This window comes from Lissotriton helveticus, chromosome 9 (assembly GCF_964261635.1).
Source record: "Lissotriton helveticus chromosome 9, aLisHel1.1, whole genome shotgun sequence".
Lineage (NCBI taxonomy): Eukaryota > Metazoa > Chordata > Amphibia > Caudata > Salamandridae > Lissotriton > Lissotriton helveticus.
This window is the reverse complement of record NC_136070.1, coordinates 537818086-537962264: the sequence shown is the minus strand read 5'-3', so window position 1 is coordinate 537962264 and position 144179 is coordinate 537818086. Positions and strand designations below refer to the sequence as shown.

The window sequence follows — 144179 nt, the reverse complement described above, 5'->3', positions numbered from 1 at the left end:
CATACTGGACGAACTCAGGAACCATACTGCTAGCTTCAGGGACAGCAGGTTGGGATGGAACACCCTGCCGTTTTCTCTCGTCAGCAGATCCGGACAGCAAGGAAGCCTCCTGTGCGGTACTTTGGATAGATGCAGGAGATCCGGGTACCACCATTGGCAAGGCCAATCCGGAGCCACTAGGATCATGTCTGTCCTCGACTTGTACAGTTTCTTGATCACCAAGGGAATGAGTGGAATCGGTGGAAAAGCGTAGAGTAATGTCTTTGACCAGTCCATCCATAGAGCATTCCCCTTGGACCCTTGTTGTGGGTACCTGGACGCGAAGACGCAGCATTTTGCGTTGTCGGCGTCCGCGAAGAGATCGATTTCTGGTGACCCCCAGGCCTGGAAGACATCTCTTATCACTTCGTCTTTTAAGACCCAGTCGTGTGCTTCTGCGAAGTGTCTGCTTAGGTCGTCTGCTTGGACGTTGAGGACACCGGGCAGATGGACAGCTGTCATACCCCCCGAGCCAGAAGCCACTTCCAGATTGCCTGTGCTTCCAGCGACAGAGGTCCTTTTTCTCATTCCGCCCTGCTTGTTCAGATAGTACATCGTTGTTGTATTGTCCGTTTGAACAAGCAGAGAGGATGACTTGAGCGCTGGAAAGAAAGCCTTGAGAGCTAGATGGACAGCTCTGAGTTCCAACATGTTTATGTGAAACAGCCTTTCTTTCTCTGACCACACTCCTTGAACTTGAAGGGACCCCAGATGGGCGCCCCATCCCTTAAGGGACGCATCTGTCACCAACGATCAACTGGGCATGACCTCTTGAAAGGGCACTCCCACTACCAGATGACTCCGCTGCATCCACCATCGAATGGAGATTCGCACTGACAGAGGTAGTGACAGTTTGTCTTCCCAACGGTTTGAAAACTGGGACCACTGATCCTCCAACGACTGCTGCAGAGGTCTCATGTGCAGCCTGACGTTCGGGACGAGGAAGATGCAAGACGCCATGGACCCTAGCAGAGACGAGATCTGTCTGGCCATTGGTCAATGAGTCTTTAGTAAGGTTTGACACTTGAGGAGAATGTAGGATAGTCTCTCCTCCGAAGGATACGCTTTTGCGTCCTTTGAATCCAGAAGTGTGCCCAGATAGTGTATCCTCTGTGTGGGGTTGAGGATAGACTTTTTGAAGTTCACGTGCAGGCCCAGCCTCTGCAGCTGATGTATGCAGAACGTGAGATGTTGCTGAAGCAGACTCGGAGACGCACTTTTTAGCAGCCAATCGTCTAGATAGGGATAGACGAAAATATGTCTCTTCCTTAGGAAAGCCGCTACGACTGCCATGCACTTTGAAAAGGTGCGAGGAGCTGACTTTAGCCCGAAGGGCAAGACTGCAAACTGGTAATGGCTGGTTTGTATGCAGAACCGTAGAAATTTCCGATGCTTTGGGGCGATGGAGATGTGAAAGTAAGCATCTTGAAGATCTATGGAGCACATCCAGTCCTTTTGATGCAGAAGTGGAATTATTTGATGTAACGCCAGCATTCTGAACTTTTCTCGCCGAATGAACTGATTGAGGCGGCTGAGATCTAGTATGGGCCTGAACTCCTTGTTTGGACCTTTCTTTGGAACTAGAAAGTATCGGGAGTAAATGCCTTGCCGACGCTGTGTCCTCAGGACCTCCTCAATGGCTTTCTTTAAGATTAACGTAGACACCTCCTGCTTCAAAAGATGAAGTCGATGGAACACAGACTTTTGGGGAGGAATGTAAGGTGGAGGAGACTTGAATCTGATTGCATATCCATTTTGCACAATATTCAGCACCCATTTGTCGTTTGTGATGTTTTTCCACTCGTCCAGGCAAAAACGAACACTTCCCCCCACCGGAGTGGGTAACGGGCTCAGGGGAAGCAAGCACTCACTATTTTTGTTGCTGCTGCTTGTTTCTAGGTGCAGACTGTCTGGAAATGCCCCCTCTTCCTCTACCAGGACGACGCTGGGAGAACTGAGATCTTCCCTGATTCTGCTGTGACGACCATTGAGGGGTTTGAACACTCTGCTGGTTCTGTCTCCGATCATAAGGACGGTATTTTTTCTTAAAGTTGTCCTTTCTCTTTTCGAGACCAACAACTCTCACCGTATCGAGCAGCGTCTTCATTCGTGACATCTCATCGTCAGCATGAGACCCAAAGAGCAATTTACCATTGAACGGCAGATTAAGAATTCGGTGTTGCGCTTCAGGTTTAAGACCCGTAAGCCTTAGCCAAGCTGAGCGTCTTGCACAGAGTCCATGGGCATAGCCATGTGTAGACAGGTCGGAAGCATCTGCAGCTGCGCTAATCACCTGGTTAGCCACTAGCCCACCTTCATGAAGGATTTCAAGAAAATCATGCTTGTCTTCTTTTGGAAGCTTTTCTGCAAACCGAGACAAGGAATCCCATAGTGCGCGGTCATAGCGACCCAGTAAAGCAGAGGCGCTGGCAACCTTCATGTAGGAAGCAGAAGTGGCACACATTTTCTTTCCTACTGAGTCCATAGCTTTGCTGTCCTTATCAGGAGGCACAGAGGATGATGTCTGATTCTTATGAGCCGCTGAGACGATGACTGAATCAGGTTGTGGCTCAGACCTTAGAAATAAAGGATCAGTGTCCGGAGCCTTATATTTCTGTGCGATACGTGAAGGAACCGCTCCCAAAGATGCAGGAGTCAAGAACTTGTGCTCCGCAGGTTCCAACAGACCTGGAACCAAAGGAAGTAACGGCCTTGATGACAACTTCTGATGTAAGGTCTCGAAAATGACAGTCGTCTTGGTAGTAGAGACAGGCATCTCGATGTTAAGTTTCGCTGCACCACGACAGAGAACTTCATTAAAAGTAATCACGTCATCAATCGGTGAAATCCTACTCGGAGGAGTTGATGACAGCGTTGGCGAATAGTTCCTCTTTGAATTTGTAGACCTTGTCGAAGATCTAGCATCGCGTCTTCTAGACGAGTGACGACGCGAAGACCTAGGCGAGGGTGAAGTTCGCCTCCTCTCCGATGGAGACTTTCTTGGAGGAGTACGCTCACGTCTTCTTGGAGAGAGTACCACCTGTACAAGAGGTGACCTTGATCTTGAAGCAAGTCTTACAGACACCGGAGACCTGGAACGAGACCTTGGAAGGTTAATTCTTCTTATCTTCCAGTCTCTGATCTCCCCCAGCCATCATGACGAGATATTAGCCCCTGTAGGTGAAGGTGCTCTTGAGGGCTCTGGAGAGATTTGTACAATCCGCAGCCCAGGGGAGGAAGAGGGACTCCCGGAAGACACAAACGAAACTCTAGACCGGTCTTTGGACACCGTTCTAGGCCTCTTTGCTGCTGGAGACCTGATGACAGCCACCTCGACGTCGATTTTTCCAACGGCGACTTCCTCGACGGCGACTTCCTCGGCGGCGAAGTCCTCGGCGACGACCTCCTCGACGACGATTGCCTCTTCGGTGTCGAAGTCGGGCGCTTCGACGGCGATGATTTTCTCGGCGTCGTGTGCCTCGACGTTGCATGACTGGGGCTCTTCGACGTCGAAACCTCTACTGCCCGGTTCGACGTCGACGTCATGGCACCTCTCGACGGCGACCTTGACTGATGTTTCGAGCCTCTCAACGGCGACCGTCGACGTCGATGAGACGATGTCGAGTCCCGTCCTCTTGCAGTCGTAGGCGAGCCAGACCGGGACCGCCTACGCTCATGTCGCTTCTCACCTTGCTTCGACGGCGAATTCTTCTTCGACGGCGAGGGATGCTTCGACATCGACGTATGCCGCGACGGTGATTTTGATGCTGATTTTGAGCACACAGGTACCTTGGAAGAAGATCTGTCCCTCGAAGTTGAAGGAGACCGATGTTTTCTCTTCTCCCCTCTGTCCTTGCGCTCTTTATGCTGAGAAGAAGGCTTCCTGGAATGAAATTCTTCTCTTCCACTCACAGTTTCTCTGTCATGCAGGGACTGAAGCCTGCTCTTCTCTCTCTCTCTCAAAGTCCTATTTGAAAGTTTGCTGCAGTGGTAGCAGAGTTCTGGCTTGTGAGAAGATGGTAGACAAGCTACACAGACCGAAGTGAAAATATATCACCAACTGGCGAGCTCAATGCTCCAAGATCCTCACAGAAGGAGCCGGAAAAAAGAACTGACCTAACTGTCACCTGTGGTGCATGATGGGAGCCTGGAGGCTCACAGAGGTCTTAAAGGCACGGCGCCAGATTTTTCTGTTGTTACAATGCAGCCTATCTAGGCTAAAGCTGCCTCTGTTTTTACCTTTGAAAATAAAGGTTGTGTGTTTCAAAGAAAACCAAGGCAGTGCTTTCTTCTTTGCATTATCATATAATGTAATTTATATGTCTTTATTTAGCAAATGTAAAGATTTTACAGGCAATAATGGCAGTTTTTAAGCCTAGTATGGTTATTTTGGGCTGCATATGTATATGCATATTATCTATATATATATATGGTTATTTTATGCATATTTATATGTATATATATATATATATATATATATATATATATATATATATATATATATATATATATATATATATATATATATATTTATCACCAAAAAGATTACTCGCACTCCACCAGGAATATTCTTAATGCAGGTTTATTTTGATGCCTTTTACAGCAACAGCTCCACCAACGCGTTTCACAGAATCCGCTGCTTGATCACGGTTACAAACAATGGTCCATTTTCTATTTCTGCTTTTATACTAGTAATTCACAATTGCCTTATTATGAGGCATTGTGGTACTTGTAGTGATTATTTACAATTTTAACAAATAAGTGACGTACTTTGCTTGCCTATATTTACATGCAATTGTTATGGGTTGCTGGCATTGATTTATGTGTGGTCATGCGGGGGTCATTCCCGTGAAACATATTATTATTGAAACCCCATATTCTTTGCAGCTTAGTGTTTCTTTAACACTAATTGACCATAATTTACATTTTGTATAGGGACTTAGTGCCCTTTTTTCATTTACATGTCAATGTTTGCTAATGGGTATACAATTACTCCTCACTGTGTTGTTTCACATATGTATTAGGGACTCAGTGCCCTATAATTGCCCTCACTCTGCGCACTATTCACATATATACATCAATTTCCAGTCTTTCACAGGTGCACATGTAGTCCCTCGTCTCCATTGAGACCCCCAGGTGTCTTAGTTTTAAAACGGATGATTAACCTTGATTCCATACGACGTAGATATATATATATATATATATATATATATATATGTATATATATGCATATTATTGGCTATTGATCCGGGATCCCGCACGTGGGCGGGACTATTCAGTGCTTATGACTATTGATGAGTATCCCCTGGAAGAGAACACGGATTCCCCCAACCGGCAAGCAGAGTAATTAATTATGTTCAGCAGGGTGATGCAAAGCCAGAAGTGTAATTAGGAACAGTCATTAAAAATATGATAAATCTTTAAGTGACAGAAGGAGTGCAGATATGTCAAAATGAACTTTAAATCTGTACTTGTGACCCTTCTGTACTATAACATTTGTGTGTCAACACAGTTTCCTGGCCTAACTGTGTGAAAGCTGGTTTTTTTGTGCAAATTTCGCTTATAATTTGCAAAACAGTGAATCAAACACACTTTTCAGTGAATAACTATAGACTAGGGGTGGGCGGTAAAAACTGCTCTGCCGCCGGAGTTGGCGGAGTTTTGACACTCGTGCTCTGCTTGGAAGGAGGAGTTTACAAAAAAAAAACTTTGCAACCACCAGCAGATCAGAGTTTGATGTCATGCACGTCCGTTCAACTGCATGAGATCAGAGAGTGCAACTTTTCCCTCCTCCCAATCACATGGCACTTGTCTTTTACCTCGCCAACTTTATTTGCCAAAGCGATGAGATCCTGCTGGGGGGACAAGGCCATAAAGATGATCTCATGAGGAAGCTGCTTCTCTCCGACCTGCAGAAATGAAGCAGACATGGTGCAAGCTAGCAACAACTTCCCAGCCCAGGAAGCAGCATAGTCATGACGCTCTTGTCACATGAGGACAACGTACCACTAGACTAGCGAGCGCATGTGTGCGGTACCACAGTCACGCCTTCTCAAGTGACATCTTCTGTCCTAGGTCCAGGACTCGAGTCGGGGTACCACGCGGGTGGACGGCGTCCCCCCACTTATTTTACCAGGAGGACGCCGTCCCCCCTGCCAAACAGCTGGACGTCACTCTTTGGCCTCTCTGGGACGAGGAGCTCGGCACCTTTCATGACGTCACTTCCTGTTGTGACGTCACTTCCGGTGACAGCGTCCCCCCACTTCTTTTTTTACGACTTGGGCCCTGCCTAGGTCTATCATTGGTGTAGAGTGTACAGAGGCGGATCAAGGAACCCAAACAACCAAGTAAAGAAGAACACTGGAGAATGGGGGTTATTACGCCAGATCAGCGTGAAGATGAGGCTATAGCATTACAGTCAATGTAATTAACTGAAAGCATCAGCCTTCATTATGTGTGGCCTGCTAATCCTGTTATGTGCAAAAAGGACCAGAACTGGTTTACAAGTGGCACACTCTTATTACATAGTGCGATGCTGCTTCATGTGTGCAGTCAGCTGAGCTGTGAGCTCGCTCCCAGTGCTGAACATTTGCCAAATCATGGAGGAAACCCTGCAAGCTGGCAGCACCGCACATCTTGCTAGGTCCAGTCTCTGCCCCTATATTACTATACAGCCCAGCTAACCAACCGTACTCAGTTTCTGTGTCCCCCCCTGAATTGTGACATCACACTGGGGTTGTCAGTGATGCAGTAAACACCTGAGGACGTGCCGATGCAGAGCGAGAGTTCCATATGGAACCTTCCAAGTGAGGTGGAAACGTGCGAAAGCCTCACGAGCGCAGCAAGGAATGAATGGTGAGCCGCCCCTACAGCTGTTATGTTATACAGCTTGTAGAGCATGCAGCTACCCCAGCAAAGGGGCGTCCAGGCGCTAATAACACTCAAATGGAAAGACCACCAGAAAGAGCTCAGGGACCTACGGTGACGGGAAAATATAAGTCTTTATTACCTTACGGAGCACCAAGTAGTTATTCAAACTGCGCATAGGCAAAGGGAGAGAATTACACAGTTTGGCTGCCCGAGTGCCGAAAGCGCGCCCACCGGCCTGTACTCTCCTCTTAACCACCTCCAAATGTTGGTCCGTAGAACGAAGTTAGCGGCCGGGAATGTAGGGTGAGAGTAAGGTGGCCAAAATACCAGGCAAAGATGAATTCAAGATTTCAAAAGTGAAGCACAGGGACTTGAACTCCACACGTCTGGCCACTGGCAACCAATGTAGTTGGCGGATGGCAGCAGAGGTGGAGCAGGTTCTCGGGAGGCCAAGTAGAGTTCTGGCTGCCGCATTCCGAACCCTGTGTAATCTCAGGATCTCTGACTTGTTGGTCCCCAAGTAGAGAGAGCTGGCGAAGTCCAATGTAGACAAAATAGCAGCTTGAATGATAATCTGCTGAGTGGGAGGGTCAAAGTATCCTAACAATGGTTTACGCCCCGCAAAATGCAGATACAGGTCACTGCCACTTTCTTTCTTTGGGCCTGAAAGCTGAGAGCCGAATCCACCCAGACATCCAGATTCTTTACCAACTGCTTGGGGTGGGGGCAACACCCAGGGTTGTGGACCACCAGTGCTCACTCCACAGTTTTTCATCCCACCCGACCAACAGAACTTTAGTCTTGCTTGCTGTGCCATGTGAATCAAAGGGCATTCCGCAAAATGTTTTTTTTTTTAAACAATGGCTTATATTTGGAAGCCGCACATGCAGAGAAGTCCAAATGGTACAGACAAATGTTCTACTATTCTGTAGTCCTACAATAAAATCCGTACTCCACTAGTGTGGCTAGGCCTAGTGCAATCTGGATATATCATATTTCACAAAGGAGAATCCCAATTTTTTTTTTTTTAACTATGTGAGATTATGGTCCCTAGCTTAGTGTAGTATCCTGGTTTGGATGCCATGTACCTTTTCCATTAACCTGTCTTGCTACTCAGCCTATCTGGGTGAATGGTGGAATGTTGAGTGTGTGAGGTAATATGGAATGTGTGGTGTGGATGGATGACAGTTGGAAGAGAGGGCTGAGTAGCAAGAGAGCTGCTCCTGGTGGGGCTTAAGAGAGACTTGAGTATACTTATATGATCCTTATGAAATCCATCAATAAACCATTATCAAATCAATACTACTCGGCTACAGATCATCTTATTACATTTGGCGACGTTTGGACTTACCTACACGGCTTGCAACTTCAAGGATCTCCATGAAACTTCATAATCAAGATTTTCAAGTAAGGAAAAGAATTTCTTAAAACTATTCAAAGTTTACTGGCACCCCATCCAACAACAAAGCCCCACCAGTGACCTTCCACCGGTCGCCCTCCAAATCAGATGTGCCAGTCTATACTTACATGCAATTTAACTGTGCCAGTCCCAGTACAACGCTTCTTCCTGCCTGCTTCTATTTGTTATTAAGGGCACTGCTTGTTTTATATAGAAGAGCGTCAGGGACTATCGAAATTTCTACTTTGCCCAGTTACTGCCAGCATACAATTGAAATGTGCCAGATTCTGCTGTTTAAATAACTTATACTTTCCTTTCTGAGATTAATTGAAGCCTACATGAAGCCTACATATGGTCAACACGTGCGTGTGAAATAGACGCACCCTCAGGACTCTTTTAATTTTATTTGGGACTCTGTACAAGAACGACAAGGTTGTGCCTATGTACAAGATTGACAAGGTCTACTGCGACTTTCAGTCCTACTTATCCAGTTACTACTTGCATTTTCTTTCTACTGCTTGTCTCAATTTTCCTTGAAAATCTACCTGCTATCCTACTGCTACTGCTTTACTGTCTTCCATCAATCTTTTGTGAGCTTGAACGAGGGAAGAAGATTAGCATAATAAGAAGAAATATCTTCTAGACCTCCGAAATGATCTGCGTCACACGAAACATGAGGAAGAAACCCAGAGGTAGCATGTGGTGGTTTGTTATTTGCTGCCACCTACTGGATGTTAGTTTATGTGCACTCAGAGTCACTGGAGTCAGAATCATTTGTTTCGTCTTTTGCTTTTTATTTCGTGCTTCATGGCATTTTTGTATGTCTGCACAGTTGAACTGTTCCCTAAATGAGGCTCGAGCCACGCTTGTCGCACGCAGGCTGTGTGCGACACGCATGTTTGTTTTAAAAAAAAAAAAAACGTTTTTCAAGTCCTACCTGCTATCGGTTCGTCGATGCCTTCCTCGGAACTTATCTTATTACACTTAGCATCCACGGAAACCTACCATACCCAGACATTTCTGAACACTAGACACCCAGTGGAGTCCAAGGTGGCATGACTTGTGTGCCTCTCACCACGTTTTCTTACCCAGAAGCGCTTGCAATCGTCGGCTATTTGCCTAGGCGGGCTGCCTGCAACCCATTTTTCTACTTCCTAAACAAATCCCTGGTGTATACTGGGCTTTTTGACCCCCTCTCCATGAACATTGGAGGTAATAGCCTATCTGCCCCTAGAGGGGCAGAAAGACATATGGCCTGGTGGAAGGGGTAGCACTAGCCCATTGCTAGAGGGGCCAGTCCCCCGTCCCCCCAACCCAAATCCCTAGTGGGTGGATCTATGCTTGGGGATCGATCGCCCTCCTGCTGCTGAATGCTATTCCCCAAAAACTTGACATAAGTGCAATCTATCTCACTCAATAAAATTTCTAACCCCGGAATATTGAATTTTATCAAATGTAATCAATAATACCTATTCCGATGACAAAATAACGCCCCTAATGTAGGGATCTAAAGTCATTTATTGATAAACCTCCACCCTATGTACTCACATTTTTTCCACTTGTATCAACTCACTCTAATAATTACACCTAACTCCTATTAACTTAATACATCACCATTTGAAAATGAAGGAAATTCTTCAGTTTCCTTAAAGCACAAAACTAACCCAAAACCAAACAATCACTAATAATAAACACTAACCTTCGGCTACGGAGTAGAGTCTTACACATCATAAAGCGCATCAACGCCTCGACTAGGGTGGGGGGTGATATATATATATATATATATATACGCAATTACAATACAAGCGTCGAGTTTTGTCGTCTCGTTTTTTGTTTTTTTACATGCCAGCTAGTGTGTGATGTATTCGATAGTTCGGTTGATGCTTTAAATATCTGGGATATGAATATAAGTACATATATATAGCTGTGAACATAGACGGTGCTCGAGGAAGAAGGCTGAGAACTGGAGAAAGGCGGCAGTGATGAAGGTTCCAGGTAACGAAAATGCTGCAGCAAACAATGACCTTTGTTTTCATTTTTAGCCCCAGTCACACATTGAAAGGTGAGGCAGCTCCCTCTGCTGGTCTGAAGTTGTGCAGCAGCTTCTGCAAATATACAGTAAATGAGAATTGAAAACGCAGTTTCCGTTGTTGTTGAAATATATAAACAATTATTTTGCGAGTATACCATCACTTTCACTTAAAAGTGGCGAATCCTTTTGCCATGCAGCAAATCTTGAAACCAGAGGTGTCAATTTAAACAAGGAAAGTGGGTCTTCCGACGCCCCTGTTTAACAGTAAATGACAGGCACTATTAAGGAGCTGCGGGCCAATCACTGTCACGGGCATTGCTGCCACTGAACCCGATGCACTTGTGATAGTTTTATTCATGGAAGCAACCAGCACTGAAGTTGTATGGGATAACATACGATGCGGGAAGACAATAAAACGGGGCATTAAGTGAGTACACTTTTATTGTGCATACTGCCAAAAAAGTATGCTCAATAGGAAAAGAAAGTAGTTTGCCCAGGAACAACCAATTTACAAGAATAGTGAAGCTGCGTTTGAAGGCTTAGGCTAACTCTCTAAATGTTTAACTTTGATGTCAGTCTTTTATTCTTTTTTGTTTCGGTTTTAATCCGGCTTTGTCTAGCTCAGGTGGCGAATGCCACTGGGTCTTACTTTAAGCCATGCGGATTGTGTTCCCGGCCATTTGCAGCAGTGGTCATGTATAATTTTGCATTTTTGTTTGTGTATGCCAGTGCTGTGTGTGTGCCAATGCTAGTAGGACGAGACTCCAGGACAGACTGAGACTCCAGGACAGACTGAGAAGGGAGCACCACTCTCACAAGCAGAAACTGTCTAAAGGTCAAGCAAGTATACTGGTTACCAGGTGTAGTCCTGATCACTCTTCCTGCCAGTGCAGTAGAAGACACGATACCCCTTCCTACATTAAACGAGCGTTGGCAAAGCCAATATATTTCGGTCATTGGCCATCAACCGTTTTGCTTTGTCAATGCTTGCTTTGTTTCGTCATTGCTTTTCCAAACACTGATTGCAGACAAAGCTGCCGGGCACTCAATCTTAAAAATAAAATTAAAAAAAAGAAAACAAGCGGAACTCAAAAATATGTTTTGGGTCTCATAAAGCATCAATTGCATAGTAGTTGCCACTGGCACTTTAGGATCTGCCTAATATATGGATGTACTCCTCGTCAAAGGGCAGAATACCATCACTCCAAGTGCCTGATGTGGCCTGGCCTCTACCCCATGCGGTGGTGGTGGAAGAAAAAAATGAATTACTCGAACAGAGGAATGGACGGAGAAGGTTGACTGAAAGTAAGCTATACATTTAAAAGCAGTAAAATCAAAATGTCTTGGCTAACTACAAAGGTTGTAGTCTTAGTTAATGTGAAAGTACCTGGTTCCACAGACCCCATTCCAGTGGCAAATATACAACAAGCATTTACAATGCAATGGTTTCGCCTTTGGAAAAGTTAGAGCTATTGGCATTGTAAATGACAAAATGAACAAGTTACTTATTTATTTATTTATTCAAAGTTTTATATAGCGCGAACAGGATCCTTACAGATATCAGAGCGCTTCACAAAGACAGGGAAGGGGCAATAGGAATAAACAGAGATAATGGGAACAGTATAATAGTCAGTGACATGGTAATAACATGGATGATAAAAACAAACATAAAACCAATCCATATATGATCAGGTAAGTAACATGGTAACATGGTAATAACAAGGTAATAACATGGTAATAACATGGTAAGTAACATGGTAATAACATGGATGAAAAAAACAAACATAAAACCAGTCCATATATGATCAGGTAAGGGAGTAGTATAGAGCAGCACAGGTCATTGATCCCACTACAATGGCGAACAGGTGAATCAGTAAACCAACGTGTATCATATCTTGGTCGGTAGTAAGAGATTAGCGTAATAGTGCCCCCAACAAGTCGAGTATAGTGCCAGGGGATAGGCAGAGCAGCGGTACAAGCAATGCAGAGTCTCTGAACCAACATCTGTAGCGATCAGGAGATCTTGGCCAGAAGCATTGTTTTCACCTCTTTCTTGAAGAGTGCAGTGGAGGTGATTAGCCTTGTTTCAGGAGGGAGCGCATTCCAGATCCTGGGTGCCATTCCTGAGAAGGAGCGTTTGTAAGTTTTCGCTTTCCGAAATCTACGAGGTTTCAAGAGTAGATTTTTAGTACTCCTATTGGATCTCGAACCTCCTGATATAGACAGCTTTTGAGCGAGGTAGTTGGGTGCCTTGTGGTGCACGGCCGCGTGTGTCATAGTTGCAATTTTTAGCTGTATTCTGGCTTCAAAAGGCAGCCATTTTAGAGACTTTAGGTCTGGGGATATGTGCGAGTGCTTTCTAGAGCCAGTAATGAGTCTCGCGGCAGCGTTCAGCGAGGCTCTTAAGGGTGCTGTTGTGGATAGCGGGAGACCGCTGAGGGTCGCAATTCCGTAGTCTATTCGAGGGATGACTAGAGCTTGTACAGCAGTTTGGAAGTCTTTGGCCGGGAGGAAGGGTTTAATTTTCCTCAGCGTGTTAATTTGGAAATTAGCTGCTTTTGTGGCTTTGCTGACGTGCTGCTGCATGTCGAGCTTGGCGTCGAGTGTGATGCCTAGGGATTTCGCCGAGTCCACGATGGTAGGTTGGACATTGAGTGCTGTTAGGTTGTTGAGCCAGGTTTGGGTGGTGGAGATTTTCGCCGGAGGTGAGATGAGTAGGAACTCAGTTTTTAGAGCATTTAGTTTGAGGTGATTATCGGCCAGCCAGGATTGGGTGTTAATAAGCGTGGAATTCAGCTGTTTGATATCTTCCGGGGACTGTAACTTTAGGTAGAGTTGTGTGTCATCAGCGTACATATGGAATTGAACATTGGATGCTTGAAGCAAGGTGGCGAGGGGTTCCATAACGAGGTTGAACAGTGTAGGAGAGAGGGTGGATCCTTGTGGAACCCCAAGATCTGCAGGCACCGGTGTAGATAGTACATTGTCGATCTTGAACCTCTGAGACCGGTTGTGAAGGAAAGACGAACACCATTTGAGAACAGTTCCCGATAGCCCCATCCTAGTACTTAGCAGCTCCAACAAGTTCTCATGTTTGACCGTGTCAAATGCTGACGAGAGATCAAGAAGGATGAGGAGGCAGGACTCATTACGATCCAGAATTTGGAGGGCGTCATCAATTATGTGTGTCATAGCTGTTTCCGTGCTATGTTTCGCTCTGAAACCTGATTGATGAGGGTTGAGGAGGTCAAATTTATCAATGTGTTTTGTTAGTTGGAGTTGGACACATTTCTCCAACAGTTTGGCCAGGGTGGGGATATTGGTGATGGGCCGATAATTGTTTAGGTCAGACGGATCAGCTGTAGGTTTCTTGAGTATAGGCGTGACTTGCCCCACCTTAAGGGAGTCTGGAATGTGTCCTTGTTGCAAAGAGCTGTTAATGATCTTGGTCCAGAGAGGGAGGAGCAAGGGGATAAAGTCTTTTACCGCATTAGCAGGTAGAGGGTCTGTGAGGTGATTAGAGGGCTTCAAAGTGCAGAGCAGTTTGTGTATAGCTTCTTCCGAGTAGGTGTCGAAGTACTGCCAGCATGCCTTGTTTTTAGGTTGAGTGTCAGCCATTCTGGTGTAGTTGGAGTATCGATTTACATCCATTATGAGGTCATTTCTTATGTTGTCAGTCTTATGTTTAAAGAAAGCAGAGAAGGCTTCACAGTGTGGAGTGTCATTTGTTGTGCTATTTGATTGTGTGGGTTGTGCCTTTGTTTGGGTCTTGATTAGCTCGAACAGTTTTCTTGGCCTATTCTTCGCTTGGTCCAACTGGCGGCTGAAGAAGTCCGACTTTGTGCGCTTTATTTTCCTATAGTAGGCATTTCTCTTGTTCTTGAGCTTTGTGAGATGCAGTGCTGAAGGGTCCGATTTCCAGGTGCGCTCTGCCATTCGCATATTACGCCTTTCGTCATTGAGACTGTCATCATACCAGGGGTTAGAAATTTTGGTGGAGACTCTCTTCAGTTGCAGAGGGGCGACTTCATTGACTATTGTATTCATAGAGTCAAGGTAGTGGTCAGTCAGTGATTGAACATCTGAGGCACCTGAAGGGGGAAGGAGGAGGTTGCCGATGTGGGGAGGTAGGGTGGAGGGGTTAAGATTCTTCAAATCCCTTTTCCATGTTTTGGATTTGATTGGTTGAGTAGGGTTAGGTTTAACTTTTTCGTTGATAAAGAAGGTGATAATGTGGTGATCTGACCAATCGCAGGGTAGAATCGCTTCCAGTTGAATAGCGTTCTCTTTGGCAATGATGAGATCGAGTATCGCGCCTTTGTCGTGTGTTGGTTTATCGCATAATTGGGTGAGGTCAAGCGCATTGAGGAAAGTTTTTAGACTATTCACTGCAGTGTCTTTCTGATCGTTCCAGTGGAGATTGAAGTCACCCAGGTAGACTTGAGTGGTCTGCCGACCGGCGTTGGAAGTGATCAGGTCCATGACTTGTTGGGTGAATATGAGATTGTCACCAGGCGGGTGATAAATGAGATGTAAAGTACATACTTGTTTGCCCTCACTGATGATGTCTAGGCAGAGGAGTTCACAGGATGAAAGGGAGGGGGAGGTGACTTGAGTAACGGAGAGGTTGCTCTTAACAATGCATGCAATTCCCCCGCCCGTCTTGCCAGGAGACCTGTCCAGCCTAATGATGTGATAATTGGGGGGGACTAGTATGTCCATAATCGGGGTAGAGGCTTCAGTGAGCCACGTTTCCGTTAGAAAGGCTAGGTCTAGCTCCCTATTTGAGACAAGATCCGCGATGTCGGAGGAATGTCTCTGGGCCGATCTGCAGTTTAGTAGGATGCATTTGAGTTTGGGAGAGAGAAGGGTGGTCGAGCTTTCTAGTGTGAGGGGAACTTTCCTGAGGTTGTTAGGGACGGAGCCTCTGTTGTTGAGTGTTGGGAGCCTCAGAGCGTTTGTGGGAATTGTGGGTATGGGCTGTGCGAATTGGAAAAACCTTTTACCGGACCTGGGCCATAAGAGCGTAGGAGAGAGCAAAGGTCGAGGTCCGACAAGGGGCTGAGAACACGACGGGGGCGGTGGGAGTTATTGCGAACGGGGATAGTGGACCATTGCTGGTGTCGTCGGGGGCGAGTGTATGTAGGAAGGGTGCGTCGTTTGTAGGGTAATGGGATGGTGGGAGGTAGACTGGGCTGTGAGGAGAGAAGGTCTTTGATTGCGTGGATGTCTTTTTTGATTTGTAAAATTTCCTCCTTGACTTGTTGGAGTGTGGATAAGGTCAAGTCGGGAGGGTTGCTGAGGTGTTCCGCGGTGCTAATGGGTGGGATGGTATTCAAGGTGTGGACGTGTTTGTGGGCAAGGGGTGTGAGTGGTGAAGGTGAGGCAGGCGGTGGGTGGGAAGCATAGATAGTGACTTCAGTGGGAGACGGTACAGGTGAGTAGAAGAGTGAGTGAAGGTTGAAGACAGTGGGGGAGACAGGAGGGTAGTGAGGGCTAAGAATAGGAGGTGGGAGAGAGGGGGGTGCTAGGGTAAGGGAGGGGGTATGTTCTGTATCTTGTGTTGGGAGGGGGATGACGTTATGAGTGGGAGTGGGGAGGGAGCGGGGAAGGGAGAGGTGTCTGCCGTGGGGGGGATGGGGTGGTTGGGTGGATAAACTCCGAGTGATGGTGTGCGCAGATGTAGGCGTGTTGTGGGTGGGAGTTGTTGTGTCGGGTGTGAGAGACACGTGGGTGGGAGTGGAGAGAGAGAGAGAGATGGGGAGGGAGAGGTGTCTGTCGAGGGGGGGATGGGAGGGGGTGGATAAACTTTGGGCGGTGGCTTGTTCAAATGGTGGAGTGTTGTGGGTGGGGGATGATCTGTCCGAGGGGAGAGGGATGGAGGGGGTGTGGGTGGGGATAAGAAGTGTCGTGTTGGAGGGGCTACTAGTATGTGCGGTGGGGATATTCGTGACTGTCCTTGGGGAGTGGCGTGCGTTAACAGCAGGTGGGCCATTTACTGGGGTGCTGGGGGTAGAGGTGTAGTAGGTGGTGGCTGCGAGGTCAGGGGGGATAGTGCTGGCGGACTTCTGGGTTCGGGTCCGCAGCTTGGAGAGGTGCTCTTTGAACTTGGGGAACAGGTTGTCTAGTAGTTCCAGGTTCTTGTCCGTGGCTTGGATCAGGACAATCCCGGTATTATAGATTGTAATGGTAGACCTGCCAGGGAAGAGGTGGGAAGGTGTGATGGTGAGAGTTGAGCCATGGGTTGTTTTCTTGGTGATGGAGACTGTGAGTAGAGATAGGAAAGTTTTTCTCCATTGGGCTCTGCGTGAGGTGTGGAAGATTAAATCAGTATTCAGGGCTCCATTGCCCGATGAGAAGTAGGTGTCAGCAAAGGGTGTTTCCGGGTGCGCCCTCAAGAAGTTGTGTTTGAAACGTTTAGTGGCATTTTTGGAGAGAGGGGTGGAGGGGTAGTTAATTCTAAAAGTGTGCTTGCCGTTGAGCTCCATTTTAGAGAGGCTGTGGTGTTAGGTGTCTGAACTAGGGCGATAGTACACGCTGTCAGCCGCTAGTTACAGGGCCAAGGAAGACACTAGTGAGTGAGCACAGATATAGGGGGTGGAAGTCAGTGTGATCCCCGAACAGCCAGTGCGTGGGAGCATCTTATCAGATGTATCCTATATACAAGGTAGCAGTCAGCTTACACCGTGTGACCAGCTATGCGAGGTAAGGCCTATTAGGTGGAGGCTTAGTTACAAATCAGAATGTACAAGGTAGCAGCAATGTAGTCTAGGCTTAGAAAGTGGCTGGGCGCAGTTTGCCTGCCAGAGAGAGTTGGATGAGGTAGTAATAATCAGTGCAATATCGTGACGTAGCTTACAATGAAAACCCAATAAGAAAATAAATAAATGCGGAAGCGGACAGTGAATGATGGGGATAAAGGTGAGATATGTGCAGCTTGTCGCATATAAAATACAGGCTAGAATAGAGCTAAACTACTAATGAGTTACTAAATCCCATAAATGTGCATACATATTGCAGTAATAACAATATAGCACTACAATAAAAATACAATAAAATACAGGCTAGAATAGGGCTAAACTACTAATGAGTTACTAAGTCCCATAAATGTGCATATATTGCAGCAATAACAATATAACACTAGAATATACGATGGCAGTGTGAAAGCAATGCATACAGTGTAGTAATCCAGTAATAAGACAATAAGATAAAATAATTAAAATAAAATTAGAGCCTGCGGTAAAAGGCAATGACTAGTCCGTGATGGCCGCTGAGTAGAGAGAGAGGTCAGTCTTAAATGGCCGCCATGTAGGGGGACTGGAGACGCTAGTCCTTTATTTGTTGTTATTGCTTGTGAGCAGAGTGGAGAGGTTCCAGGTTCCGTTTGAAGCAAGCCCAGTTCCAAGCTGGGTGTGAGGTAGCGTTCGTTGTGTCACAGGTGAAGGAAAGGAAGTTACGGGGACAGTGCCAAATACGATTAGAAATAGCCTGAGGAGACCAGATCTTAGTACATAGGGTGCAAAAGAATGATTAGCCACGATGGTGGTCCGAGGGGGGAGACTGTGTCAAAATGGCCACCACATATGGGGAGAAGAGACATTAGTCCACTATTTATTTCCATGCTTTGTGAGCAGTGAGATCAGACATTTAGTCCTCTTTTTATTTCCATGCTTGTGAGCAGTGAGATCAGTTTCGTTTCTCCCTCTGTGGGGGAGACTCATCCCGATGGACTCTCGTGGGCACAGTAGGTGATTTATGGCCTTAGTAACTTCGGTAACAATATATCTGTAAGAAACAGTAGTTAGTATTAGATTCCTTACCTTAGAATATCCCCAGGCGTCAGTCTGGATCCGGAAACTTTTGCGTAGCAGTACCCCTGCGCGTCGGTAGGCGTCGTCTGCAGGCGTCCCCTGCGGCTCCGCATCCGTCGTCGGCGTCGTGCGCCGTGATGACGTCGCTGGAGTATATAGACGCCGCCTCCGCGCGCTGACGTCAGTTCTTTGCACACAGCTTTTCCGCGCCAGAACACGCAGAGCCATGGAAGAACCAACACTGGTGCCATGCGAAACTAGGGCCCTGAAGGGGATGACCTTAACCCTATGTATCAGTTCGCAGAACGGGGAGGACGGGTGGGGCGGTAAGGAATCTTACAGATATATCGTTACCGAAGGTAAGTAACTTGTTCATCTGAAAGAAACAGGTTAGTATTAGATTCCTTACCTTAGAATAGATACCCCAGCAATACCAACCCCGGTGGTGGGTCTGCGAACCAATACAGCTTACACCAGAAAGTCCTGCAGGACAGAACGGCCAAAAAAGCCGCTCTTCATCCTTTGAAGGATGCGGAGGCGGGAAGAAGGAGGGTAAGGTGATGGACTGCCCGATGTGAAAAGCAGAGACCACTTTGGGCAGGTAAGAAGGTCTAGTTCTCAGAACCACCTTGTCTGGATGAATGGACATGAAAGGAGGTTTGACAGAAAGAGCCTGGAGCTCACTCACTCTCCTGGCAGAGGTGATGGCAACCAGGAAGGCCGTCTTTAAAGTCAGGAGACGGAGAGGACAGGAATGAAGTGGCTCAAAGGGAGCACATATCAAGAAGGTCAGAACCAGGTTCAAGTCCCACTGAGGCATCACAAACGGAACAGGTGGATACATGTGCGTGATGCCCTTCAAGAATCTCGTTACAATAGGGGACTTGAACAAAGAAGGTTGATCAGGCAGCCTTAGAAAGGCCGAAAGGGCAGAAAGGTAGCCCTTGACAGTGCCCAGAGCAGAGCCCTGCTGGGCAAGAGAGAGAAGAAAGAGAAGAACCTCGGAGAGAGGGGCAGAAAGAGGGTCCACAGCCTTTGCTGTGCACCATGCCACAAATCTGTTCCACCGGCAGGCGTATACCGAATATGTGGAGGGCCGCCTGGCTGCCAGAATCACATCACAAACTTCAGGAGGCAAGTCAAAGGCCTCAACTGTCGCCGCTCAATCTCCACGCATGGAGGTGGAGACTGGACAGGTTCGGGTGGAGGACCGTCCCCTGCTGCTGCAACAGAAGGTCCTCCAGAAGGGGCAGGCGGATCGAGGGACCGACTGACATGCTGAGTAGCTCGGGATACCAGTACCTTCGAGCCCAGTCCGGAGCCACAAGGATAACTTGGGCCCGGTCGCGCCTGATCTTCTTCAGCACTCTGGGCAGAAGTGGTATAGGCAGAAAGGCGTACAATAGACCGCAACTCCACTCGCGCCAAAAGGCGTCGCCGTGCGAGTGCCGTCTTGGAAACTCCAACGCGCAGAACTGATGACATTGCGCGTTCTCTTCTGTGGCGAATAGATCTAACCAAGGCTCTCCCCATTGCAGAAAGAGGCCTATCGCCACGTCCGAGTTCAGACGCCATTCGTGATCCACCGAGCACCGACGGCTGAGTTCGTCCGCCCTGGCGTTCAGAGAACCTGCCAGGTGTTGAACCGTCAGAGTCACGCTCTGACGTTCCAGCCATTGCCAGAGACGCAGAGCCTCCTGGCAAAGGGTCCACGACCCCACTCCGCCCTGCTTGTTGCAGTACCACATGGCGGTGGTGTTGTCCGTGAACACCTGCACTACACTCCCGTTGACAAAGGGGAGGAATGCCTTCAGTGCTAGACGGATCGCCCGCAGCTCCAACAGGTTTATATGGAGCTGGGACTCCGCCGGAGACCAGATGCCTCTGATCTCCGCCTCTCCCAAGTGGCCTCCCCAGCCCTGGAGGGACGCGTCCGTCACAACCACGTGCTCCGGGTGGGGAAGGGAGAGGGATCTGCCTCTGACCCAATCGCGGTCCTTAAGCCACCACTGCAGTTGTCTCGCAGTGCCCTCCGAGATCAAGACATGGTCGGACAAGTTGCCCTGATGCTGGGCCCACTGAAATTTCAGGTCCCACTGCAGAGCCCGCATCCGCCACCGGGCGTGATGCACCAGAAGGATGCAGGAAGCCATCAGCCCCAGCAGCCGCAGCGTCAACCTGACCGAAACCCGGGATAACGGCTGAAAGATGGGAATCAAAGCCTGTATAACCCGGACTCGCCGTTCCGGAGGATAAACCCGAAACTGCGCCGAGTCGAGAACCGCTCCGATGAAAAGGAGCTTTTGAGAGGGACACAGGTGTGATTTCGGCACATTGATGGAAAACCCCAGCTCGTGCAGGAGGTCTGCCGTCATCTGAAGGTGGTGGATGACTGTCTGGGGCGAGCCCGCCTTCAACAACCAGTCGTCCAGGTAGGGGAAGACTGAAACCCCCAACCGGCGCAGATGGGCTGCGACCACCGCCATCACCTTCATGAACACCCGTGGGGCGCTGGTAAGGCCGAATGGGAGCACGATAAACTGAAAGTGCTCGTGGCCTATCGTGAACGCCGGTGGGCCGGCAGGACGGGGATGTGAAAATACGCATCCTGCAAGTCCAACGCTACCATCCAGTCTTGCGGTTCTAGAGCAGCCAAGACCTGAGCCAAAGTCAACATCTTGAACTTCTCCTTCCGGAGGAAGCCGTTGACGTTCCGTAGATCCAAGATAGGACTAGGCCCCCTTTGTCCTTCTTGGGTACCAGAAAGTAGTGGGAATAGCAACCACACCCTACTTCTGGCCCAGGAACGCGCTCGACGGCCCCCTTGGCCAAGAGGGCCGTAACTTCCTCCTGCAGAAGTGTCAAGTGGTCCCCCGACACACGGTGGTTCTGCGGTGGCATGGCTGGAGGAGTGGTCTCGAATGGGAGGGAGTAGCCCCTTCGGACGAGCTGCAGCACCCACCTGTCCGATGTGATAGTGCGCCAGCGGGAGTGGTGATGGCGAACCCTGCCACCCACTGGCGTCACATGGGCCTGAAAGCACGGACTAGGAGGATTTGGAGGCCGATGCTGCGGGGGGAGGTGTGGTCTGACCTCGCCGTTGTCCCCGACCGCCTCCACGGCGGACTCCACGGCCGCCACCGCGTTGAGAAATGTGTTGCGGCGCGTGGCTGGCAGCACGTGTGGGACCGCCCCTTCCTTGGCCACGAAAGGAGCGAAACGAACCCGTTTGCTGGCGCTGGGTCGAGAGACCCAAGGACTTGGCCGTGACCCTGGAGTCCTTGAAGCGCTCCAGCGCGTGGTCCGCTTTGTCGCCAAACAGGCGACTGCCATCGAACGGCATGTCCATCAAGCCATTCTGGACATCTGCCGAAAAGTTGGCGGACCTCAGCCAGGCGTGGCGACGAATCGCCACCGTCGTGGACATCGCTCTGCCCAGCGAGTCGGTCGTATCAAGACCACACCTGATGGAGTATTTTGCTGCGTCTCGGCCTTCAATCATAGCCTTGCCGAGCTTTGCCCGTACCTCCTGCGGGCATTCCGGCAGCAGGTCCGCGACCGTATCCCACAGAGAGTGGGAGTAGCGGCCCAAGAGGCATGCGGTGTTGCAAGACCGCAGTCCCAAACTCAGGGACGAGAAGACCTTTTTTCCATACTGGTCGTACCTCTTGGATTCCCGGTCGGGCGGGGCCGACGGGAATGCGGTCTGGGAAGTCGAGGCCTGGATCACCAGACTCTCAGGGGTGGGATGGGTGGACAGGAACTTGGGGTCATCCGGACACGGACGGTGGCGTCTGGCCACGTTCCTATCAACAGGCGAACCTGAAGCGGGCCTGGACCACGTGCCCAAAAGAACGTCAGATAAGGCTTTGTTAAACGGCAGCAGTGGCTCCTGTGGGCATGACTGCGGTTTGAAGACCTCAGTGAGGATGTTAGGCCTCACGGCCGCGACGGGGAGCTCAAGGTGTAAGGCCTTGGCCGCCCTCATCAACACCACTGAATAAGCAGCCCCCTCCTCCGAAGCCACGGTAGGAGGCAAGACAAAACCAGGGTTAGGAGAGTCGTCCAGACCACTGGCGTCACCCAAATCACCTGTCCAGTCCACATTGTACTGACACTCGCGTGACAGAGGGTCCTCAGACCCCTCCCAACCCTCTCCGTAATCTACATCTTCACCATATTCGGAATCAACAATGTAGACCGGCTCCCCGGGGTCCACAGGCCCCATCGGCGTCGGGCGACGCCGGTCCGACTCTGCGTCCGGAGTCGGAGAGGGTACGGGGGCGTCGCAGCCCAGAGCCGGCGCCGGAGCACCGGCGCCGCGCGGGGGCGGCATCGGGGGCAACCCCGATGGAATCGGCGCCGGAGAGGCCGGTAGACCAGCCGGCGTCGACCCTGAGGGACCCTGCGGCGCCGGGGTCAGAGCCGTCGGCGGCGCCGGGGCCAGAGCACCCGGCGGCGTCGAGGCAGGAGCACCCGAACCGCTAGGGCCCCCGGACGGGAGCACAGGGCCCGAAGGCGCCGTAGGCCCCGCCGGAGGAGACAGTGCCCTCATGGCCATGAGGAACTCCTCTATCTCCCCGGGCGTCGCGCCTTGCCCAGGGACCGTAGGGTATGGAGCAGGCCGCGCCGGCGACTCACGCGGAGCCGCGGGGGTGGGGCCACCCGAACCCCCGGCCGCATCGCGCGAGCGTCGGGGGTACGATGACGACGCCCCGACTTCTTGTGTTTCCTACCAGAGGAATGGCGACGACTTCCGGAGCGCTCGTGGCGGCTCCGCGACCGCTCCCTCGACCTCCGGCCAGACTGGGACCGCTCTCGACGCGGGGCCGACACCCTCAGCTCGAGTAGCTTGTGGGACCGCTCCCGCCTAGCTTTACTCGTCAGGGCCCGGCAGTCGACACAGTCGTCCACGGCGTGGTCGGGGCCCAGGCACCGGAGGCAGAGTCGGTGATGATCCGTGACCGACATCGTGCGGTCACAGCCGTCACAGTTCTTAAAACCGGGCATCCTACCGGCACCGTAAGAAGAATCAAGGATTCACAAAACTTTGGTCAAAAGACCGGAGTACTGCACTTCTCGGATCTGCGCTAACTGGCGCGGAAAAAAGAAGAACTGACGTCAGCGCGCGGAGGCGGCGTCTATATACTCCAGCGACGTCATCACGGCGCACGATGCCGACGACGGACGCGGAGCCGCAGGGGATGCCTGCAGACGACGCCTACCGACGCGCAGGGGTACTGCTACGCAAAAGTTTCCGGATCCAGACTGACGCCTGGGGATATTCTAAGGTAAGGAATCTAATACTAACCTGTTTCTTTCAGATTTGTATTTATGTGTTGGTTTTGAAAACAGATAAATAAATGGCATTGTCATTTACATTGCCATTAGCCTAATCTCTCGCAAATGTGAGACCTATTGCATTTGCACCCACACATGCACACACACACACACACACACAGTCAGCCGCACACACAGAGCCAGCCACACACACACATACACACAGCCAGCCAGCCAGCCGCACACACACACACACACACAGAGAGCCAGCCGCGCACACAGAGCCAGCCGCGCACACAGAGCCAGCCGCACACACAGAGCCAGCCGCACACACAGAGCCAGCCGCACACACACACACACACACACAGAGCCAGCCGCACACACACACAGAGCCAGCCGCACACACACACACAGAGCCAGCCAAGGCTGCAAATAAGATAACAAGACTGTGAGCTTTAAAAACGCTTCTGAGAAGCCGAAGCACAAACGAAGCTGGGGAAAACAAAGAACGCGAGAGAAGCCAGAAAGTAAGAGTGACAATGAAAAAAACTATTGGTAAGTAATAAACGGGCTCTAAGACCCCTTTTTAAAAAAAAAATGTTTTAAATAAACAGATCGCAGCAAGTGACAGAGCATTCACTGTTTCAGGCGAGAATAAACAAGCACAAGCACCTACGAGCACACGGACAGTGGGAGGGGGGCGGGAAAGGAACGGACAGCGGGAGGGGGGGCGGGAAAGGAACGGACAGCGGGAGGGGGCAAGGAAGGCACTCACCTGGACTTCCTCGGGCGGCGATCGGCCGCGGAATGACGAACACAAACATGGACGCACAAAAAAAATAAACCCCGCCCACGGGCACAGCCACCAAAGTATGCTTAAATTAGTCCACCTCTACCTTTCATCACAAACAACAAACCAGTGGACAGACAGAGACACACGCCTCGCCCCCCTCCCCTCCTCGCCCTCTCTGACTGCATATATACACAATGGGATTCATCCCAGCAAAAGCACACAACCACCAGCTCATACACAATGGAATACAACTTCACTCTACATCACAACCACCAGCCTATACAAAACGAAATACAACGCCAGTCTTGGACACAATCAGCAGGTCATACAAAATAGAATGTGCTGCTACCTCCAAATGGCCTAACACAAAAATATTTATAATGGAATCCATTACCAGTCAAGGACACATCCACCGAAATTTTTTATTATAAATTGTATTTATTATTGCGTCGAAATGTCATAAAACGTTTATACTGAATGTGCTTTTATGGTTTTTGTACATGAAAAAAATACTGAATAAAGAAATTTTGACTTTGGCACTCGCACGTATGCACAGGGGGTTTTCGGAGCACCAAATATGCACCTCTATTATCTTTGTGCGCAGGCAAACTTAGTCCACCACTGGCATCGCCTGCATAAATATGTCCCACACGTTGCCATAGAATCGGATGAGGCTCTCCCCATTCTGCTTTCAGCTCTTATATCACAGAGAAGGACTGAAATGCCATGCTCTGTTATAAATTCAAGTGCGCAATCCACGCACGGAGTAAATTAGCATAACAAGCACATAAGACACCACTGTATGTCCCTGCACTCCACCTTCTACACCGTCCAGATATATCAGTCAGCGCCTCAGAGTGAGACACCCTGCGGACAGCGTCTGTGAATGTGACATGCAGAGGACCGCTGTGCCTGGAGCACCCAGCGCTGTTCCCAATACCCACTCATGAGTGTCTCTGAGACACCCCAAGCACTCAGAGACGCCTAAAGAGACAGCGGCTGAGAGCACAGCGAGTGAACACAGCAGAAATGCAGACACATTTTCTTCCACAAAAACTTAAATGATGGACGTTCTATAGGTCGAATCAGTATGGAAACGCCACAAAGATGAGTGCACAAAAAAAAACAGGTTTACCAGTCTGAAGGCGCTGTACAGTGGCTGCGTTGAACGAGACAGGCTGACTCCGAGGAAGGACTGGCCACCGCGTTTCGCATTGACGGCCTCTGCCATTAACAAGCACCCCCCTTCCCGCACCCCCACCCCGTGCCACCAGTGCACAAGGGGAGGGCGCCCGAACACCATGTGAATCCCTCTCATAGACAGAATACACGACCATTTTCAAACCCCGTGGAGAATCCCCCGGATACTTACAGGTGGCTGAAGAGAGACATTGTGTTTTTCTGGCTGCGGTGGGCGGGGTGACATTAATGCTTACCTTCCTCATTAGCATGCCCCTGCCACCAATACTGGGCTATGCGTATATAGTATAAGACTTCATTGACACCACAAGAAAGCGCTGATAGGGTACAATGAAAGGAGTGGTACCAGGACACCCGTTTTAGGGGTTTAGATAGCAAGGAGGGGGGAGTTAATAGGAAATGTAATGAAAAGCGGGGGAAAGGCAAAAGATGGCAGAATGGACGTGGCGTCAACCCCGGCACTGGACTCGGCCTTTTAGCGACAGTCCCTCCATGAGCGCCCCGCTGTTAATGGCCGGCAGGACTATGAGTTTTTGGCAGCGTTCAAAGAAAAGCACATCCACCTTTCACCCGTATACCTTCACGGCTAAAGGTAACCCAATGCTAAACGCACAACCCACATAAAGTAATGGTAAAAATAAAGTTCAGACACAGTAATTATAAAACACAATATGTCACGCCGCCAGTCAAACATCCAGTACGGGTGTGCATGGCTAAAAGAGGACAGGGTGGTAACCAGGAGGGACTAAAAAGCCTCAGTTGCAATCATGAAACAGCGTTTACCATAACCAATGACGCAAAATGACGCACACCAATGGTAATTACGGGCAGAGCCGAAACTTAACTTCTTAAAGTATATTGATTCCAACCCATTACGTGCTAGGCGTTTCTTAACCACCTTTTCTAATGCACGTAATCTTATCAAAGGACATCAAGCGTGGCCAATAAAGGAACTTTATTAGGCACTTGGACTGCAGATTGTACCAAGGTTTCATGAGAGGGGGGAACTGACAAACTTCGACTATCCCATTAATCCTTCCAACCGGTAGTAAAGAGGGGATGGTGACTGTCTACAGCTAAGCAAAAACAAAAACAAAAGGAAAGAGACACGCACCGAAAATACACACGCACAGTAACACAGGACACACAGTAACACAGCACACACAGACATTCACATAGAGAAACTTACAGAAACCGACTAGCGCAGTGACTGAATCACATGCACGCGCACACACATACAAACACACACACAAACGTATGCACAGAAAACACAGGCAACCAAAAACATAGGACACACATGCACATGCAGACATTGGTATAGTGAAACTCACAGAAACAGGCCGGCACCGTGACATGCTCACATCCGCGCACACCACACACACACAGGCACTCACAGACAAGCACATACAGACATTCAGTTACACACACACATATATGCACATATACTCACATTAATACACACAGACACACATACAGAAGAGAACACACAGTCAGAATACTGAGGTAAAAAGCTAAAATCACAAACTGACAGAATAGTGACAAACATTTATCACAAGTACAGTAGCCTAACAACAGACTTCATAAAGTGCCCACCTGACATCTCCCAACACCAGCCCACGTGAGAATCTTCCAGAATCCGTCTGAAATCCCCTTCATAGAAGGTGCCTCTGCACCAAACATTTGCCATCCCCCACCGTGCTTTGAACCTTTGAAAGATCCGTGGTCGAAGAGAATCGAATTCGCCATATTTTAAATGTACACCCAACCTCTTTGGTCGTGTAGCCCTTTGCCAAGAAGGCGGCACAGGCAGATGGTAATGTATATGCAAATTTTCACGGAGGGGCCGCCTATTTTTTGCTTCACTGGCTCCAATGTGAAGCGAGAACAGGCCTTAATGTACAACACGCACCTAAGAGAAATTGACGTGTCGCCAGGCTGGTGTGTGATGGAGCCAGACCGGGTCCTGGGGGGGCGGCCGGGGGGTCGGCGAAAGGAGGGGGCATGCAGAACACCTAAGAGAAATTGACATGTCGCCAGGCTGGTGTGTGATGGAGCCAGACCGGGTTCTGGGGGGCGGCGGCCGGGAGGTCGGCGAAAGGAGGGGGCATGCAGATTTACTTTTGATGTTAATCTGGACCCGTCCCCTCATGCTTGGTTCACAGTCGGGGCACTCTTCTGTGCCAAATGATCCCTGCTTAATTTGGCAGCGATGATGTGGGCTGGTGGCTCTAAAACCCTCTTCAACTTGTAATTGCTGGTGTTTTAAAGAATGAATATTAATATTAAGGGATGCTGAGGTTCATAAAACTGAAAATAATTACGCATTTTTTCCTCTTTGTTTCCCCCCTTTTCATCTGCCGGTCCTCCTGGAAACATAAGGTTTTCGCTCAGAGGCAGAAGGCGTTGTGGCTCTTGCATACCTGTTGTATGCAAAATGTATTAAAGCTTCATGGAAATAAACGTAGCAAACGCAAGACTACAACACCTAAAACTAGGTGAGCTAAGGCCAGATACACTGGGACATGGACGCTGGGACCGGAGCCGACTGCACGGACACACACGGACAGCGGGAGGGGGGAGGGCGGGCACACGGACAGCGGGAGGGGGGGCGGGCGGCTACACGGACAGCGGGAGGGGGGGCGGGCGGCTACACGGACAGCGGGAGGGGGGTGGGAACGGGCACACGGACAGCGGGAGGGGGGCCTATGAGGACACGTACAGCGCAGCGGTCGGCCTAGAACAAGCAAAACAAACCTTCAACAACAATAGAAAAAAGCCCCGCCCACTGCCGCATGACGTGGGCCAAAAGCGAAAAATTCTCGGGAACGCCCCCGAATCTGGTCCGGCCTTGACGGACAGATCCGGCTTCCAATGGCTAGCCTCCATTTATGGAGCTAGCCAATGGGAGCCGGTGGACGTTCCTATAGCCAATATTGTAAACATTAGATTTCGCCTGCGCGAACTGCTTGCGCAGATCGCCAGGTCGAAACCTAAAAAGGAGCAGGAGAAAGAAACAAAACCCAAGGGCACCTTCTACTCAGTCAATTCGAAAACCAAAAAGCCCTTGGAATATATCACATACATAATCATATTCATTCCTTCTCTGGGGACCCTTCCTTCCCTAGTAAGAGAAGGGCAAGCTCTAGTGCGCAGCTACAGGAACAGTCCCATGCATGTGTCAATGTATAATACCAAAAACACAGGTCAGTGCCAAGGAAAAGACCAAGTGGGCCCATAAAACACCTGGACAAAAAGGCAAAGGGAGGGCCTCACGTAAGCAACTATCAAGGAACAATTGGCATATTCTTCCGAATTTGCTCACATATCATAAGCACCTCACCTCTGCAATGGAAAGAACCAATCCTCGAGCAAATTCAAAAGGAATGTTGTGTTTATGTGTGTAAGATAATCCAATGTTATGTGTTATATACAACACATCTCTATCCACTCCCTGAGGTCCCCTAATGGGGAGAAGATTCTTTCTCCCAAGAAAAAAGGAATAAAAATGAGTTGCATTGGGCCTCCAGCAATTTAGTTTTCAATGATGCCCGCACTCATGATTAAAATAACATACCATGCATTAGACCATTTTAAATAGAACGCCCAACATGTTCCATTGCCTTTCTGATAGGCAATTTCTTCAGGGGGTACCTTGTTTCACCCATGCTTACACCGGATCAAATGGCTGCCAGGTGAATGTATACCAGCAAGCCACTGGAGAAGACGGACTACGATTTCCAGAGAAGGAATTAATATGATTAGGTATGTGTAATATTCCAAGGGTTTTTTGGTTTTTGAACCTTTCCAGTGGTACCAAACAATATTGTTCAACAAGAACCGGGTGTTCGGTCAAGAGACTGGGCAGCAAATACCAGTGGCCAATGGCCCTCCATCAACAGAACCCTCTTCTGCTCCGATGACTCAATTTTGTCAGCACAAGCCTAGTTCAGCAAATGGGTGCCGTGGTTGCCGTGGTCTGAAGCCAGCCTGCATCATGGGACCGAGATAGTTTATCTTCTAGGTGTGCAAAATGCAGGCACTGAACACCAAGTAAGTATCCTTTCTAGCATGTTGGCCATTTAACCAAAGCTCACTTGGCTCTGGTGCCTTCTGAGACTTCAACCGGAGTGTTGTGCTAAAGCTCGGCTCCTCCTATGAGCAGTCTGTGACGCGGTCATTAGTAGGTCCATTTCCTGACTATGCCTCGTCCCTGCGGTTGAGGCCAGCTGACGTGCTCTGCTGTAGGTGGTTTAGGGGACAGCCTGGTCAGAAAGCAGAAAGCATCACCGCAAAAAAAAAGCAAATGAGGCCCTGTCACCCATCTTGCCTGACCATAGGAGGCAAAATAAGTTCTTGCTGAGGCTCCTTCGTGGGCCAGCCAAAAGCCGTAGCTGCTGCCTTGTTGGGAGGTTGAGCGACACTAATGGTACATCAGACCCAGGAGTTGGCTGGCTGGACCAGACTGCCAGTTGAGCCAGATATTGAAGGTAGCTGGACTTGGCGATGGTGTAAAGCGCAACTACAAGCACATGGTTTCCTATCAGTACCTTGCAGTACCAGAGGTTTTCTCCCCTGGCTGTCCCCTCCCAAGTAAAGTGGACTTCAAAGACACACTTGAGTCACGAGACCAAGAGCAACCGTATCAGGAGTTGCCCTCACCTCCCATCTCTCCTCCGACTGAAGTGCAGGCTTCGCGTCAATGCGGACCTCCGTTCATAACTTAGCGTCCTATCTGGAAGCTAGGTGTGCGAAGCTGAAAGTCAGTCCTTTTCCTCAGTCTTTAGACCAGTTCCTGCAAACATCTCCGACAATCGTGGAGTTAAAGTGGGGATGATGTTTTAATAAAGTAATAAACCACCTTTATTTCTACCTTAGGACTCTTACGAAGCCGGTAAATAGAATATTTCTTATCCTGGGAGGAATATTTGTTTTCAACTATTGTTTCTTTTCCCCACTTCTAACCCATTCCGTCTAGCTCACTCTTCGCAGGATGCCCCCAGTTTCCGATTTCCGAACCTCAACGATCAGTCTAATTTTCTAAGAGGCTTTTCCTCACTGGTGAACGGCTGCACACTATTGAGGCCTGGAAGACAATTTTTCAAGCAGAAATGGCTTCAACAATATGCCACAACCCTCCTTCCAGGAAGGAACCTTGGACAAAGCCATCCTGATTTGGTTCGTGAACAGAGGGCTTCCTTTTCATACATGTAGGAAGCAGCTCCATTCTTAATGACTGAAATACACGCGCTTCAGGGCAGGAAGCGCAGAAGCAGTTCATAAAGTATAATTATCCAAGACAACAATTAAATTATATATATTTTTTTTTATAAAATGTGTTTAGTTTATCTTTACATATTGTTACACATATCTCTGGGTCCTTGCACACAGTTGAAACATAATCCTTGTAGAGAGGGAGCGTCTTCTACTGGTTCTCCGCTAGAGCAGTAGGGCTGGGCATGGGATTCCGCCTCTCCCGCTCCCAGTATTTCCTGTAGCGCTCCTCAAACATCTCCCTGCAGGAGAAGACACCCTTGAGCTTGGCGCAGATGAGGAACGAACCGGCCATTTTGCGATGGAGCGAGTAGGACTCCTCTGGAGGTGGAGTGAGACGGTGCTTCAGCATTACTGGCACCAAGTTGTGGATGCGCCGGGCTGTGCTCTGCTTGCCGAAGTCGAAAGGCTCATTGGCAGCGAAGGGCTCTCCTAAGATCATCACAGCATCGACGTGCGCCTCTTCGAACACCTGTTGATAAATACGTTGATATTTATTCAAGTCACAAGTGGGTGCAGCCTTGTGAGGTCGAATAACAATATTTCACCATTCAAACAATTAATTAGCAACATTTAATGACCCTTTCTGTATATCTTGACCTCTTCATAATGCCATTAACGTAATTATGTGGTATATTGCAGAAGTTAGGACATGCCCTCGAACAGTTGTTCATTATATTGATCTCTACTCACATCCTGGTGCTTAAGATTTTTGAAGTGAACCTTTTTATTATTAGACTAGAGTCCTTTATGGCCTACCTAACAGTGAACACTCTTAGAAAAGAGAGAATGTATGCTCATTGTATTTTTCTGAACAGATTTGGCCCTTCGATATTTATGGACTCAGCCAGCGTCTTAATGAACTTCTCGATAAATCCCTAGTAGGCCCCTACCCTGAGTTTACTGCTTAAACATGGCCATTGATAAATACATGGAACAGAAGAAACATATACAAAGAGACAAATACCACATGGTCTCTCCATCCTAATACTTTAATTCAAACAGTACCATCTTATTAGAGTTGTGTCAGCTTATAATAAGTGCATTTCTTTTTGCTTATATTCTTTATCGATCGAAAATAAAAGCTGACCAATTAAGTCAAGGATTCTAGCAGGAGTATTGTACGATTTTCCCCTGTAATTTCTTGGACGTACCTTGCTTCAATTGGTGGCTCACTTCTCAATCCTCCTACTATCCACCCCAAACTGATACAAAAAAAGAATCACAAATCTCCTCAATTTTGTTTTAGATCAGAGATCTCACAAATAGAAAAATTGTTTGGGGGTCCAATAAATTAGGTAAGGAAAATGTGACTTACCCTGTAAGCATCTGTTCATGGCATGTTGTGCTGTAGATCCACATGATAGTCCTAACATCTAGTGTTGGGCTTGGACGAGTGCAAGTTTTTTCTGTTCAAAGAAGTCTTTGAATCATGAAGTATAGTGACTCCTCCTAATGCCAGTAATGCACATGGCCATGATATGTGGTCGCCCTTTTGAGGACCTCATGGTAGGAGATAGTGTCGTCGGGCAGGGGAGACTCTGGCCGGTGGGGAGAGGGTTGATGTCATAGTCCCCCCCCCATGGGTCATCTTGATGGTGTGAGTCTAGGGGGATGTTGTAAGGGTAACAGAAGGACCCAGGACTGTCTCCACCAAACCCAGAATGAGGTGACCCCCTGTGGAGAGTGAAATGAGGGGTCAGCAAGTGGTCAAAAAACTGCAAGTCGTGCAGAACTCGGCGGTCAGACTCCTTATGGGGCTTTCTCCTAGAGATAGTGTGGGGACACACTTGCGTGTCCTACATTGACTGCCAGTCGAGTCTCGCCTGAAATTTAAAATGCTAACCATCGCTCACCGGGTCCTGTATGACACCGGCCCCTTATACCTACAAAGGAGATTTGCCTTGTATGTGCCTGGTAGAGTGCTTCGGTCTTCTGCCCAATGGTTGATGCAGATTCCGAAGTTCAAGCGCGAGCGACTTGGTAGAAACTCCTTTGTGCGTCGGGCCGGTTTGGCCTTGAATTTGTTGCCTTTAGCCCTGAGGACTACTCAAGACCCAGTGCTTTTTTAAAAAAAACTCAAGACCTTGCTGTTTTAATCTGATATACGTTCATTCTTTCTTTCAGGAGCTAGCGCCGGGACACTTTGAGTAGCTGTGCGCTTTATAAGCTCAATATAACATAACATAACATAACATTAGTGGTGAAGGGGGCAAGGGGGAGGTGGAGAGGAAGGCAAATGAGGAGATCATGGCCTTCTGGCAGTGGCGGAGAGGAAGCCTCCTGGCAGGCTTCTGGGTTCAAAGCTTGCCCCCCTCGAAGGTAATGCTTGGCCTCTGTACGGTGCTGGGGATGTGGAGGAGGTTGTATGTTTTTTGCTCATGGCAGCAGACTTCAATGGATGACAATGGGGAAGTGGCCGCTTCTTCCACTTCGGCTTCAGAGCTGAACTCTCTTTCAAGATGACTTGACCTTCCATGATGGAAGTCGCAGGCTGTGGTTCGGCTTCGATGTCCTGTTCGTCAAAGAGTTTCGGAGTGTTATTGCCCTGGTGATGTGCCATGGAAGCAGATGCAATGTGTCAAGTCCGTTGGTAACACATGGTCTATTTATAATGGATGGGGAGGAACACAGAACAGGATGTATAGTCATGCTCTGAGGGCAAAGATTACACACCTGATGGAGGTCTGTCCACGGATATTTGGGGTGATACTGGAATGGAGTTCTTCCCAACATGGATGGAACATTCTCGGAAGTCGAACTGTAGATTGAGCCCTGAATAGGCGAAGTCCCGAACGGACTGAGGAAAGGAATCGGTCGTGGAGTCGAACTACGGATGTGCGAAGCTTCGAAAAAAAGAGGAGATGCTACCATTGCTTACACAGACGAGTCAAGAAGATCCAAACAGGCCCAGCAATAACATCATGGGGCATCGACCTGGAGCTCAGTGAGACAAGTCTAAACCTAACAGCGAAAAAAAGAATTCAACAATGAAGCAGTTGCCCATGTGCATTACCAACATTAGGTGGAGTCACTATACCTTGAGATTCTAAGACTATTTCGAAGAAAAACAACTTGCACACGTCCAAGCCCAACACTAGAAAACTGGAGTAAACACAGCCTGTATATCTACAGCTACATACGACACAAACCTAATGTTACGAAACGTCATGTCCCATGTTCTTTCTTGAATTAATGATCCTCCTGAGTAAGCATGTGTCCAAGATAATTGCATTTTCCAAAGGCAAACTTACCTTGGTCTCAAACCCAGTAAGGAATTTGAGGTCTCGAGATTTCTGGAGGACTTTTGCCCTGTCCCCATCAGCTGCTGCTTTCACAACCTGCAGGGATTGCAAATTGCAGAGATCATGGCTTCTAGAAACCCAAAACAGAGTGCCCACAAGAGAAAGCAATACCAACTATCTGAGCAGATTCTCTTCCCCATTCCTGCCCTACAACACAAATGTGACGAGGATTATCTTCTTTTAGCCACATATCACACGCAAAATCATCACCTCTTAAACTCTCCGAAAAGAACTAGTGGGGAGGGGGAGGAAGTTACACAGAGGATCACAATCGATAGGCCTTCAAGAAAAACAGACAGCCCAGAGGTAAGGAAAACACTCATTTAGAAATATGTTGTAAAGTATCAACCTTTATAGCTGAAAGAACACTTGATTGTTAACAATGCATAATCATAACTTCAATAATAATCAGATTATTGATAAAAGAAAAACATTACAAACAGCAGGTGGACAAAAGGCATGACAACACAAATGACAGAGGGACAAGGCATAAATGTGTAGCGCTCACTTCATAACTAAGGTTGAATAGTGCGTAGTGTAACACAAAAGACAATAATCCAGTCATGTTACAACAAAACCTAAATCTACAAACTATCTACCCTGAGTAATCATTGGTTTTCCTCTCAAAGGGGTACAGTTATGCAGCACCAGCAATGTAGAAATCAAGCTAGAGGAACGTCAGTACAAAATGTGTGTAGTTTGAGCAAATGACTATATGATATGGACGGGTCTTTACAGCTAATCTACGATTACTTATTTAGTTGCCTATTTGTGGATAAGCCCTTTTTGGCCACTGCTCAGCAGAAAACAGGCAAACTCAGGAAGACCAAGAATTTAGACAAGAAATCATTTATATTGCATTGTACAAGCATTAAGCATGCTCTGGGTGATAATGAATGCCTGGATCCATAAAATTAGTTTGGAGTCTGAGTTTAGCAGCTTGTGTCAGGGGGGACATTCCTTCACAACACTGTATCGACAAACGCCCCCTTTAAAAAATGTACTAGTTTGTGCCTCAGCCGAATGTCTAGGGAACAAACACTGAGAGTAGTAATCGACTTAAGCATTGGAGAATTTGAAGGTGCTACATATAAAAGGCTGGGACAGTAACCTAAATCACTTAGGTATAGTAAGGATAAATATTTTAAAATCTAGTGATATATAATTTAATATCACAGCAATCTTAATACTTTAAACAAACAGGAATGAAAATTCAAAAATTATTCAATATTAACCGCTTCTAAATGCATCATTTTAGAAACGCTCTTAAGTGATGTACTGAAATTCAAATATCCCTGGAGAGCCAGTGATACAAGACCTACATAAATAAATCCATTGATTAAAAACTATATCCAGATGCATGCAGTCTATTTGTTGACAAATCTTTTTTTTCTGCTTCCCCAATTTACATCAGTTTTCATTTTTAGGTAGTTCCCAGCCTACCTCAATATAGTCATCTGTAAACTCCTTGCCGAATTCCCGACTCGCTCCAAAATCCAGTAGCGAAACCTGCATAAAATGGAAATATACACCTTGAGACACTTGAGCCTTCTATGTAAACTAGAATTGTGCTGCTGGCAGTAGTGATTCACAGATTAGTGTCAGACATAAAGCAGGGAAAGCTGAAGTTCACCATGTTTCACCTGCTTGAGCACAGTGCTAGCACTTCTAGCATCCACTGCATAACCCCCCCCCCTACTCTACCTCTACAGACTCTGTATGCACTTAAACGGGGTGGTGGTGCTCAGTGAATGACCACCAGAACAAGACAAGCACAAGATGTAACCACATAATAAAGATACGAACAGGTGTCTGTATATATTAATGAGGGTGGGTGTTCATGGCAATAACTGAAAGAACAGACTAAACCTACACAAAGAGAATTTTACTTTAAATAAAACTACTATAAATTGCCTGCACATATGTACATGCAAACAAACCCACCTTATGTGTTTCTGCGTCGTAAAAGAAATTGGACCAGTTTGGATCAGTCTGCATGAAGCGGAACTCAAAGACCTCTTGTAAGCAGAGCCGCAGTATGTTTTGACAGATCTGCAAGGAAAACAGTGGAGAATCAGGGCAAGGCAAGGCGATCTACATGGTGCTTTGAAAGGTGTACAGGGTGCACATCTGTGGCACAGGTATTTAAAGGCATCTATGGAACAAAACATGAGGAAGGGCAGTCAGAGAAAATGGAAGTCCTTCATCCATCATTTAGGGAGGGATGCTTACATTCAGGTGCTAGTTTGTAAAGGGCGTAGAAGTGTTGGGTTTGCTCAAGTCGCATGACCAATTGACTGAAAGGTTTCCACACACCACTCTGACTGGTAGAAGGAAACTTCTTTACTATGACCACTCACCTTCTGACCTCTTGGGTCAAACTGTCAAGGCACATGGCTGTGACTGGGTTTTTTCATGAAGATAACTGCTTACTAAGAACGGCACATATCAGCACCGCTGCCACCCAAAATACATTAGGTTTTCACAATGGACACAAACGCCCCATGAGGAAAGGCTGTGAAGAGTCTACGGTCAACAACTGGGGACTTTGTTGGCCTTCATTATGTCATGCTCTGTTATGATACGAGATCTAGATCTGCCATAAGCTCAGGACTTGTTTCGCATGCAGTTGAAATCTAAGTTTGATAATGATGGATGCTACTATTTTAACTTCAATAATTTGTAAAGAATAATACACGAAAAAACATTCAACTCATGCCACTCACATTTTTTCTTATTTCATGACTTAAAATGAAATCTTATAAGAGGTCACAATATTTTCTGAGTCTCATTATTAAAATGTAATTTTGACCATCCATGTGTCTCTATTTACATTCTGTCATTGACTGTGAAGCAAAAGACAGCGAAATAGGAATGTACATTTATAGTAAGGTTTGCCTGGCAAGCCATTAGTAGATTGTGTGATTAGTGCTTTTTTGGTCTCGCCTACAGACAGCTTCAGCTGTCTGCTTTCAAAAGCCCTACGTGCTCAATACAAATACTTGCCGTGGGATTTGGGATAGCCCATGGCCCATGATTGGTTTGCTTTCTTGTTTATCTATTTGCTTGCTTGTTAGTTATTTGATGGCTTTCATTCCCCTTTTTGTGTTTGTCCTTCTGCTGGAGCACAGCTGTTTACAATGTTTCTGATTGGATAAATTGTATCCTTCCAGTTTACATTTAGGGAACTACTTTATTCTTTTTACTCCTTCGACTGCATATGTTTTTCTGCTTTCCACGCCCCATAGCTTGTCGTGAGCACAGTGAAGGTTTCCATTTAGACTTTTCTATTTCCATCTTTCTGTCCTTTCAGACTCTTCTATTTCCATTCCTGGCCTTGTTCTGTCACTTTCACTTCTTTCATTGAGTGCAATGTTTTAGACATGTAGAAATATTAGAAATAGCTGCACCCTATACAGCTGCTCTCCAGGATGGTTTATACATGTTAAATATATCCTATTAATAGAATAATTGCACTGATGCATGTGATGCCATTATTGCCTTACTGCTGATTTACTTTGTTATTTCCATCACTGTTTTCAAAATATAAGATAAGATTGAGAATCAGATCATATAAAAATACAGGTATTGCACTGCAGGTCAGAGAAGTACTTCGCACCAGGTCTATCGAGGCACGGGTCACAGCAGAATGCAGCATCAACCTGAGATGGAGGCGACAGCAGGAAAAAGTGCCTTCAGCAGGCTGCTGTTTATGTTCCAGCATTGAACAAGTTGCAATAGGCAATAGCTAACCTACTATTTCATAATGAAAAACAAAACACAGGTATGCTGTGCGAGCCATCTCTAAAAGAGGCTTGCTTTCATTCTCAACAATAGAAAGATTTGAAACAAGAGGAAATAAGAAATTGTGAGTTATGTTGTGCAGAATGGACTAAGGCAGACGTTCAGAAGTAGTACCTGCCCAGTCTCAGTCATCTCCTTTACAGAAAAAGAACATAGTTCTCAGAGGCGAATTAATCTGACTTACTATTGATATCTGGCCCAGCACAATAGAAAATACATTTATATAGTGCTCATTTCTGCAGCAACTAACCGCGTTACTTAAAAAAAATAATAATAATAACAATACTCCAGCTACCAAACTCGGAAAGCTAAAAGACTGAGGAAGAATGTGGGGACAATAGCTGACTGACATTTTAGGAAACTATCAAGCAGCCTTTAAATGACTTGCCTATCTTCCTAAAAAAAGCGGTACAAAAGGGGGTGGTGATGGACTGAGCATCTGAACCAATCAACCACTCACACCGAGTCAAAAGATCTGGGTTTAATCCATCACCATTCTTTAGCCCACTCTGCCACCCCAGTTCAGACATGGCCATATGCAAATCAGTCTGACCCTGTGCCTAATGGGAACAGTCCAGCCCAAACTGCCAAGCCATGCTTTCCCTGGACCGGAAACAAGCTTCCTAGGACCGGTTTCTGGCATTTCAGCCGTCTTCAGCCAGGCTTGCTTGAATCCAGTGGCAAAGTGAGCAAGGGACTCACGTCTGAGCATACCCTGCCAACTTATGTCGAACAATGCGGTACAAAAGGGGGTGGTGATGGACGGAGTATCTGAACCAATCAAACACTGACACCCAGTCAAAAGATCTGGGTTTATTCCATCACCATTCTTTAGCCCACTCTACCACCACAGTTCAGACACGGCCATATGCAAATCAGTCTGACCCTGTGCCTCATGGGAACAGTCCAGCCCGAACTTCCAAGCCATGCCTTCCCTGGACCGGAAACAAGCGTCCTAGGACCGGTTTCTGGCATTTCAGCCATCTTCAGCCAGGCTTGCTTGAATCCAGTGGCAAAGTGAGCAAGGGACTCACGTCTGAGCATACCCTGCCAACTTATGTCGAACAATGCGGTACAAAAGGGGGTGGTGATGGACGGAGCATCTGAACCAATCAAACACTCACACCCAGTCAAAAGATCTGTACTACTGAAACAGGAGGCATTTAAAACAATAATCCAGGGCCAATACATAGGTGGTGCAGAGGGAGTACGAAGGCACAGGTTCATGATTTTGATGTTCAGGAAAAGGCCCTGAAAGAAATAGAAAAGAAAAGACCAGGGTACCCAGATTTACAGGCAGAACTAATGACTATAAAAGAAAAGCTAGCTGAGCATATAGAAGTGCTTCGCTGCCTTGATTATACACAGTATGTGGTATGGGCGCATGAAGAAAGATAAAGCAGGGACTCTGTTGGCGTGTCTGGTGAACCTGCATCAGGGCAACTTACAAATACTGGGACTTAGAAACAAACAGGGTAACAGGGTTCACGCACAAGTGGATATTAAAAAAATAAGCTTACACGTTATTACAAAACGCTTTACAATGATAGATGCGGGGACCCAGGGGATGAACTCACAGAATTCTTGAGTGACTTACCTTTGCTGAGACTGACACCAGAAGAGTGCTAAGAGTGCTATAACTGGCAAAAATAAGAGCAGCAATAAAAGGGTTGAGTCACAGAAAAGTACAGGAATCCGATGGCCTAATGGTCAAATTCTACATGACATATATAAACCAGTTGCCCCCTAAACTAGAGACAGTATATCAAACTGCTTGGGAGAACAAGATTCTCCCACAGATGGCTATAGAAGCCTTAATGATTCCCTTACACAACACCAGTTGAGACCAAGAGGATGTGACAGCACACCTATTGAGTAGGGTGCTTGCTATGAGACTACTACCTTATATGCTTCATCTTACACTGCCGGGTCAGTCCAGATTTATACCTGGCTATAATACAGCATGGAATACACAGAGACATATAACTTTCTTGACTAACGCCTCCACTATACATATGGAATCCCTACAGATGATGGTAGACATTGAAAAAGTATTCAACATTCTGGAATTGAGATACTTGTATGCTGATATTAACAAATTAGGTCTAGGACGAAATTTAACCCCTTCCATGCTGATGACGAACCCCAGCCGTCACGCTCCACGGTGCTTGTGTGCTGATGACGGCTGGGGTTCATCACGGCCCCGCCCTGTTCTTTTGTTTACCGCACAGCGGCGGAATCGGCCCAGAATGGAAGGGGTTAAAAAATAAGAAAGACTTTTATTTACCATGCCCATGGCCAGGGTAAAGACTGGTTAAGCCATTTCGAAAGGGTATACAATAGAAAGGGCCACAATACAGGGATGCCCTGCTGTCACCCCTGCTGTTCGCCCTCGCAGTCAAACCACTAGCATGCAAATCGAGAATATTAATGAAAGGTACAAAGCACCACATATCCCTGTATGTGGAAGGCATGTTGTTATTTCTTAACGGGTGGATATAGAAAAGGCAATCCAACTACTGAATATATTTGGGGATATACTGGGGCTATAAATTAACTAGCAAAAAGTAGCATATTTCATGTTAAACAACCCCAAATCGGAGATGTCCATATTACATAACATGCATTTGATAAGCTCACATTCGCCGATAGGCATCTTGGCACTGAATAACAGATGTTTATTGTTACTCAACTCAATGGAACTCGTTTTATCAATCCCAAAAGGATGAAAGGCTGAGTGGACCCGCCGGGATTTGAGCCTGTGACCATAAGGTCAAACACAGGCCCCTACAGTGGATGCATTAGTTCACTAAGCCACCAGACCCAGCTCCTAATGCCAGACATTACTAGTTTGACTTGGGAGCAGACATCAATAAAATACTTAGGATTTCAAATTTATAGATCTGAAACAGATTTAGTGGAAGACAACATAGTGGCCACCCTGGACGAGATGAACACTGGGTTAGTCTTCTGGACACTCCCTGTGTCAGGGGCTGGAACAGTAGCAATCGCTATAATAGTCGTGTTACCAAGAATTCTATATTACTTTGCTGCGCTGCCAGTGGTGGTAACCAGAGGGAGATTTCGAGAAGTAGATAGCCTACTTACGGATCTAATCTGAGGTCAAAAAAGACAGAGCGGCATTACTGAAATGTCAACTCCCAAAAATTAAAGTTGATTGGCCCAATTTTTAGACTTATTCCCCTGCGGCACAGCTCTAATGAGCTACTAGATGAGTGGCAGAACAGACTAATGGAGAGGGAGGAACTATGGTATGTTGCTGCAGCTGTTGACAGAGCTCCTGCTTGACCTAAACAGGAAAGGACTAGAATGCTAAGGATCTTTATAAGTGATTAGGCTCTGTTGGGTAGGGAGCTTAAAGCAAATGTGAACATTAGTCCCCTTACTCACCAAATATTTCATTAAAGTATTTCAATGCATTAACACACGCAGGTCATTGGAAGAGAAATGGATGGATGGAATATGGAAATGCAAGGATAGGTGATTTATTCAGATATGTAAACGTCTCAGTTACGAAGACTCAAGGACAGGATTTGGCCTTCCTGCAGGACCGTTTTTCCTATATGGGGCACTAACGGCATCCGTGGAAAACATACAAGTGAACCCATTGTAAACAGAGGAATTCATACTATAAACTCTACCACTGGCACACAAGTCTATAACATTGCTTTGTCAGGTGCTGAGACGTGACATTGTTACACCCTTGGATTCCCTAAGGGACACATGGGCAGAGGATATTCAAAAGCCAATTGTGGATGCAGAGTAAGGAAAAATGTTGGAAAATGCCTCTAAAATTTCCCAAAATGCACATTTTAAATTGATGCATTTTTATTTCATTTACAGAGCGTATTTCACACCAATAAATTCTTTCAAGCGCAGGCAACATGCCTTTGATGTGGGGAACTCGGACGGAAATGTATCGCATGATTTGGGTCTGTTCTAGCCTTGCCACACATTTGTATGATATCATTACATTTATTAGCGTCCAGCGGCTTCCCTTTGTCGTCTTCCCTCGAGGATCCAGACTTCAGAGCCCGACGAGACCCGGATTCCCAGACCTCTCCGACCTCTACCTACATCTACAGCAAAGCTGAGACCCGTGGGTGCGACGAGACACGTGGGACCGGCCATCTTGGAAGAAACTGCACTTCGCTTCCAGCACGACTCCCGAGGTAAACTCGACCAAGTGCTTTGGGGACCGAGAAGCCCCAGCCCCGAGCAGCCCCTGCACCGAAGATCAGCCCTCCAGCATCCACGAGATCTGCGTGGGGCCCTTCTGCTTGCTTGCTGCTCGACGCGTTGTCTGGTCACTTGCCGGCTGGCTAGTGGCCTCCTAGACGACGAACCTTTGAATCTTTGCTGCTGGTCTGGTTGCTCCAGACTGGCCCTTGCTCCCTTCCAAAAGAGGGGCTCCCCGGACTCTCCTAGTCCGCACCAGACGCTTTCTTCGCTCACCGCGTGGGTTGCCTTTGCCAAGGCCTGTTGACGCCGATTCCGGATCCAACACCGCCGACAGCGAGAGCCTGCGTGGGACAGCTCGTGCCTCCATCCTGGTCGTCGAAGACACCTCCTGGTCCACGTGGCTGCAGAGTCAAGCGTCCACTCTTCACCTGATCGCGACGACGACATCTGGTTCCTTCCTGGTTCCACTCCAGTCACTGACTAGTGACTGTGAACATTGTCCCCTCTGCTTTCAGGTCTCCTTCTTCACCAATCCACCCTTGGATTGCACCGGACATCTTCCTCCTGGTCGCCTGCAGCATCTTTTCTTTCAGGCTCTATAGACTTCAACGCGAGAACCCGACACGACTTCGCACCTATGCACCCGCAGCCCGTGGGTGAGGTAACGAGAGCATTTCGGTGCTCAAGGGTAGTTTAACTGTCCAAGTGTCCAGTTCCACAGTCGTTTTAGTCCTACCTAGTCAGGATTGTCCGAACTCACCTTTAACTTGAACTGTACTGTCCAGAGACGTTGTTACGCATCTCGCGTGTGAGTTCACACTCTGCACACGCGTTCCGTGGGCCTCCTATTACTTACCTAGTGTTAGTGTAGCGTGGTCCCAACGATCCCACAGCCTCTGGACAGCTCCATTCCTTCTATTGACTTTCACATTCCACTTGGGGGGGGGTTATGTAGGAAGGTGGATATCTGACTATGGTTACCCCTAACTTTTTGCCTGGTATTTTGCTGGTTTTTGACTTAGTTGGCCTGGGATCCTGCTATTCAGGACCCCAGGCTTCCTGCTCTCTCTGTTAAAATGGACTCCATGTGCCCTAGGTACATATCTAATTGGATACTGAGTCACCTTATCAGTCCCTGTACAGTATACCTTAGGTATCCAGGGCATAGGTGTACCCAGGGCCTACCAGGGGCTGAAGCATGTATTATGCCACCCCTGGCTGGCCATCCAAAACTGACACAACTGGCTGCAAGACAGCTGGCGCAAGGTGGTGTAATCACCCTTTGCTATAGATATAGTATACCTATATCTAAACCTAAAATGGACACATATATTCCTATCAGTCACTCCTATGGAAGGCCTTATCAATCCTGAAGGCAGAGTGCTTGGAATTATGTGAGATGGTGCTCTGGCATGAGCTGAGCCCGTTTGCGGCTTGCGGAACCAAGTCCTTATAGCTGTTCCATGATAACGCTATACCATATACTCTTAAGTGCATTATAATCCTCGCGGTTAAATGCTAACTCTGGTATAACATTATCAAAACATGTCGAGGAAGGTGTCATACGATTTGGAATACTACCCCCTCGCCAATTCTGGCGACGGGGGTAGCATTCCACCCTTCTAGAGGGACACAACATGTATGTAACTGAGAACCCCGGTTAAAGTTAACTCGAGCCTTGGCATCACAAAATGGATGCTGCCACCACAGACACAAGTCTGACCTCCTGCTGCTGGGAGTCCTTCCAGCGAGGGTGGTTTGGACAAAGGGTTTCCTGCCTTGGGAGGTGCTAGCACCACCCCAGACAGGATTTTGTGTATTGAGGTAGGGAGGCCTGAAAGGAATGAGACATGCCCGGGGCACACAAGGTGTCCTGTGCATACACCGGTTCAAACCAGTTGCTGGGGCATCCCTGCCCCAGCCCTGGCGGGAAACCGGACAAAGGATAGGGGGTGTAACCACCCCCCTTCCTGGTCCCACCCAGGGGAGGGACCTAGTCAGTAGTGCAGCCCCCTTTAGCAGGATAAAGGTAGGAGCTGGTCCCATTCCAGATTAGATTAATCCTGAACTACTCTACAAGAAGAAACTCTGGACTTCGACGTTCTGCTCCACAGAAGACTGAAGAAAATTTCCCTTGTGGGCAAGGAGTGTCCACCCTGCAACTGCAGGCACCACCAAGCGTCCAGCGGCTTCCCTTTGTCGTCTTCCCTCGAGGATCCAGACTTCAGAGCCCGACGAGACCCGGATTCCCAGACCTCTCCGACCTCTACCTACATCTACAGCAAAGCTAAGACCCGTGGGTGCGACGAGACACGTGGGACCGGCCATCTTGGAAGAAACTGCACTTCGCTTCCAGCACGACTCCCGAGGTAAACTCGACCAAGTGCTTTGGGGACGGAGAAGCCCCAGCCCCGAGCAGCCCCTGCACCGAAGATCAGCCGTCCAGCATCCACGAGATCTGCGTGGGGCCCTTCTGCTTGTTTGCTGCTCGACGCGTTGTCTGGTCACTTGCCGGCTGGCTAGTGGCCTCCTAGACGACGAACCTTTGAATCTTTGCTGCTGGTCTGGTTGCTCCAGACTGGCCCTTGCTCCCTTCCAAAAGAGGGGCACCTCGGACTCTCCTAGTCCGCACCAGACGCTTCCTTCACTCACCGCGTGGGTTGCCTTTGCCAAGGCCTGTTGACGCCGATTCTGGATCCAACACCGCCGACAGCGAGAGCCTGCGTGGGACAGCACGTGCCTCCATCCTGGTCGTCGAAGACACCTCCTGGTCCACGTGGCTGCAGAGTCAAGCGTCCACTCTTCACCTGATCGCGACGACGACATCTGGTTCCTTCCTGGTTCCACTCCAGTCACTGGCTAGTGACTGTGAACATTGTCCCCTCTGCTTTCAGGTCTCCTTCTTCACCAATCCACCCTTGGATTGCACCGGACATCTTCCTCCTGGTCGCCTGCAGCATCTTTTCTTTCAGGCTCCATAGACTTCAACACGAGAACCCGACACGACTTCGCACCTATGCACCCGCTGCCCGTGGGTGAGGTAACAAGAGCATTTCGGTGCTCAAGGGTAGTTTAACTGTCCAAGTGTCCAGTTCCACAGTCGTTTTAGTCCTACCTAGTCAGGATTGTCCGTACTCACCTTTAACTTGAACTGTACTGTCCATAGACGTTGTTACGCATCTCGCGTGTGAGTTCACACTCTGCACACGCGTTCCGTGGGCCTCCTATTACTTACCTAGTGTTAGTGTAGCGTGGTCCCAACGATCCCACAGCCTCTGGAAAGCTCCATTCCTTCTATTGACTTTCACATTCCACTTACTTAGTATATGGTTTGTCGTGCCCCTAGGGCACCATTGTAATTTTGTGCAACTTATCGTATTTTTCAGAAGAGATTGTCATGTGCTTAGCCCTCTGACCTCATAAAGAGTTCAGAGGTGTTTGTTATTAATAAATATACTGTTTATTTTCATAACAACCTGTGTGGTGTCCTTTCATCTGGTATTCAAGGGGTTATATTGTGGTAAAACAGCTGGCTTAACATGCCAAAAGAGTTTAGCCTAAGACTGCTTTGTCCATGCTACCATTAGGATAGCTGGTCTATAAGGTTGACTTACAACCAATCACCATAAGGGTTGTTTGGACTGATACAAGGTGATCAGTAGAACTAGTGAGCATCATATATCAGGCCAACTTCTCACACTACTTACCAGTATGCATCTGTTCTTGGCATGTAGGGCTGCTGACATTCATATCTATAGCATAGAGTCTTCGAAGTATCACGAGATAGGTGGCTCCTCCCCTGGACTACAGTGCGCATGGGCATCGACTCCATCCCCAGATTGTTTTTAGCCATTGTGGCGAAGATGGAGTGTAACAGTGTGAGCGATGACCATGCTAAGAGTAAGTGTAAATTCTGCAGCCGCTACAGGCGCCGGGGAGGAGGGCGGGCGATATGAATGTCAGCAGCCCTACATGCCAAGAACAGATGCATACTGGTAAGTAGCATATTCAGTTCGAGGCATGTGGGCTGCTGAATTCATATCTATAGCATAGAATACATAGCAGTCCCTCCATTATTGGCGGCCGCCCGTGCCAGCTGCAGATGTTTGAAAAAGTGTCTATAGAACAGCCTGCCCTACAGCTGCTTGGAGTGCACATCTACACAGTAGTGTTTAGTAAATGTGTGTGGGGTAGACCATGTGGCTGCTCTACAAATGTCTTCCAAAGGGATATTAAGCCATGGAGGCCCCCAACTTGCGGGTGGAGTGGGCTCTGGGGGGGACCGTTAAAGTGAGCTTAGCTTTTTGATAACAAATCTGAATACACTTAACGATCCACCTGGCTATACCTGCTTTGGAAATGGGGTTGCCCTTGTGTTGGGCAGAAAAGGCAACAAAGAGTTGTTTCGTCTTCCTAAAATCTTTGGTCCTATCAATGTAGTACATCAAAGCTCGTTTGAGGTCAAGAGTGTGGAGCATTCTTTCGGCCACTGTCTCTGGGTTTTGAAAGAGCACAGGTAGTTCAATAGTCTGATTGACGTGGAACTGTGTAACTACTTTAGGAAGGAATTTAGGGTTAGTGCGCAGCACCACCCTGTTTGAGTGAATCTGTATGAATGGCTCCTGTACAGTTAGCTCCAGGAGTTCACTTACACGTCGCAGCGACGTGATGGCTATTAGGAAAGCCACTTTCCATGTTAAGAACTGAACCTCACACGAATGCAGAGACTCAAAAGGTGGGCCCATCAGCCTGGTGAGGACCACATTAAGGTTCCATACAGGAGCTGGTGGGGTCCTGGGAGGAATGACTCGTTTCAACCCTTCCAGAAAAGCCTTAACGGCAGGCACTCTGAAAACCGAGAGACGCTGCCTGTTTTGGAGATAAGCCGCTATGGCGGATAAGTGTATCCGAATGGAAGCATATGCTGGATTGCATTTGTAAAGATGTAACAAATAACAAATGATGTTGTGAGTAGATGCATCTAGCGGGTTGATGTTGTGTTCTGCACAGTAAATGACAAACCGCTTCCATTTTGCTGCATAGCAAGCTCTGGTGGTGGGCTTCCTCGCCTCCCGTATGATATCCATGCAGTCGGGAGGCAAGTTAAGGCAGCCAAATTCTAAGACTTCAGGAGCCAGATCGCCAGGTTGAGCTGTTGCGGATCTGGATGCTGAATGTCACCATGGCTCTGCGTCAAAAACCTGGGTGTGAGGTGTAGCCTTTGATGCGGTACCACGGAGAGTTCTAGAAACGTGGTGTACTATGTTTGGCGTGCCCACGTTGGAGCAACCAGGATGAGTGTCATCGAGTGTTGCTTTAGCTTTCGTGCCACCAGCGGTAGGAGAGGTGCTGGGGGAAAAGAGTACGCAAATCTGCCTGACCAGTTCAACCATATCGCATTGCCCTGCGACTGTGGGTGCGGGAACCTGGCGGCAAAGCTTTGGCATTTAGTGTTTTCCCTTGTGGCGAACAGGTCTATCTCTGGATGACCCCACTGCTGGAAGTACGGGCGGAGTACTGATGGATGTATCTCCCACTCGTGCATCTGGTAGCTGTAGCTGAGCAGATCCGCCATCTGATTGTCCTTGCCCGGGAGGTGTTCCGCCATGAGGAAGATGTTCCTCTGAATGGCCCACTTCTACATGCTCTGAGCCAGATGAGACAACTGTGGAGAGTGTGTACCTCCCTGCTGTTGAATGTAGTACATGGCCGTCATGTTGTCCGTCCGGATCAACACGACTTTGTTGCACAGATGTACCTTGAATGCCTTCAGTGCCATGAAGATTGCCATCAGTTCTAGGTAGTTGATGTGCATCTTCTTTTGCTGCGTTGTCCATAGTCCCTGCACCGTGTAGTGGAGTACATGAGCTCCCCATCCCTGGAGAGATGCGTCCGTCGTCAGGATAATCTGTGGCACAGGCTCCTGGAACGGTCGGCCCTTGCAAAGGTTGTGTGGATTCCACCAATGCAGAGAGCTGTATGCCCGACCGGTCACCAACACTAGGTCGTTCAACTGTCCTTGAGCCTGAGTCCACTATTGAGCCAAGCATTCTTGGAGCGGACGCATATGTAGCCTCGCGTGCGGGACTATGAAGATGCAGGAGGCCATCATGCCTATCAACTGCATGAACACTCTTGCTGGAAGCGAGTGTTGCGGTCTGAACTTCTGGATCAGTGACTGAATGCTGTCGATCCCCACAGAATTTGGCTGAGCTGTGGCAGCCAGAGTATCTATCGTCGCGCCCAGATACTGCTGCACATGGGCTGGCTGAAGGTGCGACTTCGGATAATTCAGTGAGAATCCCAGATCGTGAAGAAGGTGAATGGTGTGGGACATGTTGGCGGCGCACTGCTGTGCCGACTTTGCTTGGACAAGCCAGTCGTCCAGATAAGGGAAGACGTGAACGTTCTGCCTCCTGAGGTGCGCAGCCACTGTCGCCAGGCATTTTGTGAACACCCTGGGCGCTGTGGTCACCCCGAAAGGGAGGACCTTGAATTGATAATGCTGATTCTGAATGTTGAATCTGAGGTATTTTCTGTGTGATGGATGTAGTGGGTTGTGAAAATATGCATCCTTGAGATCCAAGGTTGCGAGGAAGTCTCCCTGATTGAGCAACGGAAGAACCTGCTGCAGCGTCAGCATGTGAACATTTTCTGAGAGAATATACTGATTTAGGGGCCTGAGGTCCAGTATGGGTCTGAGAGACCGTCCTTCTTCGGGACTAAGAAGTACAGGGAGTACACTCCTGTGCCTTCTTCCTCCACCGGCACGAGCTCGATTGCCCCTTTTTGCAGCATGACGAGTACCTCCTGCTGCAATAAGTGCAAATGCTCTGTGGACATAGGACGGTGTTTTGGTGGCAAGTTGGGTGGAGTGGATGTTAACTCCAGACAATAACCGTACTGGATAAGTTTTCTGACCCACCTGTCTGTGGTGATGGATTTCCAGACTGGCAGGAACTGCTGCAGTCTCCCCCCGACAGGTGTTGCATGGTCGGGGGGCAGTGACAGGGCGTCACTGTTTGTTGGTGGCGGAGGAGCGGGAGTTGTTGTTTCCACGACCTCTGCCCTTGGTGCTGTTGCCCCGATAGCCGCCTCTACTCTGCTTGGTGTAAGAGGACTGCGCCCCACCTTTAGTGTATTGTGTTTGCTGGGACATCTGGCCTCTGGAAACACCTCTATTGCTTGAGCGACGAAAAGTATTGCCCCGAAACTGTTGGGACTGGAGAGCCCCCATGGACTTTGCAGTCTCGGTATCCTTCTTTATTTTTTCCAGGGTGGTATCCACCTCAGGACCAAATAATGTATCAGGGTTTACAGGCTGATTGAGGATGGTGGTTTGTATCTCCGGCTTGAACCCGGAGATTCTGAGCCAGGCCTGACGTCGCAACATGACACTTGTGTTAATGGCCCTTGCCGCGGTGTCCGCCACGTCCAGTGCACATTTAATAGAAGCGGAGCTTCCCTTCTTGAATGAGCATCTCCGCTGCCTCTTTATACTGATCTGGTAGATGTTGTAACAGGGTCTCTAGTGCATCATAGTGTGCCCTGTCATATCTGGCCAAGAGTGCCTGAGTGTTTGAAATACGCCAGATATTGGCCGCTTGAGCCGCCACCCTCTTCCCTGATGCTTCTAGCACTTTAGTTTCCTTGTCAGGGGGAGGAGCATCACCAGTGGTCTGTGAATTTGCCCTCTTTCGGGCATTAGAAACAACCAGAGAGTCCAATGGCAACTGGCCCTTGATGTAGGTAGGGTCGCCAAGTGCCGGCTTATACTTTTTTTCAATCCTAGGGTTGATAACCCTGGCACGTGTGGGTTCTTTAAAAATGTCCGCAGCATGTTTCAGAACCCCTTTTAGCATTGGGAGAGTCTTGACAGTCTTTTCTGCTGTGGAAAAGGTATCAAAGAGGAAGTCCACTTCAATAGGGTCAGCATGCAGCTGGACGTCGTGGTTTTTAGCCGCCCTCTCAATTAGAGCATTAAATGCTGCAGAATCCTCAGTAGGAGATGTTTTGACATTGTACACCTGAGTGTCCGGGGCAGTTTGCTGATCCCCTGGGTCCCCTGCATCTGCCCAAGAGTCCTGGTGATCCTCAGGATCAGTGTTGGCAGGGAAGTTATACTCCTCATCATCACCTTCCCCAGCCTCCACATCTGAATAAGTGGGTGAGGGTGTAGCAACTGTTCGAGTCCGTGGAGCAATTGGCTCAACCAGAACCGGGGAATTCGTAGAAGGCTTTTTGCGCTTCAAAGGAATCGCGTAGGACTCCATAGGCTGTGCCGCCGTGATCTTTCTTTTGTAGAGGGTAAGTTTACCGGTGTCGGCGTCGATAAAGTGTTCCGACTGCTCCTCCATCAGGGGTTGTCGATGCTTCGAGCTCCCAAGTGGCTGAGAAGGCTTCGACCCCGTAGACACCTGCACGGACGCGTCGTCGACCGGCCTTGGTGCGAACGCCTTCGGTGCCACCTTCGGCGGTAACGTGAACAGGAGTGGCGCCGAGGACTTTGGCGTTTTGGCAACTTGCTTCGGGGTGGAAGCATCCTTCGGATCGACCGCAGAAGCCTTGTTCCTGATGCGTTGCAATGAGTCCGACACCTGCTTTGTGAAGGATGCGGACGGTTTCGTCGACCCGACAGACGGTCTCGGTCCACCAGCGTGTGCAGACTCGAGCGTCGAAGTCTTGGCTTTCTCCGGCCGATGCGCGGGATCAGCCCTCTTAGGTGCGCCGTGTCCTTCTACTGTGTCGACGGCCTTCGGCGCCGACGGCTTCGGGTCGGCGGCCTTGACAATTGGTTTCGGCGCCCCAGTCTTCGGCTCGACGCCCTTGAGCGATTTGGGCTCGACGCCCTTGACCGACTTTGGCTCGACGCCCTTGGTCGACTTCACCGGGTCGACAGCCTTCTTTGGCTTCGGCTGCCCCGACATGTCGGAAGACGAGGAGGCGGCCAGAGGGACAGACGTCTTCTGTTCCGACGGCGTCTCCATCACTTTGGTTTTCGTCGACACCGAAGCTTTCACTTACGGTTTGACCAACGGCGGCTCCGTAGAAGTGTCCGTAGCCGGGGCCGTGGATCTGGGTGTAAGGTCTTGGGTAAGGCCATGTGGCGATCCCTCGACCTGAGCCTTAGTTATTGTTCGAACGGGGCATAGCTCGTCGCCTGAGCTATCTTCTGTGGCCCCATAGGCCTCATTGTCGTCTCCTACCTCGTCGACGACTTCTTCTGTATCGAGCACTTCGACGTCTGCGTCGTAGTTGTAGTCGATCTCCTCCGCTGGAGTTGAAATCGTCTCCTGATCTTCTGGCTCGTCTGCTTCTTCCCTCTCGAAGATGTTCACCGGTGCCGGGGCCGACTGCTGGGCCTCCAGGCGCGCCATGCGCCGAAGTCGAATCGTCTTCTTGGATCGAAAACGGGAACAAGCCATACAGTTGGCTTTATCGTGATCCGGCGAGAGGCACTTGTTGCACACCGGGTGGACGTCGATGTGGGGATACTTCGATCCGCACACGGGACATTTCTTGAACGGGCTCCGTTCCATGATGTCGTCGAAAGTCTGGTTGCGTTGACTGGGCCTCGAGCACCGAAGAGCCACGCGACTCCTCTGGATGTCCGACTCGGGAACTGAGCCGGAACAGATCTGGGCACCGAACGTTAGACAATACCGACGGTATAGGAAAAGGCCTTCGGGCCTTATCAAAAGTCTATATCGATTCCGAACTGGAGATATCGAATATACATCCGAACCCAATGGCGGAAAAAAACAATCTGGGGATGGAGTCGATGCCCATGCGCACTGTAGTCCAGGGGAGGAGCCACCTATCTCGTGATACTTCGAAGACTCTATGCTATAGATATGAATTCAGCAGCCCACATGCCTCGAACATAATGACAACCCAAGAAATGTGAATCCTTGAGATATATCCCCAAACCCCAAAATGTAGACTGGTGTCCAAATTCATAGACCTGTGTTTGATTTTGACAAAGGGACAGATAAAAATAGGGTGGAAATGATCTAAACCTCCGAAATTTAGGGCAGAATATGGAACTATATTGTTGCTGCCAGATGCCAAAAGAGGACAAGGAAAATTGGATTTTGCTAAAGCATGGGAGCGTAAATTTGGATTTAATACATGTGGATGATGACACTGGTGGAAGCCACACCTTACCCGCGGTCAATTAAGCCTGACCAGGGAAGTGAACGAAAGGAGAGGGATTTCCAAACATAAAAGTAGACACCAATGGCCTCTCTGTGTCCAGTGGGATACTCAATCATTATGCAGTATTTGACTTTCTTTTACATGCTCCGTGCCCCCCCACTACTCTACATTGTAGATTTGCTCCATATAAAATATGTAAAACAATGGGTCCATGTTCGATCTCCGCAGTTGGTTGATGGTTTGTTTAGTTTTGCATTTATGCATTGCGTTAACACATTTGTAAGTTGTACTAGTACTACCAGTAAGAGTGGAAAGACGAACAGAGGATTACAAAAAATTAAATTCCACATATAATAGGCTCAATTAATAGAGAGAAATGGTATATAGTCTCATATACAGACAATAAGATGCAGAATGGTTCCAAATTGGCATACAGCTCTTTACATCTCATATCCTTTGTCTGATGCCCCAACACAGCAATGATTTATATATACCAGATGTAAATAGTAAGAGTATTACCTGAAATAATGGTAAAAATGTTTGTAAAAAATAAAAATAAAAAAATAAAAATAGGTGGTCTCAGTGTTCTATTGAAGGTGAAATGAATGCCTGCTGAGAACTGAAGGCGGTACCACTCCTTGAAGGATTAAGTAGTCTTAGAAGCCTCTGAAGGCACAAGGCTAGACTAGGCTAACATGATCTCATTCCTCAGGGAATGATCAACCAAGGATTCTCCACTCAGAACCCAACACTGCATTAGGTCCTGGTGGTTAGGATTAGACTAAAATTTGTCTACCACCATGACATTACTCAGATGAGAAAATTATATAGGTTGGGATAGCAAAAGACATTCTGCTTTCACAGTAAGGTCGTCTCTAGAGCCAAGATCTTAGCAAAGACCCATACAGTGGCCCTGAGGCCAAAATGGAAGGGGTCTTGTTTTTTTAGTGTTGGTTTCCACAGAAGTGAAATTGAATTTCGACAATTCTGCAAAATTTGATTCTACATACCATGGAAGGAAAAAAGGCCACACTGTACGCAAACTCTTTGGTTTGTTTAATTCAAGCCGTTCTCCCGGTAGTAAACATGTCCAGAGAGGCACAGATGAAATGCCCCGTTCCTGAGGTTTCTCTGAATCTCGGTCTCCAGGGAGAACCCCTCAATGGGGCCCAAACTACAAAAAACACCCAAAGATCCATCAGTTTCTCAGCTTGACCTGCAGAATGAATACGGGCACATTTTGTACCAGATCTCACTCCAGAGACCAATTTTAAAAAAAGAGGAATTTGCTTGTTCCGCGAAATAGTATCGCCAGCCCTAGTTGTGAGATTCATGGCCCTTGACTGGCTAATCACACTAATGATTATTGGCCAGACACTGTTGCAAAAGGGCTTTTATCATATCTAGATCATCAGTCCAGATGATGAAAGGAGTTGATTGAGTGAGACTTTGGGGATGCTGACTGGGGCAGCCTGTCTCCAGTGAGGTCCCTTACCCAAAACCACCTTTGAGGTGCAATCAAATCACCTCTACCACTGAAAAAAGCTATCCCTCATCAAAGTCACAACAAGCTCACTGAATCGATGACTCGCAGCAATAACACGCAGGGCCTGAAATCCGGTGTCGTGAAGGATTCAGAGATTGACTCATTGTTAAAAGATGTTAAAAATTCAGAGAAAATACTATCGCTTGCTGTCAAACTAAATCAATGAAAGTTACCCTGAAGCCTGTCAACCTATTACTGTCTGCAGGAGAGGAAGCAATCTAAATGGTGTAATACCAACTTACCCTCTGGCACAAACTCTTTTTAGATAATCAGCCTCATGACCATTTGTTATATTACATTGGTGTTTTATTTAGTGATGAAGCATCCGGATTTTTATTTCCCCTTGCTCCATTTCCCGTTTACTGCTTTCCAATTGCACCAATGAGTAAATAACCCTGTAGATATCAATGGCGCATTCCGAGTGTAGTGGTTTACATCTCACCTTAGATCCTGTGAAAAATCAATGACCATTTGAAAAGGAAATGTGGAAATCCCTTAGCCAAAAACGAGGACAAGTTCTTATGAGCATCTTGTCTTTGAATAAAAACAAACTACCAAGTAACTAACTCGTGAATATGAAGGTCCAAGCACACTGTCCACAACGTTTCCAGAGTTAGATTTTACTAAAACCTGAACTTCAGAGTGAGCAATTTCAGACCATAAAAGTCGGAACATTTCTACACCGTTGACCACACGAGGCATGGACCTCAAATTAGTTAAACATCACTACATAGCTTTTCTTCAAGTCTTTGACCGTGTTAATGAAGTCAAGGGGATCATTATCACGTGTTTCTCTTTTCTTGATATAGCACATATATAAGGAGACTACAGTCAAGTAGAAAGTCAAAGCTGAATTAGCTACGTGTAAGTCATATGCTAGAGATGCACTCAAAAAGCAAAACGACTAAAGGATTTCCTTGTACACCAAACAAAGTTAATGGAAAATATCCTAGAATGCATCCATCATTTATTTGGAATGGTGAGGTACGTCATGCACTAGCCTTTCAAGAACTAGTGTCACAAATTCAGGACTTGTTGGTAAAGCTAGTCCCTCAGCAAGGGAAGAGGAGATTCTAGCTTAGAGAATGTCTAATTATAGACCTAGAGAGATTTCTTCGAGATCTGAGAAACTGAACTGGTGCGCTCACAAAAAGTCAATCACTTTTACTCTTGACCAGTATATCTCATCACCCTCACCATAATGTATAATAAATACACTGTATGAAATCCACAGAGATGGCCTAACCAGCAGTCCAGCTATCAGTCTCCATCTGGAAGAATAGTTGGGTGCAAAAATATCTAATTCTGTGTGGCCCCAGAATCAGATGTTGCGGTTTGCATGCTAGATCAGAACACGGATCCATTATTTTTGCTGAGTGTTGGTATTCAGAAAGTTGGTTTCATTGCCTCTATTCGAGAGGAAATAAATCTTACTGTTGGCCTTTCAAAGTATTCAGCGGGTATTCCCAATCAGCAAGACCGTACTCCTTTTTCCAGTTGATATGCACTTTCGTTGCAACATTAGCACCATCACAAAACTACCTTCTGCTAAATATGAGCACAATTTAAAAAGAAAAGAAAGATGGCTGGTGTGAATTAGGTAAATGACCTTGAAAGACAAGAAAATAGACTTTCAAGTACATCCACACAAAGATGAAGAAAGGAGCAGTGTGAAAACATTACATTTAGGGGCCCTCGAGGAGAAAAGGAGAAAACCCAATGGCAAGATGTCTGATCTGATTGTAGGAATAGCAAGGACTGGCAAAGCCAAAAAGTCCAGCCTAGGCAAGCGTTCCCTTGTTGGGTTTTTTTCCAATCGCATGCGAACATTTGACAAACATAAAAATAATGTAAACATAAAGGAGTGACACAGCAACCATGGGATAGAAGTGCAGTAGACAACACGTTGCTGTGCACATGTGATCAGGCAAAATGCCATCTCCCACAATGCAGAACAGCCAAAGGCTGAAGTGGGTTCATACCCTGGCCGTGCTATATGCTGTGGTGGGCGGAAGCAAAATGTTAATCACAGTCATGAGTGAGTTTTCCTCACAGAAACCAATAGAAATGGGATAGAGAAACTGTAGAATTTACTAACTAGTAAAGCTTCACCGATGTCATGGATACATGGGCCCTCCAGAAGGACAACTAAACTTCATGAATTCCAAACTGGAGTTTGCAGATGGCACCAACCTTGGTGGTTACGTTAGAACATCCAACTTTACCTGATAGAATAACAAATAAAGAATGGCTCTTCTCCATCTTCCAAAAGCCTCTACCCGCCCTTTGGGAATATTATGGGCTGTGATTTTTGGCAAGGGTCAAGCAAAGGCAATGAGGCCATCTCTGCAGGAGACCATCCTTCTAAAGTCTTCTCCACTCTTTGTCCGACTCTATGCCTTGTCAATGGTAAGGTTCCAGCCGCCTCAGAAAATGAGTGAACAGGGATTGGCTGCAGAGGGGGGGGGGGGGGAAATAACCCCTGCTAGGCCTCTTTTAGGTTTCTACAAATGTATACTCCTTCGGGGCAACCAAAGTGACAGAATGATCCATTCTCCGTGTCCCTCTGGATCCCTGGACATAATTCCTTGACCGTATCATATTTCCTTACAGACACTACTTGAAAATCTTCTGAGCATTCTCACGGCAGTAAAAGGTGACACAAAAACACCCACACTGGCACTCACAAAAACTGTTGCTAATTTGGGTAATGTCGGTTATGTTTCATGGAATCCTCCTGTACTCACTTTTAAATTCTATATAATATTAAGAAAATTATTCTCGGAAAGAACTCATGGGCCCGACAAAAACCTGCATAAACTAATCCGTTCAAAAACACCCGTCACCATCTACCCATGTATGAAAGGAACTGACCTCATTGCGGAGCTCCTGATCCAGATCCTCGCAACGGTCAAGTGGCACGCCACTCACCAACTCCATGGTGAGGACCCTCTTCCTGGTTAGTTCATCAATCACTTCTGGTACACGGAAGAAGGGATCATCTTGCAGCAGCTGCCTTTACATGAACATTGCCAATGGGAAGACAGCAGAAGGGAGCAACAAGGGAATTAGAGCACCCCTAGAATGCAGGCTCCATGCAACACCACAAAGTAGTTGAGAGACTTGTATGTCACTAGAACGCATTGATACTATAAATACACCCTTCTGCGAAAATATTCATTTAGAAAGCCTGTATTACTATTGCACCAAAAGTATTTCTACTGCAACACAAGGGTGCATCAGTTTCACAATGTTAGCAACATTTGATCAGTGCACACCACATGAAATAATGATGTAATCTACAGGTTCCAATTTTCCCATATTTATGTGTCCTTACAGGCAGGCGGCAGGTCTGCTTTAAATAAAACATACTCAAAAGCATTATTTATATTTGCCGCAAGTTTAACCCGTTGACCGCGGTGAGAATTCCGCCGCGGTGCGGGAGTTTTAGACAGTGGGCGGGGTTTGGACGGCCCCTGGTCGTACTCCACAGACGCCCACCGTCACGTGGCACAGCCGGGGGCCGTACTAAGCACGGAACGGATTAAACCCATTTAAGAGTCCATACCTGAACCTTGTGGCACACCGGGCTTCTCTGTTGTAATCACACTCCCAAGCTAGTTCGCTTCCCAGAACTTCAATACTGTTCTCTGCAAAGAGTCCTACAGGAAAGGAGACAGGGAGCAAAAAAGCATTTAAACAGCATTACTACTGAAACAAGTGCCGTAATATATGATCCATGAAAGATGTTTTGTTTGCATAGTTCCTTCTATTTACTATAAAATTTCACAAAATGGTGGTCTTTAAAACAAATAGTTCCACAAAAGCCCCTTAAACAACTGCGATTTATAGTGCTAATACTGACGAAAAGATATGTGCTTTCTAAATTTCATTCAATGATTAGCTTGTGTGCTAAACCAACATTTCCCAATCGGTGAAGCCACATGCAAGAGTATTAGGTGTGCCTTGACAGAGGGGCAAAGGAGTAAAGATGAGAAATCAAAAAGATACCAGAGAAATTAGGGAAGACTACAACACAAAAGTATTCTTTCAAGCCAAACACAAATTACTGTACCTACAATTTGAAGACATCATAAAATCTAAGATGGGAATGAGTTACTTGTCATTTAAATATCTGTTGTAGTGTATAGTGATGTAGATTCACATGCTCTGCATACTCCTGCCATCTAGTGTTGGGTGCAGACGTTTAAAAAATGGGTTATCTTTAAAATTTCTTTGAGTAATGAGGTATGGTGTAACTCCTCCTAAGTTAGTAATGCACATGGTTACCAGCTCCATTGTTAAAAAAAAATTCGCACAGTAGATGAGCATACGGATGAAGCAGCAAGTAGAGACAATATGGTGACCATGCTGATGTTTTGTACAAGGTATTAGGAGCTACATTTGAGAAAATAGCTGAAACACCACAGGCTCCCACGGAAGCGAGTGGGCGCACATGTGAATCTTCTGCATGCTTCAAACAGATGTTTACAGGGTATCATATTCTATTCATAGCATGTGTGGCTGTAGATCCACATGCTCTGGCATGGGGATCTATGGTTATACAAGAGGCCATCTTCCTCTAGAGGCGCATCAACGTTCTGACTGTGAGTTGATAATGTGGGTGGAAAAGAGGCAGTAGGTGCTGGAATGCCTGCACCTTTTGTTGATTAGGGTAGGCTGCGGTAATGGCTGCATTCAGGAAGAACCCTAGAAAAGGTTCAATCTGAAGAGGCTGGAGATGAAACCAAAGTGGTGCCGAAGGGAAATGGTGGCTTGGGTGTGGGTAAGGCACTGATGCCTGAGCTCTTGATCAGCCAATCGTCGAGTTAGGGGAGCACGTGAGTACACCTCCTTCTGAAGTGGGCAGCTACCATGGCTAAGCATTTGGTTAACACACTGGGAGCTGTGGTGACCGTGAATGGTTACACCTTGAATTGATAATGCTGGCCACTTATCACAAAGGGCAAGAAGCAGCAATGAGCTTAATGGATGAGTATGTGGAAGTAGGCATCATTCAGATCTAGTGCAATCATGAAGTGGCCTAGCAGCAGGAGGATATCCTGAAGGGTGGTTGTTAGAACTGGGGTAACTAGTAGGCAGTGGTTTGTAAACTGTCCAAGTAGGGACCCTCGCTCTAGACAGGGTAAGTTAAATACCTAAGATAGCCTCTGCTCACCCCCTTGGTAGCTTGGCAAAGAGCAGTCAGGCTTATCTCAGAGGCAATGTGTAAAGTATTTGAAAACACATATACACGCAAACACACACAGTAACAAAGTGAAACACTACAAAAAGACTCCACACTGGTTTAGAAAAATAGCCAAAATTAAACTGAATAAAACAACCAAAACGAAAAAAATCCAACATATGCGAGTCAATATATGAATTTTCAAAAATTAAATTAAGTTGATCTTAAAAATCAATGAATACGCTTGATCAGGACAAAGTAACTTAGAAGCGTCAAAAATAAAAGACAATGCAATGTGCAGAGGAGGTAAAGTGTCAAAAAAGCAGGTGATGCGTCGTTTCCTTGCTGCTGGACAGGGGAGGTGATGCGTCGTTTGCGGGTATTAAACCTCAGTTCAAAACTGCAGTGCTGTGTCAATGAAGAAATCGGCACCCAGGGACGCTGCGTTGAAAGTCAAGTTGCACTGCGTCGATTCCACAGCATTGAAGCAGGCGCTGCGTTGGGGCGATGCATCACGGACTTCGGTGATGCGATGCTCGAGACTCATGCAGTGGCAGTTCTTTAGAGGCGCTGCAACAAAAAGCTGGGGCCTGCTTTTTTAAGCCACGGTTGTTGCATCAAGAGGAGACCATGCTCCGGAGCAGGCAGTGGTGATGCGTTGAGTTTTGGAAGTGCTGCACCAATTCCAAACGACGCTTGGAGTTGATGTGTGGATGTTCTGCTTTAGATCACCAGAACTCACTTCCAAGAGCCCAGGAACTGGGTTTGCCACCACTTGGCAGAGTGGGACCCACAGCAGCAGAGTCCAGGTGATGCCTTTGATGGCCCTGAGACTTCTTAACAGAAGGCAAGCTGAAATCCAGCCCTTGGAGAACCTAGGAAGCAGGATGTAGAAAACAAAGACCAGTCCTTTTCCTCCCAGGACAGAAGCAGCAGACCAACACAGAAAAGCAAACAGCAAAGTTACAGTTCCTCTGACAGCAATCCAGCTCTTCTTCCTGGCAGAATGTCGTCAACCCAGAAGTGTTATGACTATATGGTTTCACAGTCCAGTACTTACACCAATTTCGGCCTTTTAAGTAGGCAAACTTCAAATAAAGGTGTTTGTAGTGCACCAGACTGTGCCTTTCCTAGCCCTGGCTCCAGACACAGTGCAGGGGTGGACACTTCTTTGTGTGAGGAGAGGCACAGCCCTATTCAGGTGTCAGTGTCAACTCCTACCACCACTCTACCTCAGGAAAACCCATTATCCGGGTGATGGGCCATCAGGATATGCAGGGCACACCTCAGCTCCCTTTGTGTGACTGTCTAGAGTGAATGCACAAACAGCCCAACTGTCATCCTGACCCAGACGAGTATTCAGAGACAGGAAGAGGCGCAGAAGGGTTAAAATAGGAAAATGCCAACGTTCTAAAAGGTACATTTTCAGACCTGCAATTTAAAAACTAACCACTAAAAGAGGTATTTTTAAATAGTGAGTCCAAAGACACCAAACTCCAACTTTTTATCAGCTTCCAATTGGCAATACACTTGTAAGATGTTAAAAGGCAGCTCCAACGCTAACCTATGGGAGAGATAGGCCTTGCTGTAGTGAAAAACGAAATTGATGTTTTTTTACTACCAGGACATGCAATACAACAGTACCTGAATTACCTTTTAAATAATCTGCACCCTGCCCATGGGATTACCTTGGGCCTGCCTTAGGGGTGGCTTACATGTAATACAAGGGAAGGTTTGGTTGACACTGCAGTTTAAACTGCACGCACACAGACACTGCAGCGGCAGGTCTGAGACAGGTATGCAGGGCTACTCATGTTGGTGGCACAATCAGTGCTGCAGGACCACTAGGAGCATTTGTATTGAAGGCCCTGGGCACACCTGGTGCACTGTACCAGGGGCTTACTAGTAAATCAAATTGGCCAATCCTGGGAGAAAACAAAAAACATTCAATTTAGTGAGAGAGCATATGCACTTTCAGCACTGGTCAGCAGTGGTAAAGTGCCCAGAGCCCTAAACCTTACAAAAAGAAGGTAATAAAAAAAGAATAGGAGAAAGAAGGCAAAAAGTTGGGGGATAACTATGCAAAAAGTGGCAGGTCCAACAGCAGTCATGTGGATATGTTCCGAGAGATATCTCCTTCGATCATACTACAGCCCTCCACCGGACGGATCATAGCTGTGTTCACTTCAGCTACAAAACAACCCTAACCCACAACCGTCTACAACCCATTCCCCGAAGAAAATGGAACAAAATCTCCACCGAACAACTCCTAACATCACTCAGCCAAAACACTCCCACCCTGGCAACGGACCCAGACCTAGCGCCCACCAACCTCAGGCAATGGATTACCCACAGTGCGGACGAACTAGCACCCCTGAAAAAACACCAGTCGAAATCATCCAGCAAAAAAGCTCCCTGGTTCAATGATGACCTTAAAAAATCCAAGAAGACATGCCGCACCCTGGAGAAGAATTGGAGAAAAGAACCAACTTCAGACAACATGGACTCCCTCAAGACAGCCACCCGCAAACACCACCAACTGATCCGATCCGCCAAGAAATCAGCACTTAAGAACCGTCTCGACAACAATTCTCATAACAGCAAGGAACTCTTCAATATCGTCAAAGAATTCACCAACCCTCCCGCAGCATCCAACGACATCACTAACTCCCAAGACCTCTGCGATGCGCTATCCTCCTTCTTCTACAACAAAATAGCCGACATCCACAACAGCTTCAAGAATACTCCCAATGACCAACTCACCCCACCCACTTCAGATCCCACCCCTCCAACTAACTACCTCAACTCCTGGAACCCAATCACCATTGAAGACACCATTCGCCTCATGAACTCAATCCACTCTGGCTCACCTTCTGCCCCCTGCCCCCACTTCATCTTCAACAAAGCTGACTCCATCATCGCTCCCCAACTCCGCGATGTCATCAACTGCTCCTTCGACTCCGCCACCTTTCCAGAAATATGGAAACACGCCGAACTCAGCGCCCTTCTGAAAAAACCAACAGCAGACCCCTCAGATCTGAAAAACTACCGACCCATTTCCCTACTCCCTTTCCCGGCCAAAGTCATCGAGAAAGCCGTCAATAGCCAACTAGCAGCCTTCCTTGAATCCAACAACTCCCTGGATCCCTCACAGAACGGCTTTCGAGCCAAACACAGCACCGAAACCGCCCTCATTGCGGCGACCGACGACATCCGAGCACTCCTGGACAACGATGAAACAGTGGCCCTCATTCTACTCGACCTCTCCGCCGCCTTCGACACTGTCTGTCACAACACCCTCATACAACGCCTCAACAACATCGGCATACAAGGAAAAGCCTTGGACTGGATCATCTCATTCCTAGCCGGGAGAACACAGAGAGTCCGACTCCCCCCATTCTACTCAGAGCCCACCGAAGTCATCTGCGGCGTACCTCAAGGCTCCTCACTCAGTCCCACCCTCTTCAACGCCTACATGAGTCCCCTCGCCTCCATCGCACGTCAACACAACCTCAACATCATCTCCTACGCAGACGACACCCAGCTAATCCTTTCCCTCACCAAAGACCCCAACACCGCCAAAAACAACCTTCACGAAGGTATGAAAGAAGTAGCCGAATGGATGAAACAGAGCCGCTTAAAACTCAACTCAGACAAGACGGAGGTGCTCATCCTAGGATCCTCCCCCTCAGCTTGGGACGACTCCTGGTGGCCTTCCGCTTTGGGATCTGCGCCCACACCGACAGACCATGCACGTAACCTTGGCTTCATTCTAGACTCCTCCCTCTCAATGTCCAGACAAGTCAACGCCGTATCGTCCTCCTGCTTCAACGTCCTTCGCATTCTCAAAAAGATCTTCCGCTGGATCCCCCTCGAAACAAGAAAGACCGTCACCCATGCACTGGTCACGAGTCGACTGGACTATGGCAACACACTCTACGCCGGAATTACAACAAAATTGCAGAAAAAACTCCAGCGCATCCAAAACGCATCAGCGAGACTCATATTAGACATCCCGCGCCAAGAGCACATCACCGGTCACTTAAAAAACCTCCACTGGCTTCCCGTCAACAAAAGAATTACTTTCCGCCTTCTTACCCACGCACACAAGGCCCTTTATAATCTAGGACCCGAATGCCTCAACACCCGACTGTCCTTCTATTATCCCACCCGCCAACTAAGATCATCCAATCAAGCCCTCGCCGCAGTCCCGCGCATCCGAAAAACCACCATGGGTGGCAGATCCTTCTCCTTCCTGGCTGCCAAGACCTGGAACTCACTCCCCACCCACCTCCGCCTTACTCAGAATCACATCTCCTTCAGAAAAGAACTGAAAACATGGCTATTCGATAAAAAGTAAACCCCTCCCTCCAGCGCCTTGAGACCCTCTGGGTGAGTAGTGCGCTTTATAAATACCTGAACTTGAACTTGAACTTGAGAGGATGTACATGTTGAGGGGCCTGGGTTCTAGTATCGGTCTATGGGATAAGAAAGTATAGGGAGTAGACCACCTTGCCTTGGTGCTGAGGGGAAACTGGTTCTATGATCACTGAGGATGAGGGCCTGAACCTTCTCTTGTAGTAGGAGCAAGTGTTCTGGGCTGAAGGGGTATGTGTGTGAGGTGGGATGTTTTATAGGACTGAGGTGAGTTAGAGGTAGTAGCTGTGCTCGATGATTACTAGAACCCCCCAATCTGAGGTAATTTCCTCCCAGAGGGGAAAACATTCCTGAAGTCTCCCCTGCGACAGGTGTGTGATCAGGTGGATGTGGGGCAAACCAATTTTGGATGTAGAGGCTCCCTTGCTGGAGTTCCTCTGCCTCATCCCTTGAGTTGTAACCCGGAAGGTACAGGGTGTATATCTTTTACCATCCTGCAGGTGGTAGGCAGGCTTGCTGCTGACAGTGACATGACTGAGTTTAGTCAGTGGAGGGGCTTTTGGGCCTCCCTCTGGCCTGCTGCCTTCAAAAGGGACCTCTAACCATCGGGATTTGAAGAGTACCCATGGCCTTGGTTTTGTCTGTGTCCTTTATTTTTTCAACATCTCATCAACTCACAGGCCAAAGAGGTTCCCTCAGTCGAAAGGCAGGTTGATGAGGTGTTGTTTAACTTCCAGCTAAAAGCCTGAAATACATAACTGGGAGTGACAGCGTAGGATAAAGGAGGTACTTACCCCTCTGGCGGTTGTGTCAGCTGAGTCTTAAAACGCAACATATGATTGCATTACAAATAACTTTTCCCTTATCTATAATTTCTTCCCTCTTTTTCATTCCTAATCAGGGAGATGCTGCAGTAGCGTGGCCACGGCCTCCCTTTGGGCCCTGTCATACCGTCCACACAACAGGAGTCACAGGGGGAAGAAAAGGGGATCAGTCCGCCCCCCACTCAATGTGTTACCACTCAACAATTGGCCTGATTACCAGACATTACACCCAACACTGTATATCCAGCAATGGAGGGGTCACCAAAAATTTTATCACTCCCTCATGGACCTAACTAGGTCCTTAAGCTGTGGTGTATCCAAATTCTAAAAATGTTTATACCATCATGATCCACCCAATGTGCATGAAAAAAGTGTGGAAAGGAAAGGAGGCACCTCACGGTCGTAACACCAAGGGGACTGTTAGCTGGTACTAGTCAGCAAGTCCACTTATCATCATCGGTTACCACCTTTCCTGTTTAAAGTAACATATGTGTATGTGTTATTTAACAAAAACCTTAACCCATGAAATCAGGCAAAACTCAAAACCTAAGTGTCATAACATGCTACTAACATGTACGCCCAATGGACCCCATGAGGATATAGACAGAGAATCCTCACAACTAAAACTTGGTGAAGCTACCTAGCTTAAACTACCTTCATTTGATGCTGCTAGCTTCCCAAACTAAAAATGGTTCCAATCAAACCATAATCAATTACGCCGACATGTTTCGTTGCCCATGAGGAATTTCAGGCAAATTCTTCAGGGCTGCTGGGGTTCCAGATTAAAATCTCATGGTAGACTCACATCAAACCATCCGGTTGCGTCCATCATATATACCTGCAGCTGTGCATGGTAGGTAGGGGAAATCTGATATGCGTCAATCGATCGCGTTTCCCCACAGTGAATGCCCAAAGGTCCTATCACCGCTACCGGTTATAGCCGGGGCCCTACTCAGTGCCATCCTGTCATACCGTGACAGGAGGCCCATAGAATTGGTGATGCACCAGTGGATGGCAGCATCGACTGCCATCTTTTTGCCAACTGTCAATGGCTTGATCTCCAGTGCAGGAGGAGGAGCATCACCTGGAGCTTGGGCCGTAGCTCGCTTACTAGCAGAGAAAACCAGTAGATAGTCCAGGGTGATGTGCTCTCTTTTTTACAGAGGGTCAGATGTAAAAGGTTTAAAATGATTTTCTTTCCTGGTTGTTACTACCCGAATTGTTACTGGCGGAAAGTCTCTTTATGCAGTGATTTCCAACTAGTCTTCCCTGCTGCAGGGTGATTTCAACTCCTCAACGGGTGACCGTGCAAAGGGAGCTGAAATTCTGTGGCACTGTGGGAGCTGGCAGGTCTGCTTGTGGTAGGCAGCAGGATGCTGAATAACCTGATGTATTAGGTGGCGTTGTCTGGGATAGGACACCATGACAGGGAAATATCCATTGTCTCCGAGCAGTTCTACACTGTAATCGTCCCATGGGTTGTCTGTGCGATGTGAATAGAGAGGGGCTTCAACTTCCTCTATGTTGGAATAGGGGCTAGGGCTGCCTATGTACAAATAGGAGTGCAGTGACTCCTTTGTTGAACAAGGAGGTGGTAGTGGAGTGGGTGTTAGCGTAGGAGGTGGTGAAGGACTGGTAAGCTTGTCCTTGAGCTTTTTGGAGACATCTGATGTGGAGGGGCATCCGGTTATGGAATATCTTCGAAGTCTTCATGGGCAAAGTTGTCCAGAGGTAGCGGAGAGCTTGCCAGTGTGGGGTGGATAATGATCCAACTTTGCCTTTCGTTGAGCTCCTATTGAAGCTTCTTGAGGAAGAGCCTTACGGAGTGCTTGAAGCTGGCTGTGGATGGCAGTGGTGGGACAGACTCAAGTTTGAGTTGACAGGGAAGGAGGCACTGACGAAGCCTTTAGTTTCGCCATGTGATTGGGCGTCTCCGCGCCGAGATGCCTCTTCAGACTCAAAGACTGATGAAAGAGTACAGGGCAGGAGGGGATGGTTTCGAGGCTCTTGGCTGGATCCCATCTCTGCTCCAACACCTCGTCCCGGCTGGAGCCCAAGGGTGTTGGTGAACCTGTAGGTGGTTCACGCACTGGGCTTGTTGCCGGACTCCACTGGGTATGGGGCTCAGCTTCGAGGTGTACCTTTGCGTGTTTTGTGAGCTGGTGTTTTGCCTGTACTCACAACTCTCATAGGACTCTTGGTACGGGGGATAATGTCGCTGAGGTGGACAGAGCTGTTTTGTCTTCCTCTCCATCTTCCGTCTCAAAAGATTCTGAGCTGAAGACCTCTGTGCTGGGCTGGAAAATCTAAAGACGCAGAGTCTTCCTTCTCCTCAGCGCCAAGTGGGTCCACTTCACTGAAGATGGCTGGCGTTTCCTCTGTCAATTGGTGCATCTTGGAAGGGGCCCAACATCTGCCACTCTTTCGACGAAGGGTCTTCTTGCAACTGAAGGCCAAACAGAAGATGCAACGTGTTTCATTGTGCTCTGGGGAGTGGTTAGCTAGGGGTATTTTGAGTGGCAGTGTGGACATTTCCTGTATGGCATCTTCTCCATCACCCTCTAAGTCTCTTCATTCTCCAGAGTTGGCAGGGAAGATAGCAGGGACCCAGAGGGCAGGGCACCCCGAGGGTCAGGGATCCAGTCTTTGGAGACTGTGTCAAGGGAGAAGAGGAAAGGGATGACCATCCAAGTAAAACCCTTTAGAACAGATATGGAAAAACAGGCCCCAGAGCAGTGAATGTTGAGCAGCAAACACCTCTAGCCCGGGGGCAATGTTGATACCCGATGGCGACTAACAATGGAGCCGGTGCCCATGCAAAAAACTAACAAAGCGCGGAGTCACAGCATACCTCATGACTCTAAAGACTTCTTTGGAGAAAAACAAGGTTCAAAGGTCCGTGCCCTAAACTAGATGGCAGCAATATGAAGAGCAACTGCATCTACAACCTTACACGCTACAAACATAACATCATATACAACTATGTGAAACCTTTCATTTAAGAATTCTAAGACAACTATGAAATAGAAGTCCCCTTTATCACTAAGAATCCTAAAGAATAAGTATTCTAGAATGTTGTTTTGTTTGATGACGAAAGCTTGTGTTTTGTTACCTACTGTGACATAGTTCTTCGGATGGCCCTAGGTAGTAATTACAAAAATAACTGGTACTGCTGTGCTAGATTTCCTGGTAATTTAAAATTTTCTCCTCAAAATGATTTTTGCCAATCAGCAGGTGTAATCTACGTGAGGAAAACGCTTTGTCTGTGATAAAACCGCACTCATAATGTGGCGCGCACAAGTGTGACTGAAGGGAAACGCCAAGCAGGTCCTTTTTTATAAAGGATCAGTTTGCTGTGTGGGGGCCAAGCTCACAGCACAGGTGAACAGCAGCTATGCTCCTTATATGTGTAACAATTGGCCCTTGTCTGCTAACCACACATGCTGTTTCCCATCATTCACTTTGGTACTGTGAGCCCATCGTAAAGGGCAAGAATATAAAAATCTCTTCTCAGTAATGCTGAAATTGTAATATCCGTCCCCTAATTAAGAGGTGCATATTCGGGAATTGGTGTACCAACACTTAAGGAATGTGGTAATGGCACATCAGGGCTACCTGGATAGACAGGAGTCCAAAATTCACCCCACCTAGTCTAAGCTCGATTACACTCCAAGCAGAGGACATCAGACCCTGGGAGAACACAAGATGTGTTGCCAACTCTTGGAAAGCATATGCAAGGGAGTTGGCCTTTCTTCCCATCAACTGATGAAATCAGCAAAGCTTTCACTTGGGATGCAGGCCTGTGCATAATATAGGTTAACAACCACAAATGCATTGGCAAATCAGGGCTAGTGCTTTGTCCTTAGTCTGAGAGATGGGAACAGCCTAAATTAGTCATTAGTAAACAGCAAGGGAGTGTTTAGGTAGCAATCAAATTAAAGACAGCGATTTCAGAGGAACATTACAGAGCTGTGAAAGAGCTAGCACTTCACCTTCCGGGAGCACAACACTCATTTTAAGGATGGACAGCAGGTTTTCAATGTCGCTCTTGATGCTGTCGGCTACACCAGGGTACTGAGAAAGAGGAAACATGAAGTAAAAATCGACAATTTAGAAAGACATTATGTCCAACCACAGTAAGTAAATAGAAACAACAAAGGTATAAAGAAATACACAAATTAGTTTTAGCAACTGGTAATCGCCCAGGAAGTACTATAGATCATACTTTTTACACCCACTATGCCATTCTCGACAGAGAACAGCCATATGCAAATCAGGCTCAGTCCTGCTCTAAAAAGAAAGTTCAGCCGAACTTCCATGCCAGGCTCCTCTGATTTGGAGCACAATCAACCTCAGACCAGTTTCAGTCTACATAAGCCTCATGGGGAGGTACAACTTGAGTCCTGGGGGACATTGAGCACAAGACCCATCTTTTGACATCATTCTCACACTTTATGACTGGTAGGAGTACTTGAATTTATTTCAGCCACTGGCGACCACGTGGGGCCGCATTACTGTCCATAAAGAAAAGGGCATTAATAGGAATCAGTCAGAGGAGAGATTGGGAGGAACTGGCAAGTCAGGTTAGCATAAACCAATGATATCCACCTCAGGGCTGGCAGAAAATTTTACTCATTTGAAACACCAGTTTTATTGCAAAGCTTTTGCAATTAATTGAAAACAGTGAGCAACCTCGGCCACCTGTAGGATTGGGGACACTTTTAAAAATGGAGTGCAAAACTGCACAAATAAGGTGAAACACTCAGGCAAAGTCAACAGTTGCATTCCACATTCTTTATCACAATTACATAGGAAAACTTCAATATGACATTTAAAAAAGGGCTTTAAAGAACGTATTGCAGCATTGCTGCCCTAAACATTTTCATCGTTTTCCTCTTCTAAAGAGAACAAGCATTTACAATGCAATGGTTTTGCCTTTGTTAAAGTTTGAGCTACTGGCATTGCTCTTGACAATATTTTTATTTATGTTTTTTTTAACATAAATAAATGGCATTGTCATTTACAATGCCACTAGCTTTATCTCTCGCAAATGACACACACAAACACCCACAGAGAGCCCCCCCAACACACACTCAGAGGCCTCCCCACACACACACCCACACAGAGCCCCCCACACACACACCCACACAGAGCACCCCACACACACAGCCACACAAAGCCCCCCCACACACCCACAGAGCCTCCCAACACACTGTGAGCCCCCCACACACTGCGAGCCCCCCCACACACTGCGAGCCCCCCCACACACTGCGAGTCCCCCCACACACTGCGAGCCCCCCACACACTGCGAGCCCCCCACACACTGCGAGCCCCCCCACACACTGCGAGCCCCCCCACACACTGCAAGCCCCCACACACTGCGAGCCCCCCCACACACTGTGAGCCCCCCCACACACTGCGAGCCCCCAACACACTGCAAGCCCCCAACACACTGCGAGCCCCCCCACACACTGCGAGCCCCCCCACACACTGCGAGCCCCCAACACACTGCAAGCCCCCACACACACTGCAAGCCCCCACACACACTGCAAGCCCCCACACACACTGCAAGCCCCCACACACACTGCAAGCCCGAGCCCAAGCGTAGTTACAGGCAAATAGAAGGGGGTCACGTAAATGAAAAGGACGTTCATTCAAATGTTGACACCGCTACCCAGCAAATGGTTACAGCCAGCAGACCGGCACATACCAAAAGCAAATGTGAGCCACTGTTATACACAGTCCTTAAATGGTAACTCCTTTTCAGCTCATCCGCTTCTTTAGAAACATATACCAACAACTTGCAAATTTGTCTAGGGTAGGACTTATCCCCCACCACGCCTAAATCCTGGGCTACTAGCCCTCCAAAGAGGATCACAATTTGCACCACTGATAAGGTACAATAACCGTCAAAAATGTCTAGCGTTGCATGTGCACCCAATAAAAGGAGACCTGTATTATGGAGCTGGTTTAAATTGTCCATCTGGAGGATGGTCCCTTCTGTATTGAGGAGCTAATAGTGAAAGCAAGCAGATACAAACAGCCCAGACTGATATAGATTAAAAAAAATGAACGGTGAAAATGTTTTTAACTACTCCCATAGTGGGGCTTCTCTGGCTTGTTGTACAAAATGGTCTACATGTTGCCTCAGAGAGGGGTGGAGAAAATATACTTTTTTTTAAAAATAAGAAGTAGAACGTTCTGGTTGTGTGCGTGGTATTAGAAAAAATGATGACTAACTTTTATAAAGACGTTTGAGCATGGGTACTTTGCTGCTAACCACAGCTGTACGTTCCAACGGCGTTTAATCTGATAAGTAATGTTATTCGAGGTACATGCGATGAAAACTAAACACTGTCCTGTACGCTTAACACAAGAAAACAAATTGCAGTTAAAAAAACGCATAAGTCTTACAATCTACTTACTCAACATTGTAAAAAAAACTACTATAAACAGTTGTCTAAAAGAATCTCCAAAACAACTATTCACTTTAAGTAGAACATCCACATACACCCGCCACGCCACAACAGAATAGAATGATTATGAAAGTGATGCGTCCTTCTCAAAGAGTATATGGATGGGTCCTTCAAATCAAAACATGGTAGGAGCTTCTTGCATCATCTAGCTTTGGCATTAGACGCAGGCAACGGCATGTTGCTAAGGACGTATTGCCAATACTTACCCATTTTTAGGCTTTCAATAACGCAGAACACCACAAATTTTCGAGCACGATCTATAAACAACTAAGAGAGCGCTCTATACTGCGACACTCAACGCACAGCATACATCCCAATGAACAGGGCAACGAGTCCTCAGTTTGTTTACATTACGGGCCCAGAGTGGGGGAAAGCACGATACCTTGATCTATCCAGCACACCATGCTAAGGCCAGACGAGAGGGACTGTGAATGCCAACGAAGTATTATACTACAGTAGAGGCATACTACTACCCTCAAAACACCCAGGCCTAAAATCCCCCAACGGCGCCCTAAGGGAGACGGCCCGAGCCATAAACACGAGGTGCACGACTGCACCCCTAGCATTTTATTTATTTAATTTCGGCTGAAGATTTTCGTAGCCCCTCCGACATCTCTTACCTTCGTGGGTCTTGGCGATCTTCGCCATCTTGCCGGACGGTATCTGTTAGCTGATTCTACGCAGGGGCGATCTGCAACTGTTTCCGGTAGTGCGCAGTGTGGATGGTGGAACACGCGTGCGTACTCAACAGCTCTAGAAATAGAGTGTTAAATTCAAGTGGGACGCAGGAGCTTCAAAGGCTATCTTGTACGCATGTTCGATAGTAGGTTAACCTGACCGCCATCTTAGAATGGTGTTGCAACCACATTACTAGTTGGTGTCGAAACCAGTCTGGCTAATGGCGGGCGCTTCCACCTGTTTTAAACTTAGTTTAGTATTCAAATTAAAACAAAATAATTTTTAAAACTGGCATATGTTTTTCTGGTGCACCATCACCTACGTGGTCATTCAAAGTAATAAGTATTACGTTCAGATTTCTAAGACCAACAAGCGGGAGGGGGCGGGAAAGGGGGAGGAGAGACGCAGCGCCATTGCGAGGCCAGCATCAGGAAACAAGCGGGAGGGGGCGGGAAAGGGGGGTGGAGAGACGCAGAAGTGCCGGCAATGCCGGACCAGATTCGGGGGGCGTTCCCGGCTTTCGGCTGACGTCGCGTGACGTCGGCAAAAGCCAAAGAATCTCGGGAACGCCCCCGAATCTGGTCCGGCATTGACGGACAGGCCCCTCGTCCAATGGCTAGGCTCCAAACCCACACTACAGTTCTCATTAGGTTTTCGCCTGCGCGAAAAAGATGCGCAGAGCGCATCTTTTCGCCAGGCAAAACCTAAAAACATGAAAGAGGGACATTGTCATAGACATGCAGTCTCCCAAAGAGGAAAATAAATGGAATCTTGCTCTGTGGCTGCCCGTAGACAACCACAAACCCAGGAAGCAGCACAATAAAAGTTAGTCCTTCGATCTATTCCAACAGCCTGGCCAAAGACATAAGATATTATAGCCAGATCAGCGTTTCCATTTCTTTGCCTCCAGCGGGGAGTGTGAAAATAGTTAAAACATTTAATGAATTACCTTCAAAAGCAAACTGGTGTTACAGGTATTTTTTTCTTTTCTGAGCAGTGATCTTCATTCATATTAATATTTACTAACACCAAAGAGAAGAGCAAACCTTCTCTTCTGAAAGGCTTGCTATTGGTTTATTCTGCTTATAACTTCTCACCATACCTTTAATGACGTTTTTCAGTGAATGTTCGTTTTTTGTGTGGATGATATATTATATCTAACTTCCATCACAGCCATTCATGCTCCGGAAACCATATGCAATGCCGATCCCCGAGTCCATTTCATTACATATGACCAACCTCCGCCAGCACACGGCCCGCACCCAAACGTCTGCGGATGACCAGTGCCCACGGATACATTTTTTGGGCCCTTCACCTAGTCCTGTGTCAGTACTCAATCTCTTTCACATCCTTGTGATTGGTAAGCACCCAGGCGTCCCTGACCAATCACAGCGCTGCAATGCCCAAGAGGGCCAGCCAAACAGTCATGTGCACTTAGAAGTGGGCAACCCACTACTCCTCTGCCCTGCCACAGGAACAAATTAAATGATAATAACGTTCAGTTATTATCATATTATTTTTCCTTTGTTACGTTGCTTAAGCAGTGGGGTGATGCTCCTCTGCCTTAGCGGAGGACCCGCTCCTGGTTGTGGGGGAAATGTAAAGGAGTAATTGTTTATTGTTTTTCCCTCTTTCTTTAAAATTGTTACCTCTGTAGAAGGTTTTAGTTGTTGAGGTTTGTCCCAGAGTTTTATATTGTGAACCAGAGGTATCTCTGAAATCTGTTCTTGCCCCTTGTATGAAATTGGGCCTCCGAAAAGAAACTCTATAGGTGCTAGTTTGTAGAGCTTCAACTGATTTTGCTACCCGTGTGTCCTATTTCATTCTTTCAAGAACTGTGTCCAGCTGGGGGCCAAAGAGATGTTCTTTGTCAAATGGGAGGTTCAGTATGGTCTTTTGTACCTCAGGTTTGAAGCCTGACACCCTGAACCATGCATGTCTTATTGTTAAGACACTAGTATTTATACTCCTAGCAACAGTGTCAGCTGCATCTGATGCACACTTAATAGCGCTGTTGATGATATAAGTTTGCCTTCATTAACAATCTCTTGACCTCATTTTCAGTGCTCCTCAGGGAGATGTAGGAGAAGCCCCTCCATTTCGTCCTAGTGGGTCCTGTCGTTTCTTGCTAATAATGCTTGGCTATTTGCTAATTGCCAATGATAAGCTGCTAGTGCCGCAACTCTTTTACCAGAGGCATCCATAAGTTTGGATTCCTTTTCTGGTGGTGGTGCTTCTCCAGTGGTTTGAGAGTTAGCCCTTTTACCTAGCATTGGACACTACTAAAGAGTCAGGAGTTAATTAACCTCTAATAAAAATGGGGTCTGAAGGTGGTGGTTTGTATTTTCTTATCGATGCGAGGAGTAATCATTCTTTCTTTGACTGGTTGTTTAAAAATTTCATCTGCATAAAGTTTCATACCCTTTAGAAGTGGTAAGTATTGTGCCCCTCTTTGTGTATTAGATACATTCTGAGTCTTCTTCTGAGTGAGACTAGGACTCAGAGTCCTGTATGGAAAGGAATTTTTCCTAAGCCGCTGAAGCCTCTTCCTCCTTGTCCAGAGATATCATCCATCTGCTTGCGCTACTTTTCTTGTCGACTCTCACAGCGTTCCTCTCTATGTTTGGGAGAGAAAGAAGTTGCAAAAGGGATGTTGGTTGGTGTGAGGGTATTTGGAGTGGCACTTCGGATATAAACGGAACGGAGTGCGTTCCATTAGCATGTCATTCTCGATCTCATTAGAAATGAAGAAGTGTTGCCCGGTCGGGCTAGGCCCATAGGCCACAGAGACGAGTCAAAAATCCGCTACGAAGTCTAGTATGAGATGTATACTATACCGATCGAAACAATACTATATATATATAAATCCCCTGCGTGGCCTCTGCTCTTTGGTGTGAAGAGGTTGGAGTTATATTTGTTCGCGTCAACCAGAGACGCGATTCAGAGGCCCCCGTCCCGCAAGTTGGCCCGGACGTCACTGGTGACTGCCTTGGCAGATTTTGTTTTCGTCCAGGATACTGGAATGGTGCGGGCCCGCCTGCGAGAACAGACACCGCAAGGGCGGCTGCAGCGCGGAACGTGACTTCACTGAGGGCAGGGTGCACTGTCACCCCTGTCCCTGCCCTGTGGAGTCTGTGATTTGGCGGCTGGTACGGTTGGGGACCAGAGGAGGCTTCGGGAGTATAATTAACCAGGATACAGGCTTCTGATGACATCGCTGAGAGTCCTGCACTTCGCCAGCCCACATGGGCAGAAACCTACTTTTCCCTACGCAGCACCTACCTGGTAAATGAATTCTGGGACTGGTAGTCCCGACGGACTTCCTTTGGTGAGCAGTGATTGGTTGGGGGAGGAGCGAGATCCCGCCATTGGGATTGGTACAGGACTGATTTTAAACTGATGACAGGAGCCGCCTGAACATTGAAGGCATCAGAAGAAGGCCGACTGGGGCCGAAATGCATCATGCCGTTTCTCAATAAAGAAGCTTCCTTTTAAATCCCCTGCGTGGCCTCTGCTCTTTGGTGTGAAGAGGTTGGAGTTATATATATATATATATATATATATATATATATTAGTTGGCAGAAAAAAATATTTCAAGATGTTGTGAATGACCATGCGCAGCATTACCAAGAGGAGGAGTCACACAGCCTCGAAGAAAACTTCTTGGAACAAAAACAACTTTTGATCATCTGAGCCCAACACTAGATGGCGGACTTATGCAAAGCATGTTTATCTACAGCACACATGCCTTGAACTGGTGCACAAATGATTACTATTCACTGAACCCTATTTACACACATTATCATTTGAGTGCAATATAGTTTTATCAGTAAGCCAGTAGGCCTGTACAAGTTTAGTGGGCATTTTAATGGGAAATGTGCTTTCTGTAACTGACCGTGCGCTCCCACACAATGCTTTAGTTACAATGAAAGAAATCACCCTTCTCGTGTACATTAAAGCTAGGTGGGATGCGAATATTTGTCGCTCTAAAAAATGGGCTGTGGTTCTAAAAAGTATAGCAAGTACTGCTTTAATTGGCCCATTCAAAGTGGATGGGCAGATCATGATTGGCTGGCCACAACATGGAGAAAGATTGTGACAACCACTACAGGACCCAGTCCCAGAGTCCTCCACAACTTTTTTTAAATAAAAAGCCACATAATGAGCCATCCAACTTAAGTCTAAAGTAAAAAAAACAACATATTTTTCAAGTTGTGGGTACCTCTGAACCCAGTGAGATGCACCTTGTGGTGCAGTGATACTGAAATAAAAATATTTTTTAAAACATTACTTGCCTTCGGTAACATTTTTCTGATGGATACTCTATCTAACTGCAGATTTCTCAGCTTGACAATATTCCTCTGGTGCCAGACTGGTCTAGGAGAGGGCCTCTTGGAATCACTCCAGACTTTTCAGTAAACTTGTGCGTGTGGTTTAGATTTTCCACACATTGTATTGGCCTTTGCGTGTGGCTTTCAAAAATGAAAGCACACAATTGGCCAAAGGCGGGTGCATGTCCCACCTTTTTCAGTGAATGTTTACTCCCACTGCCTCCAGCTTGTGACCCTCCTGTACTCTCCACGCCACCCCCAACTCCTTCGTGATCTCTGTATGCACCATTAACTTGCCTGTCCCTCTTATTTCATATTATGTACCCCCCAACATGCTTCCCCTTTGCTGCTCTTGACACGCACCCGGACGGTCCCTGCGCACATCCCTGCCTGCAGTCCTTGCTTTTGCAGCCCTCAAGTCCCGACTTCCCCACAGCCCTCTGCGCACAGCTGGCCCCTCTCAGCCTCGGAACGGCTGCATATATCACTTTTTAATTTAACATTATGACCCAGTGGAACTCACAGTGGGTTAAAGTTTCAAGTGTGCAGTTTGTTTCCTTCAGGTGACAGTAAGCAGGCTGTTCCCCTTGGTCGGACGAGGCTGCTAAACGTGGGCGTTAAACAGCCGTTCACTTGACCAGCCAACAGCCATGTGTGCCACCATGTATTGTGCCGTTTTTAATTCAGTTATTCTTTCCTTGACTGGAAGGAATCAGAGCCGTTCAGGGTACATAAAAGCAATTGAATGTCGAAGAGCTCCTATCCTTGAATTAAACAATGAAAAGTAATACTTTGAATAAGTGTCTGCACGTCATTTGCCGCCTCCACTCCCAGAGTGTACAAAGGTCCCTTTACCAAGGGTTTGTAAACCCCATCTTTTCAAATGATTAGTGCATCAGTAGAACATCTAAATATTGAGGTCGATCTCGGTTTCACCATTCGCACAGTCTTGTGTTTGTTCTGTCCGTCAAAGCTTGAATCCACTTAGCCGAAGTGGTTACTTATATTTCATTTACAGGACACTTTGCAATTTATTACTTATAAAGTCCTCATATACAGCAAAACTACTTACACCTCTCAAAGGCAAGCCCTATTGGCTATGCCAATGCTTGACTTCATTCTTTTTAGATTTTAATAGACCAGAGCAAAGACCAGAGCATTGAACTAAACGGGACCGCACCATGGACTGGAACGGGGATCTGAGCAGGAGCCGTGCAAGGATCAGGAAGCAGAGTCGTGACCAGGAGGCTGTGGAGTGTTGTACATGGACTTTGTCTCTTTTCCCCAGGTTTGTATTTCCTGATGCTCACTTGATGTCACTGTATGTTTACCTGGTGACATCATAGAATGTTGTAGTTATTGCCTAAGCCTACTGACAGTTGGAGGCAGGCTGAGTGACAAGGAGGTCACTCCTGGTGGGGTCTCTTATTTATCATCATAAGAACTGGACCTGTAACTATCCATGAATAAAGCTACATGAAATATATACCATGACTCAAGAACATCTTTTATATACCACATTTTGGCGACGAGGATGGGATGTAAAAGCTAAGGAAGAATTAGCACAGCTCAGAGATCAGAAGGCAAGGTAGATGAGAATTTAGAAGCTGCAAATGCTAAAGGAGAATTAGCACAGCCTAGAGTACAGAATGCTAGAAAGCACAAGATAGCACATCACTTCTCCTCTCTTAGGGAAAAAAAAATTACATGAACATGTGCATAAATAAACTTTCCAGCAACGAGTACAAGCAAGAAATAAAGAAAAGAAAATGAAATAAGATGCGAGTTAAAAGCATAGTTGGAAACAGACTAATAAAGTAGGTACTAAAAGTACTGGCTCAACTACGTTTCAACACATCGCACAAAGAAGGCATAGTGTGTATAATCAATGTCACACACACCTCCACCAATAACATAAATTGTTAAAATAAATATGAATCCATGGATGGAATAAAGACCAAAGTGCATAAAAAATGATGATAAAATATCCCACAGCACCATCAATGTCACAAACATTTCCAATATCATGGATGATATCTAAATCCAAAATGCAACTGAGGCATCTAAATCCAAAATGCAACTGAGGCATCTAAATCCAAAATGCAATTGAGGCACTAAACAAAAGTGCACTGCTAACCAGGAGGTAAACACCCCTCACAACGCACCTTAAACAGGTGCTCTAGCTAGTGTAGAACAAAGAAAGTAGAGGATACACATGAAATTCATGAAGTATATACTCCACACTACAGTCATTGTTCAACTAGCTTTAAATACAACACACACCACGACACTACGGGTGTAAACCAGAAGAATGTATGCAAACCATTCTTAAAAAAAACCACAAACTCCATGAAGCACTCTTTCACAACAAAATAAAGAGTGTCAAACACCGCTCAGGCATAAGCTACGCCACAAAATGGAGTACACTGTCCTCTGAATGCCATACCTAAGGTACTCAAAATTATAGGACGTCAAAAACAGGTAAATTCCAAAACACAGTAAAAAGGAATATAACCTACACTGCTGTATTCCAAGTACAGCCAAAAGAGTTAAAGACACACTACTGTATTTTTAAACATGGGTTGAATACCGCTTTAAGTTACCCTAACTTAAAGTGCAATATAAATAAAGTCACTGCACAACATAACAACTGCCGAGAAAAATAAAACCTACACTGTGAAATGCATAAGATCAGGCACATATAGGGAGGGACCAGTGAAAGAGTGTGCGCATCACCCAACACTGAGAATAGACCAGAGTAAGGAGACCTGCTCCTACACACCACTACCCTTAAAGTAATCATGCCTAAACAACACCAAAATACGACATTTCACTTAAATACTACATACTCAGGCAAACAAAGGCAGTGAACAACAAAGAGATCCATAAACAACCCAGAATGAAAATAATCATAGTGAAAATGCAGATAATTAACATAGAAACTCATGTTCCTGCAAAGAAAACGGGTTAATGTTACGCCGGTGAGCGAACTTCCTCACCCGAGAAATACAAACACATCCAGCGCTGGTCAACAAGATTTTCTTCCAGTATCCCCATATAACATCACCAACAGTCACTTGTAAAAGTCTAACAGTCACTTGTTGAAGTCCAGGTACCAGCTGAAGAAGAACGAGGTTACTGCTGGACATCGTGCACGTGATGTAGATCAAGGACTCCACATAAATGTGACGTTACGTATTGTTTAGTGTAACTTTAAGAAGTAGAATCTTCCATTTTCTATGGGGAGAGTAGAAACTTCACAACGGGCAGAGCGTCTGACATACGGTGATAATAGAGATTCCAAATTCCAGAGAGACAAAGCGTCTCACATATGCTCACAGTAGGCAGAGCGTCTGACGACCGTTTGTATGCCTCTACATCCATCTGCTCTCCTTCATGCCAATTTCATAAATGGTGACGTAGTAGAATCTGCGTGCGACTCAGCGGAGAAGCAGCCTGCTCCAAAGCGTAATCACGTACCCAATCACATACAGCGTATTGATGAAGCCCAGATACCTTCGATGTGTCGCGCAACGTAAGCGTCCAATACAAGATGCCTTCAGCTAAAGTAGACGTCAAAGCGCGACATGAGGGGCCATTTTATATTCAATTTACACTTTGTTTACACAGTACGGAGGCACAACAGAATTGAAAATACTTGCGTCATGTATGTAGTGTTTCCCCATATATGAAGCGTGGAATGAAAGCAATTTTTACCGAGTACTTTCAGCAACCCTGCGATATATTTATAGCTTCATACCACAAATTTTAAGTAAGCGACTATTGTTTCTCATGGTCGACATTCTTCAGTTTCTTCGATGCAGTATTTATGTTTACCGTTTTATTTGAGATACATAAAAGACTAGTATCACTATGCCATCTACTGGAAGTTAGTGGAACTTTTTATTTACTGTCATTTTCGTTTTAAAGAGGCATTCTGCACTTCGTGAAACCTAATTCATACTATAGCTTCAAAGAGTGACATACTTAAACTGTACTGTTTTTTCCAAATGACTACGGTGACTACATTTATTATTTTAATTTGTTGTTTTAATCTTCTAACGTATAAAATGATTTCTCCTAATGATATTCTACCCAAAATTTTCAGGTGTAGCAAAATTGAAATCTAAACATATTTTAAAGCTTATTTCAGTTCTCTATATATATTGCAGATTCCATAGAAATGTTTTTAACTTGCAATTTATTCATTTGTTGAAATTATTACATTCAGTTATCCATATATTGTGGATACCTTAAAGCATTGCTTTACGACTTGCATGTTAGTTATAGTGTTCATATTCAAGCATTTTAAGTAAGTGCACATGAATTGTTAACATGTTACACAAATTTCTGTGCAAGCCTTTTCCTGTACATTGTGCACCTGAATTTATAGTGATAACACTTATGGTTATGATATATTCATTTTCACGGGTTTGGATTTCCTTGTAATCCCCGTTACATTCAAGTGCAATTATGGGTGAGCGTATCCCTGCAACTTGTTCTAGGGTGAGTGTATCCCTCAAAAAAAAAAAAAATTGGGGGGAAATCCACGGGTTAAGTATTTCTTATAAACCCCGTTAAGTTATAGTTGCATCCCTGGGTGAGTGTATCCCTGCAACTTGTTTTAATTTTTGGGTGAATGTATCCCTTCATTCATGTTTTTCTTTTTGAACTTTCCATTTTCCTGTAATTTGGTGTTTAGTCTCCTGCCTTTACTCTTTGTGCTGGTTCACTTGTATTTTGGCGGATTCTTGTTCACTATACTTAAGGTGCCGGAGACGTCTGGTATTCTTTCTCTCTTGTGTTTTTTTTCATAACTTCCTGTATGTTTCTTGCTTTCGACCATTATTAGGAAGAGGGTGGTGGTGTGCGTTTCTGTCTTCTCTGTTCTTCTGCTTCTCTTCCTTTCTTATAGCTTCTTACATGTTCGTATCTTCTTGTTTGGCGCTATAGTTTATTTGCAAATTTAACAAAGTTTTTAGTATATATCATTTTGTTCTTTTCCCTAAAGAAAGGAGATATGTTGTACATGGACTTTGTCTCTTTTCCCCAGGTTTGTATTTCCTGATGCTCACTTGATGTCACTGTATGTTTACCTGGTGACATCATAGAATGTTGTAGTTATTGCCTAAGCCTACTGACAGTTGGAGGCAGGCTGAGTGACAAGGAGGTCACTCCTGGTGGGGTCTCTTATTTATCATCATAAGAACTGGACCTGTAACTATCCATGAATAAAGCTACATGAAATATATACCATGACTCAAGAACATCTTTTATATACCACATGGAGGAGAAATCGCAGAATCTGCAAGGGAGGGAGGAGAAGATGCCCAGATTCTGCGATGGACCGGATGCACGCTGGTGAGTAACCCGGAAGCAGAGGTCAAAGAATTACCGAAACACTAGAATGTGAAGCGTTCTAGTACGGGAGCAGGGGAGCTTTATACTCCTCCTCTGCCGAAGCTCGCATGCTAATCATGGTAGGATCGTCGGGACTGGCAGCAGGCACGACACTGTGGCAAAGACATCTATTAGTTGGGATCCTCATTTTTGGAAGTATGGAAGGATAACCAGGGGATGGATGAAGTTCCCATTCGTGTATTTGTTGCCGCATCCTGCTGAGGAGGTCGGCAATTTGATTGTGCATGCCTGGGAGGTGTTCTGCTAGAAGATGAATATTGTGATGTATCGCCCAACGCCAAATGGTCTGAGAGGGGCATGACAGTTGTAAAGTGTGTGTCCCTCCCTGTTTTTGTACATAACTGTCATATTGTCTGTGCTGACAAGGACAACTTTCCCTATGAGGTGAGGCTGAAAAGATTTTAGTGCTAGATATACAGCTAGATGCTAGAGATAGTTGAGGGGGAGACTTTTGTGCTTGTTGTCCCATATACCCTGAATTGTTACATTCTGTAGATGGGCACCCCAACCTCTGAGAGATGCGTACCCTGTTAGTACGACTTGTGGAAAAGGGCTGACGAAGGGCTGCCCTTTTGATAGGTTTTTTGTGTTCCACCACTGCAGAGAGCGATGGATGCGGCTGTCCACCAACACTAGATCTGTTAATTGACCCTGTGACTGATTCCCCTGACATGCTAAGCATTCCTGTAGAGAACGCATATGTAATCTTGCATGAGGCACTATTGCAATGCATGATGCCCTGATCCCTAGTAGCTGGATAAAAGTTGTAACTGTTAGGAATTGGTTGATTTGAAATTGTAATAACAGAGTATGACAATATTGAATCCTGGCTGCATTGAGAGAGGCTACAGCTGCATGAGTGTTTAGCGTAGCTTCCAGACAGGACTGCACTGGTGAAGGTTGAAGATGAGGCACTTGCATATTGACTGTAAATCGCAATTGATGGAGAAGGTCTATTGCAGTCAGTGTGTTGGCTTTAATGAGCCAATCATCCAGATATGGGAAGACATGAATTTGTTGTCTTCTTAGTTGAGCTGCTACCACTGCTAGACATTTTGTGTGCACTCTGGGTGCAGTAGTCAATCAGAATGGGAGTACTTTGAACTGATAGTGATTTCCTGCTATCACAAATCTGAGATACTGGCAATGTGCTGGGTGAACAGGAATGTGTAAGTATGCATCCTTTAAGTCTAGCGTGGACATAAAGTCGCCTTGTTGTAGAAGTGGAAGTACTTGCTGAAGCGTAACCATATGGAAATGTTCTGACATTATGTACAGGTTTAACATTCTCAGGCCGTAGGGACCCTTCCTTTTTGGGGATTAGGAAGTACAGTGAGTAAACCCCTGACCCTTGGTGTTGTAATGGAGCTGGTTCTATAGTTTCTTTTGTTGAAAGAGCTTGCACTTCTTGTTTGAGGAGCTGTTGGTACTGTAATGAAAGTTTGTGAGTGCAAGGTGGAATATTGGGAGGATTGCTGATAAGCTCCAGCCAATAACCATGTTGGATAATGTCCAATACCCATTTGTCTGATGTTGTTGGAAAAGAATTGTTGAGGTCTTAGCCCGACAGGTGTAAAGTGATCGGGAGAATTGTAGGCAAGTCACTGCTTATTGGGAGATGAAGATGGTACGTGTTGGCGTGCCTTTACCTCTGCCCTTGAAATTGTTTCCTCTGTACCCGCCTTTATAGAAACCTCTAGATGGAGAAGGTTGTATGTTGGATTTATATGAGATCACATTAGGGTCTGAGGAATTACCCTTGGAGCTTTTTTTGGATGGTGACTGAAGTGCTCCCATCAATTTTGCCACCTCTGTGTCTTATTTCATTTTTTCGAGTGCCTCATCAACGTGTGGTCCAAAAAGGTGTTGTTTGACAAAAGGAGCATTGAGAATAGATTGCTGAACCCAGAAATCCTGAGCCATGCATCTCATCTAAGAAGACTGCTGGTGTTAATTCCACTTGCAGCAGTATCATCAGCACCTAAAGCACATCTAATGGAGGAATTAGATATTAATTGACCTTCTTGCACTAGCTCTTGTCCTTTTTTTTTTTGCTCCTCTGGGAGGTGTTGGGAGTAGTTCCTCCATTTCATTCCAGTGGGCCCTTTCATATCTGACTAATTGGTCCTGTGTGCTGGCAATGCGCCATTGGTTGGCGGATTGAGCAGCTATTCTTTTACCTGATGCATCTATTAATTTAGACTCCTTGTCGGGAGAAGGTGCAACTGCTGAAGTCTGTAAATTTGCTCTTTTGCGAGCATTAGACACTACTAGAGAATCGTAAGGCAACTGCCCCTTAATAAAAATGGTGTCAGACGGTGGCGGTTTGTATTTTTTGTCAACTCTAGGTGTTAATATACGGGCACATACAGGGTCTTTAAAAATGTCACTGGCATACCTCATCATGCCACATAACCTAGGCAAACTTTGAGTTGTTCTCTGTGTGGAACCTAGTGTTTCGAACAAAAAGTCTTCCTCTAAAGATTCTTTGTATAATGTAACGCCACGGTATGATGCTGCCCTGGAGATCAACTCTTGATATGCTACGTTGTCATCCGGAGGTAATGGTTTTGCAGGATATAAATCAGGGTCATTATCCATTGGTGGATCAATATTATAGTCCTCTCATGCGTATGTTGGTGGTAGACTACTGTCATCCTCATCAGGCTGTGTATGTGGAGAGCCCTGAGGAGTTATGTGTAAAGGATCTGATCCTGATAGTGTTAGTAGTGGTGAAGATGGTGGAGGGGATTGAGGATTCATGTAGATAGGACTTGTAGCCATGTCCTTTTTCTTTTTTATAGGAATTTTGTAGCTAGTGTCCTCTGAGATATTTTTTTCTCTTGGAAGGTGTTATACCTTTATCCAATATAAGTCCAGTATCTGGATTAATATACATTTTCTTTTTTTAGTGTCCAGTTTCTCCTTCATAATGTCCAGGATAGGTTCCGGAGGCTTCTGAAGGGTATCTTTTGATTTCGGTGCCAAAGCAGACTGGTCTTTTTTGTCTTTTGGAGCCAAAGGTTTCGGTTCTGAAAGTATCTTTTCTCGACTCTGTCCCGAGCCAGAAGGCTTGACTTTCTGTTTCAGTGCCGTGCCCGAGGGTGGGGCGTTGGAAGTAGTGCCTCGGTGCCGACCATGGCCAGAAGGGAGTAGTGGTCCCGAAGCCTTTTGTTTAATCAAAGAGAGTTTGAGGGGCAATGGGGCTTTGTTATTCACGGCACCCTGTCTCGCTGGAATGTCTTCTGACTATAACTCTATTTCCAGCTCCGAATCCAACTCTTGGATAGAAAAGGTGAACTTTTCTTCCGCCGCCACCGCAATTTCTTCATGTTCGGTATCTTCCCCGAAGATATCCGTAGTGTGTTCAATGTTTTGTTGCTGCATGTCCCTTCGTGGAGCTGACGATCCCGCAAAGTCTTTTTCAATCAGAACGATCAACAAGCGTCGCAATCTTCTCTCCTGTGCTCAGGTGAGAGGCACAAGTTGCAGACTTTATGCAGGTCGGAGCGTGGATACTTGGAGTGTCACCGAGGACAGAATTGAAACTGAGTCTGTTCCATCGGCAGAAGACTTGCTAATATGGAACAGAGTGGAAGTCAACCGACGTGGCTAGGCCCGAAGACCAGCAATGATGTCTTTTCGACCAAAGATTGAGAGTTTTCCGATTTATTCGACACACGGAGAAAAGTGAAATACATATGAAAACAATACCAACGAAGGTATAGTGGGTTGCACACTGAGGGGATCCCAAAGAACGGTTTCGAACCGGAAAACTGCAAACCACATCCAAACCAGCCGGCGGAAAGAAAACAATCTAACAAGGGAGTCGATGACCATGCGCATTATCACCTAAAGGAGGAGTCACTTTACCTCGTGACTGAAAAATACTTTTTCAAAGAAAAACAACTTGCAAACATCCGGACTCAACATGCCAAGCATGTGTATCTACTGCACACATGCCTCGAAAATAGCATTACCGAAGGTAAGTAACTTGTTCTGCTGACGATTACTTCTAATCACAGATTCCTCACCTTTAGAGTAGATATCAAATCAGGTCCCTCTCAAGGTGATGGGAATGTGGATGGCTCATATTAAAAAGATTTGCAAGACTAAACGGGCATAATGCCCTTCCCAACAGAACTGGCTTTCCAGGCAGCAGTGCTTTGTGAATATTTGCAGTGATGCCAAAGTCGTGGACTGATCGATATCAATAACAGACACTCCACGTGCTTGAGAGGCATCGCTTTACTTAAGACTCTTGCCACTCCCTTTAAAAGACAGGGGGGGGGTGTGGAGCCCTGGAATTATCAGCTAGACTGCATTAGACAATTTCCTGGAAGCTAGCTGTGTGTCTCCCCTCCTTCGATCTTTGGACTATGGAAAGGAATTGGTCTCTTTCCCACTCTCCACCATTCTCTCGCTGTTTTCTAGCTACACTTGTATTTCAAAATGCATTTCAGATCTAAGTTAGTATACCAACATTCCCTTTACTCCCTAACTGTAAAAACAAGCCATGCATTTCCTCCTCATCATAACCTCATACCCCCTAAGTGTAGACTTTGCTCACTAATTTTAGAGTACATTACATGATGCATATTTCACTATGATGCCTTAGATATAACAATTACTTCTCTGACCCACATATTTGAATAAGCAATGCCATATAGTGCTGTCACTCCTCATTTTTTTTATAGATGTGATGAATTAGTATTATTGTAGCAGAGATGCTTAGGAACATGTAAAATGGAGCGAAGCATTCAACAGTAAAGTCACTTCTAGATTCACATTTTTTCAAGGTGACATCCCAGACAGAAACCTGTGCCAATCTTTGGAGAATAAGCTTTAGACAGTGTAGCCTTCCCTCTTTAACAACAATATTCAATCTCTCATTGATTACCATAGTCCAAAACAAATAAAACAGTATAACCAACTGCACTCACCTGGATCTTCATGGCTACCTCTCGACCACTATGCAGCCTGCCGAGGTGGACTTGCCCAATAGAGGCAGCAGCAAAAGGTTTATCCTCAAAAAGGAGCAGTTTGTCCCTCCAGTCTGGACCAAGCTCCTCCACAAGCACTTTCTGTAAAGCCAGGGGGGATCGATTAGTTAATTTGTTCAGTCAAAGCCCTGAGTCAATAGTGTGCAGAAAGAATTAGAAGAACATAAGAAATGTCAGTGAAAGGACTGTGTGACAATTAGGAGCAAATTTAATGTATGTGTCAGCCAAAGAATCTGTCATTTACAAGAAAAACCATGAAGCTGAACCAAAGAACCGTGCCATAGAAGCATATTAAACAATTACAAAACAAAATACAAATTCTATGCATTCTAGGCTTAGAGATCTATCCAGCACCCACAAAATGTAACAATAAACAATTGCTTAGTAGCTAGCAGATGAGTTGATAAATATCGTTCAATTAAGAAGCCATTCGGAATCCAAAATAATGAAGAGTCTAGTGCTATCCTAACCAACAGCACCGGCCTCTCACTCAGAACAGTCATTTTATTTCCAAAAAAGAGCTTGGGGTTTAGCTTCTTTCTAGTGTCCTTCAAAGTCTACTTTTTACAGAACAATGTGCTTTATGTTCAGAGTAGCTTGAGATGAAAATTGGCAAAGCACAGAAGTCTGTCGCAAAGGGACGCGCAATTCTTTTGAAACTGCATGGAGGCAAATCACAGGATAGGCGCTTCATAATTTGTTGGCGAGCTACTTTTTTTAAAATTCAAATTAATATACAAGTTAAGTGGTATTTAGAGTCAGAAATACCTGGATTTTTAAATGTTGACATATACTCTGAAGGCATTTGTTAAAGAATCTTGTGGCTGTAGTTACCCGAATGGTAGGACCTTGAATTGACAGTGCTGCTTGTTGCCTGGGAATCATAGATTGCGGCGGTACGCTGGATGAACGGGAATATAGAAATAGGTATCTTTGAGGTCTAATGCAGTCATGAAATCTCCTTGTTGTAGCTATGGTATCACTTCTTGCCGTGTGGCCATGTGGAAGTGTTCTGAGGAGATGTAACTGTTGAGTGGTCTTAGGTCCACAATTGGCCTTAAGGTCTTGTCCTTTTTAGGATTTAGGAAATATAGTGAGTATACCCCATGTCCCTGATGTTGTTTTGGGACCATTTCTATAGCTCCCTTTTGAAGGAGATCTTGGACGTCCTTTAGTAGTGTGCAATAGAATGTGCTGTTTTTTGTGCTCTGTTCAGTGTTTCCACCAAAACAATCCTGCTCATTCATGCTCAAGTGTATGTAGATCTACTGATAATGTCGTGGTAAAATGTTATATCATCAGATGGTGATGGTTTTGAGGGAAATAGGTCAGGGTCAGTGTAATCTACCAGAGCTGCATCATATATGTTCCATGCGTTCTATACGCTATCTGGATGCCCTCGTTGGTCTAGAAAGTATGGAGCGTTGTATGGTATCTCCTCCCTAGGAGCTACATCACCTGTGGATGAGTACGGAGGTGAGACATATGGCTGCTCTGAGGGCAGGTGCTCACAGTAGTGTGGATTGACTGGCAGGGTTGTGGTAATGGCAGTGTAGGTGAAGCAGCAGGTGGAGGTACAGGATTTGGAGAAGGAGCAAGAGGAAGAAAAAATATAGGACTTGTGTCTCTGTACTTTTTCGTCTTGGGAGCTTTAGGTGGTTCTGGTCCAATAATCTCTTCTTCAAATGTTTTTTCTCCTTTAGAAAGTGTATGGAATATATGTAGCAGTGATTTTGTCCCTAATTTCCCTGTCTGGATGTCCTTTGTCCAGCTTGTCTCCAGAATGGGCTGAACTGGCTTTTGCTTAGGTTCTGGGCTAGTTTTAGCTTGTTTCAATGTTGATGTGGACTCGATTTTCGACCCTGCTGTAGGCTTTGGCGTATAGTGTTTGGGCACCGACGGCTTATCTGTGTGCTTCAGTGCAGGTAGTGCTTGAGGATCTTTCAGCACTGAAGGTTGCTTTGAAATCCGATGTTTGTTGCTTTGGCTCCAATAGTTTGTGTTATTTTAGAGGTGCCGAGCCATGTTTTGTTGGTGCTATTGCTGAGCAGCATGTTAGGGCTTTAAACTTAGACGCGTGTTGTTTGTTTTACAGGCAGAGTGAGTTTGGTACGATCCTGAGTCTTTTGTTGGAGGCCACCATGACCAGAGAGCAGTGGGGTTCCGAAAGCTGCTTTGCCAGTCTTTGTGGGGGCTTGTGAGGCTTTTGCCGATGTAGTTGTGTGCCCTTGGAGATAAGAATCAGGGTCAGAGTCAGAGCTGTCGCAAATGCTAGCCAGCAGTAAGGGGATGTCTGTTGGCATTGTCTGTGCCTCAGTATCTTCCAATTATTCTTCAGGATCTGGTGACTGTTCCTCGCAAATGTTGGGCATATCTTCTGTGCGTTGTTGCATGGTGGAGAGGGACCAACTATGTTCTCTTCGCTGCCGAAGTGTCTTTTTAGAACAAAACACCAGCGCCGCATCACACAAACTCTCGCTGTAGTCTGGAGACAAACAGAGATTGCACACTTTGTGCGGGTCTTGCATAGAGTATTTGGCGTGACGCTTGGAGCAAAAGCACAGGGGTGTATTTTCCATCCCTCGCTGTCATAGAGTGTATGGAGTATGGTGACTGGAAAAAATGCCCGAGCGGGGGAATTAAAGACTTTGGTAACACCAGCCAGTGTATAGGATTGTTTATGCCTTGGTTGAAGAAAATGAGGCAGAGAGAAAGGCCTCAGTGCTGAAATTGAACTTCGGTCTCAAAGCTGCAATCTCGACGTCTGAACCCAAAGGCGGAAAACAAGCAAAGGAGCAGAGGAACGTGAGCAATACATCTCGTGACTCAAAGACTTCTTCGGAGAAAAACCTCTTGCAACGGTCCGGCCACAACACTAAATGGTAGAATATGCTAAGCAAATGTATCGACGGCCAACACATACTCCGAATATGATTTTACATTTCTGAATGTATTTGTTTTAGGATTAACACATAGGTTATACATGGTTGAGGGCCGCATTGGGTTGCAGAGTATATGCTGAAAGATAAATCCAAGACACACATTATATTAAACTTTCTGAGGCAGTAGATGCATGCAATTACATCCTTTGTGGAATACTTACTGTCATTTGCCAGGCTGGCATGAAGTCGGCGCTTTGTCTTACACGCTCAAAGATCTTTTGGAGCTGAGGGCTGATGAAGCTGTTATCTACAAGAAGTTAAACCCTTTATAAGAACATCTTGGGATTAGACAAGCAAGAATATGAAAGAAATAATGGTCTCCTTTCTCCCCTGTGGCTCGAGTCCAATAAAATCAGAGCAATCAACAAGTACAGTCGCTCCCAATTCATCATTCACAAACTGCCAGGGCAAATCATCCTGGTCCACAATCTACCAACCTCCTGATCATTTCACCACAAAACAAAAACCCAATGGTAAGGGACCCAATATAACTCTCCCTCACTCCAACAGCAGATTTGAAGCTTATCGGAAACCAGGATGAGATAACTCAGACCACTAACAAGAGGTCTTCGAAGGAGTGGGATAGGAGAACTTCACTAAGATGTCAGAACGCTGCTCATTTCAGGAAAGACATAAACATCCACTGATTCTATAACAGACTTTAGTATTAACTTCAAATGGCAAGCTGTGAATCAAACTCAACAAGTAGTTTACATGGGAAATCCCTCCTGAAAGGCCACTTCTATGGGTCACTGTGAGGTTCCAATGCATTAGTTACTGCCAATATCTACGAATCATGGGGGCTTAGAGGCCTAGGACAAGTGACTCACCAGGATCCCCATTTAGTGAGAAAACTTTCACAGCTCAGACAAGTAGCACTACCAGCCAACAGTCCTGGCAGTGCCTTTGTACGTTTTCAGTGAGCAGGGTTTGTGCAGGCAGACACACTATGTGAAGAAGTCATAAATGAACAAGTTACTTACCTTCAGTAATGACTCACCAGGTAGAGGCTCTGTCTAGCAGCAGATTCCTTACCTCAGAATTATCTGCAGGCATCCGACTGGATTCGGAAATTCTTGAGCAGGACCCCTCCATGCCAATAGGTGTTGTTCAGTTCCGCGTCACCCCAGCACACTGACATCAGTTTCTTTTTGCGACCTTCCCATGCAAAAAAGCACAGAGCCATGAGGAATGCTGATGAACAGGTGTGCATCACTACGGCCTTGTGAGGGTAATCCTATGCCGCAATCCATTCACAGTGCAGGGAGGATCTGTTAGGAATCTGCGGCTGGATATACCAGATAAGGAGTTACAGAAGGTATCTAGCCGCAAATGTGTTACCTTAGAATAGATACCCAAGTCAATACCGCCGTGTCTGCGAATGGGTTAGGGTAAAGCGATCTGCTGGTCCAAACAAGCAAAGTGCCCATCAGGACGGAACTGACCGTCCAGGCAAAAGTGCTTGGTGACATATGTAAAAATGCCCATGTTGCTGCCTGAAAGAGGCCCAGGACAGGGACTCTGCAAGATAATGCAATAGAATTGGTGGAATGAGCACGCAAACCTCAGGAGGTTGCTTTAAGGCCAATGAGAAGCAGGTTTTTATGCAGAGCACTATCCATCGTGAAAATGGTCCATTTCTGCAAAGCCTTTCCTTTCTTTGCCCTGACATAGCCAACGAACAGTTGATTGTTCACCGGGAATGCTCTAGTGCGATCAGTGTAGAACGAGAATGTTCTTTTTGGGTCCAGACGGTGGAGTATGTCCTCTTCTTTAGAAAGGTGAGGCGGGACAAAGGAAATAGGTAAGGTGATACCACCTTCAGAAAGAAGCTATCATGTGTGATCAGAACCAATTTGTCTGGGTAGAATGCTGTGTAGGGAGGATGGACAAAGTGTGTTCCCCAATTCCCTGGGCCAATGTAATGTCCAGTTGTGCAGTAGCTCGAAGAGCGTGCACATAAGAAACGTTAAGACCAGATTGAGAGCCCATTGGGGCATAATGAATGGCTTTGGGGGAAACAGGTGTTGTAGTCCCTTGAGGAAACAGTTACAATAGGTGGCCTGGAAGGTTGGTCCGGCAACAGCAAAAAAGGTTGATATGGCCAACAAGTAACCTTTGATAATGCACACACCACAGCCCTGCAGAGCCAGAGTACGAACTAACAGTGAAACTTAGGAAAAAGGTGAAGCAAGAGGGTCAATGTCTCGGATGCGCATCATATTACAAATTTGTCTCAGCGGCAGGAGTATACCGTGGAGGGACGCCTGGCTGCCAAAATAACAACACAGTCGTAAGGAGGAAGGTTGAAGGCTTTTAACTGCAGCCGCTCAGTCTGCAAGCATGAAGGCGGAGAGTGCGCAGGGTCGGGTGAAGGACCCTGCCCTGCTGCTGCAATAGAAGATCCTCCTGAAGGAGAAGCCTGATTGAAGGACCAATGCTCATGCTGTTATGGAAATAAAACTCTCCATGCCCAATCCAGAGCCACAAGAATGACTTGGGCATGTTGTTCCTCATCTTCTTGAGAACTCTAGGCAGGAGAGGTATTGGCAAAAAGGTATAGAAGAGGCCTGAGCTCCACTCGAGATGAAAAGCATCTCCGAGTGAGAGTCGCTTTGGAAACTCTAGCGCAGAACTGCTGACAATGTTGTTCTCAGTGGCTGTGAACAGATCTAACCAAGGTTTGCCTTAGTCCTGGAAGGGCTTGCATCACCTCCTGATGGCCAACCATTCGTAATTCGCAAGGTGTATGAGGATGAGTTTGTCTGTTCTGGCGTTCAAAGAGCCTGCCAAATGTTGAATCACCAGGAAAATGCCCGCATGTTCCGAACATGTCCAGAGACTCAGGGCTTCTGGACACTGGGTCCATGATCACAACCCTTCCTGCTTGTTGCAGTACCACATGTCATTGGTGTGGTCATGAACACCTGAACTAGCCTTTCCTTGAAGGAAGAAAGGCTTTCAATTCTAGTCGGATAGCCTGTAGTTCCAGTAGGTGATATGGCCCTGGGACTCTGCCGGAGGCCAGAGTCCTCTCATCTCCACCTCTCCCAGATGGCCGCCCCAGCCCATGAGTGGCGCAACTGTCACTACCATCAGCAATGGGTGGGGAAGGGAAAGGGGTCTGCTGCTGACCCAATCGCAGCTTGTCAGTCACCACTGCAAGTCTTGTGCAGTTTCCTCCAAGGTCTGGACCATGTCGGAGAGATTCCGCTGATGCTGTGCCCACTTAAACTTCAGGTCCCATGAGCATGTGATACCAGCACGAGGCCATGAGGTCCAACAGCTTCAGAGTCAGTCCCACTGAAATCAGAGATGGAGGCTGAAACATGGAATTATAGCCTGAAGATCCTGGACTCACTGTCCAAAGGATAGGCCTGAAACTGCACTGTATCCAGAACAGCTCCGATGAAAGGGAGCGTCTGGAAGGGAGACAGGTGCGACTTCGGCATGTTGATAATGAACCTAAGCGAATGCAGAAGGTCTGCCATAGTTTGGAGGTGTGAGATTAGTGCCTGGGGCAAACCCACCTTCAACAGTCAACCAATCATTGAGGTAGGGAAAGACTGGAACCCCAGACCTCCACAGTTGTGCTGCATTCACCACCATCACTTTGGTGAACAACCGAGGGTTGCTGGTAAAGCCGAAGTGTAGCACAGTGAACTAAAAGTTACTGTGGCCCACCGTGAACTGCAGGTAACATTTGTGGGCAGGCAAGAAGGGAATATGGAAGTAGGCATCCTGCAAGTCTACCGCTACCATCCAGTCTCCAGTATCTAGGGCAGGCAGAACCATCTTGAACTTCTCTTTCGTCTGGATGAAATTGAGAAGGCACAAGTCTAGAATAGACCCTCTTCTGATGGTGGTACTTTCTGGATGGCTTCTTTGGTCAAACAAGCCAATACTTCCTGACTGAACAAGGAGAGATGGTCATCCATCAGACGGTCATGTGACGGTGGCATGGGGGGACGGGGAGGACAGGCGGTGAGTTCCAGTAAAGGGATGGAGCAGCTCTCTGGACGATATGGAGAACCCACTTGTTAAATGTGTGTGTGTGTGTGTGTGGTTGTGTGGTTGTGTGTGTGTTTGTGTGTGTGGTTGTGTGTGTGGTTGTATGTGTGGTTGTATGTGTGGTTGTGTGTGTGTGGTTGTGTGTAGTTGTGTGTGTGTGTGTGGTTGTGAGTGTGCGTGGTTGTGTGTGCGTGGTTGAGTGTGTGTGGTTGTGTGTGTGTGGTTGTGTGTGTGTGGTTGTGTATTTGTGGTTGTGTATTTGTGGTTGTGTGTGTGGTTGTGTGTGTGGGTGGTTTGTTTGTGGTTGTGTGTGTGGTTTTATGTGTGGTTGTGTGTGTGGGTGTGGTTGTGTGTGTGGTTTTGTGTGTGTGTGGTTGTGTGTGTGTGTGTGGTTGTGTGAGTGACAGTAATACTAAAAGCATCTCAAAATAAAGGAACACAAACATCGAGTTTGGAGAAAGAGAAAGCTCGTTGTAAGTCAAACGAGCGCAGAAAAGCATTGACACAACATCAAAACATGATCAGTTAGCGAAGTGTGTGTGTGTGTGTGTGTGTGTGTGGTTGTGTGTGTGTGTGTGTGTGGTTGTGTGTGTGTGTGTGTGTGCGTGGTTGTGTGTGTGTGGTTGTGGATGACAGTAATACTAAAAGCATCTCAGAATAAAGGAACACAAACATCTAGTTTGGAGAAAGAAAAAGCATGTTGTAAGTCAAACGGGTGCAGCAAAGCATTGACACAACAACAAAACAAGATCACGTAGGTAGGTAGGTAGGTAGGTGTGTATGTGTGTGCGCGGGTGCGTGCGTCCGTCACGTGGTGTTCACTGACCACAATGCTATGCTGGCGGAAGAGGTTATACGCTTGCCAAAGGTGACTAGCACTTTGGATTCTCTATCCAGTGGAGTGGTATGGAACCCACCAGGGTTGACTTTGGAGTTGGAGGCTTGGACCACCAAGCTTTCTCAGTGGAGTGCTGGTTGAGAAAACTTGGCGATGGCAGCGTCAAATCATCCTGTGCAGGAGGGTTTTGACCAGGCCCCAAACAGGACGTCCGTAAGGGCTTCATGGAATGGGAGAAATTCTGTGAGGGCGACTCCTACCTAAAGCACCTCTGTCAAGACATTTGACTCGACTGCCACCAGGAGGTGGGACCAAGCCAGTGTCAGGTGAGCTGTCTAACGCACTTGCATCTAATAGTTCCTCTTACCACTCTGGTTCATCTAGAGGATGGTGGAATGCATAAGGGTCCTCTGACCGCGTCCAATTGTCTCCCTCCCCAAGCATATCAAAAGAAAAAGGCATTGGCTTCAACTTGGAGGGCATGGTACTGGCCGGTGCCAGAGGTAGTGTTGGACAGCGCTGATCCAGCTTCGTATCGGACTTTGGAATGATGATGGGTCACTACGGCTCCCTGAAACTCGGGGAGAAACAGAGGGGACCCTGGCACATGCTCTGTGAGGAACAAGGGCCTCGAGTGGTATTGTCGTTCCTGAGCCTCATCTGATGTCTTGGACCGGTGCAGAAAACTAAAAGAACACTTCAGCTTCTTTAATTTCTTACGTTTGTGGGACTTACCCGACGACCTTGACTGGGAAGGTGATTGCCCGGAGCAGCTCAGCGAGAGGTCCTAGAATCTTACGCATGACCGGGATCGAGAGAATCGCAGGTTTGTCCAACGTGGGGCGGGAAGGAGCTTCAGGGAATGTTCCCTCAGCATATTTGGGTACATGGTATGGCAGTCCTCACATGCCTTAAATTCATCTTCCCTTTCCAAGGATCACAAACAAACCAAGTGTGGGTCTGTCACAGACATCTGCCTACGAAAGGCACCACAGGGTTTGAAACCTGTATGGTTTTTTTAAGGGGCATCCCTAACACACCAGAAGGAGAAACGTTCTCAAAATAATCTCAACAAAAGTCTGTAAAAGGTCAGTCAAAAATTGACATGGGGTAGCTCTCTACAGATCAGCGCTGACTGGTGCGGAAAGAAAATAACTGATTTCAGTGTGCTGGGGTGGCAGCTATATAGGCACCCAGCACGTCAAATCTGGTGCAGACAACACACAGCAGAACTACACCACCTATCGCCTTGCAGGGGTAATGCTCAAGAACTTCCAGATCCAGCCTGAAGTCTGTGACTAATTATAAGGAAACGAATCTGCTAACAGAAGTCTCTATCGGATGCATACTGACTGAGAAACTGTAAACCACAAACTGTTTGCATTAGTTCAACTAAGACTTTCATCTTCTTCAGGAAGATAAAGTTAGTCGAAATAAGTCAGGGAAAAACTTCATTTTCTTCTCTTAGCTCTCCTTGTTCTTCCTTATTCTCTGTTAACTTATGAAGTCCCCATACCGAGCAACACTGAGCCCCAAGAGACATAGAGAACAAGCTGATATTCATTTCTGCCTCTTCCCCATACTTTCCTTCTCTGCCTCCTTCTTTTCCAATTCCCTGAATTACTTTTAAATGGACCAACAGCAGCAATCGACACCAACATAAAACAATGTTGCCCCTTCACTCCCCCAAGCCTACCTCAGACTCGCCTCTCCAGAACAACCAATATTGTCTTCTTCAGGTAGTGTTTTTAAGTTGCCATTAACCGAATATAAGCACCATACAACCATCTAGCATGCCATGAAGGCAAGTCTCGTGTAACAACCCTTTAGATCAAGGATCAGGCTCAGTATCCTTGACCAGACTTGTATGTGCACAAACATGATATCTAACTGCAACACAAGAAAGGGGTGAGGGGGGATGTCAGAAGTCTGTGTTGCATCCAGGCACCCCTCACAGAGCACTAAAGGCAAAATGCAACATATTTAAAAGAGAGCAGTTAAGCTACCTGCTGCTAACCCTTACCCTGGATGCTAAGCATCTGTCCAATCTTCAGAGCTGCTCCTCGCACTTTGCAGAGGGTGTCTACAATACGCTCAGCATTTGCTTCGGATAAGAATGGGTTGGAATCCAGCAGGGAGGCATTTTCTGCAGAAGGAATAAGACACAATGCCTGGTTAACACCTCATTCATAAAATTCCTTAAGAGTGAGTTTTCCCTTAAGCAGTAGCCACATCCAACCTGTAATCCACCCCTACAACCCATAATTACACACAAAATTAAGTTCAGTCTATAGTCTAATATACAAAATGTCTTGATCATTTGTTCCATCCTTACCTCCTTAACAACAATAAGGTCTTGACTTAATTAGGAAGGAAGACAAAAAGTAGAAGAGACCATATACAAAGCAGGGGGAAGTATATGACAAATGACAGAAAACAATTGTAATGCTCGCCAGGAAATGCTAAACTGCTTCCATTTCTATTTACGGTACATATAATGAATGGCTTTTGATGCTCTGCTGTGGGACCTCTACAGTAAGCAGCATAAAAGAATATGGGGAGCAATTAGTATCCCTAGATTTGCTTTTTGTACACTGACACTTCAACTACTACCTAAGATATCAAGAGTTAGGATCACAGGAGAAAGTAAACAGGGCTCTAAGAGCCATGACTGTGGTCTATAGTGGGCACTCCTTGCCTTTTTCCATGCCACTATGGCAGCAAATTTAAAGGCTTCTAAGGAGCCAACGTTCAGACAGGGGTTATTAAATTGGGCATCAAATGATGTCATTCTAGTTATCTCAAAAATTGGGTTGAGCCAAGCAAAATAAGAACGGCAAAGAAACAAACTGATAAATAATGATATAACAAACAAATTCTATTGTCACGTTAGGTTTTCTGTTTGCGATGTTGCAGGCAACACAAATGCTACAATTTTCTCCAGAATATAAACATAGTTTTGCCTCCTATGTTTTGCTGATTGGTCCTCATGTTTTATGCAGAATGTAAGCAAATAGGTGTCCCGAATTGCTTCGCATACACTGTCACATAGGTACATCTCTTCCATCTGATGCACATTTGCTCATTGCTCTCTGATCAATCTTTATTTAAATTTCTTTTTCGCTGCATATAAGATGTGGCGCGAGGTGAAGTGGACTGTTGTACACTTTACCCCATATTTTAAACATACCAGCAAAAGCCCAGAGCGGTTCCTGTTCTACTTTGCACCTAGCAGATTCTGATCTCACATTCTGCCTTCATATGCAGTTTTCATCTGAGTAATTCCCTAACATTGGTGCTCTGGAATGGAACCAACAGAGCAACCGCATTCAACTAGACAGGATTCTCTTCCTAGCACATGATCACGTGGTCTGTATTTGGAGAACATCTGCCTGTGCCTTGCATTTCACACCAAACGGCCGATTTCGGCCGTTTCCGACCGGTATTAGGGTTTTCAGATGTAGGGGGCTGAAATTTACAGAATCGGTATACTTACCGATTCGGTAAAATTACCGATTCGGTAAATTGCCGAATCGGTAAATATACCGAATCTGTAATTACAAATGTAGGTGGCACACTTTACAGTGCCACAGGCCCTTAAGCGTCGGTATTTTACCACACAATCCTATTGTGTGGTAAAATACCGAATTCAGGTGTGCATGCACATCGGTGCATGCACACCTGTGCAATGTGACACACAGACATGACCTTAGGGCATGTATGTGTGCCACATGTCACACAAGCATGTACTTGGGGTGCTAGAGGGTGTCAAAGTGACACCCCCTGCACCCTTGCAGGATTCGGTATTTACCGATTCTGTAAATACCGAATCGGTATTGCCCATAGGAATCAATGGGAAATCCGATCTGTATTTCCAGAATCGGTAAATACCGAATTTTACAGATTCGGTAATTCAGATTTTAAAATTACCTAAATCTGCCCCCTTCCCATTGACAGACTCTTAAATACCGAATCGGTAAAATTCGGTATTTAAGAGTCTGTAAATGGGAATTACCTACATCTAGCCCTTAAAGCATTAACTCTAAGACAGTGTGGCACAAAACACTATGAGGTTGTGACAATTAATAGCTTTGGGAAATTAATAGCTCTTGCAGGTGAGAAGCAGTAAGAATGTGTTACATAGTTCTTAGACTCATACCGCAGACCTTGCCTTGGTAATGAGCTCCTAGCTATTAACATACTTAACCTAAACCTCGGCATGGAAGATGTTGGGAGGTTAAAGAGGAGGCATGGAGGGGCATCCACGGACAGGTTTTCTTCCCGACAGACTGTGCACCTGATCACATCCTCAGGAGGTGTGCTTTGCCTCTGGAGGAGGGTGTTTGCCATCACAGAGTATACAACATTATGAAGCACCACAAAAACTGCAGGGCTGAATATAGGGACTAATTATGGACACTCTAAAGTCCATTAGCCATACCTTGGGCACTAACAATTTATCTTTGCTAATTTAATCTACCCCAAAGCAATTATCTTACCACTTTGGGCTACTTTTCCATTCAGTGACTTTTTGGCTGCATCAGCAAGTGCTCCCATTCCCAGGCTTACCGCCAAACCTGGAAAGAAACAAAACCACCAATGACTAAGGTCATGGAAAAAACAAGAAAGTGTAAGTATGGGTGGAGTGGGAGAAGGGGTGGGCAACACAGGTAATGCAACTATTAAAAAAAAGGGGGAACTGCATGTGTTATTGTGGGTGGATGAGTGTGTGAGGGATTGAGAGCATGCTAATCTAAGGCTGGACTCGCTTGGGGAAGCACTAATCTCTAGGTTTGACAGGGACAATCCTCAGTAAAAGCAGTTCTGCCAAATGGCACGCATCACTCGGCTAGGTAGTCATCTACGTTGTTCCAAGCCAGGCCCCGAGATCACCACCTACTAACCAACACAGTGTCTTGTGTGCCCAGAACATTACATTGTCATTGAGTGGAGGAGGTACACAGGCAATCCCTGCACTTACAAATCATATGGTACATGGATCAGTTTGTTTGGTATTAAAATAAAACACTTGCACTGTGCTATACAAGATAGCCCCTGCAGTGAAGGCATATCTAGAGCCTATACCAGGTCTCCATTGCTGCATCCCCTTAGTAACAGATGTAGGTCTTAGGAAACATTTTCATCCCGAAATATATCTTTAGGTATTGGCACTACACGACGACAGGACTTGTACATGTTAGTAGTGACCATGAGATCTCACTAATTCATCAATTTACTGTTGCGAAAGGAATTTCAAAATGGTTCCAATCAGTAAAAAACAGAAGCAGTTGATCCAGGAGTGCTATGACAAGAACCCCTTCAACCTACTCCTTTTTGCGACCACTAAGCCTAATAATATTTAAAATCCGCAAAGTGGGCACTTCAGAAGGCTGGACTGACTCAGTAGGCATGAGACGGAGCTCGAGTACATTACAAATGTCCAATTTGATACCGTCTACATCGAAGTACATCAGGTTCGTCATTATACCCAAAATTATTAACTACATTTGTAAGGGTTTGTCAGTTTTCTAAATCTTTTTGTGAAATCTACAAAACTTTCCAAAGTATTGCTCCATTGAGAACCAATGAAGTGTGTTGAAGGAGAACGAAACAAATAAAGAACCCTACAAATGTTTTGCAAGCACTAGCTTAGTATGATCATACATACTCAAAGCCATACTGAGGAGGTAATGGAGACAAGGAAATGGTATGAAGATAGGATGGTCAAGATTAAAGAAGAATTACATTTCGCAATCGTGGAGTACACAAACTACAAAAAATAGATCTAACATATTCCTTTATTCAGTCCTCACTATGTACTTTTATAGATATATATATAATGAATCCATAACTCAGCTGGGTACCTTACATTAGCCACAATGACTCTAAGGATTTTGTATAAATCTCTTTCTCTTGAAGTGGAAGCCCAAAGAGATGGCTTCTAAGGAGCACCTCAGCTGGGCAGTTGTTTTGGTGTAAATGCTAAAAGTGATCTATCATTTACTTTCTGTAAACATCTGTGTGCAGGAGTACTAAAATGCAAAGGAAGCAGTGGGGCTGTTGTGTCTGCTTGGTGAGATTGCTACGACTTAGAGGAGAACCTTGCATGGTGCAAAGGTAGGGACGCAACAGGAAACCCATAGACCAGCTGACAAATTGCAAGGAACCGAAGAATTCCAAGGTCAAAACTAGCAATGAGGAGACCCGAGGAAAATGTAAACAGCTTATTAGAAGGCCAGAGCCAAACAAATCAATATCCCTGTCTCAATCTTGAAAGAGTCCTTCTGTACAACTCTTCATTCTTTATTATTTAAAGAGTTAAAATGCCTCCAAAATAAATGTTGCTGTCCTATACACAACCTTCAACCATTACATATCTTAGCTTCATTTTTTGTAACCCGTTAGAAAGCTCCTTAAATGTAACAAATAGTAGTAACAAATTCCAACGTTCCACCCGTCGTAAGTAATTGTTTCATTCTTTTCTAAATATCTATTAACAGTGGCTTGTTTATTTTTGTTAAATTGTACTCTAGTTTGCACATTGCATTCTACCCTTTTTCCTAAATATATGTACTACACCTAATATTTGATACATACAGAGTTTTTAGTTCCTATAACCGTTAAAGAAAAGTTTATTTAAAAAAACACAAGCAGTAAGACTCAAGCAAAGAAGACATTAACATATGGTCTTCCGGTAAGATGTTGTGCTATCAATCTGTGAATTACATTTCAAGCTTGTTTAGAAACATTACCTCCAAAGTTAGCGAGGCGGCTCACTCTTGATGCAGGTACTTTCCTTTCTCGAGCTTGTTCACTCAGCTTCGGAATTGAAAGGAGAAATACAATAGGGATTAACATATTTGGGGACTAGAGAATCGCTTTAAAGGAGCAAGCAACACTGGAATCCCATGCGAAGAACCAGTCACACCTTTACTTGGTGAATTAAAAAGCAAGGATCTTCCAGCAATAAGCAACTTTGGCCCTAGCTAAGACCAGACAGAATACAAACAGCACTGAATATTACATAATGGCTCAAATATGGGAAGTAAAATGTGATGGCAGTTTCAAAGAAGGCTTGAGAAGAAACTACGCATAGATCACATCACTCTTTAGAAAATTCTACCACTTTAAAGTCATAATTAAGGAGGATTTATAGGAGGAAATAATTATTATTCTACAACACTTTTCAACTTGGGAGTGCCGACCATTTCTGTTACTACACATATTCAATACATGTACTCACATGGTAGGGGACCCTAACTTAAAATCCACTTGCTATCAACAATGATCCTACACTACTTCCAAGCAGCTACCCTTGCAACACTCACTCCTGTATTAACTCTCTTACCTCATGTACTGATCTTACTCTTTGTGGCTGCTGTGGATTTTAGTCCTAAGTGAACTTTTTTTGCATCATAAAAGCTATGCGTATAAATCTACAGGCAGTGTGTTTTCACAAAAGTTGCAGGCACTTATTATATAAAGTCTCAGCCGTATGCAGGAACAATCCCAAAGGAAACAGGCCTGTTGTGAATGACAGTGAGTAGCAGCAGAGGGTGCAAAGGAAGAAGCTTGCATATACAGAAGAAACAAGTAAAAAAACAAGTTGGCAGACTTCTTGAAGATCTTACCATCTAGAACTTGCATATATCGCTTTAAATATAGCGAGTGTTTGCAACTACCTTCTGCCTGGGAGGCTTCACCAGATCATGTGGCTCCTTGGCCTGCTTGGCATCCCTGGCTTTTCTGATATCCTCTGCTGTTAGTCCCCTTATTGTAGAGTAATGGCGGGAAGTCCGGCTCGGCCCACTTCTTGTTTCACTCAAATTTCTGGAGCTAAAACCAGTTCCTTGTGGATGGCCCATCGGCTGTGGATGCTCTGCACTTTGCTCATACTGCCCCGGAGTGTCAGATTTGAGAGAGGAGGAATCACAATTGGTCTTAAAATCTCCCCCTGAGGAAGGCTCTTCTGAGGTAATGCTCCACACAGACACATCTTCCTTCTCAAACGATGAAGGTTCCTTAACTCTCCGGAGGCTCCTCTAAAGGGAAGCACATAACAATGTTGTCATTACTGTATCTTTTTAAAGTTAGACTGCAATTTACACGTTAACAAGCAAATGCCGAAAGTACATGAAATCATCTTAACTGCAACAGGATCTCTCAGCACTCTGGATATTCAAGAGAGGCTTACAGATAGAGACCAAGATAGGGAAGACAAAGAGACAAAGCAAGAGACAGAGAGACAAAGCGAGAGACAGAGAGACAAAGCGAGACACAGAGAGACAAAGCGAGAGACAGGGACAAAGGGACAGACAGAGACAAAGCGAGTCAGAGACAAAGCGAGAGACAGAGAGTGTTTGAATGAGCTTAATGGTAAATGGGAAACAAAGTCTCAAAGCTAAAAAAGATGCTGTAATTTACATTGAGGCAGGTAATATGCCTGCAGAGCATCTGGTGTTAAATAAGGATTGTTTTATTTATGGTGTAATTATTTATATATACCATATGCTTAACGTACTGAACTGTGTTTAAGCACCACAGAGTATTAGTGCGTAGTTGTTACTTTTTACTGAACAAAGGCAGAGTACAAGCCTGCAAATTAATCGAATCTTAGTTTTACAGAAAGAAAATAGGCATTGTTCCTTTGGCTTCAAAAATCTGGATACAAGTACAGAAAATCTACTTTTTGTTTTTGTGTTCTGTTTGCATATTGATTGGGTAGCCTTTGTTATATAGTCATCTATAGCAGAACGTCAGTTGATCCTTCAGATTGTTTTGGCTATATTCTATTATTTGTTTGCTCAGGATACCAGGAAGCAGAAACCATTTTTATATACACCAACTCATACCACGCTACTTTTCAGGGTTTGTGTGATCTGATCCAACTTCTTCCAATCATAGGTGACCCTAAACTGAGTGAATCCATGGCATATTAGCTCTACAAGTCAGACTATAAACCCCTATCTTCTCAAAATACTTGCAATTACTCCTCCCATCCCCCTACACGGTGATGCAACTGTTGAGCATAACAAAGGCATACTGAAATTAATGAATAAATGACACCACAATCCTGGGCCACCACCGCCTCTAAGAAATGCATTTCAGTAATGCAAGCCGTGTACAAAGTTATCTTGTATCTTGCCACGTGATGAAGGGTCACTCGAGAATTGTAACGGAAAGTAAAATTTCAAGGCAAAGTCCTGGGCAAAAGGAAACTCAATTTCGGAAATCAATTGAAGACATTTGACTAGAATTACTAGGTAATGCAGACTATGCAAGTGACCAATCCGATTCCAGAAAGTCTACTGACTGGCAAAGTTACAATGCAAATCAACTGCAATTGAGAACGCTGATCATTCAAAATCGCAAATGGCACATGCTTTCCTGAATTGTGGAAACATTTCCATATCTAAAGCTATATTTTATTTTCTAAGGACATACTTGCCATATACACTCTAGTTTACCTTCCTGGCCAAGAGAAAGTGCACTACAAGCAGACAATGATAGCTTAGTGGTTTGCGAGAAGAGGATCTAAAGCTGTGGCCAATGGTCAGCAAGGATATGATACAATTCGATGGTGGCATATTGCTTGCTAACTTTACAGCAAAGGGATGGTCAGTCAATTTATTTTTCTAATTTGCAGCACTCCTGAGGCTACAACCCATCAAAAGAGTACAGTGGACATTACTGAAAATGGGACAGGATGAATAAACAGTAGGAGTCAACTGGAGAAAGAAAGTTCTTAAAACGATGTGGATTATAATTTTGAAAGTTACCTGTCTGCCTGTGAAGAACGAACTCACGCAGCCTTCTGTCACAGCTTGTACACTCCTCAGTCCGTCGCCAAACGAGGAGTTGCAAGCTATCAAACGAATGTGCTCGCCTTGGGTCTCCACGAATGCCTGCCCAACGCGGGCCGCTCCCATTACCATATAACCAACCTCACGCCACATCTTAATGCACTGAAAGAAATTTAAAAAAGATTGGTGGATCAGGGCACAGAACAGACATTCCTTTTTGAATAAAATCATGAATCCTCAACTAGACACTGCAAGAGTCGTTGTATCTGGGGTGCTGTTAAAAGAAGTTTGAGTCCTAAGAACAGTTACCTTTGTAAGAAATACAATTCAACATAATTCAAACAGCACAAACTACAGATACAAGTTAGAAAGAAAATTGCAATATAAGTGGAAGGCTCCTAGTACTTTTGATCTCCTCAGAAACTGCTGGCCAGGTCCACAATTACTGAAAGCAGCTACCACTTTTTATCAGCCACTTAACACAAGGGTTAATAGCTCCACTCCAAGTTAAGTCTTCATGACTTATTAAAGGCCGCAATGTAATGACATGACATGACATGACTGTAGAACACCTGTTTGTAAGCACATGGGTTGCATAGCATCAAATTTGTAAACTTTTCTCCTCAAAGCATTTCTCTTACTGTTGTTATTTATTGCACTTTGCAAAGTCCACATCAGTTTTGAAATGAAATGAAATGAAAAGAATCTTATAACGCGCGACTTAGCCCGAAGGCATCAAGGCGCCTAACAGAAAAACCAAGGAAGCAATGAAACAGTAACTACAAGTACGTCCTTGCAAACAGCCAGGTTTTTAGTGCTTTGCGGAACCGCAGAACCGAAGGCTGAGCTTTAATTTCACATGGAAGGGTATTCCAAAGCTTAGGGGCGATTGAGGAAAAAGCCCTACCGCCCATCTGCTCTTACGGAAGCGAGGCACCACAACCAAGTTCTTTGAGGAACAGCGTAAGAGTCTGCCCGAAACATAGGGGGCCAGCAGTTTCTTGACCCCTCCTGCACCATTGCCAGAGAGTGCACAATGAGTCAGGCAGAGCACTTTAAAGGTGATCCTCGCTTCAATAGGAAGCCAATGTAAGGCTTTCCTAGCTGCTGTCGATGATGCTAGTCTGGGAGCGTCAAGAACGAATTTGGCGGCCGCATTTTGGGCGGTCTGAAGACGCTGTGTTAGGCTCTTATTCATACCGATGTATAGGGCGTTACAATAATCGAGTCGCGAAGCAACAAGTGCTACCACCACTTGCTTCCGCGCCTGGGGGGACAGGTAATGTTTTATTTTCCTGAGTATTTTAATGATCCCCCAGCAGGTAGCAACAGTTCTGTTTACCTGCAAAGTCATGGAGAGGGCAGGTTCAATCAAAACTCCCAAATCCCGCGCTGACTCCGTGGGGGTGGGACAAGACCCCAGCGAGGGCGGCCACCATTCAGGTGACCAGATGTTATTATTAGGGCCAAATACCAGGATCTCCGTCTTCTCCCCGTTCAACTTTAATGAATTGTAAATCATCCATTGTGACACTGCTTCCATGCAGTTCCTAAAGTTGAGCGGGGACGAGCCATCAGGGTGAGAGAGAGACACCAAGATCTGTGTGTCATCTGCATAGGAGACTACCTCCATCCCAAAAGATCTAACCAACTTGGCAAGTGGGGTCACGTAGATGTTAAACAGGGTCGGACTTAATGCCGACCCCTGTGGGACCCCACATTGCACAGGTAGGGATGGAGATAGAAAGTCTCCCAGCTTAACCCTCTGTACCCTCTGGTCGAGAAAGGAGGCCAGCAGACTCAAGGCCGCCCCTTCCACCCCTATCTCCCTCAGGCGAGATGTTAGCACCGAGGGGGACAGGGTATCAAAGGCGGCTGTGAGGTCTAGAAGGACCAGGATGGTGGAATGTCCCTGGTCTAACTCCAAGCGTATGTTATTCAAGACGACCGTGAGGGCTGACTCGGTACTATGGTGTTTCCTGAAGCCGTGCTGGGATTGATCCAGGAGGTCTGAGGAGTCAAGAAATGCCGCCAGATGTTGATTGAGATACGTCTCAAGCATCTTTGCAGGTGCTGGGAGCAAAGAAATGGGGCGATATTTCTTGAGCACCTCAGGGTCAAGTGTGGACTTCTTTAAGAGGGGCTTGACCACCGCATTCTTCCATTCAGATAGAAAAATGCCCTCTCTCATAGCTCTATTCATGATGTCAAGTAGAAGAGGGAGCAAGGAGTCTCTGCAATCCTTCAGGACTTTAAGGGGACACGGGTCCAAAGGGGAACCCGACCTTGTCTTACTTAAAAGCAGGTCAAGCTCCTGATAGGATAAAGGCGGAAACTCTAACAGACTCTTGGAGGTGGTTGAAGAAACCTCCTTCGAGAGCAGAGAGAGGGGGACAGGCGGGGGAGATGTAACAGATCTTTGTACTTCAAGATTCAGGTAGATGTCCGCAATCTTCGAATGGAAGAATACTGCGATTTTATCACAGAATTCCTGGGTACCTGCAACAGGGTCCTGTATCTGTAACGTGCAGAGCGAGTCCACTATTTTAAAAAGATCTCTGGGAGAGGAGAGAGTCATTGTCAGGTTAGCAAAGTACTCTTGCTTAACTCTGATAATCTCCAACTTGTACTCCTTAAGGAGTAACTTGTGTTAATCCCTCTCCTTCAGATTCCAGCTTGCTCGCCAAAGTCTTTCTTGCTTCCTGCACCCTTGTCTCATGAGCCTAAGAGGCTCCGAAAACCAGGGTGCAGAAGGTTTCTTTCTAGCAGAGTAGCAAGAGGCAAGAGGAGCAAGCACATCGACTGCTGCACTAATGGCTTTGGACAATTCCGCAGCCGCTAGGTTGGTATCCTCCTAGAGGTCAGGTTTATAGTTTTGCATGAGTGGGGCTAGCGAAGTACTTGTAATTTTCTTAAGGTTCCTCCTGAACTTGATGTGAGTGGTGTCGTCTTAAGTGTCAGATCAGTAAACAGTACAAAAGAATATGGCTACTAACTGAATCCTTTTAAAGTTGAATTTGAGAAAGGTGGTGGAACAATGTTTAGTGAGACCCAGTCTATAACAGACCAGTTCATACTTCTAAAGTCATGACAGACAACTAGGTAGATAATAGTTTCCTTGTCAGCCACCACTCAAATTACTTTCATATTTTACCATACTAATTCACCACTAATCCTTTATGGGTTTCCGGAGTAAATGCTTCAACACCCCATTAGGGGGTAACAAGCGTTCTATAATTACAAACCTTCTTTCCTCGTCTATCCTTCTGCGATCCTTCCAAATTCAAATAAACAACTAACCTATCCACCACTTAAAATTTAGTTGCATGTTTCACTATACTAATTCAACACTAATCCTCTATAGGTCCCAGAGTAGCGTGCTACTTGTCGAACAAATCGCTTTGACGCCTCATCAGGGGTAGAAAGTGCCATACAAATGCAATTACAATACAGTACAATCTATGGATAGCCACCAATGAGGAAAAAGACAAGGGAGCCATTTAGGAAAAGCATGTGCAAATGACGACTGCAGCCACCTGCACATAAAACAGCACCTTGAAGAAATCAATCAAGAGGCAGCAGCTAACAAGAGCCTCCCACCAATCAGTAACAGTCACTGGTAAACCAAGTGGAAGGCACTCCTTGAGGAAAATAGACATCGGGCCTTGATATTAAATAGAATGCTAGGGACAATAATGAAAATTTGTTATGCAGATTCTCTCTGTAAAATGGTTGACCATGATGGTCTTTCTAGCACAGGAGACACTAGCGTAAGAGAAATACAAAGATTGAAGCTAAAACCAGAAAGCAATTATGGTTTCCATGGAAGGATCAGCTGGTGGAGTAAGAGGACACAGCCAGTTCAATGACAGCGGGCACTCCAAAAGGAGTGCACCTATAATCATTGAAATAACGAACAACACTCCCCGGAATCCTATGAGTGTTGGTTTCTGCAATTTGCCTTTTTATATCAGACTAACACAAATTATACATCAGGATAACCGGAGGAACCAACACGGACACCCTTACCCTTGCCATTGAAGCAGTGCAGTCAAAGTTGGACAGAATCCTAGACATACATGGAATACCAGCAAATATCAAAATGCACAATGGCCCACCCTACCAATGTCATAAACAGATTAGTGACCTGGAACGCCTGGACATTACGCATCAATGCAACAGGCCACAATAAAGGAATAGGGAGGTAAGTGCACATGATGACCCTTGAAAAGGTTGGCTAAATTACAACCAATCGACAGACGGATGTAGGCCTAATTTCTGCAATAGAGGACTCATCAGGCTAATGGCGGAGTAACCAACATCGCCACCACCCCGTTGCATCAGGTGGTTAGCAGAACCATACCCTCCATTTTCTCCCGTGTCAACAATCCCAGACAACAGCTCTTGAAACTGGATCGTCTCAAATACCAGGACAACTGGAGAGGCATCTGAATGCCAGATGTTTGAACTGGTGATTCCATGAACGTGATGGACTGCCACCGAAGAGGGACTCTGGGAATGTCCTTTGATCCATGGTTCTTGGCAATTGCAGAAAAACTGTATAACTGCAGAATGAGAAAGAAATGCTGCCTGTCAGAATATTTACTTAGGTCCTGTCACCTGTAAAATGCCACTGGTGGAAGACTCAACAAATCCCAAAAACTTCCCATGGTCCAGCAACCCTGACAAGAACCTAAGAAGGCACGGAGAGAGGGAGAACCAAAGAAAGTTTACCTGTCCCAGCCCGGGTCAGCAATTCCAAGTACCTTAGCCCAATTAGCTAATTGCCCTGCTTCCACTGGGTTCCACAGAGGACTCCTCCTTTACTATTCCTCTGGAAGAACTCAGAGGATTGGCCAGACATTCTTGGTACCTACTGCAGCCCCATCCCAAACTACTGGTACAACTCTGTGCTTTAGAGACTGGGCTACACAACTGAGAGAACTGCAATTTCTCAGCCGAGTGAGCCTTGCTGGTTTGCCATACAGTTGGTGGGGGTCTTTGTGAGTTGGGCTGGGTAGTCAGAATATCAAGTTAACGGCAAAGGAGTGCACATTATTTCCTGATCCACTAATTTGAGACATCAGGTGTGGCTTCTAAGGAGAAAGTAAAAAGGTTGTTCCCTCTCCTGTGACAAAGTTACCACAGTCTGTATCACAATGTCGGTCAAGTTAAGCCAGCTGGTTACGGCGTGCACCTCCAACGAGAACCACAACACATCACAAACAATTGAGAACGCACTTTCAAACTCAGAATGTGCATGCAGTGCAGCGGGCTACTTATTTTACCACTCACCATAAATGTCAGTATATAACACACCCAAAACAGATAAACGAGTCAAAAAGGGCCAACATTTTAGTTACCCATTGATTTGTAGTTCACAAGTCATATTTTCAAAGGGTTACAATGGAAAAACTGAATATAAACATTTTGGTTACAAAAATGTTTTAAAACATTACTGGATGTCTACTTCCCAAATAGGGGGGAAAGGTGTAGGCATGAAAGTCCCTGGCGAGGGTAATTTATGCGTCTACTTTTAGATCCATAAAATATCAATAGCACAAAGAGGAACTTCTTTTGCTCACCTTACTGGCCCCGGTCAGTTTAGACGGGTCAGCCTCTAGCCTGCAAAGAAGAAGAATCTCAACAACGAATGTGGCCACAGGAATGACTACTGTGAACACCAGGAGAAAAGGCAATTCACTAACTGCCTATCCAAGACCTGTTGTAAAGCTGTGGCAGAAGAATCATGAAGTCAAGCAACATGAACCTGATAGGAAAGAACGTCAAAGAAAATGTATAATCACTTGTGATATTATGTGATCTCTGCCATCATCATGGAACCAGAACTTTGAGTATCATGAGATGTTTGGTGCTAAGAGATGCAGAAGACTGAAAGCGCTGCCGGCGTATTCTGGTTGTAGGCACTGAGCTGTGTTCTCGCTCTCACTTACCAATAAAGGTTTTGGAAATAAAAAAAATAAAAAAAAGATGCAGAAGAACTTCAGCAAGAAGCAGATCCATCAACGATTAAAAATGTGTTGTTTTTAACTTTAAACCATGCGCTGGCACCGGCATATCGATAGACAGCGTGTGGTTGTGATTGTCTTTAAAATAAGTGAATGATGGGGAAAGTGCTGCAGTTGGGAGTTGGCAGTGAACCTTGTGGCGAAAGGGCATGTCTTTCTCCCTGCATTGCTTGAATAAAGAAGCTTACACATACCTCTGCATAAACGTCGTAATTAAGCAACAAGTTTGGCAACGGGTTAGAATCCCGTTTTTCGTCTTTTTGCTGTTGAGGTGGATTTGAGTGGCACTAGCGGAGGCGGAGTGTGTGCTTCCTGAGGTGGCCAGTCCTGTGGGTCTGCGGGGACTTTCAGGCACCAGGAGGAGGCCGACCCAGCGGGCAGCAATACCGCAGAGTATTTGAGGAGGCACCGGAGAGGTTGTTGGGGTACGCGTGCATCAGTTTCACTGGAGGAAACCGCAAAGAACGAGGGTTGCTAGGTTACCAGTGATTTGGCCTGACGCAACGCAACTCACATAACGGGACTTCTATATTGGATAGGGGTCAGAGGAAGTGCGTCCACATGTGCTCAATGGAGCACGGCTGTTTGGGAGCTTAGAGGCTGTTGGAAATTGCAGCCACTTGCACGAACGGACAGTCAGTGCGTCTACGGATATTTTCAGGAAGTTTTCAGGAAGCAAGATTTAGTTTAAAAAAAAAAAGAAATACAAAAAAGCAGCTACTTTTCAGGGAAACCGGCAGTGGTAAGTGTTTTGCTCTGTGTAATTTTTGTGCGCACAGCTGATACGATTTTAAACAGTCTTTAGGAGATGTGGAATCCTTACTAGCACAACCTGATACCTTGCTTTTGACCGTGTTTTTGACCAACCTTTGGGATATGCTTTGTGTGTTCCATGTGTACGCAGCTCCTCTATTCTTGTGCTAGACGTGGCATGCAGTTTTACCTTCTACTGTGGCAGAGCAAGTATGGGGGCTTCATCGCTCAAGAGGATCACCTTACGTTGGGCATTTGGAAGTGACGTTACCCTGATCTGTCCTTTATTTGCCATTTGTAGAGCTAATAACCACATTTACAGTGTGTATAGTGGGGGGCCTTTGTTGAATCATGTGTGCTTCTCATACTTTTTCACTGACACCACCTCAACCATTTTTATCTACTGCAGGTGAGCCACTCATTAAATGGCATGAGTGGAAAGAGTATTTTCTTAACTATATTGATACCATTGGAGATGAGGAGTTGTCACACTAAAATAATTTAAAAAATACGCTTGAAAGCATTAGGTCCGCACGGGCTCATTGTATACAACTCTATGGAGAATAATCCTCTCAGTTTTAGTGACTGATGTTTTCCAACATATATTAGAGTACAAAGATAAATGTTCCTAGACATCAGTGAGTATTGCGATTGACGGGCACAATTTTTTCATGAGAAAGCAGAACAAATTGGAGCCTGTGGAAGACTATGTTTCAGCTCTTAAGAGGTTTGCTCTTATGTGTAGATTTAGGGTTTTGCATGATGAGCTCATTCGTGACCAGATCATTATGTATGTCAACAATAAGTATATACAGGAGAGGTTATGGATAAGTGGGGAGGATTCTTTAGCAGAACTGATTCTAACAAATTTACTAAGGGGGCTGGGAAAACTTCTAAGGAGGAGTCTAAGGAGTTGGTGTGTAAAGTAAAATAGAAGGTCAACAGGGACAAATCCAAAGTTCAGGATGATACTAAGAAAGGTGTAATGAAAATAAGGAGAGGTGTTGCTATAGGGTTGGGAGTAAGGACCACTTTGCGTATAGATGAAACAAATGCCCTGCACGAGACCACAAATGTATGGAGCATGGCATAAAGGGGCATTTTGCCAAAGTGTGTAGGAGTGGGAAAGCTACTAACACTATAGCCAGGGTACAGGAGGAGTCAGACTCTGATAAAGGCTCAGATGGGTCTGATTCAGAGGCGAACCATAAGCACAATGACTGTGTGCTTGGCATTAAAGAACATTATGATGTAATGACGTCAATCTCCTTCATAAACACTCTAGATCTAAACCAGTGTGCGACATATAAATTGGCGGGTGAAGGCTACCATTGTGATGGATTCTGGTTCTCCGTACCCAGTTATGGATAAAAGGGCATGAAAGGAGAAGTTTGCAGGAGTTTTAGGGAACTCATTATCTTAACCAGATGTAACCCCTGAAAGTCTTACAGGAGACCCTATGATTGGATTTAGGAGCTTGTCATTTGAGTTCAAAGGGAGAAAAGCAATGTGCAAGCTTAATAGGCAGAGAAGGGGCCTTTAGTTCTTGGTTGGATTGATCAGAGGGCATAAACATAATTTTGGACCCCAACAGTGATGATTAAGTGTTACCTATGGGGTGTGAGGAGCATAAAGGATAGCCTTTAAAGAAATGTACCCAGAAGTGTTTACAGGGAAGATTGACACAGTTAACGGGGTTTCGCACAGAAGATTGTGCTAAATAAATGTTAGCCCCAAGGTGCCAAAGGTCAGAGAAATTCAGTGGATTTCGATGGAAGAAGTGAATAACGAAATTGAGACGCTACTCCTTGAAGGGTCATTGAACCGGTAGAGACCTCTGAGTGGATTGACCCATTGGTGGTAGCCAGACATGGTAACGGGAAGATCCACTTCTGTGTGGATCTCAGGAATCTGAACAGCAACACTGTAATTGAGAGACTCTCCCCATCTAAAATTAATGGGTTTGTGACGGTGACAAAAGGCAAGGAGTGTTTTTTTCAAACGATCTGTCCTCTGCTTACCACCAGATAAAGCTTCATGAGGACATTCAGTCTCTAACCACGTTTATGACACCCCCAAGGATGCTATCAGTTTGTACGCATGCCATTTGGACTTGCGTCAGTGGCTGCATTCTTTCAAAAATGTGTGCATAAGCTGTTCAAAAACTAAGTGGAGACTGTATTTTTCCAGGACGGTATTCTGGTCGTGGGGGAAAACTGGGCTCAGGCAGAAGGTGAGTGATTTGAAAGTGTCTCCTTGAATTACAACGTGGTGGAGCCTCTTGATAAGGGTGTGGTGGGATACGGTGTTGAATGATGCCGAGAGGTAGAGGAGGATCAAGGCTTCGAAGTCGGTGGCAGCAATAAGGGCAGTTTTGGTTCTGTGGTGGTGCAGAACCCGGACTGGGAGACGTACAGAAGATTGTTGCTCTCCAGGTGTTCTGTGAGTTGGTGGTTGATGGTTCTGAAAGGGGAGAAGGGAGGTGGGATGGACATTCTTGAGATCACTGCGGTCGGGGGACAGTTTCTTGATAAGGGGTTTGACTTCCACATGTTTCCATTCATTGGGGAGTTGGCTGTGACAATGGATGTGTTGAAAATGGTGGTGAGTTAGTTGCTCCCAAGGTTGAAGATGTGGTGTGGAGAGGAGTCCAAGGGTGCTTCAGAGTGGGCTGAGCTCATGATGGCAGTGGTGTCTTATGTGGTGAGCGGTTCCAGGTGGTTAGCATGTGATCAGTGTTGGCATTTGTGGGTGCGATGTGGCTGAGGATGTTGGCAGTGGTGGTTTGTGGCACAAAGTTTTTGAACATGTTGGAAAGCTTGTTGTGGAAGAAATCCACTGGGGCGTCGCAGAGTTCCTGGGAGGGGGTGATGGTGTCTCCAGTGGCTGAGAGGCTGGGAAACTCGATAACGATGTTGAATAGTTCCTTTCTGTGGTTGGAACTGGCCTTGATTTGAGAGGCAGGGACGGTCCTTTTTGTCCTCTTCAGAAGTTGATGGTATTGGTTGAGCAATGTTTTGAGGACAACATCAGGACAAAAGCATCACCATCAAGGTCATTACCAGACATTTTCATACAATCATAAATTTCAGCTTGATTTTCAGGAAAGGAACTAATCGATCCTTATTCCACCACCCTTTCTGATGTGATAAGACAGAACTTTTTCTCAACTTGAGAACTCTTATATGTTGGGAGAATTTTGAATCCCCTTTCCTCACCTTAAAGAGTTTCTTGATAAGAACACACCCACCAGGGGAAAACTCTAAGCACGTGACTTTTTTTAGCACCAAAATACTCTTCATTTTGTTTACACAAAACCCTACTTCAAATATCAGATTTCGAAGAGGAACAATCATAGAGTGTAACATTAGACATCAAATAGTTTTGAATTGGGGTTCCCACCCCTCAATAGGTAGAAAGGAGAAGCAGCAGTCGTAGAATGTGGCATAGAGTGATACGCTTAAATTTTCTCATTAAGGAACCCCTCTAACATTCCAACCAAGATAGCTGCCTGGACCCCTTCTTTGAGAAAGCGATTGGCTCTTTCCACCCAGCCGTTGGCAGTAGGGCTATAAAAAGCAACCTGAAAATGTTTTACAGCATATAGTTTAAGAAAATCCTTCATTTTCTTGGCTACAAACTGTGTACCATTGTCAGTAATAAGCTGTTTATGTGTCCCCTCAAGTAGAAAAACATCAGTAAGAAACCTAAGTACATTTCTAGTGTTGGTTAAATCCACAAAAGAATGATATATCTATTTAGAAAAGTAGATCAATCATCACAATAAGATACTTTTATTCAGAGGATAAAACATGGAACAGCTCTGAAAAACCCAAGAAAACCTTGACCCGCGGTCCATCGGGTAACAGAATTGGATGTAAAACTTTCTCCCGATGTTTATCCAATACGATGCACTGTGGACAAGCATTGCCAAAAGCTCTAACTTGGGCACTCGTTGATGGCCATCAATAAAATTCTCTGACTTTTTTACAAGTGGCAGAAATATCCATGTGTCCTTCATGGACAACCCCAAATAATCCTGTCACGTAAACCTAGTGGAGGACCAAAACAACCAGCTCGCAGACAGATGTCATTCTCACAAGTTAGCTCCGAGGAAACTGGAGCAAAGATCCCCAATTCAATAGATGCCTTTAGCAGGTGGCCAGCCTTCCACTATGACCTTTTGCAAAGCATCATCCTGCAAGGACACAGGCATCCAGTCATTCTCTGAGGTAACCCCTTTTGATGGCAAAACATCTATGGTATCCACCACACACTTATACTCAGCATACCCCAGACTACAAGCCTAAGAGTCCGGCAAAGGCAAGCGAGAGAGGCAATCTACACGAAGATTCTTCCCCCCTTGCATACATTTCACTTGACTGTAATACTCTTGCAGCTTGGATAAAAAGCCTCACAACACTGGCAGAAGCTTTTCCCAGGTCATTGCCACTGCAGAGATAAACCAAAGGCTTATGATCAGTATAGACCACAAAGGAACAAACAAATGTAGATTTTACATTTTTTAACTGCCCAGACACAGACTAAGGCCTAAAGCTCTACGATGCTGTATTTGATCTCTGCATCTTGGAATGTCCTAAATGCAAAGGAAACAGTGATATCTTTCCCTCCAACTATTTTCCCAAAAGCAGCGCCAATCCCTGTCAAATTGGCATCTACAGTGATGAAGGATTTCCCTTCTGGAAAAAGGGACTAACAGAAGGAGCATTAACCACCAACCCTTTAACAAATTAAAATGCTTCAAACACCTCTTCAGTCCAATCAAACATAACCCCCTTTTTCAGAAGGGATCTCAAAGGATGTACAACCAATGCATATCGTGTCGAAGCATGTGTAGTATTTGCAAAGTCCCAGGAATGAGTGCAGAGCATCGTTTTCTGAGGAGCCTTCTGAATAGCCTCAAGATCACAGAACTTAGGCTTGATTCTTTCTGCTGAAATGGTATGCCCTAAATAATTCACCTGCTGAGCCAGTGGCTTACATTTATTGGCTTCTGCAGTCATACCTCTGTTGTGCAGGACTTTCAGCAGACTCCCCAGAACCACTAAATGTTCCTGCTCATTGTTCGTGAAAACAAGAATATCATCCTGGAAGGCTTGTACATTTTTCAACTCCTCAAAGAAATTAACCATAGTCCTTTGAAAGACGCTTACGTCGATGGCAGTCCAAATGGAAGCCTCAAACATTGGTAGACACCAAACAGCGAGGTAAAAGTCATAAGATCATCTGATTCCTCACTAAGGGGTATTTGGTGGTAAGCCAAATGCTGATCAATGGTAGGAAATAATTTCAACTCCCCAACATTTGCCAGCATCTTTTGTATGTGGGGCAGAGGATGGCAATCAACCAGAATATTCTGATTGAGTGAACACAAGTCCACACAAACGCAATAGTCCGTTAGGAGTATTCTAGAACTGTCAGAGGCAAGATGGCGTCGGTGTGAGCGGTCGTAGAAGCCTCGCTCTGTGAGTCCTTGTCTATGGATCGGATTGTGTCCATGTGCTTATGTGGGATGCTGGTGTAAGCGGTGTAAATGGTGTGAGCTGAGGATAGCACGCCAACAAGATACTTCTGCCGAATTTCTCTGGTGTATAGCTACAGAATCCATCCGCTACAGCAGACCGAGTGGCAAAGGCGAAGGTGATGACTGAAATACCCCAAAAAACCCAAATCTGGTCCTGCTGCATCGAGAAATAACAATAGCGGCTAAAAAAATACAAGAGAAAAAAAACATTCAAGCCAGGGCATCACACAGACCTGGGTGCTTGTGTGCTGGTGTTCCTGCGTCCTGCGTCCTGCGTGCTAGTGTGTTACTGAGCCGGGCATGGAAGTCCTGGAGTTTCTTGGCATTCTTTGCAAATACTAAACCGATGTCTGAGTTGGGGCTGAGTTCGACGTGCAGCTACAACCGTGAGTAACTGTAACTGCATACAATATTTAGACGGCAATAAGCTTACAGTTGTACAGTTGTAGTTTGTCTCGCACTCCAGTCGTCTCTGCCTCCACCTGCACCTTTGGACTTTCTGACAGTGCCCCGAGTGCAGGGGGGTGGTCCTCAAAGGTAGAGACACAGCGGCAACTCAGCAACTCTCAACAGCTGTATCAGTGGTGAGCGCTGCGGCAGAGAAATAGAGAAACCGCTCCACATAGCAGTTCGGCCAATCTCGGAGTTCTCTTAGTTCTCTTTGATGGTGTGCCCAGTAATGCCCTGTAATGCTGTGTGTAATGCGCTGAACATTGCTATAGTAACCCACCCGTAGCTTTTACTCTAGCTACTAACCTGCAACAGTGACGGCAACAGTATTGTTAACTCAGCCTGTATTCCAGCGCGCACCCTGAACGTCTCCTACCTTCGATCGGATACCCGGCTCTGGTTCTTCGAGCCTCGTCATCCGTCATCTCGTCATCCGTCTCGTCATCCCGTCATCTGCAAACACCGTAAGGGCGTGCTTAAAAGGCCCGCGCTGCATTGCCAGGGGAACGGAACAGTGCTACGGGCGACCCGCAGAGTCAGTGGAATTGGTGAAAAGGCGGCAAAGGGGGACCCAAGCAGACAGACAAGCAGACAAACAGTCTAGCAGGCAGAGAATAGATGGGCACGGTCTGAGGCGAGGGAAAAGAACAGCATGAAGCTGGGAGCCCCATCTAAAGCGCCGACGGAGGTTCCTGGTGTGAATTGTGTTGTGAATCGTATGATAAGATTCCATGTAACCAATCTAGACTATCGTCCTGCACGCTCTCATTGTACAGACACCGTGGGGAGCGGCAGAGAGACAGTCAAATCGGCCAAAAGAACAGGCATAAGAGCGGTCAAAAGAGCGGTCAAAAGAACCCAGATTGCTATAAAAATAGCTACTAAAACTGTAATAGAGCTAGCACGAAAAAAACTGCTCACAACCGCAATCGCAATAGCAATACCGAATCAAAGACGATCGCAAGTACGAGCACAGGAACTAGCACAGGTACTAGCACTAGCACAGGCATTGGGTATGGCAGGATATACGGGATCAGGTGGATTAGGGGACCAGACAAGCGACCCAATGCTATTAGAATGTACCCAAGATGGAGAAGCATCAAACACACAAGACCCACAAGAGACTCAGATTCGGACCCCTGAAAGCCTGGAGTGTATGGAGAGCCTGGAGAATATAAAAAGCACACAAAATATACACTGCCCACAGAGGACAAAGGGCACGCAGAGACGACCTGAAACCAGAGGGTCTAAAGCTAAAGAGAATAACGAGAAAAAACATGAAGGCAACGAGAGAACTAAAAACCAAGATGGAAAAAATAAAAATATTGAAAATAATGAAAAGAACGTGGACAAGGAAAAGGACAAAGGGAAAGGAAAAGAGAAGGGGAAGGATACAGAAGATATCGAAAATGTGGAGTTAATGGCCAAAAAGGCAAAGCGATTACAAACAATCAAAAGTTTGAAAGCAGCTGCCAAATCCTCCGGGCAGCCGGTAGCTTCTCAGCCTATGATCTCTCATATATTCAGCCCACTCGCCAAGGACGGGCTACGTACTACCACAAATAATGAAAAACCACAGATCACTCTGTCTGAACAAAGAAATCAAGGTGGTGTAGCAAGCGGAACCAGCTGTGATGGCTCTGCCTCGCGCACGGAGCAGTTCAATGTGGGGGAAAAAACTGCACAGGGTCCCGATTCGGGATCGATTCGGGATCTATTCTGGATCTATTCCCGGGAAAAGAATGGTCTAGCGCAGCCACAACCACAGTTGGACAAAGTGAGAATCGCCCTAAGTATCCATCAGGTATGGTGAATCACGACCACCCTTCTCCAATGATACAAACATCCTCCCGGGGGAAAATACTTCAACCAGGAAATGATGCACTCTCCGAGGAATCAGACTCGGATTTATATGAAACAGGTGTTTCTATTTCCAGCGAGGCAAGTGAGGCTAGAGAAACAAGTGAAGGCCCAAAACCAGATGTAGCAATCCCGGAGGTATCTGATTCCACTGAATTTAGAAAATTACGCGAATCGGGACACGGCACGACCCCTAAGAAAAAGCTGGAAAAAAGAGGACAAGGCACAAAAGACAATGTAAATTAATATACTAAGAAACTACGGACCCGGGGAGCAACACGGATCAAGCCATAGGAAGAACAAAACAAATACGAACAAGCTCAAACTCAAAATTAACTGGTGAACCAGAACGTAATCAGTGTATCATGGATGAATCCGCAGAGGGTGACCAAAGGAAAAATAGAAATAGAAGTGGCTCGGGAAAGACTGTAGAGCCTTCACTGAGTGAAGTCTTCAGCTCCATTAAGATCTTCCATAAAGATGTAAAAAAGGACAGTCAAAGGAACCATGCAGCTATTCAAAAACTGGAAGGAGCTATTAATAAAGTGGGCAACACCTGCTCCGAGATCTCAGACAGAATGGTCTCAGTAGAAGCACGCACAGAAAATTTAGAGACTGATGTGGCAAACTTCAAATTCAGGCAAAGGAACAAGACGGAATCATAAAAGACTTGGGGCCCGATGTAGGTAATTCTTATTTACCACTTCTTAAATACCGAATTTTACCGATTCGGTATTTAAGAAGTGGTAAATATGAAGGGGGGAGATGTAGGTATTTCAGAATCTGTAAATACCGAATCCTTAAGATTCGGTATTTACCGATTCTGTAAATACCGAATCGGTATTGCCCATTGATTCCTATGGGCTTTGAAGCCCATAGGAATCAATGGGAAATACCGATTCTGTAATTACAAAGTCGGTAAATTCCGATTTTAGCAAGGGTGCAGGGGGTGTCACTTTGACACCCTCTAGCCCCCCAAAGACGGGCATGTGAGCCATGTGGCACACAGAAATGCCCTAAGGGCATGTCTGTCTGTCACATGGCTAGGTGTGCATGCACACCTGGATTCGGTATTTTACCACCCAATTGGATTGGGTGGTAAAATACCGAATCTGAAAGGCCTGCGGCACTCAAAGATGTGCTACCTACATGTGCTTTTACAGAATCAGTATTTTTACCGAGTCTGTATTTACCGATTCGGTAATTTTACCGAATCTGTAAATACAGATTCTGTAAAATACCGATTCTGTAAAGCATGCTCCTACATTAGAAAACCCTAATACCGGTCGGAAACGGCCGAAATCGGCCGTTTCCGACCGGTATTAGGGCTCCTACATCTGGCCCTTAATGTCAAAGGTCGAAGACCAAGAAAACAGAGCCAGAAGAAACAATCTGCGTTTTCTTGGGATTCCCAAAGGCGTAGAAGGAAACGATCCAAGGGGCTTCATGTCCATCCTTCTCAAATCAGCATTCCTGGAACTCAAATCTTGGGAAATGGACAGGGAAATACATCGTGCCCATCGCTTTCCTTTAACGCTACCGAAACACTCTGACAAGCCAAGTCAATATCCTAGGGCTATGTTGATTCACTTCGGAAACTTCCTCCTACGAGAAGCTATTTATAATCTGGCTAGGCTCACAAGCAAAAGGGAACACAAGGGATTTATGTTCTTTGTTAGACCGGATTATGCCCATGCCACTGTAGAACGCAGGTGGAGAATGCGACAACTTTTCACTCCCTTCGAAAAAATCGGAGTGACAGTCTTCCTGCAAAATCCAGCTCGCCTAAAAATAGTCTTCAGGGGAACAACGAGAAGCTTCACAAGCGAAATCCAGGCAGAGGCCTACTTAAAAGAAATCTCAGAGACAGAAAACAAAATACTGGCAAATAGTAAAAATCTTTAAATCAAAAGAAAATGGAGAACTACTAAGACACTGACACTGCGGTGCATATATGCAAGCAGTTTAGAAGCACGAACTTGTAAAAACATGGGACACAATATGGAGGAGCGGCGGGTGCGGAAAATAAATCTTGCTAATCAAACTTTGATATTAATATTTGGTTATGAGTGAATGTATAGAGAAACGTTTAATGTCACAAATGATCGTCCACCGCCCTCCAATCGTTATATTTTGTGTACACATTGCCAGGCCACAGGGCGAGCTGAAGCGCACTGATTATACGGATGCCCACACCTGGGTACTCTGGGACCCAGGACGCCTCATTGGGTGGTAAGGGGTGGGGTGGGGGGTCAAGGGGGAGGAGCGGAGGGAAGGGAGGTGGAAAGACCAAGGGATGATATACACTCGAGAGGGTAGATATAGGGTCTGGAACAGGGCTAATAAACCACAAGGATATAAATTTGCTAGGGTTAGAATAAGGGTAAAAAAAACAATCACGGCTACAACTCGAAGAATGGTAAACAAGGGGGATGGCAAGATTAAGAATTGTTTCATTAAATATTTGTGGCCTTAATGAGTTAAAAAAGAGGCAAACGGTAGCTGAAGGACTGCATGCTATGGAGGCCAATATAGTCTGCTTACAGGAGACGCATATAGAGGGTGGACAACAACATCTGTTAAAATCATTAGGGTATCAACTCATAACCGCTTCCACACAGGGAACACGTACAAAGGGGGTGGCCATCCTTGCGAAAGGGGGAGGCTTACAATTTCTCAGATCACTTGCAGACAAATCTGGAAGATTGGCCATTACAGAGTGCCACTACAATAATGGGAAAAACATATTGACTGTATCTACAGTTTACGGGAATGTGGGGGATGACCCAGATATTCTGCTGAGTATCTCCAATGAGTTGGTACATTGGCCCTTACCTCTAAATGTATGTGGCGACCTCAACCTCCACCTACCGTGGGATTGGACTTCGGGCCCCGAATTTAAATACCAAGGGAGGAAACCTAAAGTCTTTAGGGCATTCAAAGACCTTTGCGAGTTACATGGCCTGACGGATGGATGGCAATTGGGGCACCCCGGGGATCATGGATACACATACTTTTCTCACCCACACTCACGTCATGCCTGGCTGGATTACATACTCATCCCGAATTCAATCAGGGACAGCTGCACCGTAAGGAAGCTCCCGAGGGTACTATCAGATCATAACCCATTAGAACTAAATATAGCATGCAGTAGCGGCACTCCCACTTTGAGATCTTGGACTTTTGAAAGAGCTTTTTTAAGAAATGAGGAGTACTGCCGACTTATGAGAGAATGGTTACCATCTTTTTTAGAAATTAATCTGGGTAGCGCACCTATTGAGGTAGTATGGGATGCGATGAAGGCCGGCATCAGAGGGGAGATACTTCAATTTTCAGTCAGGACAAATAGAAAAGGTAAACAGCAGTTAGCCACGTTACAACAGAACTTGAATAGAGCGGAGGCAGACCTGATCATAGCCGCACATACAGGCCAGGCTACGGATGAATTAGCGCAAGTAGCCATCGCCAGAAACAGGATATCCGAGATCTTTACGGAGAAAGCCATCACCAAAGCTACGATTTACAAAGAAAAATCGTATGAACTCAGCGAACAAGTGGGACACCAGCTAGCAGTGCATACAAGGGAGGAGAGGACTGCTAATATGATCAAGTCTATTAAAGATACTGATGGTGTGCTGAGATTAGAGGCGTCTGAAATCAGAGCGGCTTTTCAAAGGTATTACCCAGAACTGTATAAGGAGCCGGAAAGGGACCAAGAGGACCTGGGGGAATATCTAGCTCAAGACTGGAGCGTGCACTTTGAGCAAGAGGACCAAGATGGATTGGATTCCCCCCTTAGCTGGGATGAAATATTACTATCCTTGAAATCATTGGCAGCGGGCAAAGCAGCAGGGGTGGATGGGATTCCTACAGAGTTTTTTGTAGAATTCGCAGAACAACTTAAAACAATTTTGATGGAGCTCTTCAAATCTATACCCCAGGGTGGAAATCCACCTCCATCTTGGTCCACTGCAAAGATTATGGTCTTCTTGAAGAAAAAGAAAAATCCCTTGGAAATGGGCTCGTATCGCCCTATAACTTTGATTAACAGGGAATCAAAGATTTACTCCAAACTCCTTGCTGGGCGACTAGCACCGATAATCCATAAGATTGTCTCAACCCATCAACATGGGTTTATCCCCGGTAGATTGACAACCGATCATGTACAGAGAGTGATTTCTCTATTTGACCATGCAGAGACAACAGAAGACCCTATGGCCCTTATCTTACTGGACGCGGAAAAAGCGTTTGATAGGGTCTCCTGGAAGTTTTTATGGGCAGCTATGTCTAACTGTGGAGTAACTAGTGGATTTATTAAGGCCATTCAAGGACTCTATGTCACCCCGAGCGCTAGAGTTGCAATAAATGGGACTATGTCCGAGAGCTTTATGATTACGAGGGGAACCAGTTAAGGGTACCCCTGCTCGCCTCTCTTATTTGCGGTGTATATCGATCACATTATCCGCAAACTTGAAAGCCATCCTCTAGTGCCACCTATTCTGATCAATAATCATGAAACAAAAATCCTAGCTTACGCGGACGATATAGCTTTAGTCACCACCGCTCCTAACAAGGCTAATAAGATTGTCGAGAAAGAGGCACTGCGGTTCGGTAACAACTCCGGATATAAATTGAATATAGGGAAAACCCAGATTGTTACCAATGATAAAATAGAGATGATGGATAATAGGGTAGTAGAGCATGCTGTTTATCTTGGCGTCAGTATAAGCTCCAAGGTAGATAATATTGTGCAGATAAATCTTGACCCATTAATAGGCCGCACCAGAAAAGAACTGATTAGACTGGATAATTTACATCTGACCATTGGCGGCAGGTGAAATATGATTAAAATGCTGTTCTTACCAAGATTTTTATATTTTTTTACAACAATTTGTCTTGAGTTCTCTCCGAAATACTTTAAAAATATTGAAACTCTGTTTTCTAGATTTATATGGGGGTTTAAGAGACCTCGGAGGGCTCTCAAATGGATTATGCTACCGAAAGAAAGAGGGGGGTTAGCTATGCCAAACTTTAGGATCTATTACTGGGCAACGGTGGCCAAATATTGTGTGAATCTGATAGCTAATGAACCTAGTAACCACCCAATCCCAACACCACAGGAAATGATACTGGGGGATAGAAGCAATGGGTGCTTATGGCGCCATGTCAATGCCAATTATTTTAAGAAAACAAAATTTAAGACTATCTCCAGCATATGTAAAGTATGGATCAATATCCGCAAACTGCTAGGGCTGGGGCGTTACTCTTGCTATACCCCCGTTAGTGGTAATAACGATCTCCCAGAGATCTTCCAGGATGGATGCATGTCTAGGTGGATCAGGACAGGGATTAGTCAGCTGGGTTGTTTTTTAACCTCAAATCGGGTGAAAAGCTTCTCAGAGCTTCGTACCGACTATAACATCAGCCATAGGGATTTCTTTAAATACTTACAGATTAGGGATTTTTTTATCAAGGAAAATGGGGGGGGGGGGAGTAAAATTGCAAACTAATGCAGCAATAGATAATTTGTGTATGGAAACAACTCCTAGAATTGGGGAAATGTATAAGAATTTTAATAGCCCTTTACCGGACGATTTAGATAAGCATTATGTTAGGTGGCAGGCTAATCTGTCGGTGCAGCAAGTTACCCCGTACGTGCGCTGGAGCTCTCACAAACATGTCTTATGTCAATTAAACTGCAAGCGCAATTTTATAAAACATTCTTCGCCCTATATTACACCCCCTATAAAATTGCCAAATGGGCTACAGGATAGGGAACAACTTACCCGCGCTGCTCACTGGTTGAAGCTGATATTATTCATATGTTTGCCACTTGCTCTGCATTATCTAATCTGAGGATAAATATATCCAAATTTCTATCCGAGATATTCCATTTAAGAATTACTATTTAATCTGAAGAAATATTGCTAGGAGTGGCGGGAATCGAGCGGCCAATACACCAGCAGGGGTTGATCTTTGTAGCTATGGCGGCTCTCAGACTTTGTATAGCCTCCTCATGGCTGGACCCACAACCACTGGCCTTCACGCAATGGAGGGCTAGATTACTCGCAATCTGTAGTGTGGAGGTGGCCATATACAAAAATAAAGGGCTAAAAAAAAGAAAACGAGGCATGCGGATATGGGGACCACTGCTACAGTGGATACAAGATCACGCCTAGGGGCTGTATGTATGCTGCAGGGGGTACCTCGAAGGAAGTAGAGGGACCTAAAATTCAAGCCTAGCTATCAATTTATTCAAATGTGTTTATGTCGCTGCCTGTTTCTTATATGCTCTTTGGGCTTCACACTTTTGTATTACTCCCTCTTTGATTTTTTTGTTTTTTATTTGGTTTAACCTGGATCTGTATCATGAATGAACTTGGTCTTCGGGGGGGGGGGGGGGGGGGGGGGAGTGCATTACATGTCAAAAAGATGAATAAAAACTTTTATACAAAAAAACAAACGCAAAAACCCACTTCTGTTATTGGCTAAAACAATGGGAGAAACCAATTCAGACTGGGTAATGCTCTGAATTACACCATTCGCACAAAGCCTATCAAGCAAGGTTTTGAGGTCACTGAGGAGTGCAGGTGGTACTTTGTGAACTATAGGTGTGGCTTCGGACTTCACTTGATACAGTGTTCAAACGACCAGAGAGTACCTATCTCAGTTTTTAATACATAAGGATATTTCTTAACCATAGCCTGCAAGACATCTTCGTGATCATCCATAAATAAAACAAGCATGTTATCAAGGCTCATGCCCCAGTCGCAACAGAAGCCCAACCTGGCTAGATATTTCCACTCAACAATATTTTTACCTTTCACAGCAACGTACACTTTGGTGCAAATTTCTCTACCCAAATATTCCAGGAGACACAAAAAATAACCAATAATATCAATATCTTTATCCCCAAAAAGATTTTGGATTCATATCAGCTTTCTCCGGGGAAAAGGTTTTCAGAAAAAATTTTAAACAGCTGTGTCAGCCAACACTGTGCTGGTTTTCCCCTTATCAGCTGTCCCAACGAGTTCATGTCCATCTATTCTTCAAGTGTATTGTCAGTTCGAAATCAATAATTCATCGACAAAGTACAAAAGTTATAACCTTCCCATCAAATACAATCATACACATATATTATCAAGCTAAAAACAATGAAAAATAAGATATCAGCATTGTTCAAATCAGCAATATCCTTCTGCTAAAAACTCAAATTTCGAGCTTACAAATGAAGCAAATTAAAAAGCTACCTTTCCTGTAACAAACACTAGGATCTATTTGAATATAAAATGTTCTCGTCCTTCGGCCATGTAGACTTCATTAATCTATCTACTCCAAAGGCCACAACCAGCTGTTGTGCCATTTACATGTCCTTAGTGAATTGATATGAACAGTTAGACCCATAGCTCAACACATTGGGGCAATCCACCTAAGCCTCAGTCTGGAATATGCCATACAAAAAAAATAGACGTGCTCCTCCAACTCATCCATAGAACAGACCGGGCAAAGAATTCACTTGTCGGTTGAGGAAGCCCATTGTGAGATCTAGGTAGCCAGAGGGAGGGCACCATAATGACACTGCAAATAAAGTGAACATACCTGGGGAGGATCAATGTAATCCAGGACGTGCTGAAGTTCAAATTCATTATTGTGTGTAAGTAAGGCTTTAGTCCTGCTACCTGTTGCGTCAGCGGACCTGCTAAGTGTAATAATATTTGCTCAGTATGCCCACTTGACAACGCTTTTAGATTTGGTGTTAATGGTTGTGGGTGCACTCAACAGACTCCAAGACTGTTAAGGGTCTGTTTGACATACACTAGGCCAAGGGATTTTATGTACACTTTTTAAGGCAATGACCTCACTTAGGGCTTCTCTGTTTGGCTTTGTGGCCTCTATTAGTCATACCCTAATCCAAATGTCTTCCATCTGTGGGGCGCGACCCCCACGTGGGCCGTGGTGGCATGGAAACGGGATCACACACTTCATTTGCTAAAAGAAAACAGCCCAGACAGTTCGTTAAAATGCTTTCCTGTGCTGGGAAATCGAGGCCAGGCAGACCACTAAACATGCATTTCTACCAGTGTGCTGCTGGCCAGAAAGAAATGCAAATGTGTACAAGTTAATATGCTCAAATGTAGAATTTTTAGATTAACTTGTTGTGTACATTTGCATTACTTTCAGGCCAGCAGCACAATGGCAGAAAGGTGAGTTTAACTGTCTGCCTGGCTTGATTTCTCAGGGCAGGAGAGTGCTGTTGCAGTTAATTGATCAAATCAATTGAAGCTTTTTGAGTGGTAGAGCTGTGAAGTCCTTGTGTTTATTTGTCTTTGTATTTACATAGTGCTTACTATCCCTGAGAATGTGTTGAAGGGACAGTTATGTAATATAAATTGCATTACATAGGGTCTGGATATTACTAAAATCTATGGGCGTTATGTACAAGGAAATGGTATGGTAAGTATTTTTGCTACGCTGCCCTATGCCAATTCAAAAGAGCAGGAATGGACAGTGTTTATAAGATACAGTGCACTCCTGTCCTTTCTGCCGGAGCACAATTAGGTGCCTAGCTCAAACGCAGGCACCTTTGCACCATGGTAGAAGGGCGTCTGCGTTGTTGGCTGGATTGTTTTTGTGCAAGAAGGCAGGCCTTCCTGTGCAAAATCAACCAATGGAGGCTTTTTTCTCTTTCTATGTGTGCTCCACATAGAGGAAACAATTGAGGCGAAATAAAGATATTTATTCTCGTAGCGCCATCCCATGGGGCAGCTTACAGTTTTGACGCATCCTTAGGTTTACAGATCCTTGTAAATCTGGAAATGTGTGAAAATCCAAAGGAAAACCCACCGCAATGCCTATGGAACGGCCCCACCTTCCGATGCAGTGTAAGGCAAAGCATCGACTTGCACTGCGTTGCTTTACACCATATCTAGGAGGCCATGAAAAGCCACGCAAAGTGAGTTTGCGTGGCCTCATAGAGATGTGTCTGCACTCTACGCAACCAGAGCGTCTTAAAAATGACGCACCGGCAGGGCAAGGGGCTTATAAATAAGCCCCTATGTTTTGGAAGCAGCCCATATATTTTGGAAGCACCATTTCGTAGTAAAACATTTTGCACGTTTTGTAGCGGTCTATCTTGTACTGTATTGTATTGTATTGTAAATGCATTTATTTTGCGCTTACTATCCCTGATGAGGCGTCAAAGCGCTTTTGCGGCGAGTAGCACGCTATTCCGGGACCCATAAAGGATTAGTGTTGAATTAGTATAGTGAAATATTAAAGTAATTTCAATGGTGGATAGGTTAGTCAGTTATTTGGCTTCGGAAGGATAGCAGATACTGTGTGTAATGCAAGTATAAAATAAAGACTTACATATTCACAGTGCTTTCTGTCACGGGCTGTGACCTCATCGCACTAAAAATACACAGGTCACTATTCTCCACTGCACCAACTATGATTTAATTCTTTGGCTCTCTGGTTTCACAAAGACTTCTGCAGTGCATTAACTAATAGAGGTCTCATAATATTATAGCATTTCCCACTGAGTGACAACTTTTTTAAATGCATTTATTTTTCATTGAAGCTGGCCGTTATTTGATATGTAGCTTCCTGACAGTGGAAGACCTAAAAAACATATGTATGTTTTAATTATGATGAATGATGGTCAGCTACCTCCAGTTACATGCAGCTGTAAATGCCAAGCTGTCAGCATCCCATAAAATATAGTATGGTTTTCCTCTAATGCCATGCAATAAAGTTTCAGTCCATGCTTTACAGCTGTTATACCAAGAGCCACTGGAATTATGTGATTGTGCGGCCGCAGAGATTTTAGAATAATTATAGATTTGCTGCATTTGCCACATAATCCATCACCTGCAACATAATCTGCTGATTTTAACAAAACAAAATTATTTACTCAGAACATTCAAATGTTACTAAAGGGAGCAACAGGTTTTGCCACTCTGGAGAAGGCTGTTTGTGAAGATGTACTGGCCACCTTTTTGTGGCTTATTGCAATATTTGGGTGTTAAACTGGTACTTATGAGGTGCAACCACAGATTGACTGTTCCTCTGGAGAACATGTATGGTTGTCAATGTTAAGAAGTACCAGGTTCTAGGATTTTTTGTCGGGAGGGGGTCCTTACGCCTAAAACATTTTGATGAGGGGTCTCGGCATCAAAAGGTTTAAAGACCACTACCCTAATCCATTACAATAAGGGTTACAATCATGCCTCCTCCGTGATTGGCTAACAGACGAGGTCCAGTCTTAAAGGTAGGAGTGGAGTCCCTCAGCCCAGACAGGAAACCGCCCTTATGAAGTCACTTTCACCCACTCCAAAAAGCGTGCAGTCGCTATGACGCCACAGCTCAGAGCCGTACAATGCGGCGCTCTTGACTAGGGCTTTAAGAATCTATATCACAGGTGAGATCGGGTAGGATGGATTCCTTTTGGTAAACCTCAAGATGGCAAATACTCTATGATTGATTAATGAGTGTCTCTTTTTGATTTGGGGTTCCCAGGACTGCTTATTCAACAGTCTGATCCCCAAACAGTTTAATTCCAATACTCTCTCAAGCGGGGCGCTGCCTAATCCAACAGCACCACCCAATTGCTTCTTATTAAAGTAAAACATGAATTTGGTCTTTAGACCGTTTATCTCTAGCCCATACATGTTTCAAAAAAGTAAGAACCTATCCATAAGCGTCTGGAGGCCCATGTGTGTTTTGGAAAGCAACAAAGTGTCATCTGCAAAAAACAAAGGCAGTGAACCACCTCCAAAATCAACCATCTTTAGGGGTGTAGAATTTAATAAAATATCTACCTGTCCATGGGGCAGGTTGCTTCATAAATCTACTTGCCCTGTAAAAAACTCCACTTGTCCCTTACATGCCATGTAGTGTAGTGACAAATTATGGCACCAATCTCATTATAGAAGAGGTCTGATATAGCCTCTAAAACCATGCCAGGGCTCATACCATGGTAGTGTTTGAATACTAGCAATGTCCCTTATTTTGTCACCTTTTGGCTGATATACATACTAGGGCTGAAGGTAGTGTTAAGCGATAGTTCTAGGATTGTAATGCCCTTTTGAGTCTGTGCAAACTTACTAACTTGCATGTTTCAAGGGTTTTCACCAGCTCTACGCTAATCTTTTCCCATACTGAGAAAGGTTGGAAATTTACTCCTGACAATGGCAGACGTAAAACAGGAGCAAATCTATTCATGCATGTATGGTCATGCTAAAATGCAGTTCCCAAATATTTCCTAGGACTACGACTTCTCAACCTACTTCTGTAAATTACTGTAAATTCACGAAAGCCGTGAACCTGCACTAATGCAAAGACATATACCATGGGTGCACTATTGAGATTTCTTTAATAATGGGCCCCTAATTTGGTCTGGCATTTGCCAGGACCTTTTGTATTTATTAAAGTTATATTTCTATTCTCTCGATCCGCTGTCAGTGACAGCATTCTGCTCTTTCACAAGAAGCATATTGGCCCACAAAGTAGTTTTGTTCCTTGCCAGGAAGTAATGTGGCAATGTGTGCTTTTTGAGACCATATTTTGTTTTCTCTTTGCCAATGCTTGTGATAATTGCGAGGGCCCGGCAGCTTCCGTACCAGTATGGTTTTACAAAAACCATGCCAAAACAAGACACGCATTGACAAAACCAAAAAGCTGACCACCAATTTTAGGCCCACTGACTTTGCCAATGCTGGTTTATTTTTATCATCTTGTTGAAAATGGTTTCACAGATTGTCCATTAGAAATATTTTTTGTAAATACTAGCATGCTTCAACACATTTTATAAATGACGTAGCAGAGAAATGGCACTTAACATTTTACAGTAGTTTAGCTAAATGTTTTTTCCTAGTTTCATTTTTGGTGAACATTTTATTTTGAAGCAAAGAATCTTGCTGTCAAGGTTCTACAAATATATTTATCTAACCGTAGAGCATTCTGGGAGCATTACACATAGCCTCATACTGCTAAGCTTTGAAAACGTGTGTACAAGTTTATACCAGAACTGCTGTCAGTAGTGCAGTACGAGTTTACAACATTCCCTAATTATAAAGGCTTTGCATTAATAAACCATAAATGCAAGTTTGAACAGCATTAACACATGGACAAAAATATTACCTTAACTGCAGACATTGCGGTTCCTGATCCATAATGTGTTACTGTAAACTGGCAGCCAAAGAGTTTGTGCTGTAAGTGGTTAGGCCTACTTGTGTCAAGGACAAAATACACATTAAAACGTGTTGCCCTTGACCCCAAACAAAAGTCCTGGGCGTAGCGTTATAAAAATTTCGCATCCCTAGACCCATATTACATGACGTATAGCATGTGAAATTATAGCACTAAAAAAAACACTTACAACATCTGAAATGACTATTTCAGAGAATACAGTACATAGTAGAGTGGCCAGTTACAATTAATGTAAAGTGGCGAGTGAGGTGATAAGACTTTTTACAGAGGTGCGCGACTTGTAGCAAATTGAAGGTGGTGCTTAAATTATAAATTAAAGTTATAACTAGTAGTGCATAAATTTGAAATTTAAGTAACTATAACTTAAGGCACTATGACATATGATACTGTTGTTCAGCTAACAGCATACTGAATTGTGGGGCTTGTAGTTTTGCTCTTAATACTGGTTTAGAAACGCAAGCAAGGTTTTGTTGGCTAAAATACCGAAATCGGCTGAGGGTGTTATAAATTAAATGGAGGGACTTGTCAACGATGTTTGAAAATTTTACAAAGTTGTCAACCCCTCTCTAAAAACAGCTAGCTTTGCAAAACCACAGAAGTAAACTCTAGTCTCGTGTTTGAGGGTTTACTGTTTCAGTGAAATGCATTAAAACAAGCATCATCAATGCAAATTGTTTTGAGGAATGTATGATGTTACAACGCATACATTCACAACGCGGTACTTCACATCGCGTTTGTTACAACGCAAGTCGTTACAACGACTTGCGCTGGAGGGCGCTGGACTTAGGAATAGTATGATTTACTATTCCAACTCCAGCCTACGTAACAGTAGGGAAGGTGTTGGAATAGTAAGTCATACTATTCCTTAGCTTAGAGCGCCAGCCAGCGCAAGTTGTTGTAACGACTTGCGTTGTAACTCCCGCAACGTAAACATACCGCAGTGTAACGACTGCGTTGTACAGGTCGTTTTCCGTTTTGAGTAATGCAAATTTTTAGGAGCAGAGTAAAGGACAGGTGACAGTAGCAATAACACATTAATCTCAAACATACAAAATAGGGATCGCTCTGGTAGCTAAAATCCTAAAGACAGGGAAAGAGGAGATAAACTATTGCACACTCTTTGTAAACATAACCTACAGAAACAGCCAAATCTCTTATGGAATTAGAATATATTCTTGTGCCTACATAAGAAGCTGAACCCTCTCCTACCTAGTGTGTTATGGTTCATCAGTAGGTTCTGCATCTAGCATTGGGAAGCATTCAAGAGCACTACTGTTCACTGCTTATACGTCTCCTAGCTACACGGTGCCTAGTTTGGTTGCAGTGATGTCCTTTCAGTCTAAATACCTGCTGTTAAACTATCATACTGATGGAGCAAGGATTCGCACGTAAAGCGCCTTGCTTGTACTCATGAACCTCAAATAACATTAATTGAACTAATCAATATGTTTGTCTTACTAAACTCTTATTTTTCCTTTACACGGGGCATCCGAGTGACGCTTGCCTATGTGTTTAATAATCCTAATACGCTTGCAACCTAAGATGGCTGCTGCTACGCGGGAATTTCTACTGCGCATGCGTCGGTCATACCCATGTGACGTGACGTACTCGCAGTTCTGGAGGGAACTAGTTTGCACTTGCGCATTAGAGCTAAAATGGCTGTTCTGTGTTCTCACATGCCTGAAGCCTGCACTGCTGCTTTTGCTATGCTGTTTGTTCTGCTAAATCCTAATGCTATAGTATATAATAAAGTAATGGGTATAGAGTAGAAGTTCATGGTGTACAGTGCATTCATTTTTTTCTGTGTTCTAAAACTATTTATTTTCTGTTTTATGATATATTACGAAATATGGCCCACTGTCCCTGCTGCACTCCATCTTACTTGAAACTGAGTCTGCGCGAGATCTGCGAGTCTCCCGAAGCAGATGACCTTTGAAATATTGCCAAGGAGCTGACTGACTGAGAAGATACTCATGAGAACTTCACCTTACGAACTCTAGATGAATACAATGTATTTGTAAATAGAACATGTATTGTTGTACAAATGAAGACATCATGAGAACCTGAAGTTCGATGGGCGTATTCGCAAAATGCAAATTATGAGCTTGAGAAAGTCAAATCCTAGGTGGTGTGATGACCTGTCCTTTCTTTTGTCCAATCGAAATTGGGGATCCTTACACTTGCAACATTGGGGGGTGGTACACTGACCTGAAAAACAGTATAATTAGCCTAGGTTTAGCTAGAGAAATTGTCCGACTTGTCCGAATAGCTGACCTGTCACTGACCCAACGCACTCAATAGCTGATCGAGAAACAGAGGTGCTGCGGAGCACTCTGTCAGACAGACTCACAGACCCAATCAGGGTTTTGGGAACCTTAAGTGCTGGCGAAGCACTTTGCTGGGAAATTCGATAACCCAATCAGGGTTTTGACTGATAGCTGCAGAAAGGGTGTAGTGCAGGCGTTGCAACTGAACTGCGGGTGCTGGTCTCAACTTGGTGGTCCTTTCCTGATCCTAATCTGGTTTTCCTATCCTGGGTTTCCATTCTGCACCTGCTGGCCTACTGGCAACTGCATTCCTTGAGGGTTTTCTTTCTGTCCTTAACTGACCCGTGGCCAGGGTTCGTCTCCACACCGTTCTAGGTAAATATAAATCTATGAGGGAAAACAGTTGTGTTCTCTTCTTACCTTTCTTGAAATAGTTAAAGTCTTAATTGCATATTGTTCCTTTCCTTACCCTTCCTTTTCTGACAAATAGTAAACGTCACACATTTTAGCAGTTTATTAGCATGTTCCATTTTTTCCCATCCTTTATTGGTAATTGCGAAATGCTGTTTATAAAAATATAGATGTTATTTAGCGTGTTCCATTTCTTACCTTCCCTACTGAATTATTTAAATAGGTCATTTCAAAACAAGTTCCTTTTTCTCATCCACCTTTATAGTAGCACTCAAATGTGATTATTAGTATGTTCCTTATTTTTCCCATCCTTTAGAAAATACAATTTCAAGTCTAGTCCTATATGGTTATTCTTAGTATGCTCTTTTTCTTACCTCCCTATAAACTCTAAATGGTTGGCATTATATTTCTGTTACATGGCTATACACTTTCCATGATTCTGATTATTGATAGCTTACTTGCTGTAAATCTTATGCTTTCCGATTTTGAAGATAACTAGATAAAGGTTTTCAAAACTTCCAGAGTCTGTGGTTATTAATAAAGAGTGCAAATGTTATAAATGTTATTTTAGACTGCTTATCTTTGCAGCTAGCTCCCTGATCCATTGTGTTCATAGGTGCCAAGGACAAGGATTGGTAAGTCCACGGTATAGGAATTAGTTAGTAGTCTTTAGGATTATTGGTAGTAGAGTGTAGGTTACCCGATTAAGAAATACTGGTGTATTAAATTTATGGGCCCAAGTATGTATATGGTAACATTTATAGTCGGGTGACCTGCGCGCTCTATCAATACCAATATTACAATAGTATGTGGATGAGCTAACAATGGTTTTCACTGGTGACTCCCTTTTACACGATTAAAAATAGGAGAGCTGAGCAACAGACATGCTTTTCTTTTCTGTAGACATGTTTTAGCAAATGAATATTATTCCTACAGTGGCCCCCTTGCTCAGAACCCTAGGCATCAGATATTGTGAAATAGTCCCTGGTACATAGAGCAAGCATGTTATACACACACATTCAATATATCCTGTTTTTTATAAGATGGTGCAACCGTGTGGCAGCATTCATTTTTCAAAGAGGAAGGTACACCTTGATAGAAAAAGTGCAAGCTTTCCTCCTTCAAAGGGGAGGGTATAGCTAGGGTAGCACAAGCTTCTCTTATCACATGACACATGGAAGTCAGGCATCAAGAGTGCATGCTTTCTTCCTCACACAAAAGGTACAGCCTTGCAGTAGCAAGGCAATCTTCTCTGTCTCAAGGAAGGCAGCAAATGCAATGGTCCATTCCGTGTAGAAGGGAATGACTATTACAAAAATCACTCAAAGAACATGAACAGTTTAAGCATGCATGTCGTATAGGTTACAGACAGATCTCTAGAGCGGGTGCATAACTCACTGAAAGGAATGTATAGGCAAAAAAGTGCCTAAACCAGGAGAGCCACTCATGAAGTGGGAAGATTGGAGGGACTACATTGACAATTTCATAGAAGTACTTGAAGATGAAAATGAAGAAAAGTTCAACAGCAAGAGGAAGAAGCGCATCCTACTACTTAACCTAGGCCCAGAAGGGCTCAGAATTTACAAGAGCTTAGTGCACAAACAACGAGGAAGCACAGATGATGATGTGTATGCCCACGCCATTGACGACTTGAACGAACACTACAGGCCAGCAGTGTGTGTATCGGTGGATAGATTCAACTTCCAGCAATGGAAACAACGTCCAGGAGAGTCGGTAGAGGAATACGTGGCGGCTCTGAAGAAACTAGCGGCCACATGCAAATATGACACATTCGAAGAAGAATTCATCAAGGACCAAATAGTGATGCACACCACGAGCACGGCAGTGCAGGACAAGCTGTGGGCCAGTGGGGAGACCACGCTGAAGGAGGTGATGGTGATAGTCAAGAGGGCAGAATTGGCGCGCAGGTGCGCAGAAGCGACAAAGAAAGAGACGACATCCAGCCCCATGGTGAACAAAGTCGACGACGAGGGGCCCCGCAGAGACTACAAGTACAAGGGATCATTGGCGAAAGGAACCAACAAATGGCTAGGCAACCCTGGCCCTCCAGGAAAGCAGACGGGGAGCAGCAAGAAAACGTGTTATAGATGTGGGAGCTGGTCCCATGGAGCGCACGACAGGAAGTGCCCAGCGTTCCGCGCCAAATGTATGTACTGTGGCATTGTAGGCCATTATGAGAAGGTGTGCCGGAGGAAATCTTCCAAGAGCATGGTAAAATACATAGACCAAGATCGTGAAGATCAACGGGAAGGCACAGAGGAAGAAGTCGTCACCGTACTTTGCATATATGACCAAGTGTTAAGTGTGGAGGGCAGAAGAACGACCAAACCAGTACTGGAAATGACAATTGGGGGAGTACCGATAAGCGTAGTGGCACACACAGGCTCGCCCTACACCATCGTCCAGAGAGCAGTATGGAATGAAACTTTTAAGCCACATTTAGGCCCGGAATTGGAAAAACTGGACATCCGACCAGTCACATATAATGGGGACCGTATACCCATGGTCGGATTGAGGCCTTTGAAGTTTGAGTTCAGAGGCCGCTCCGCATTCTGCAAGCTATACATATCGGAGAAAGGGCCATCGGTGCTAGGATGGCTGGACCAAGGCGACCTAGGCATCAAACTGGATCCGGGTGGAAAGGAGCAGATACTACTCACTGAACTTGAAGTGTGGCCAGACCTGGACAAATGGAAGAGAGAGTACCCCAAAGTATTCGGAGGCACGGTGGGAAGGCTGGAGAAATTCTCACACAAGATAGTCCTAAAGGAGGAGGCCGTACCAGTCGCCCATAAGGTGAGAAATGTGCCCATAGCAGTGAGAGACGCAGTACAGGAGGAACTACAGGACTTAGAAAAAAAAGGAATCATTGAACCAATCACGTGCGCGGAGTGGCTCGCACCATTGGTGGTAGTCATGAAACCCAGTGGGAAGGTCAGGCTATGTGTTGACCTACGCAAATTGAACAAGAACATTGTGGTGGAGAAGTTCCCGTTACCTAGAATTGAAGAAATGTTGGCCAAGACCAGAGGAATCAAGTGGTACTCCACCATAGACTTGACCTCAGCTTACCATCAAATTGCACTGCACCCAGAAAGTAGGAAATTAATATCCTTCATCGCCCCATTTGGGTGCTATCAGTTCTGCCGCATGCCGTTCGGACTGGCCTCGGCGGCCGCGGTGTTTCAGAAGCTGATGCACCAACTGTTTAAAAACATGGATGGCATCCAGTATTTTCAAGACGACATCCTGGTAATGGGGCGAGACAAAATAGACCACGACGCAAAACTCGACAAAGTACTGAAGATCCTAGATGTTAAGGGCCTCACAGCGGAATGGGCCAAGTGCCGGCTAGGCATGGAGTCGGTGACCTACCTAGGACACGAGATCGGGGTGCGAGGAATCACCCCAAAAGCAGAGAACGTAAAGGCAATTCGTGAAGCACCACCACCCACCAACAAAGAGGAGGTCAGGTCATTCTTAGGTATGGCGGAGTATTACAGTAAGTTTGTGCAGCACTTCGCCACCAAGACACATCACATGAGGCAGCTGACGAGAGAAAGTTCTGTGTTTCGGTGGACGGAGGAAGCCCAAGGAGAATTTGACGTCATCAAAAAGGATGTGGTAGGAGCAGTGCCACTCCAGGGATACGACCCCCAGGGAAAGACAGTACTTACAACGGACGCCAGCGATAAGGGGCTGGGCGCTGTATTGATGCAGGACCGAGGGCAAGGAAGGATGGAGACACTTAGCTTTGCATCCCGCACACTGAGCGACACCGAAAGGAAATACAGCGTCATAGAAAAAGAGATGCTGGCAGTCGTGTGGGCAATGACAAGGTTCAGGCCATTCCTGTGGGGCACACGGTTCCAGTTGAAAACGGATCACAAACCCTTACTGAAGGTACTAACATCCAGCGGACATGCCAGTGCTACGCCTAGGATCTCGAAGATGACCCTGAAATTACTAGAATTCAGATATGATGTAGAATACATCCCAGGCAGCCGGAACAGAGTGGCAGACTACTTAAGCAGAGCAGCGGCCATGGAACAGAGTGAAGAAGACCAATCGGGGATGGAAGAGCTGGTGGCGCTCACGGAGGACCAAGAAAGAGTCATCGGCAATCAGGAGTGGAAAGAAGCTTATGGTGAAGACCAGACCATACAGGAGGTGAAAGAGTACATCACAAAGGGCTGGCCGGACAAAAGACAAACCAGCGAGAACCTAAAACCATACTATGAGATCAGGGAAGAGTTATCGATGGATGACCAAGGAGTGTTCGTGTACAGGGGAGATAAGGTCATCCCCCCGGCAAACATCATTCCCAAGTTACTGAGCATGCTCCATGAAGGCCACTTGGGGATTGGAAAGATGAAATTGAGGACCCAGCAAAATTACTGGTGGCCAGGTATGGACCTACAGGCTGAGAGACACGTCAGAGACTGCTTACAGTGCCAAGGAGCAGATAAGACACTCAAACCTCTACGCCCAGCATTGGGAAAATGTGACCCCCCGCAGAATCCGTGGGAAGAGTTGTCTATAGATATCTTGGGCCCGATTCTAGATGAAAAAGGTATTCAAAAATACGTATGTGTCCTCATTGACCGGTATTCAAAATGAAAAAGAGGTAAAAGTGGGCGAGGCGATGGATACAGAGACCATCCTAAAGTTCCTGTCCGACACTTTCGTGAGAGAGGGTATCCCCAAATCAATCCTGAGTGATAATGGCCCCCAATTTACCTCCGACAAGTGGAGCAACTTCATGCAGAGGAATGGCATCCTCACCAAACATACTTCCGTATACAATCCGGCCGGAAATGGGCTGGTAGAGCGCTTCAATAGAGTTGTGATGGGGTCAGTGCAAGCAGCGATCTCCAGCAACAAAGACTGGGAAAAGGAGATATGGCACATGGTGTGGGCGTACAGAATCACCCCCACAGGGACAGGATATAGCCCCTTCCAAATACTGAGGGGTCGTGAACCATTCACTCGGGACAATTGTGTATGGAAGGAGAAAACGATAACGAGCAAGTGGTCCCCAGCAGTGGTACAAGCCAACTTGGAAAAGGCACAGGCCATCTATGCCAAATACTACAACAACCTCAGAAACGTGAAGAAGACAGAACTGGAAAAAGGCGAGTGGGTGCGAGTAATGTTGGCAACGTTACAAAGGAAGGGGGACAGTAAGTACAGTAAACCTATGCAAGTCAAGGAGGTGTACGACAGAGCGGCTCTGTTAAGCGACGGAAACGTGTGGTCCCAAGATCGCATGGCAAGATGCAACAAAGTCTTACAATGGAGCCAAGGAGGAGCAGAGCTAGAAGACGTGGAGGAATCCAATGTAGAGCAGGAACAAGCGGAGGTGGAGTTGAACGAGAGAAGAGGAGAACAGCACGAGGAGAGAGATAACGATGGCAGTCAGGGAACTGTGAAGGACATGGACATGAGTAGACAAGATGAGAGCGCGGCTGCGCTGAGAGGTGAAAGGGGGTGACGTAGAGACTCAAGAGAAAGAGACTCCGTCCACCCCGGTAAGACTGACCCGGAGGGGGAGAGCCGTGGTGAGACCGGAAAGGTTTCGAGACTTTGACATGAGCAGCGTACTGTAAGTTAACGTTTCATTGTTTGGAAAAAGGGGAGATATGTGGTGTCGTGCTCTAGTGGTTGCATGTCACGTGCCGGCGGCCATGTTGGCGGCTGCGCGCGCATCGGGACATCAGAGGCGCGAAAGCTGTTACCGAGTGCGCATCGGCTCGGCGCTCTTTAAGGGAACTAGATAATTAAATAAGCGTTTCCAGCAACACGTGTGGCGTGTCATTATTGGTGGTAACACACACTTTACAGTTGGAACTTTTCAATATTTGGGTTCATTTCTGAAAATAAATATTATATACTAGACTCTAGCATATCACTTTCTCTTTTTTGTTCTAAATGCATTCTCTCTTTTTGTTGGCGCATGCCTGTGCTTCATCTGAGGCTACCAATCGCCCAAACTAGATTCTGTTTGTTGTACTTGCCTTGCTTCCATGAATCAAGCTAGGGATCTTAACTTAATGTTTGCCCTCGAATTTCTAAATCCTTCACATTTACAGATTGACTAGAATTTTCATTTTACAAATGTGCTTTTTTGTGCATACTTTACTATTCTGCTAAAAGTATTCAATTTTTTAAACAGACACTGACTCCCTGAGGACCTGCAGGGTTCCGCAGACTACAGATTAAGAATCACTGTATTAGGTCATGCCACTCTCTGGGAACAGCAAGGGAAGAGATAAATTGAGCCAATCTGCATTTTAAGAAACACCACACAGCATTCAGGAACTTGTTTTGAATTTAGGATTTTAAGCACTGTTTTGGATAACTGCATGGAAAGCACTTTTTCCGTAATGGAAATGTGTTGCGCTTTTTTTACATTACTTATGCAATACATAGCTGTTCAAAAATGCTTTCATTGTAAAGTCTTGATGTGTACATAATATGTAATAAACATAACTTATAGCACGCGATTTTTGTGATTTTATTTAAACTTCCACAGATGTCACATAATCCTATTGATGGCTCAGTTTGAGATCTTTCATAATACTAGCCAAATCCCTTGCTCGGCGCTCCCCTTAGAGACCTGTGCTTTAGACCTGTGCCAACCTTCTCGGTAATGTTTTTAATCCGTGCGCTCTAGGTAATGTACAATTCCCCTATAGGTGTTGCATCTCTTCAAAACTCTGGGAGTGTTCACTAGTTTTAGTGTTTTTAATTCAATGACGTACAACGCAGGGAGTCGAGACGACTTCACCCTTTTTTCACCAGTAAAGCACTACATTTCTAATGCCTCGCCGCCGTGTTTTAAGCAGAATAAACGGACTCACGTGCAGCCCTTCTGCTTAGAAGTACTGGTGGCTGAGGCAGTCACAACGTGCGGGCACTCTTCCTATAAGCTCCGGATGTTATACATTCGACCTTCCCGCAAGCGTCCCATTTTCCATTACAGGAACTGCCTGTCGCCGGTTGAACGTAACGTGACAAGCACAAGGAGTCTGCGCAGTGTGCGTTGTTGTGTAGTACTTGTTATCCAACTGAAGTCGTTTACCCCTTGCTCTTCGGCAATCTCCGGCGCTCTGCCCTATTGGCCAGCTCAGACTGCTCGTCTACAGCCGCGCCCCCTCAGGGAGAGAGAGGCTTCTCAGCTCTGCCTCGGCACGGGCAGACAGAAGTAGCAGAGCTCCGAGTACAGCTGCCTACTCCTAAAACTCCGCCTGTCGAATGTATATAGCGCCCGTCAGTCAGGGGTTCTGTAAGGCATAAAGGGGCCTGGTTTGTTTATCTTGCCATCAGCTGTCAACACAGGCAAAGACAACCTCGTGGGAGAGTAATAATTATAGATAATCAAATGCAAAATAAACGGGGAATCTATGAGAAGACCTTAATACCAAATTAAAAATATATATTTTTACAAAATATATATATATTTTTAACTTGTCTTTTATTTATTACATTGCATCCTTTACAGGGTTTAGTGTATTATAGATAGGCTATTGCTAGCAAGTTATATCTTGGCAATCCATACGTCCAGTTTCTAGATCTAACTGTTTGTACGAGGGAGAGGTGTGGCGCCGCGGCCAGGGCGACTGACGCTGGAATTTGGGGATCAGGGTTCGATCCCCGGCTCCGGCGGCAGGTTAGCCCAGCACCATGTGACTCTGGGCAATAGCTCGCTTAATCTTCCCGACGGCCCTCAGCGTCTAGAAACCCTTACGGGTGATTGTGCGCTTTACAAATGTGGATTATTATTATTATTATTATTATTATTATTGTATTGTAATTGAATTTATATAGCGCCTACTACCCCTGACGAGGCGTCGAAGCGCTTTTTCGGCGGGTAGCACTCTACTCCGGGACCCATAGAGGATTAGTGTTGAATTAGTATAGTGAAACATGCAAGCACATTTTAAGTGGTGGATAGGTTAGTCAGTTATTTGGATTTGGAATGATAGCAGAAGGATAGAGGAGGACAAAGGTTTGTATTTATTTATCGCTCGCTTGTTGACGCATGCTATTCAGGAAGCCTATAAAGGATTAGTGGTGAATTAATATGGTGAAATATGAGATGATTTCAGTGGTGGATATTAGTCTGTTACTAGGAGTGAGAAGGATAGCGGATGGATAAAAGGGGAAGAAAGATTTGCATTCATATAGCACTTGTTACCCCTTATGGGTGTTGAAGCGCTTTTCTGGCGAGTAGCACGCCACTCCGGAACCCATAAAGGATTAGTGTTGAAAATTAGTATAGTATAAATGTGAAGTAATTTGAGTAGTAGATATGTTATTCAGTTATTTGGGCAGTATATTAGTATAGTTGAATATGGAATATGGAATTTGAGAAGTGAACATGTTAGTCTGTTAATTTTGATTGAAAAAGGATAGTGGAGGGATAAAAGAGTGAAGGATTTTTTTTTTAGGTCTTAGCAGTAGGAAGAGGTTTCTGGATGAGTAAAATGGAGTTTTGGAGGGAAGGAGTCAGAGGGGAGAGTTTGAAAGGTTTGTTTTAGGGGATCGGTGTAGTAAAAAGAGGTGTCAGATGATGCAAGAAGGGGTAGAGCAGGAGAGAGTCTAGAAAGGGTTATTTTTGTGATCATAGTAGTGGTATGGGGTTTGGGATAAATGAGAGTGGATGTAGAGGATATATTGATAGATGTATAGGATGAGAGATAGGGTAGTGCATTAGAGGGAGTAGTAGAAAGAAGTTTGAGATGAGTCAGAAGGTTGGGCTAGAAGATATATTGAGAAGTATAGGCTGAGAAATAGGCTAGTGCATTGGAAATGCTAAATTAGAAGAAAGTGATAAATATATAGATCCATAAGTACATTGAAAGTATATAGATACATAAAGGAAGTAAGTATATTTAGATTAAATATATAGATAGAGGCACAGGATGAGAAATAGGGTAGGATACGCTTTTTCAGGAGAAAAGTAACAGACACACAGATCCAAGTACATGGAAGGTACATAGATGCACAATGGAAGTATGTACATGTAGACCAAAGATTATTTTTATTTATTGATGAATAATATTATTATTATTATTATTTTATTTTTTATTTTCTCTTAACATAATTATTTTACATGTTTTATAAAGTAATACACAAAGATAGGTACATATCTATAGTGAAAACAAATGCTTATATACAGAGGGATATGTTGTAAATTTCTGTTTCCGTATGGTGCTTATGTGGGGAAGAGCCAGATGTGTGTACAAACCCCACCCTTATTTTCTAGAGGGGTTGTTGCGTGCAACAGTATTTTCCGTAGTATTAACTGATGGAATACAGCAGAATAATAAAATAAAGTAATAACCGAACAATAGAAAAACTCTGGCAGCGACTGGCGGCGGAACCCTTCTCATAAATAGGATAAATAGATCATCTAGAACGTAGCCTAAAACTGAATGCTTGTGACTGGGCGGTTGTGACAGCACCCATCTGTGTTCCCCTGCTTAGTGTCATACTTTTCTCTCAGGTGTGAGTCCTCTTACCAATCTCTGTGTCAGGCACAGGTGTGGTATGGTTCTGTGTCTGAGTTGGGCCAACCTCCTCCTCAGTCTTATCTGTCTCTGGCTTCAATCCGGTATGTGACCAAAACGAAGTGTCTGAAGCGTCCAACTTAATTGCAAGATGGATCTAAGTGTCTCATTATGATGTTGATCAGAGTTGCCTCCGACCAACATCTCTGTGGCTGCGGAACCGACTGGCCTTCGGTCGGTGGTCCGGAAACCGCAATTACGATGTGACCGCAGATGGGGGCCGATTACAATGTGGAGCAGAAAGCCTCCTCCCGACAGTCAGAATCTCCTTGACCGCATTGGGGCCCTTCCGACCTCCCCGGTCGGTTTACATTCCGACCTCCCGATTACAATGTTCCTAATACGTTCCGACCAACTCGTTGAGTATCCGTGTCGGTCGGAACAGAATCGTACACCCCTATGGACAGTGTTTTCGTCCTCGGGATTACAATGTTGATTCCCAAAAGCCTTTCTGCATCGGCTTGTCCGACATGGAAAAGCTGTCTGAAAGTGACTTTGGGACACCTGGCAGTGCCCGCTAGCCTCTGCCGCCTACAGTTGGTGGCCGAGGGGGGTAAGGTACCCCCCTTTAAAACCCTACACTGTGTGGTAGGCACCTTGGGGTGCCTGCGACAGAGTACAGGGTTTAACACACACACCCCATTTCCCCATAGGAGCCTGTGTTACGCCCTGTACTCGGACATAACATGGGCTCCCATAGGAAATAATGGGAATCCGACCAAACAGTGTTCGGTCGCATCGTAATCGGGCGGTCAGAACCGCCGACCGCAAGTCAGTCTGTCCCGATTTCGAGTTGGGCGGAAGCTTTCCGCCCGACATTGTAATGAGCCCCATGGTGCGGACGCAAACTCCCATTTCTCAATGGGAGCTTGTGTGACGGTCGAAAACCAGCTGCAGCACAAACTCTCATAGAGAAATGGGAGTTACTGCAAATCCCTGCACCGTGAGGCAGGCAACGCGAGGTGCCTGCCACACAGTACAGGGATTTACAGGGGGCACCATAGGTGCGCCCCAGGCCCAAAACCAGAGGGCCAGGAGAAAAGGAGGCCCTGTTAGGGCCCCACCAAAGTTGCTTTCCGACAGGCTTTCCATGACGGAAAGCCCAACATAGAAAATCTGTCAGAAAACGACATCCTAATCCCGACTGCGGAAAGGATGTACATTAGGGATTATGGGACCGATTACGATGTTGTTCGGAAGAGCATCCACTGGCGTGTCAGAGGTGGTCAGTCCGACCGACTCGTCCTCGGATGCAGTTGTTCCGACCAACGCATTATAATGCCCAAAATCCATCGCTTACCGACCGACTCGATTACTCCAATTCCAACAGGAAAATCTGACCCAAAGTCATTGGAAACGCTGAGGGAGGCGCTCAGAACAACTGCAGAGCCCAAAACCAGCCACCCCATTACGATGCGTCTTTCCTATGCGCCAAAACTGTCGGTCCAACCACCT

The 144179-nt window shown here is 45.6% G+C and overlaps 1 protein-coding gene across 1 annotated transcript; it reads right to left on the bottom strand.

Moving 5' to 3' along the window:
- Positions 1 to 30730: 30730 nt before the first annotated feature.
- Positions 30731 to 140191, bottom strand: COQ8B (coenzyme Q8B). The gene is made up of 15 exons (XM_078660404.1): positions 140013 to 140191; positions 103580 to 103765; positions 101483 to 101842; positions 100553 to 100619; positions 98300 to 98377; positions 95824 to 95946; positions 89113 to 89198; positions 85950 to 86090; positions 68093 to 68174; positions 57280 to 57373; positions 56586 to 56727; positions 35945 to 36052; positions 35444 to 35509; positions 33950 to 34036; positions 30731 to 31167 (listed from the first exon to the last, which is right to left on the bottom strand). Exons 2-15 carry the CDS (start codon positions 103754 to 103756, stop codon positions 30847 to 30849), a joined length of 1932 nt encoding a protein of 643 aa, XP_078516530.1. The 5' UTR covers positions 103757 to 103765; positions 140013 to 140191; the 3' UTR covers positions 30731 to 30846.
- Between the last annotated feature and the right edge of the window lie 3988 nt (positions 140192 to 144179).

Excerpts from the sequence above, each read along its gene's own strand:
- COQ8B (XM_078660404.1), bottom strand. The coding sequence starts at position 103,756 with ATGTGGCGTGAGGTTGGTTATATGGTAATGGGAGCGGCCCGCGTTGGG. Across the intron at positions 57,374-68,092 it reads GAGTGTTGTGCTCCCGGAAG|GACTCTTTGCAGAGAACAGT; the intron begins GTGAAGTGCTAG and ends CCTTTCCTGTAG. Across the intron at positions 31,168-33,949 it reads TTACTGGGTTTGAGACCAAG|GTGTTCGAAGAGGCGCACGT; the intron begins GTAAGTTTGCCT and ends ATTTATCAACAG.